Source organism: Bombina bombina, chromosome 3 (assembly GCF_027579735.1).
Source record: "Bombina bombina isolate aBomBom1 chromosome 3, aBomBom1.pri, whole genome shotgun sequence".
In the NCBI taxonomy this organism is placed as follows: domain Eukaryota; kingdom Metazoa; phylum Chordata; class Amphibia; order Anura; family Bombinatoridae; genus Bombina; species Bombina bombina.
In genome coordinates, this window is record NC_069501.1 from 428,315,190 (window position 1) to 428,459,368 (window position 144,179).

General features: G+C 40.5%; 1 protein-coding gene across 1 annotated transcript; it reads right to left on the reverse strand.

Moving 5' to 3' along the window:
* Positions 1-30,060: 30,060 nt before the first annotated feature.
* Positions 30,061-112,262, reverse strand: GUCA1B (guanylate cyclase activator 1B). Its single transcript, XM_053704678.1, has 6 exons — positions 112,232-112,262; positions 110,578-110,691; positions 110,014-110,337; positions 81,699-81,848; positions 56,142-56,256; positions 30,061-30,241 (listed from the first exon to the last, which is right to left on the reverse strand). Exons 3-6 carry the CDS (start codon positions 110,212-110,214, stop codon positions 30,114-30,116), a joined length of 594 nt encoding a protein of 197 aa, XP_053560653.1. The 5' UTR covers positions 110,215-110,337; positions 110,578-110,691; positions 112,232-112,262; the 3' UTR covers positions 30,061-30,113.
* Between the last annotated feature and the right edge of the window lie 31,917 nt (positions 112,263-144,179).

A 144,179-nucleotide genomic window follows, 5' to 3' on the forward strand; every position in this document is an offset into this window, starting at 1 on the left:
GCAATTTTTATTCCCCTTTGCTGCCTCCACTTCAAGGCAATCCCACACATCCCCTTAAACAAAAATGACTAAAAACACCAAAGAGAAAGTGCAGAAGTTAACCCTTCTCTCCTCAAATGCAAGAGGGCTAAATTTGCCCCATAAAAGATCAAAGGCCTTGTTAGATCTAACTAAAAGACATGTAGATATATTGTTTCTGCAGGAAACACACTTCAAACATAATAGAGAACCCAAATATTTTGGTAAAACATTTACCACCCATTACCATAGTTCCAACAGTTCTAAGAAAGGCGGAGTCAGCATCCTTATTAATAAATCACTTCCTTTTACACTCCTACATTCCGCAAAAGACTCTGACAGAAGATATCTAGGCCTATTAGGTCTGCTTTATGGCAGACCTATCACACTAATAAATATATATGCCCCGAATACCAACCAAACTCCATTCTTTAAAAATATCCTCAACAAAATTACAGACATCACTAAAGGACCCACATATGTCACAGGAGATTTTAATATCCCCTTATAACCTTCTAAGGATAGCTTCAATCCAAACATTAAAATTCCAAAAAAAGTTACAAATATTCTTTGGAAGGGACTGAGAAATCTCAATCTGTACGACACTTGGCACCTTATTCACCAAGACTATACCTTTTTCTCTCATCCTCACAAATCTTACAGTCGGCTTGACTATATATTCTCAAATCATGCAGCTTTAGCCCTAGTCAATAGATGCAACATATCCCCCACGTCATGGTCTGACCATTCAGCTGTTAAACTCCAACTATCTTGGCACAACATACCCTTAACACCATATCAATGGAAATTAAACGAAAGCCTATTAAATAACCAGGATACAGTTACACAGCTCAACAAAACCATTGAAGAATATTTCAATCTTAACCTCCACTCTGTCGACAGCAAATATACCTTATTGGAGGCACACAAGTGTGTGCTCTGGGGAGAGCTGATCAAGCTCAAAGCCCAACACCAAAAAATACAATGGCAGTCCTATAAAGACTTAGACTTATTTGCCCGTTTAGACTTGGCCCACAAGCTGTCCCCGACTGATCCCCTCATAACAACCTATTTACAAAAAATTAGACTCGCGTTTGACAGCTTCTTACAAATTGAATATCAAATGCTTCGCACAAAAACAAATAGCATGTTCTATTATGAAAGCAATAGATCAGGTAAATTATTAGCTAGGGCAATGAAAAAGAGGAGACTAAAGTCACACATATACGAAATCCATCAACCCAATTCCTCAACTACCCTTAAGACTAACTAAGATATCCTTCAGTCCTTTCACAGCTGCTACTCCTCTCTTTATAATATCCAAATAGACATGTCACCACAAATACCCTTGTCCATGACTGACTACGTTACTCGTACACAGTTACCCACAATATCATCTGAGCAACTTAAGGACCTTAACAAGCCTATTTCCCACCAAGAACTACTTGCAACCATAAAATCATTAAATAATGGGAAAAGTCCAGGCCCTGACGGCCTTTCAGGTAAATATTATCATACATTTTCATCATTACTTATACCCCATCTCACACATCTTTTTAACGAGGTGTCCCACAATAACCCCTTCCCACAATCCATGTTAGAAGCACAAGTAGTCGTAATCCCCAAACCAGGCAAACCACCAACCATACCTGCAAAGTTTCGCCCGATATCCCTTCTAAACACAGATTTCAAAATATATACAAAGATACTAGCCACCTGCATAAACATTTTCCCACCATCTTTAATCCATTTAAATCAGGCAGGTTTTACCCCTAACAGAGAAACCAAGGATTTTCTACACCTAATGGAATATGCCCATAACCCCAAAATACCCTCTGCGTTCATCTCTATGGACGCAGAGAAAGCCTTTGACAGGCTAAATTGGCTATTCCTGCAAACACTTACAAAATTTGGTTTTGACCAGATATTTATAGGAAAATCTTCTCTCTCTACAATAACCCACAAGCAAAAGTCAAACTAAATGATGCCTTATCCCGCCCATTTCAGTTTTCCAATGGCACAAGACAAGGCTGCCCCCTCTCTCCCTTACTTTTTGTCCTCGCCATGGAGGTTCTGGCCTCCCGCATTAGAAATAATACTGCTATCCAAGGTTTCAAATTCGACCAATATGAATCTAAAACTCCTTTATATGCAGATGATATATTTCTAACACTCACACAACCAATCTCATTGATCCCCCCCCCCCCTCATTCAAACGCTCCACACCTACGGTTCCTGCTCTAACTTTAAAATTAACATTTCTAAATGGGAACTACTCCCCAATAGACTTAATGACGATGAACTGAAAAACAATACAATTGCTAGCTCACTTCCGCACGCAGCAACACTCTATCAAATACCTAGGAATTTATATATTCCCTTACAAGACCACATTATTAGATGCAAATTTTAAAGCCATATCCACTGTGACATAAGCTCTTCTACTCTCCTGGGGCAACAAACTTCTTTCATGGATAGGCAGGATCAATGCTGTTAAGAGGATCCTCCTCCCTAAACTATTATATCTTTTCCAAACCCTCCCAATCCCTTTACCGACACCATTAATACACAATCTACAAAAATATATCACAAAATATATCTGGCAACACAAATAGCCCCGAATTGCTACCGCAACACTCTACTGCCCCAAAGACTTGGGAGGCTTGGGAATTCCCAATCTAACACAGCTACCTTCCTTACCAGAATCATTAATTGGTGCAAACGCTCATCCCACAAAGAGTGGGTTCTTTTAGAACATCACCTATCCAACACTAGCCATCTTGGCAGTAAGTGTTGGCTTCCCCCGAAATCGAAGCACTTACCGGCTGATCTTCCGATAATAATTGCCGAAACCTTTATCTTATGGGATATGTTAACCAAAAAGCATAGGTATATCTCCACAATACCCTCCCCACTGACTCCCATAATAGAAAATGTAGATTTCCCCTTTCAACAACCAACTCAAGCTTTACTGTTTGACTGTTTCCTCATATAGCTAAATCTATTCCTTTTCACATTCTTACACATAATGGTAAACCCAAACCTCAAGCAGAGATTATCCCCCATTTGGGTAACACATATGAAAATTGGTTCCGATATAATCATCTGTCAGATTTCCTCACAAGAAATCCACACAAAGCCCAACTCACACGTAATTTAACCAATTTTGAATGCATATGTTTCCGTGACACTCTAAATCAGGGCTTCCTATCGACCTCATATCAATTACTTATGAACATACTACTTAACTCCCTTCCTATGTAGGTAAGTGGGGAAAAAGAAATCGATAAACATCTGACCCATACAGAATGGCTACAAATCTTCTCCTCTATGACCAAATCCTCATCCTCTCTATACATATTAGAGATGAACATCAAATTCCTGTACAGATGGTATTATACACCGTCCCGATTACCCACCATCTTCCCCACACTCTCACCAGAATGCTGGAGAGGTTGCAACATGGACGGTACCCCCACTCACATTTGGTGGGCCTGTTCTATCACTCAATCCTACTGGTTGTCGATCAAGATTGAAATTGAAAGAGCACTCTCCGTGACCTTTGACCTAAATATTTGTTTTTTCCTCTTCAATAAATTCACACAGGTAAAGTGTAAATTAAGACTCACTTTGCTGACCATTATGGTCAACTCAGTGAAAAGGCTTATTCCGAAAAACTGGAAGTCTTAGCACCTCCCGTCGGTTAATATTTGGAGAGAGGTAACCTCCCAATCCCTCCAATTGGAAAAATATCACTGCACACACAGTAACCGTTTAAATGATTATCATTCCATTTGCTTCTTCTGGGAGGAATATTTGAACCACGTGATACCACCAATATGACTATACTTCAAACCCCTTAGGTCTCCCCCTATACCCTACCAACACTACAATTCAAATTGTTGGGTGATAATCCTTCTCTTTGCTAATCCACTATTTATTCAAACTCTTCCATAACTTACATTCACATATCTTCCTGCGAGAACAGTAACACGTTATTTATATCTTATGTTGTTATTGTTTTAGATGTTATACACTGTTTATTAACAAACAATTTTGTTATGCGAATTCTACCCAGATTAACTTAATGTCAGGAAAAAAAAAAAAACTGTAACCCCTATGTTTGCAAACTACCTGTGAAACTAGTTTCTCTGGAATGATTTACTTTAATTGTTCATACTGTTTACTTCATCTTTAATAAAGCTTTTCAAAACGAAAAAAAAAATAAAATCTACTATTTGTTTATATTTTAATAAAAACAACAACAACAAAAAACAATGGCAATGAAAGATGCAAAAACAGTTCTCAAACCTGCCTGGTATATTATATTCTGCTGAACGGTCCCAGTATATTCTGTAGGGAGTTATGATTGGTTATATTTTTCACGCCGGTGAAAGTTGATGTTGACAATCAGTTTACACTTATTGCATTGCCTAGAAGATAATACTGGTGCTTTACATATTATCTTTGTTACATGGTTTGTTTCATTGCTCGCATGTTTTAGGCACATTTTTGTCACAAAATTGACAATGGCCCATGTGTAACTGTTGGGACAGTTTATTGAACCTGACTCTGCTTCTCTATAGTATCCACTGGAAACCATACAGCCAAAATCTTGTAGGTGGCTACGTCACATCCAGTAATAAGTAAGTACCCCTGTATACATAGCCATGTGCTCAGGGGCCTGGCACACCCTAAACAATGCCTACATACATGTCTGTATGGTATGTGCTTATTAAAGGGATATGAGACCCATTTTTTATTTCTTTCATGATTCCGATAGAGCATGCCATTTTAGGCAACTTTCTAATTTACTCCTTTTATCATTTTTTTGTTCTCTTTGTATCTTTATTTGAAAAAGTAGGAATGTAAGCTTAGGAGCCGGCACCTTTGTTAGTACTTGCTGATTGGTGGCTACATTTAGCCACCAATCAGCAAGCGCTACCCAAGTGCTGAACAAAAATGGGCCAGCTCCTAAGCTTTACATTCCTGCTTTTCAAATAAAAATACCAAGAGAATGAAGACAAAATTGATAATAGGAGTAAATTAGATTTCTTACAATTACATGCTCTAGCTGAATCATGAAAGAATAAAATTGAGTTTCATATCCCTTTAAGCAGTCCAAAAGGCACAAGCTCATACATAATACATACACATATATACAAATGCACACACTCATACATAATACATACACATTCATACGCACACACACTCATACATACATACATATGTGCATATATATACACACACACAAACGCACACATTTATACATAATACATACACATTCATATGCACTCACACACTCATACATACATATGTGCATATATACACACACACAAACGCACACATTTATACATAATACATACAAATTCATACGCGCTCACACACTCATACATATATACATACATATGTGCATATATACACACACATACGTGCATACATACATTTGTACATATATACACACACATATACACATATATATATATATATATATATATATGTACACACACATACGTACATACATATGTACACACACATACGTACATACATACATATGCACATATACAGTATATATATACACACATACATATGTACACACACACATATGTATGTACACAGTCACACATGTCGATGTCGGCCTCCTGCGTGAATTTTTGTCAATTACCTTTTTTTTTTAAAGTTGGCAGCCTTACTGTTTACCCAGCCCCTGCTTTAAAGTTCCATACTACTTAAACTAAAATCATAACAAAGGCTATGGGTCAAAGTACTCTGAAAACAGAAAATCCAATTCCAAATTATTTAGTATTGAAGTTCTGCATTGAGAACTAATTTGTGAGGAAGGATCTCAGAGAAAATATGAAAGAGACACCACTAGAATAATAAAAGAGAAAGAATCCAGTGGGAAAAGCAAGACATAATATTTCCTTTTGTAACTAACAGTTTTATATATATATATATATATATATATATATATATATAAAACAAAACAAATACTCAGCGCTATCTGATGAGGGATTCAATCTATATAATAGTATAGTATATATATAAAAATGATACTTAGTTGCATATATAGCACCTGTATAATTATTTAAAAAATACTACAAAAAAAGAAAGAAAGAATTTTACATGTAAATAAATAAATAAAAAACATGTAAAAACATATATGATTGTGTGCAAAGGGTACTGTCCTTTTTATGATGATCTGTAGATATCCACAAGGTCGCACAGTCACTTAGGGTAAGGCGGTTTGTTCTCCAAAGGTAAAAGTTGAGAAATGATGTTAATGCAGCTCTTCTAAAGGAAAGTCTTCCCAAACAACGATCCACCAGGAACTGCAGAACTATAGTGAAAAAGAGAAGCGCAAGACACCAGATCTCATGTATCTCGTTCTTATCCGTTCTTAGCCAGTTCTCAAAAGACCTCCAAAGTATTCGAATAAAGTCCACATTTGTATTATAGATGATACTGTTGTAAGTCCCAAATATAACAAATAAAAAGACTTACTAATATATTCCCTGAGGAGAGGTAACCCTCGGCTTTACCGCGCTCTGTGTGTTCAGCTGGTTAGGTACGGAAGCTTCACTGGGACCTAATTCCTCCTAAAGCGGATATTCCGCCTGACAGCTGAAAAACAGCTGATTGTAACTCGACGCACATTTTGTTCCGTTAGCGGCGGAACTTTTTCAAGAGTCTCAAGAGTCTTCAAGAGTTACAATTAGTTGTTTTTCATATATAAAGGGGAGAAACATTTTGAGTAAACTGTCCATTTAAAATACTTTTTACCTCTGTGATTACCTTGTATCTAAGCCTCTTCTGACAGCCCCCCTGATCACATGACTTTATATTTATTATCTATTGACTTGTATTTTAGCCAATTAGTGCTGTGTTGTGCATAACTTCACAGGCATGAGCACAATGTTATCTATATGGCCCACATGAACTAACAGTCTCCTGTTGTGAAAAGCAAATAAAAAAGCATGTGATAAGAGACTGTCTATAGTGGCTTAGAAACAGGGAGAAATGTAGAGATTTAAATGTTATGAAGTATATTAATATATCAATGTTGGTTTCCAAAGCTGGAGAATGATTAGTAAAGGCATTATCTATCTTTTTAAACAATAACAATTTTGGTGTTGACTGTCCCTTTAATAGGAAAAGCTGTTTTACTTATATGATTATATATCTTGTAAGACATTGCTGGAAAATGAAGCAATGCACAGAAAAGGCCACAAGATGGCAGCAGAGAACATTTTAAAAGTGAATGCATTGCTCTTTAAACCTGTGTTGCTTATGCAAATCATAGAAATAATATGAATAATAATTGCTGGCTTAAATCTCATGTGAAAAAAATGTAATTTCTTCAAAACATGAAATAATAATACTGCAGATATGGTGAGCATAGATGGCAGTAGACTAGACTGTGATTAACAAGGTGCAAGATGTAATTTACAAGCCTGAGCTTACAATCAATTTTCACAGTCTTTCAGTTTGGCTCCAGGAATGATACAATATAAACTTTAATTGTAGGAAATGTAGGAAGAAAGGGTGCTTTGTGGTACAGTAATCAACCAAGCACAGTAACAAAATGGAATTTTTAAAAGGAGGCACATATCTTGTGCTATAAGAACAGACTGAGTTCTCTCAGCTACCCAGCAAACTGACCACTGACTCTCACATTCTGGATACTCCTTTGGGACCGGAACATGCAGAGAGCAATATGACTTTATTAGAAGGGGAAAAAAACTCCTCAACAAGGGAGAATAGCACAATCATTGTATTTTATAGCTCTAAAAGGGTATTTTGTCAGGCTTATGTGTACATACAGTTGTATCAGATATTTCAACAGTCTCATATTCAATCAGAATACAATAATCATATAATGTGATTTCTAACTACGCCCACACAAACTATGATGCATCCCCTGGACAGCCAGGTCAAAATAACCTGTGATGTAATAAAGTGCACAACAATGTCCAATAAAAAGGTAGCTTATTTGCCAACCAAACGGTGGTTATTATTATTATTATCAGGTATTTGTAGAGCGCCAACAGATTCCACAGCGCTGTAAACATAGTCGATATACAGGTTAGTTTTTGCAAGGATCAAGTGGGTAGAGGGCCCTGCCGAGAGTTTCACTGTTGCAGTCGGCTCTTATGATGCGATCTGCAAACAGCTGGGCTCATAGGCTTACATTCTAAGGGGTTCAAGGGGAAAGCAATGGAGTTAGGAAAGGTTAGTGTTGGTTGTAAGCATCCCTGAATAGTAGAGTTTTTAGGGAGTGCTTGAAGCTGTTAAAATTGGGGGAGAGTCTTATGGAGCGAGGTAGGGAATTCCACAAGATGGGGGCCAGTCTAGAGAAGTCCTGTAAACGTGAATGTGAGGAAGTAACAAGAGAGGAGGAGAGGAGGAGAGGAGGAGATCCTGAGCTGATCGAAGGGGACGGGAGGGAGAGTATCTAGAGACAAGTTCTGAGATGTAGGGGGGAGCAGTGCAGTTGAGAGCTTTATATGTCAGGGTGAGGATTTTATGTTTAATCCTAGAGGCAAGAGGAAGCCAGTGAAGGGATTGGCAGAGAGGTGCAGCAGATGAAGAGCAACGAGTAAGGAAGATGAGCCTGGCAGAGGCATTCATAATGGATTGTAAAGGAGCTATGCGGCAGCTAGGTAGACCAGAGAGGACGGAATTGCAGTAGTCAAGGCGGGAAAGGATGAGAGAGTGGATTAAAATCTTTGTTGTATCTTGTGTAAGGAAATGTCTAATTTTAGCAATGTTTTTAAGGTGGAAGCGGCAGGCTTTAGCCAAGGACTGAATGAGAGGAGTGAAGGAAAGATCTGAGTCAAGTGTGACCCCAAGACATCGGGCATGCGGGGTAGGGGTAATGATGGAATTATCAACAGTTATAGAAATTTTGGGGGTGGAGACATTGGAAGAAGGGGGAAAAATAAGGAGTTCAGTTTTGGAGAGATTTAGCTTAAGGTAGTGAGAGGACATCCAAGATGAGATGTGAGAAAGCCAGTTAGTGACACGGGTTAGTAAGGAAGGAGGTAGGTCTGGTGTAGAGAAGTAGATTTGGGTGTCATCGGCATACAAATGGTATTGAAACCCATGGGACTTTATTAAGGAACCTAGTGACGACGTGTAGATTGAAAAGAGAAGGGGACCAAGGACAGAGCCTTGAGGTACCCCAACAGAAAGTGGTAACGGGGCAGAGGATGCTCCAGAGAAGGCTACACTAAATGTACGGTTAGTCAGATAGGAAGAGAACCACAAGAGAGCTGTGTCACAGATGCCGAAGGATTGGAGGGTTTGGAGCAGAAGTCAACAGTGTCAAAGGCTGCAGACAGGTCAAGGAGGATAAGCAGAGAGAAGTGGCCTTTGGATTTTGCTGTAAGTAGGTCATTGGTAACCTTGACAATTGCTGTCTCTGTAGAGTGATGGGAACGAAATCCAGATTGCAGTGGGTCAAGAAGAGAGTTTAGTGTAAGGAAATGGGATAGACAAATGCGTAAACTAGCTTTTCGAGGAGCTTTGAGGCAAGAGTGAGTAGGGAAATAGGGCGGTAATTGGAAGGGGAGGTTGGATCAAGGGAAGGTTTTTTGAGGATAGGTGTGACCAGTGCATGTTTTAGAGATGAGGGAAATATACCAGTGCTGAGGGAGAAGTTGAAAATGTGTGTGAGTATGGGGGTGAGGGTAGAAGAGAGGGAGGGGAGTAGCTGTGAGGGGATAGGGTCGAGGGGACAGGTAGTGAGGTGGGAGGACAGTATAAGGGCAGAAACATCATCCTCATTAACAGGGGCAAAAGAGCTGCATTTTTGGATATTTGGGTTTTGGGTGATCGTGAGCTTTTGAGGGGGTGGGAGATTGGAAGTATGTTGAGAGCTGATTTCACTTCTGATGGAGTCAATTTTGTTGTTGAAGTGGCTTGCAAAATCTTGAGCTGAGAGAGAGGTTGTGTTCGGAGGTGGGGGTGGGCGGAGAAGAGTGTTGAACGTGGAGAACAGACGTTTAGGGTTAGAGGAAAGAGTAGAGATGAAATTAGAAAAATATTGTTGCTTATAAAGATTAAGGGCAGAATAGTAGGAGTTCAGGATGAACTTGTAGTGAAGAAAATCAGCTGAACTCCGAGATTTCCTCCAATGTCGCTCAGCAGTACGGGAGCATCTGCGTAGGTATCGTGTCAGAGGAGTATGCCAGGGCTGAGGATGAGAGTGTGGTTTCTGAGCTAAGGTTGGAGGGGCCAGAGTGTCAATGACCGATGTAAGGATGGAATTATACTGGCAGATAGATTGGTCAGGGCAGGAAAAGGAGGTGATGGATGAGAGGAGAGGTTTGAGAGCGCTAGCGAGCTGATGCAGATCTAGTGACTTAGTGCTTCTGTGAAGTTTGGTGTGAGGGGTAGAGGGAGGGGGAGTTGTAGGTAGGGAAGTGATGTTGCAAGTTAGGAGATGATGGTCAGAGAGAGGAAAAGGGGAGTTTGTTAAATTTGAAAGAGTGCATCGATAGGTGAAAATCAGATCAAGGGAATGACCATCTTTGTGAGTGGGAGAGTCAGTCTCGTTTGCTCCAATTATAGCTAGCTATGATGATAACACAATGTCACATGATAAAATAAGCCAGTAAAAAGGTGTCAAAAACATTTCCATTGTGTTCCTGTGTTTGGCACTTTTTTCCATCTAATTTCAGTGATCTGCTCCTGTGGTGAACCCAGCCAGTTTAGAAAAGAACAGACCCCTTTTATAAATTCCTTTTATTAGGTATTTATTTATATTTCCTATAATAAAAGCATAAAGCTGGGATTTTTATGCTCAGGACTTTGAAAATAAGGGTATACACAAGTACATTTGGACACAGTGTAGGAGAAATGGACTAAGGACCCAAATGAAGCTCTACAAGCAGATGTGATTCCAACTACTAGACGTTCAAACTGAGTACAAAGAATTGCCAGCTCAACCTGTCTTACTTCACAGGGCTGATGTTGGTATGTGAATCTCTTTGTGGAAGACAAATGACAAACCTCCTACTGCTTGAAGAGATATTAAACACTGCCCATTAGTACAAAGTTGTCGTTCTACAAATAACTGATAATAATAATATTAATAAAGTAAAAATAAAAAAGTCAGATTGTTTTAAAAACAGCAAACATCTTACTAGTTTTCTTGCAAAATAAGCACTTAGAAATACTAAGTGTAGCCTTTAGTGAAATAAGGGAGCTACCATTATAAAACTTAAGTTCTATTGTCACATATTTTTGTTCAGCAAACGTCCTCTACACATCAGCTTTTTTTTACAATAAGCACACCCTGAAAGGCATTCAGGAGAATTAGTTTCTTGGATAGATGTAGGGACGGAATCCTGCTGCTCCATTATAGCATATGTCTAAGCAATGCAATAAATACCGTAAAACCCCTTACAAAAGCTCTTGAGGAATGGTAACCATTTACCCCCACCTAAGTAGCTTTGACAGGAACAATGAACACTAAGCCGAGCTGAAAAGGACAAGTACAGGAGAAAATAACATTATCTCCAAACTCACGCCAAACAACTGAGAGTTTAAAAGAGACTAAGCACGCATAGCTGGGCAAATGTGCGCTGACTCTACGGGGCCGATTTATCAACCCTATGTCCGACATGATCCGATCAGCGGATCATATCTAACCGACATCACTCAATGTGGAGAGCAATACGCTCTCCGCATTCAGCATTGCACCAGCAGCTCTTGTGAACTGCTGGTGCAACGCCGCCCCCGCTAGCAGGGGGTTTCAATCAACCCGAACATATTTGATCGGGTTGATTTCCTGAGATGTCTGTCCGCCTCCTCAGAGCAGGCGGACAGGATATAGAGCAGCGGTCTTTAACTGGTGTTTTTGGCAACCCTGAAGACTCGCCAGAATCACGGGCCTTCAAGCTATATATATATGATAAATAGGCCCCTACATGCCTACACCAATGTACGGGAAAACAGGCAAACCCAGCGTTTGAAAAAAACCTGCAGATCCTAAGAGACTAAGGGACGTGCACAATCCCAGCCTGCAAAAACAGGCCGATGCGTGAAAAATGCCTCACACAAAAGCAATGGAATAGTGAAAGATCTGTCTTAGGGCCATATTTAATAACATATATAGATAAACTTTTTTAATATAAAAAAGTGCCCATAATATAGCTAAATGACTATCTACAGTACATGTTTTAAAATATATATATATATATATATATATATATATATATACTTATATATTACCAATAGGCACTCGTCCACTAGCAATCAAGTAGCAGACAGACAAACCAGTTCCAGATGTTATGGAATAGGAGTGTATTGTAGATCTATAAAGGGATGCAGAAGACACGTCCCTGCAACCAATTGCAGAGGGTTTATGAAATATTTCCTATGCAGTGAAACAATAGAATCATAAACCATACCCCAAATACATTCCTCTGGCAAGCACTGTACTCTGAGGGGAAATTGGGCCTCAACATAGACTGAAGAATCACGTGCACATCTTCATTCTTCAACCATATCGAGTGGAGGTAAAGTAAAGACTGAGGTATGTGTGAGGTGGGAAGGGTTTTATGGAGCTCTTGGGCTTTAGGAATCTTTGTCTCCTCCTAGTGGTAGAGAAGAGTAATTTCCATGAGTAATAGATCATGGACTCTCACCACCTGTATGAAAGAAAATATATTAATATAACATCGTTGGTTATGCAAAACTGGGGAATAGGTAATAAAGGGATTATCTCTCTTTTTACACAATACAAATTCTGGAGAAGACTGTACCTTTAAGTATAACCCACTGCTGAGTGTTTTTTATTACAATAATCAAACAGACTGCTTTATATCTCTTTAAGCTGCCAAGTAGAAAGAATCAACCAAAAAGGAAACTTAATCCATAAAAAATTATACATAAATTCTCACTGAATTACCTAAAGGCAAAAATGCTTCAAACATCAGTTGGATACAGGCAGAATTCTGCAGCGTCACAATACCAGAGTAGTAGTAAAGGAATTAACCCTAAAGTATAATGGCTACCATGAAGCCTTTGCACCTAAAGTCAAAAGCAGCACAAATAGAACAATAATAGGTATTGGAGCTTTAAGGGATTAAATGCCTATCAGTTGTTACCAGCAGAGAGGCTTACATAACTTAACACAAATATAACTTAACACTTTATTTAACTTAACCTAATAAATAACGACACAGAAACTGGTTATGGGTAAACTATTTGACCGTCACAGGGCAAAATATTTATTAAACTGAACGCATCAGAAAAAACTGCACAACAGGCAAGATGGCGGCAAGCGCTTATCCTAAAACATAACCCAGCACTGCAAGAGGTAAGCGGCCCAAAACGGAATCTGCAGCAGAGAGGCTCTCTGCTCAAGGAAACGCTACTGAGGGGTGTCGAGCTCTTGTGACCCACCCGCAAGGGGAAGGAGGGGCACCCCACGTGCACTTGGGGACATCCGCCCCTCCCACTTTTAGACTGGTCATCGCTCACCCCTTTTCGCCATTCCCTACGCAACAGGGCCGCTACCTCCCGCCGTGAGGGTGTCAGAGAAGGTCTCTGTATCCCAGCCGCTCGAACTGAGAAATCCAGAGAGGAAAGCTGGAACTATCCTGCTATGGACTTCAAAGGCTAGCCTGACTAGGCATGCCCAGGTCCCGTAAATTAACTAGCTAGAGTAGCCATCTTGCCAAAAAGGGAGGGAGGGCGGGAAAACGTCTCTGCTCAGGATCCAGGAAGAAGAGGGCCAGTGATCAGTGTTGCACACTTTTAAGGTAAGAAGGGGAGCTCCTCCCTACACTAGCAACATTGTTGCAACTAACCCCACACTGCCTCTTCTCCTATCTCACTCCTTTCAGCATTAACCCTTAGCTTGTTTCAGTCCCATGCTGGTCCCTCCACTGTCTTAAGGGATTAAATGCCTATCAGTTGTTACCAGCAGAGAGGCTTACATAACTTAACACAAATATAACTTAACACTTTATTTAACTTAACCTAATAAATAACGACACAGAAACTGGTTATGGGTAAACTATTTGACCGTCACAGGGCAAAATATTTATTAAACTGAACGCATCAGAAAAAACTGCACAACAGGCAAGATGGCGGCAAGCGCTTATCCTAAAACATAACCCAGCACTGCAAGAGGTAAGCGGCCCAAAACGGAATCTGCAGCAGAGAGGCTCTCTGCTCAAGGAAACGCTACTGAGGGGTGTCGAGCTCTTGTGACTCACCCGCAAGGGGAAGGAGGGGCACCCCACGTGCACTTGGGGACATCCGCCCCTCCCACTTTTAGACTGGTCATCGCTCACCCCTTTTCGCCATTCCCTACGCAACAGGGCCGCTACCTCCCGCCACAAGATAGCATAACATAATGCTAACCTTGCCGCCACCTAACAACCACAACCTGCTTACAGGCGGGTTCCTATAGAATTTTTAATATCCTCAATAAAGATATCTAGGGCTACATTCTGCAGGTGAACCCTATCCCTTCTATAGAAATGCTGCTTGTCGGACGTGATGGAGTCGTGTTTAACCACGAAACCTCCCACTCCCGTGACGGTCCTACCAATCGAGGCATTGATCTTTTTCCTAACTCGATAGGCTGCGCTATGACTGACCATGTGCCGCCATTCCAGTCTGGGAATAATATTAGACCACCCGATTACAACGTTCGGGATTCTGATCTTAATCCATGCAATCCCGGCCTGCATGATTTTTGTCAATTCCAACACTGGAATGGCGCCCACATCGTTACCGCCCAGGTGAATAATCAATATGTGGGGCTTACCCCAGCGAACTAGGGCCTCGGAAATAAGGGGGGCTAACCTAGGCCAACACATGCCCCTCTCCCCTAACCATCTAATTGATGCTTTAGTTGCAGGGAAACCCAGTGACTGACCCCCGGGGAGGGATAAACAGCGGATGCATGCCCAATGGACATACGAGTGCCCGACAATCCACACTCTCCTGGCTCCCTGTGCGGTTCCTGCAACGACAAACAGTGTAAACAACACAGAAATGGAAGGGAAACATTAAACAACTGGCCGAACATAACCGCGATATCTGTTGGACCGCCATCTACCCACATGTCGAATAGCATCTGCTGAGGAACCTGTCATCGCAGCGTTAGTCGCAGCCCCTATACGGAAAGAATGGGAGGCAATCCTGGTTCCGTCTAAACCGGCAGCTGCCACTGCCTTTGCTAAAACTTTGCGAAACTGGTAAATGGACAACGCACAACCATCAGCATGTATTAACAGGGACCCCGGGTTGCCTGGTCTCACTTCCCAAAAGTGTGAAAGAGCTAATACCGGGCAGCACGATCCCGATGTTTTGGGCATAGAAATCCACACCCCTTTTCCCTGCTGATCTGTCTTTGACCGTGGTAGATATAGCAACAGGGAATCTGTTGCAAACCGTAAATGTTCGGCCAACAGGCCCCTGTCAAGTTGTGTCTTGGAGGGGGATACTAATTCACCAACCCTAAGGGCTGCAGAATAAGCCAGGACAAAGGCTGCACGAAACAGGGAAAACTCGTATGGCGTAGCGCAAACCTGCCCTAACGCCTCCACCAGCCGCTCAAGCCGAGCGAGGGTAATGGGCTCCCTAGGGTCTTTATGCTGGGGCTGCGATCTTCCCCACCCTTTAACTACCTGCCGCACAAAGAAAGCGCTAGTTGGGTCAGGCATGCCCATGGTGCGAAAGAAAAATGACAATGCCGCAAGCCGCGAGTGAATACCTCCATGCCGAACCCCAGCCTGCCTGAGACTCACCAGCCAATCACACAATGTAGCTTGAGATGCCTCCACAGCTTCCAAATCTTGATGATGGCAGAATCTTTCCCATTCGTCCCACAAGCTCGTGTAAGAGCGCCAAGTAGACGGGGCTAGTGAAGCCCGTACTAAAGGGAGCAGGGATATCCACGACTTAGAAGCTGCCAAAGAAAACCGGGACAGGGTAAACCTTCTGGAGCAGCATTAGGAGCAAGACGTCTAAAAGTCGCCCAATCGAATCTCGATAGAGCATCCGCAAGCACATTATTAACACCGGGGACATGCTGAGCTTGAAATTGAATATTAAGCTCTAAACAACGCAACACCAAGCGTCTGAGCAAACAGACTACCGCAGCCGAAGTTGCTGATAGGTTATTGACTGCGTGGACAACACTAAGGTTGTCCATCCAGAAAATGACCGCTTGATTTTCAAAGCATGTTCCCCATAATTCAACTGCTAGCACTATCGGGAACAGTTCTAACAATGTAAGGTTTCGCGTCAGACCCTTTGCATTCCAGTCTGAAGGCCAGGGGCCTGCGGACCATTGCCCCTGAAAATAGGCCCCATATCCTTTAGACCCCGCTGCGTCTGTAAACAAATGCAACGATTGGCTAGAAGTAGGGGAAGAGCGCCAAAGACAGATGCCATTAAAATTCCTTAAGAAGTCTTCCCAGACTTGCAAATCAGCTTTCATGCCTTCAGTGACTCTAATTCTTTTCGACGGTGCGGGAGACCCTTTTAACTTACTTTCCAACCTTCTATTAAAAACCCTCCCCATAGGGATTACTCTGCCTGCAAAATTAAGGAGGCCCAGCAAGGATTGGAGTTGGCGAAGTGAAACATCACGACTGGTTAAAGTCGATTTCACCGTAAGTAACATGGCTTGAACCTTTTCAGGAGGTAACCTACACAGCTGCTTTTCAGTGTCAATTTGGATACCTAGGAATGTGAGGCAAGTGCATGGACCCTCAGACTTGTCTTCCGCGAGAGGAACCCCAAATTGTGACATGAGATCTCTCATGGACTGCATCAGCAACTGGCAATCCCGCAAATCCTTTCTACCTACCAGGAGAAAGTCATCTAGGTAATGAGCTATGAAATTTCCACCCACCCGCTGGCTGACTGCCCAATGTAGAAACGTACTAAATGTCTCAAAAAGGGGCACAGGAAAGGGCACAGCCCATCGGAAGGCAACGGTCTACATAGTAGCCACCCTCAAATTTAATTCCCATGAGAGGGAAGGCTGCTGGGTTCAGCGGCAGCAAACGGAAGGCGGCCTCAATATCAAGTTTTGCCAGTAGGGCCCCTCTCCCTGCCGACCGAACCAGCTGTAAGGCGCTGTCAAACGATTGATACTTCACTGAGCTCATATCTGGGTCAATGGCATCATTGACAGAAGTGCCCCTGGGGTGAGATAGATGTTGAATTAGCCGAAATTTACCTGCCTCCTTCTTTGGCACAACCCCTAGAGGGGAAATCACCAAACCTTGAAGGGGGGTGGAAGGAAATGGGCCTATTATCCTTCCCAACTGAATTTCTTTATTCAATTTCGATCTAACAACGTGCGGAAACTGATAAGCTGATTTTAAGTTTCTAGCACAAGGAGCCCCTTGTGGGCTTCGCATTAAAGGGATATGAAACCCGTACAAAAAACCGTCACGTAACAATATGGCGGCGTGGCGTTCTGGGTACATTCGTAGCCAGGGCTCAAGGGCGTGAACCCTCACCGGGGTTGGGGCCCTTTGAAACAGTCGCGAATCTGTTGGTGGCCCTATTAGCTTGGAAATCTTTTCTTTTGGAACATTCGCTGCCGGGGTGAGAACCCCCGCAGAACTTACATGTGTGGCGAAAGTTGCAGGAGCTACCTTTATCACACTTCCCATCCTGGTACGCCCAACAGGCACCACCCTTTCGCTTACCTTTCGGTGAACGAAAGGACTGGTTCGCGACCCCCGTGGTTGAGGAGGAGGGAGGATGAGAGCCTAGGCGTTGCCAAAGGTGGGTATCGGTGGTGTCAAATGTAAGCACCGGATTCCCTGCCATCTTTTGCCTAAACTCAGAGTCATAGTCCCTCCATGCAGAATCTCCATACCTCCTCTGAATCCAGTGTATGTTATCAGTGTATTTCAAGATAGCATGACACTGGCTGGGGTACTTTTCTAAATAGCAGGAAGAGTATACCCTGAAACAAATGAGCCATTCATCAAAAGTTTCCAGGCGCTTGAACCGTTTAGGACCAGTGCCATCCATACTCTTCTCTTTTTGTCTATAAGCTTCTGCTGAAAGCTCAAAAACATTAACGTATCTCCCTTGCTGGATTTTTTTAACCGTCTTAGGTTTTAAATGTCCATGCAAAGAAGGGGTATAAGAGGGCAAAGAGTCACCGTGTAACGCGACTTTGCGCTCTGAACTAGGGGTAGGTAAAGGGCGCTCAATGAACTGTGCTGATGTGTCATGGGGATGCTCTGTCAAAGCTAGTTGCTGCTGCTGCTGCTGACCTGATTTCCTAAAAGTACCCCCTTGAAATTCCTGCCACATCTTTTTTACCATTGAGAACATACGTTTTTGGCCCTTAGTGTGCAGCCCCAATGAAGTGTCACTGTCAGATCCTGACTCAGTAAGTGATAAGTCATCTATGTCAGGTCGGTCATGTATAAAGGCCCCGGTCTTACCCTCTGCAGAGGATGCCGCTGCTTGAGCTGTCGCAACCGGCTGGGCTTCTCTCCTTGTGTCGGGAACTGCTGGCTGCTGAGCAGGTGCAGGTGGTGCGAGATCATGCTGTGGAGCCGCTGAATTAGCTGCCTGGGTAATACTAGCTGTGCCAGATGTTGAAGGCAAAACAGACTCCGTTTGAGCTGTACCCTGCAAAATAGACAAAATTTGGCGAGCACAACGAACACCAGCATTGGAAGGATTACCAGTTTCACTCCCCAGAGACTCATTCCCCAATACAGTGCCCCCTTGAACACCACACAAATTAGGCCTGTTCCCACTCAGCCCAGTCGTCACATTAGCCCTAGGCACACTAGTTAAGACATTAACATTGTCATGAGCATTCACACTGGCCATGAAAGCGTTAACTGGGGCAGAAGATCTTTCATTCGCAACCTGCGCATTCACTTCCGCTTGAACCGCCCTACCACTTGCATGGAATTCACGCACACCTGCGGCATGCACTGGGTTAATAGTGTTTCCCCTCATAGCATTGTTAGTTAACCCTTGAAGCGCAGCATTGCTAGTTAAGGCATTCACATTATCATGAGCATTCATAAAGGCATTCACATTATCATGAGCATTCACACTGGCAATGAAAGTGTTAACTGTAGCATCAGATCTTTCATTCTCAACCCGTGCAATCTCTCTCGCTTGAACTGCCCTACCACATGCATGCAAATCACGCACACCTGTGGCATGCACTGGGTTAATAGTGTTTCCCCTCATCGCATTGTCAGTTAAGCCTTGAAGCGCAGCATCGCTGCTGTGAGCCTCGCCCCTGTCGCGGGGATAAACTTGGTCTGTACCCTTATATAACTGGGTATGTGTCACACGGCTATCTCTAACCAAACCTCTGTTTCTCATATTGGAGCGGCTGGACCCTCTCATTCCCCTCACTATGCTAGTTGTGGCACCTCGCCTTTGCCCTGAGAAACCTCTTATGGCCCCGCTCCCACGTGACGCCGCAGCAAAGTTAACCCTTCTCTGAACATTTTTCCTCCTTGTACTGCCCCTCATGGAGACTGGCAATCGTTCCCCTACCGGTGTCCTCTCATGGTACTCACCTCCGGTGTAAAGGAGAGGACCCGGTCGATTGCCGCCATCTCCGCGTGTGTCTTGCCGTGTATGGGCGGAAATGACGTCACCGGAAGGGGCGGGGCTTATCGCGCCCACTTCCGGATTCGCCGATGGAGCAGCCGCATGGATAGGAGCTACAGGAGGAGACATGGCCGACGCAAGGGACGCAAGTAAGGACGCCATCGCCGACGCAGCCGACGGGGGAAGCGCCGCAAAGAGGGAGGAGACAGAAGAGTCAGGTAAGTTACCCGGCAGTGCCCAAGAAGGCCCCCCCGCAACTGCCGCCATATTGGTGTTTCCACCCACAGCCGCCATATTGTGTGACATAGGGGGATGTTGAAGAGCCACCATGCTGGAGTCCACACCCACCGCCGCCATATTGGGGCCTACTACTAGGCCTTGCTGGGGATTAACATTGGCAGCGGTAGTGGTGGACTGAACATGGGGGCCAATATCATTGTGATGATGTATCACACAGGGGGAAGGGGGGACAGCAGAGGCGGTCGGTTCCCTAATTATACGTGGGGAAGGGGAATGACTTACTGCAGCACCTCTACCCTTATTAGGCCGTTTTTTAAGTAATGGGGTTGACACGCCTGGCCTGTCAGTAAACAGTTCAGGCGATTCCACCCTTTGTGCCAACACCTGTTCTCCCTGCTCTACCCCTGCCCCATCACTCTCTGCACCTAAGGCCTCTATGCTAGGGGCCCTGACCAGTGCCTCAGTGGCATAGGCCGATCCGGTGCAGCTAAAGTCATGCACTTCAGCAACTGTAGTAATTGATGTGTGTAAATGGCTAGGAGCTGTAACAACTAAGCTATCAGGTTGTGTTTCAGGAACAAAATCATCTAAATCCTCCCCATTATCCATGTCACTTATCTGCTTTTCCTTTCCAGGTCTTGCAAAAGTCAGTGCATGGAATCTTTGAGGAGGGAGTCTGGTTCTTCTAGGACGCTGCATGAAGAAGTTTTGAATCAGCAAGTACTGCAAAAACGTCTCTGCTCAGGATCCAGGAAGAAGAGGGCCAGTGATCAGTGTTGCACACTTTTAAGGTAAGAAGGGGAGCTCCTCCCTACACTAGCAACATTGTTGCAACTAACCCCACACTGCCTCTTCTCCTATCTCACTCCTTTCAGCATTAACCCTTAGCTTGTTTCAGTCCCATGCTGGTCCCTCCACTGTCTATAGACATATTCAAGATCAGCTTAATGTAAAGTTAACAGTATTCATTGGAGAAAAAGATGAAGAAATGTATATGACTGAGCCCAAAGCATTTAGAACATGTAAAGGGCTAGTACCAGGGGTCAATTTGGGCGGGAACGCATGGGAACGGAATTCCTGCACTATTTTTGCAGGAGGAACTAAGTTCCCCCTGAACAGAGAACAGAAATGCTTCAGTAAACACTACTGCTGCTGATGAGAATATTGTTTTAGGTTTTCACTGATATCCCTGTCCCCAAAACAAAAGAATCCTTGCTAACCAATCACAAACCAATACACAGATATAGCATGAACTATGTCAGCACATGTGCAGTTAAGGAAAGAGACTGCGGGTAGCCTGTCCTCTTCTCCTAAGGTGGTTTAGCACTGATTCAGCTTAGTTACTTAGTAATAATATTTTAAATAGGTATTTGATCAAACAGACATGCATTCCTTTCTAATCTCCATCTAATAGCTACATATAAAAAATATTTTTATATATATATATATATATATATATATATATATTATAGATATTTATATTTATATACGCATTAATGTTCACACCTAAACTACTTTAATACATGGTATATGAAATATGTATATGCAATGTTTACTGTGTATGTATTGTATAGTATAGTGCTAGAATGTGTATGTAAACTTTAGGCATGATTGTAAAAATTGTGTATTTTGTCCATATGCGTGTTTTCTTACAATATTCATATTTCATAAAATTGCGATGGTATGACAAACAAAATCATGCCATGGCAATCACAATATTATACGAAAAACACAACCACGCCATTGTAATCGCAATATTATGAAATATAAATATTGCAAACACGCAATTGCATTCTAAAAATCAGAAAAAAAGACACATAAGGACAAAATGCAATATTTTTACAATCATGCCTTAAGTTTACATACATATTCTAGTATTATACTATACAATACATATACAGTAAACAATGTATATACATATATCATATACGAGCAACCTCCCAGCCTTATAGGTGTATTATTGATAGGTTTAATACACTATTGTATTGTAAGAACAGGGGTTGAGTTTCTATTGACACATGTAAATTACATTGCCATACAGTTCTGTATTAAGGGATCATTTACATTACTCCTTCAATTTAGGTGGTGATGCTACTTCGAACATATCGACAGTATCAGAGAAGCATTGCCACCCAGTGAAATGTATGGTAAGACGCCTCTCGGCGATGCTGCCTTTAAACAGTACTGTCAGTTCTTTGGAATATTTGTTTGCTTCCTATGTAATACTGTCAGTAGTTATTGCACTCAGTTAATAAAAGTGCTAAAGTCATTCATTTTATTCAAGCTAATGTGGCCAAAATAGATCAAATAAACTGTTGCATTCCTTTAGCATTTTGAAGGTAAAAGAAAGCCTTATTCATCTGAGGATATATATGTAGCTAGAAAACTACAGTTTTCTAGACAGGAGAAACTAATTAATTCAATATTATATATAGGAATCCCCCTAATATCTCACTTGTCTGTTTAGTAGTCCCGTTATATATAACAATGTATGGGCATAGCAAAAAAATGGGACCTATAAAAAAACAATGCCAATCAATGTTCATATTTAGTCCGTTTGGATAAATGGTGTTCAGATTATGTATTCACTTGGCTTCACATCTAACTCCTGTCACCCCCTCTTCTAAGTGGTGGAATATGGTTAATTATTCTTAATCTAAGGTCAGTTACAGAATGCTGCTTTTCCAAAAAAATGTCGGGCAACTGGTGGTTCACTATTGCCTGTTTTTTGAGCTGATCTAATGGCTGAACTATGATTGGCAAATATAGTTTTGGCATTACCCTCAGTCTTACCCACATAGTACATTCCACATGAGCAATTAAGCAGATATACCACAAATGATGTGATGCACATTAGATAGTGTTTTATCTAATATTTGTAATTGGTATGTGGGTGTATAAAGGTATTTCCCCGGAATCATAGAATTGCATGTTGTACATGATATAAATCTATAGAAGCCCTGTTTTTTGTTTGTAACCATGAACTCTTCTTGTTACTTAGAAGTGAAGTGGATCTGTGCTTAATAACATATTCCTTAGATTACGTGCTCTTTTGTAGATAACACTAGGTATATTCTGCAAAGACAGACAGGGATCTGTGGATACACGGAGCATCTGTCTTTTTGGAACGGCTTGTATTAAGGCCTTCGGATGACAACTTTGTGCCAATAATATAGAATTTCTATATGTTTCTTTCCTAAATAGGGTTGTATGTAGCCTACCCTTTATTTGTAAATTCATAAATTCAGGTAATTCTCACATGTTGATTCTCATGGTGGAATTAAAATTTTACTGGATTATTCATTGAATTAAGTCCTTGTATCCATTGTTTCAATTCATCAGCAGATCCTAGCCAGATGATGAACAGATCATCAAGGTATCTTTTTTATAATCTTATTGTTGAATGTTCATGGACTTTCATGACTTCTGTTTCGAATTTCTCTATATATACAGTATATGTTGACATAGGAAGGTGCCATGTTCGAGCCCATGGCAGTGCCCATCAACTGTAAATAATAAATGTCTTCAAATGAGTTACTTTTACTACAACGTATAAATCCACTATTAAGTCTCTTCCCTATTTAAAGGGACACTGAACCCAAATTTTTTTCTTTCGTGATTCAGATAGAGCATGCAATTTTAAGCAACTTTCTAATTTACTCCTATTATCACTTTTTCTTCGTTCTCTTGCTATCTTTATTTGAAAAAGAAGGCATCTAGGCTTTTTTTGGGTTCAGAATTCTGGACAGCACTTTTTTATTGGTGGATGAATTTATCTACCAATCAGCAAAAACAACCCAGGTTGTTCACCAAAAATGGGCCGGCATCTAAACTTACATTCTTGCATTTCAAATAAAGATACCAAGAGAATGAAGAAAATTTGATAATAGGAGTACATTAGAAAGTTGCTTAAAATGTCATGCTCTATCTGATTCACGAAAGAAAAATGTTGGGTTCAGTGTCCCTTTAACAAAACCTGGACCGACAAGCTAAGAGCTGGCATACAGGTTAAGATGCAGTGGTCTGATGGCGTAACTGCAGCAAAGGAGCTTCAAAGCTGCATACGCATCTTGATAAATGAAGCACTATATGTGATTTGCTAAAACTTTAAAAAAGCACAGCCTATCCTTCCAAAAGGTCTGTTATCAGTCCATATGTGTTGTTAAAGGAAAAAATCAATTTAAAGAAGAATGAAACTACCTAGAGGTTATATGCCTATAAAAGGGACATTACACACTAAATCCATTTTATTGGTGGTTATTCCCCGTCTCCCTTTAGTCATGAGTGCTGCCATGTTGAAATGTAGATTTTATTGAATTACAGTGGTTATGTGTATGTACATTTGCAGCAACAAATATACCTACAGTATAACCTAGGTTCCAAAATTAAGGCACCTATTATTAGAGGGAGATGCATAAAATAGATTTAGTTTTTAATGTCCATTTGAGGAGTAAAAATGTATCTACATACAATCAATCATTTAATATTAGTTTATAACTGTCTGATAGAAGTACACTAGAAAGCAAATAATAGTAGTGAAAGAAGACATCCTTACCTGATTTTTTTCCTTTGAATATATTTATTTGTAAAAACCCAAACATAGGCTTTATTAAATAAATATCTTATTTACTTTGATACATTTACAAAAGATACTAACATTGCTAATATACAGTTATAGCAGTTTATTAATAGTTTGATCGGCCATCTGAACTGTACATGCAAGATCAAATACAAGATCACTTTCTTTAATTCACTACTAAGTCACTAATATTCTGTACATGATATTATATACAGTTTGAAATTTCCATGCTCTAGGGTCTGCAATTATGAAAGCCCCTGTGACAATTAACTTATTAGTTTATTTTAAGAACATTTCATTTCTGTATAAGGTATCAAAGTGCAAAATTGAAGTGCAGTTATTTTAGTAACATATAATTTGAACACCATTTGCCAAATAAAATGACAAGATTAACAAAACAAACAAAACAGTTAATGAGTATCACTAACCAATGTTTTATATACAGTCCAACATAAATATTGAACACACTTTTACAATATTCAGAGTTAAAGTGATGGTAAATTTAGCACATTTTCTAAGTATAATCTAATAGAGCAAAATTTAAATTGTCAATCCATAATGTATTTATTTTTTAAAGAGGCTTATAATTTATTTTATTTTATTTTTTTTGGGGGGGGGGATTGTACAACAATAGCATTTACAGGTCTTCTAAGAAAAAGAGTTCTGATTCACTGTTTACTTGTATTGCATTGCAGTGGAAGAACAATGTAAAGTGCACACAGCAAATTACATATAGAGCAGGTGGGACCGCTCTATACGTCACTACACTACAGAAAAAGAAATGCGAGGGCGAGGAAGGAAAAATAAAAAGGGGAAATAGTAAAAACATTTTAGATCAATATAACATAAAATTAAATCAAAAAATAAAAAATACATAGCGGATTGATTGGCAAACTCACTTCGGATGTAATGGTAAGTAATATAAAATTTACCATCACTTTAATGCACTTGCACGACAATGTCCTCTGTGATTTGTATCACAGCTAATTTACATTTAGAGGATCCAACTAACCAACCCTTACAACTATTAAGTTCAGGGGTTTATAACATTTTTATTATGTTTAGAGCAATATTTTATGAATTCATTTTTCTTACAAACCACCAAATCACTTTGCCAGCAAAAGAAATTTAACATTTTTTTCAGCCAAATGATACTAACATATATATAACATGAGGAAAAAAGCATTGGAAGGCAACTCAAATGATGTCTCAGTGTCTCAGATAAATGTGATTGCACAAACCCATATTTTTACTATTGTTAGGACATATTATTCTATAAAGTGAACACTACTTTTCCTCTCTATACAACATTCAGGGGCTGATCACAATCTATGGTTTGATAATTATTGTCATGTTAATGGCTGCAGATGTTTCGATGTTGACCAGATCACATTTTTTCCCCAATCATTTTCATTGTTTATTGGCAGCACTTTATTTTTCATTATTGATTTGGTAAAAACAAAACGGTCCTTTACTTAAAGGGACAGTCTACACCAGAATTGTTATCGTTTTAAAACATAGATACCCATTCCCCAGTTTTGCATAACTAACACTGTTATATTAATATACTTTTTACCTCTGTGATTACCTTGTATCTAATCCTCTGGAGACTGCATCCTGATCACAAGACTTTTTATTTATCATCTATTGACTTGCATTTGAGCCATTTAGTGCTGTGATGTGCTGACTCTTAAATAACTCAATGGGCGTGAGCACAATGTTATCTATATGGCCCAAATGAACTAGCAGTCTCCTGTTGTAAAAAGCTAATAAAAAAGCATGTAATAAGACGCTGTCTGTAGTGGCTTAGAAACAGGCAGAAATTTAGAGGTTTCAGTGTTATAAAATATATTAATATAACAATGTTGGTTGTGCAAAGCTAGGGAATGGGTAGTAAAGGCATTATCTATCTTTTTAAACAATAACAATTTTAGTGTTGACTGTGCCAGTTGTGTTTGGTTGATCACAAAACAAAGTCTCAGTAATGAGGGACACATGTATGGTACGATTTTTCACTTATCAAATTCCACAGCTAAAAGCACTTGATAAACCCCAGACAGCACTTTTTGAATAATAGTACCCCAAAAAGTTTTAGAATGGAACTTTGGCTTTCCGCATAGGTAAACTACACTAACATTACCCCCACCATATTGGATGGCATTAGGGTGCGACATCAAACAGATACCACCACCACATGCTCAAATAATTTAAGCTAAAAAGTTAATAAGCACTTTTACACATAAAAGTTTAGTGAAATCAGTAACTGAGCAAACATATCTGCCCACTATACTGATAATGCACCTGTTCAAATCCTTTAAAAAAGACATACTATTAATAATTGTCAATTAACAAACAGGCCCTTCAACCTCTACTGTAATCACTAAACCCATCAAGTCCCAATTTTGTTTGTCATTAATCCTGGCTATATTGTTTTTGGATTTACAAATCAGGAAATTAACAAGGCAGATAACAATTTCATATTGTTTTCGGGAGGTAAATGCAAACGTGAGGGATATTATTGGCAATTAGTGGAATTTTGATCACTTTAAAAACACACTGGCATAACCGTCAATAATTCAGAAATTTTTATTTACCAAAAGCACAAGATAGTGATCAGTTCCTAACTTTCTAAATAATTTTATGGTATTTTTGTATTACTTTTCATTTGAATTCTCTTCCCGTGGCTGGTATAAAATTATATAAGTAGCTTTAGAGAATGAAAAGAAAACCATCAGCAGGTTACATTTAAATTCTCAAACTGCTGAAGTGTAAAACCTGTGTGGATATTGTATATTAATAGTAGATTGTTCATAAATTATTAAAAGCTTGTGAGCTATTTAAAATTACTTTGTTGAGGGACGTCAAACCAATAACCAAAACTTCCACACTTGGTGTACCATTAAACACAGTTCATAAGACTCTAATGAACTGTGCTTAACAATGCATGAAGCAGATTAGTATTGCAATCTGTGGTATTTCCCTCTTCACTTTAACGAACCACAAGCTTTTGTTCAAAAGTACCTCAGCAATTTATTATTAATGCATTAGGCCACAGGTATTAAGTGACAGGCAGACATTGCTCCCAACTAGGGAACCTGTCCTACCGTCTTCACTTTGAGCATTTTTATTGCAAAAAGATTTAATTACACAAGTTCTGGGTGATTTATATCCACCACTTCAGAGGTGGCAGAAAGATTTAAATGCAGCAGCCATTTGACTGCTGCTTCTTAACTTGTGATAAGTAGTCTAGCTCACTGCAAGCGCTCCAAAGCAGCCTGCACTGCTTAGTTCACCGAGCCTATTGGCTCTGCAGTTGTTTTATTACTTATTCAGAGTAGGCACTACTTTCTCAGAGCCTGGGTGGGATATCATCACAAAGAAACTACAATGGGGTTAGCAGCATTGCCCCGGAGAATACAGAATATATAGTCAAGAAATGTATTTACAGATTTAAATTCACAATATGTTTGATATCTTGCAATGCAACCCACCAGCTGAAACGACAACATGTATACATATAGCTGTACGTCAATGTATACATATAGCAGTACGTCAATTTATACATATAGCAGTAAGTCAATTTATACAGGGAGTGCAGAATTATTAGGCAAGTTGTATTTTTGAGGATTAATTTTATTATTGAACAACAACCATGTTCTCAATGAACCCAAAAAAACTCATTAATATCAAAGCTGAATAGTTTTGGAAGTAGTTTTTAGTTTGTTTTTAGTTATAGCTATTTTAGGGGGATATCTGTGTGTGCAGGTGACTATTACTGTGCATAATTATTAGGCAACTTAACAAAAAACAAATATATACCCATTTCAATTATTTATTTTTACTAGTGAAACCAATATAATATCTCAACATTCACAAATATACATTTCTGACATTCAAAAACAAAACAAAAACAAATCAGTGACCAATATAGCCACCTTTCTTTGCAAGGACACTCAAAAGCCTGCCATCCATGGATTCTGTCAGTGTTTTGATCTGTTCACCATCAACATTGCGTGCAGCAGCAACCACAGCCTCCCAGACACTGTTCAGAGAGGTGTACTGTTTTCCCTCCTTGTAAATCTCACATTTGATGATGGACCACAGGTTCTCAATGGGGTTCAGATCAGGTGAACAAGGAGGCCATGTCATTAGATTTTCTTCTTTTATATCCTTTCTTGCCAGCCACGCTGTGGAGTACTTGCACGCGTGTGATGGAGCATTGTCCTGCATGAAAATCATGTTTTTCATGAAGGATGCAGGCTTCTTCCTGTACAACTGCTTGAAGAAGGTGTCTTCCAGAAACTGGCAGTAGGACTGGGAGTTGAGCTTGACTCCATCCTCAACCTGAAAAGGCCCAACAAGCTCATCTTTGATGATACCAGCCCAAACCAGTACTCCACCTCCACCTTGCTGGCGGGAGTCGGACTGGAGCTCTCTGCCCTTTACCAATCCAGCCACGGGCCCATCCATCTGGCCCATCAAGACTTACTCTCATTTAATCAGTCCATAAAACCTTAGAAAAATCAGTCTTGAGATATTTCTTGGCCCAGTCTTGACGTTTCAGCTTGTGTGTCTTGTTCAGTGGTGGTCGTCTTTCAGCCTTTCTTACCTTGGCCATGTCTCTGAGTATTGCACACCTTGTGCTTTTGGGCACTCCAGTGATGTTGCAGCTCTGAAATATGGCCAAACTGGTGGCAAGTGGCATCTTGGCAGCTGCACGCTTGACTTTTCTCAGTTCATGGGCAGTTATTTTGCGCCTTGGTTTTTCCACACGCTTCTTGCGACCCTGTTGACTATTTTGAATGAAACGCTTGATTGTTTGATGATCAAGCTTCAGAAGCTTTCAATTTTAAGAGTGCTGCATCCCTCTGCAAGATATCTCACTATTTTTGACTTTTTTGAGCCTGTCAAGTCCTTCTTTTGACCCATTTTGCCAAAGGAAAGGAAGTTGCCTAATAATTATGCACACCTGATATAGGGTGTTGATGTCATTAGACCACACCCCTTCTCATTACAGAGATGCACATCACCTAATATGCTTAATTGGTAGTAGGCTTTCGAGCCTATACAGCTTGGAGTAAGACAACATGCATAAAGAGGATGATGTGGTCAAAATACTCATTTGCCTAATAATTCTGCACACAGTGTACATATAGCAGTAAGTCAATGTATACATATAGCAGTACGTCAATTTATACATATAGCAGTAAGTCAATGTATACATATAGCAGTACGTCAATTTATACATATAGCAGTACGTCAATTTATACATATAGCAGTACGTCAATTTATACATATAGCAGTAAATCAATTTATACATATAGCAGTACGTCAATTTATACATATAGCAGTACGTCAATTTATACATATAGCTTTACGTCAATATTTTACATATAGCAGTATGACATTATCTTATATAGAGTTTAATGCCATGATGTTCACAATTCTTCTCACAGATTAGGCTGAAAGTCCATTATCCCATACACCCCCAAAGCCATCAATATGATAGCAGTAATAATAATCAACCACAAATGATTAAAATATCTACTGAGCCATAGCAAGTAACCTGCTATATTGTCATCCAACAGAAATCCCTATTTGGCCAAATAAATCATGTCTTCATCCCTCTTTAAGACACCTTTGTTGCACATCTTCTGAAAGTAGACAAATTTCAGGTCAACCTGCATTAAAACAAAGCACTCTTTCTTCTTTGCTCATTAATCCAGCTTCCAGGGCTCACATCCATCTGAAGCATCTTCATCACCCATGTGTCTTTGCGAGCGCCATCAATAAATTCATCTAGGGATAACTGGCCTGGTAGGGAAGATAAAAAAGTGTTAGGTTTTTAAGCAATGAGATGATTCCAAAATCACCTATGAGTTATAGTTTACAAAACAGCAAGCAGAGGGAGAAATGTAAAAGGATGAAAAAGGCAACAAGAAAAAAAGACAGGGAGAGAGAGAGAGAGAGAGAGAGAGAGTTGTATGACAAAAAAATGTAAGGCAAGAGATAGCACTTATCTGGCAATTATTCCAGTCGAATATTATTATTATTTTTATTAATAATATTTTATCATGTTACTACTTGGCCAGAGCATTTATTCAGACTACTATGTAAGCTGTAGCGGACCTACTCAAAAGAGGGCCCTGGTGCAAACTTTTTTTTGGGACCCCCAAAGATAACTCAGGATTAACTAAAAGTATTAATATAAATGCTGCCCTGTATAATGATTTTGAGGATAGATAGATAAATAGATAGATAGATTGATTAAAGATAGAGAGATAGATAGATAGATGAAAGAGTGTGACAGGTAGATCCAATATTTTTGTGAAGATTTTACTGGACAGCCCTCTAAAATACTGGACATCCAGTTTGCACACACAATCAGCAGTTAACAAAATAAATGCAAAGTGTGAGGAGTGATATTTTAATTTAAAGGGACACTAAACCCAAATGTTTTATTTCATGATTCAGATAGAGCATGCAATTTTAAGTACATTTCTAATTTACTCCTATTAGCAATTTTACTTTCAGCTTAATAAACATGGACATATGAAAAGCATGGTATGTCAATGAATCAGCCATTTCACTTAGATTTTATTGAAAATCAAGTAGTATTTAATAGTTTCAAATAGTTAAACAATATAAAAACAATTATAGGGGCGGAGCCTAGCAATGCTGGAAGATGGCCACACACTGAGGTAGCTCCTCATCCCCACAACCGGCAAATTTGATAATAAGGCATTAAACCTATCTCTTACCTTTCCTAAATTAACTAGAGGTGTGGGGGACACATCTCCAAAACACCCGTTTAGTCTACAGAGCAGGTTGATTCAGGGCACCAGCACTGTGAAGAGGTCTGCTGCGTGGTGGAGCCTTTTTTCTAGTGTGGCACACAGAAGCAGCACTGGCCTTAGAGTAAACCCCCGATTCCTAATAACAGCGCTTCTATCGACCACATTTCATGGAGCAGAGTATCCTATAAAGAGGCCTTTTGGTGAACATGATGGAGCTCAAGTTTATCAAGTGCTCATAAGTGACCCCACGCTACTAGGAATGGAATACAGCCTTGAATTTGTTGCTCCCCACCGTACATTGCAGGCCCACGCTCAGCTAGAGACTATGATCTTCAATGTTGGCTAGATTGTTTTAAAGGGACAGTCTACACCAGAATTTTTATTGCTTAAAAAGATAGATAATCCCTTTATTACCCATCCCTAGTTTTGCATAACCAACACAGTTATATAAATACACTTTTTACCTCTGTCATTACCTTGTATCTAAGCCTCTGCAAACTGCCCCTTCTTTCAGTTCTTTTGACATCCATTTTAGCCAATCAGAGCTGGCTCACTGGAACTCCACGTGCGTGAGCACAGTGTTATCTATATGACACACATGAACTAGCACCCTCTAGTGGTGAAAAACTGTCAAAATGCCCTGAGAGAAGAGGCGGCCTTCAAGGGCTTAGAAATTAGCATATGAACCGCCTAGGTTTAGCTTTCAACTAAGAATACCAAGAGAACAAAGCAAAATTGGTGATAAAAGTAAATTGGAAAATTGTTTAAAATAACATTCTCTATCTGAATCATGAAAGTTTATTTTGGACTAGACTGTCCCTTTAATATAATCATATTTACCTATATAGTTTTATCACATTTGTCACCAGGTCTTTAATACAACAACCTTAAGGAGAATGACAGTGAATTATACAACACCAAATCAGGATACTAAGATTACATTACATCAAATGCATACTTAATCTGTATAAGAACACTACTGTGAAATTAGTCTTCAGACAAACTAACTCAGCTCATTTTGTTCCTGCCTGCTTCACTGGTCGACTTTACAACAAGCAAGTGCCACTTTTCTAAATTAACCATCGATGCGCTGTATACTGACAGAATTTTGTCTAAGTGTCATAGTAGCTTCCCACTTGCCTCCTGGCTGGTGAACAATGTCACGAGTGTACCCATTGCCTAGAATCTTCATGATACATGACGTCTGAGGTTCATTTGAGCTTACAGGGACATTTCTCTCAAAATTTCAATGCTCATAGATGAATTACATCTTTGAATAGAAGAATTATACACGTATTGGCAAAAATGCTTCTAGTAAAAGTTATCACTGTTTTAGTGTTAACATTTTTCTCTGCACGTGCATGTGAAGCATAGTTAGATCTTCTCAGTGCATCAGTATTTTAAATACTGCAGCTTCTCAGAGAGCCAGTGGGGCTTGCATCATATCAGCAATTAACAAATGGAGTCATTACCAGATGGTAAAAACACCTTAGTCTCTCTGAGCAAGTGCTGTGATTAAAATGCTGGTGCACGGTGCATACTTAAATACACTTTTGAAACAGCTATAGCTTTTTTTAGAAGCAGTTTTACTAATGCATCTATATTACACAAATACTTCTATTCAAAACTGAAATGCATCCATGGGGATACCAATTTTAGCTGGAATGTCGTAGGTAGTAGATCATGTCTGCTCGACATCGCTAAATGCCGACAGCATACTCTGTTGGCATTTATCATTTCTGGTCAAATGCTTGTCAAATGCTTGTGGAATGCCGCCCCCTACACATTCGCGGCCAATCGGCCGCAAGCAGGGGGTGTCAATCATCCCAATCGTATTTGATCAGGATGATTGCTGTCCGCCACCTCAGAGGTGGTGTATGAGTTAAGGAGCAGTGGTCTTAAGACCGCTGCTTCTTCATTACATTTCAGGCGAGCCATAAGTCTCGCGCGGAATAAGCAGCATCCGCTGCTTCATAAATTTACCCCATAATCTCCAGCAATCTATTTTATTCTGCAGTCTCTCTTGTAATGCCTAACAAGAAATTAGAGAAGCTGGACAAAGAAGTCTAAGATGTTAAAGGGACATTAAACCCCCCAAAAAAATAGTTAATGATTTAGATAGAGAATACAATTTAAAAAAAACTTCCCAACTTACTTCTATTATCAAATTTGCTTTGTTCTCTTGTTATTCTTTGTTAAAGAGATACCTAGTTAGGTAGTGTGCATATGTCTGGAGCACTACATGACAGGAAGTAGTGCTGCCATCTAGTGCTCTTGCTAATGTATAACATTGTTTTAAAACTGCTGCCATATAGTGCTGAAGACACGTGCACGACTGCACAATCCTGAACTTACTTTCCTACTTTTCAACAAAGGATAACAAGAAAAGAAAGCAAATTAGATTATAGAACTACATTTTAAAGTTGCTTACATTTGTATATTCTACCTGAATCACAAAAGAAACATTTTGGGTTTGATGTCCCTTTAATCAATACCTTAAGTCTGCAGAACGGCCAACCAAACTGGCTAAAGACATCTTCAGCAGCAAAAGACATCTGGTCACAGAAAAAGTTCATAGCATGGATGCTTCTCCTATTAACTATCTTACAAAGATGATATACAGCAGTTATCTTCCAAAGAAGATATTAAAGAGAGGGGATGCAAGAGGCGAGAAGCCTCTTCAGTGAACTGCGCAAAGATAACATCCTTAGAAGGGTCTCTCAAATAGAAGAAGCACCTGGCAACAAGCAAACCTGCCTACAACGTGCCCCTACAGAGTAGCAATTACAATCTATCACTATTCAGGCGCTAATAGACAAGATTGAGGACCTAGATAACCGGGGCAGATAAAATAGCCTGTGGAGTCAGTAAACGTTTAATCTCTTAACGGTAACTTACAGGACCTTTTCCAGACCATCAACGTTACTCCAAACTCCTTAGGGATACAGATAAATTGGTGCTCAGGACATTGCATCATAAGTCCCCAAATAAAGCTACTAAATTTGTGCAATAAAGAAGAAATCCTCAAATGTGCTAGACTGAAGCACCTTATTAGCCATGCAGGCATTGAAATCCAGCCCTGCCACACTGCAAAAGAGAAGGGCGCTATCCTATATAACTGCAGCCTTGCGCAACCATAAGATACAATATCACTGGGGTTCCTGGTTACCATTATTGCACACAGGTTGGAAGCAGACCTGGAGGATTTCTGTTCACAACTTTCTATATATGCCAGTATTTAAGATGGTGGTCAGGAGTGTGGGTATGGTAGGGGAGAGAGCTGTTTGGGGTGGATCAGGGGGGTGGGAAGTTTCATATGGGAGGGTAATCTCTGTATTAAAATACTATTACCCTTACGAGCTAACTAATTTACCCCTTCACTGCCCGGAATTTCAGAAGTATGGTGCACAGCTGCAATTAGTGGCCTTCTTATTGCTAAAAACTAATTGTAAAGCCATCAATGTTCCCTCTAATGAGCAGGGCAGCGCGACTGCACATTGATTTCTACATTGATGATCTTGAGGCCCTCAGCGCGCCAAAAGTCTCAGTGTGCATTTGAGTAAGTGCCGGCAGCATCATCGCATGTGGAATCTGTGTGTCCTAAACCGAGGTGGAAGGTGCTTCTGCATGTAAGTTTGCCTGGCACATTGCATTACAGTACTGACTACTGATTAGTAATTACTCATGATTGGGCTCAATATTCTATAAGTGGCTGTGTGTGTGTGTGAGTGGCTGTGTGTGTGTGAGTGGCTGTGTGTGGGGCTGTGAGTGGGGGGGCTGTGGGGGTGTGTGGGGCTGTGTGAGTAGCTCTGTGTGTGTGTGGCTGTGTGTGAGGGGCTGTGTGTGAGTGTGGCTGTGTGTGTGTGGCTGTGTGTGTCTGTAGGGGGGGTGGTTGTGTGTGTGTGTGTGTGAGTGGCTGTGTGTGTGGGGGGGGGTTGGCTGTGTGTGTGTGGGGGGGGTGGCTGTGTGTGGGGGAGGCTGTGTGTGTTTGAGAATGTATGGGAGAGTGTGTGTGTTTGAGAATGTAAGGGAGAGTGTGTGCGTTTGAGAATGTATGGGAGAGTGTGTGTGTTTGAGAATGTAAGGGAGAGTGTGTATGTGAGTGTGAAGGAGAGTGAGTGTGTGAATATCTATGTGCGAGTTTGTGTATGTGTGTAATTATGTTTTCAAGTGCAGCAGTGCACACATTTTTTTTGGTCACACTCACTTGACACTTGTCCAAAATTTGCACAGGTACAATTTTTTGCGCTCAGTGCTCAAAAAAATTAGAGGGAACATTGAAAGCCATGCATGTCTGCTATATGTAAACAAAGGGGACCTCAGAGAACCTTTTACAACCATTTGTCTTATGACTATAGTAGTTGTGGGTAAATTCTTTCCATGAGAACCCCAAAGTTTGTGAAATCGTTCTGCCCTTAATCTCCATAAGCAACACTACTTCTTTACTCTTATCTATAATCTTTCTTCAAACCCAAAACGTCTGTTCTCCACTTTCAATGCTCTTCTCCACCCACCCCCACCTCCTAATACAACTTCTCTGTCAGCTCAAGACTTTGCCAGCCACTTCATTAACAAAATCGACTCAATCAGAAACGAAATCAGCTCTCAACATAATTCCATTCTCTCACCCCCTCAAATGCTCTCAATCAACCACAACCCACATAACCTTAAACTTAGCTCATTCTCCACTGTTACTGAGGAAGAAGTTTCGGCACTTATACTGCGCTCTCACCTCACTACCTGTCCCCTTGACCCTATCCCCTTACAGCTACTACCCTCCCTCTCTGCTACCCTTACCCCTATACTCACACACATTTTCAACCTCTCCCTCAGCACCAGTATATTTCCCTCATCTCTGAAACATGCACGGGTCACACCTATCCTCAAAAAACCTTCCCTTGATCATACCTCCCCATCCAACTACCGCCCTATTTCCCTCCTCCCTCTTGCCTCAAAGCTTCTCGAAAAACTAGTATATGCACGCCTATCCCACTTCCTTACATTAAACTCCTTCCTTGACACACTGCAATCTGGATTTCGTCCCCATCACTCCACAGAGACAGCAATTGTTAAGGTTACCAACAACCTACTTACAGCAAAATTAAAAGGCCACTCTCTGCTTATCCTCCTTGATCTGTCCGCTGCCTTTGACACTGTTGACCACCACTTTTGCCCCAAACCCTTAAATCCTTCGGCATCTGTGACACAGCCCTCTCGTGGCTCTCTTCCTACCTGTCAAACTGTACCTTTAGTGTAGCCTTCTCTGGGGCCTCCTCTGCCCCGTCACCACTTTCTGTCAGAGTACCACAAGGCTCTGACCTCGGTCCCCTTCTCTTCTCAATCTACATGTCATCAGTAGGTTCCCTAATAAAGTCCCACGGTTTCCAATATCATTTGTATGCCGACGACACCCAAATCTACTTCTCTGCACCAGACCTTTCTCCTTCCTTGCTAACCCGTGTCACTGTCTTTCTCACATCTCTTCCTGGATGTCCTCTCACTACCTCAAGCTAAATCTCTACAAAACTGAGCTCCATATTTTCCCCCCTTCTTCCAAAATCTCCACCCCCAATCTCTCTATAACTGTCGACAACTCCATCATTACCCCTACCCTGCATGCCCGATGTCTCGGGGTCACATTTGACTCAGATCTTTCTTTCACTCCTCACATTCAGTCCTTGGCTAAAGCCTGCCGCTTCCACCTCAAAAACATCTCTAAAATTAGACACTTCCTTACTCAAGACACAACTAAGATTTTAATCCACTCTCTCATCCTTTCCCACCTCGATTACTGCAACTCTGTCCTCTCTGGTCTCCCCACCTGCTGCCTAGCTCCTTTACAATCCATAATGAATGCCTCTGCTAGACTCATCTTCCTTACACGTCGCTCTTTATCTGCTGCACCTCTCTGCCAATCCCTTCACTGGCTTCCTCTTGCCTCTAGGATCAAACACAAAATTCTCACTCTGACATACAAAGCCCTCAATTGCACTGCTCCCCCCTATTTCTCAGACCTTGTCTCCAGATACTCTCCCTCTCGTCCCCTTTGCTCTGCTCATGGCCCCCTACTCTCCTCCTATCTTGTTACCTCATCACACTCCCATTTACAGGACTTCTCCAGACTGGCTCCCATCTTGTGGAACTCTCTGCCTCGCTCCACAAGACTCTCCCTTAGTTTTGAAAGCTTCAAGCGCTCCCTAAAGACTCTACTGTTCAGGGATGCATACAACCTACACTAACCTTTCTTTATACCAGTTCCTCTCCTCCATTGCTATCCATTGAACCCCCTTAGCATGTAAGCCTAAGAGTCCAGCTGTTTGTAGATCACCTTCTTAAGAGCTGACTACAACAGTGCAACTCTTGGCAGGGCCCTCTACCCATTTGATCCCTATAATTGTTTTGTTGTACTCCGCATTTGTTTATAGGGCTGCGGAATCTGTTGACGCTCTACAAATAACCAATAATAATAATGTTTTCAACTGTATGGAAAGAAACATTTTGGGTTTCGTGTCCCTTTAATGTAAAATATATATTTATACCTATATATTATCTATATGAATAAATACTGTAGATAGGTACATAGATATATATAGAAAATGTTATTTAAAATAAAAATAAAAATACAAATTTCCTGTATGTGAAGAACATTGAATTGTGAAATATTAATAACTCCTGGCGGGTTAGCGCACAAGCGATAACTGTTAGTTGTTTTTCCTCTCCTTTGAAGTCTATGGGGAGAAAAAGTTAGCGCAGTCACAATATCCAAAGTCCTGAAGTTAGTGCACGTCAGGTTTCGCTGGCGTGCAAAAGTTTTACTTTCAACTTGTAATATGCGTGCTAACCCGCGCGCAAAATCTTTACTTCTGGCAGTGTGAACACTCAAGCAAAAGCATTAAATAATGCGCCACTTGTTATATGGCCCTTAAAGTGTTATCATTACTTGCAAGCAAACAAAATGGAGCTGTATTTGGTGCATAGCTTTTTGTAGCTCTAGTTACTAGGTTTGTTTGCAGAAGTGGAAGGCTTCTGGCATGTGTAATCCATGTACCATCGAATGGTAGCTCTTTTCAGACTAGACTAGATATATGACATTTATTTTTCCACTCTTTTTTTTGTTTGTTTCTTGTTTTTTTCCTCTGTGCACATCTCATTCTCACCTCTTATAAATCTGTAGCTTAAAGGTTGGGGCTGTATGAATTGCTCCACTTGTACAAACGTTTCAGTTCATATAGTTGCAGATATAGACAATAGACCCCGCCGGCAGTTCATAAAGTGCCGTTAGTCGGAAAACTAGCGATGTCCAAAGATATGCGTAAATACACATTTCCTGGAGTCGCCAGTGACTTCGGCACTTCAGAAACTTCCGGCGCCTAAGAAAATAAAACAAATGTTAAATCTCCCATAATATTCTAACCCGCCTCCCAAAAATAAGCCTGACACATAAAAAACCCTATATCCTCATTCCCCCACGTCACAATTAATAATACAATTATTAACCCCTAAACCGACAACACCCCACAACGCAATATACCTAATTAAATTATTAACCCCTTATTCGCCATTCATCCACATCGCGATGTACGTAATGTATTAACCCTTAATCCGCCATTCACCCACATCGCAATCTACCTAATAAAATTATTAACCCCTAATTCCGCCAACCCCAACATTGCAAACTACATAATGTATTAACCCCTAAACTGCCAAACCCCCACATCGCAATCTACCTAATAAAACTATTAATCCATAACCCACCATTCACCCACATTGCAATTAACCGAATTAAACTGTTAACCCCTAATCCGCCATTAACCCACATCGCAATTAACCAGGGCCGGACTGGGAATCAAAAGCAGCCCTGAAAAATTTGTAGACCAGCCCTAAATTTTGCCGCAACCATAGTATATACATGCCAGACAGTGGTGGCTGGTGAATTGTGAAGTTGGTTGGGCGCATATATACACACACATATATATATATCCTATATAATAAAAGGCCAAGTGTGTTTGACCGAAGCTGTCATGCACGAGGACAAACACACCTGGCCTTCCAACTGACCTGGTGTCATGTGGTGGAGTGGGCGTGGACGGGCGGGTACAGAGTGGGCGTGGAAGGGTGGGAGCGGAGTGGGCGTGGCTGAGTGGGTGCGACGTGGACGTGACCTGGCATGGCGGGACTGGGTGTGGCACGGGCAGGGCCAGATCCCGAGAGACAGAGAGCTCTAAAGACTGGGGATAGAGAGAGCAGAGGAGCCTGGGGGATAGAGAGAGGGAGAGAGAGACAGCAAAAGAGAGAGGGGGAGAGAGACAGCAAAAGAGAGAGGGGGAGAGAGACAGTAAAAGAGAGGGGGTGTGAGCGCAAAAGAGAGGGGAGATAGCACAAAAGAGAGGGGGGAGAGAGACAGCAAAAGAGAGGGGGGGAGAGAGACAGCAAAAGAGAGGGGGGAGAGAGACAGCAAAAGAGAGGGGGAGAGAGCGCAAAAGAGAGGGGGAGAGAGCGCAACAGAAAGGGGGGAGAGAGCGCAAAAGAGAGGGGGAGAGAGCGCAAAAGAGAGGGGAGAGAGACAGCAAAAGAGAGGAAAGAGACAGCAAAAGAGAGGAGAGAGAGAGCAAACAAGAGGAGAGAGAGAGCAAACGAGAGGAGAGAGAGCAAATGAGAGGGAGAGAGATAGCAAAAAAGGGAGAGAGAGAGCAAAAGAGAGGGAGAGAGACAGCAAAAGAGGGGGAGAGAGCGCAAAAGAGAGGGGGAGAGAGGGAGCGCAAAAGAGCTGGGGAGAGAGAGCACGCAAAAGAGAGGGGGGAGAGAGCGCAAAAGAGAGGGGGTGTGAGCGCAAAAGAGAGGGGGGAGATAGCACAAAAGAGAGGGGGGGAGAGAGACAGCAAAAGAGAGGGGGGAGAGAGACAGCAAAAGAGAGGGGGGAGAGAGACAGCAAAAGAGAGGAGGGAGAGAGACAGCAAAAGAGAGGGGGGAGAGAGACAGCAAAAGAGAGGGGGGAGAGAGACAGCAAAAGAGAGGGGGGAGAGAGCACAAAAGAGAGGGGGAGAGAGAGTGCAAAAGAGAGGGGGAGAGAACTCAAAAGAGAGGGGGAAGAGAACTCAAAAGAGAGGGGGGAGAGAGCTCGAAAGAGAGGGGGAGAGAGCACAAAAGAAAGGGGGGAGAGAGCACAAAAGAAAGGGGGGAGAGAGCACAAAAGAAAGGGGTAGAGAGCGCAAAAGAAAGGGGGGAGAGAGCGCAAAAGAGAGGGGAGAGAGAGAGCAAAAGAGAGGAAAGAGACAGCAAAAGAGAGGAGTGAGAGAGCAAACGAGAGGAGAGAGAGAGCAAACGAGAGGAGAGAGAGCAAATGAGAGGGAGAGAGATAGCAAAAAAGGGGGAGAGAGAGAGAGCAAAAGAGAGGGGGAGAGAGGGAGCGCAAAAGAGCTGGGGAGAGAGAGCACGGAAAAAAGAAGGGGAGAGAGCGCAAAAGAGAGGGGGGTGTGAGCGCAAAAGAGAGGGGGGAGAGAGACAGCAAAAGAGAGGGAGGAGAGAGACAGCAAAAGAGAGGGGGGAGAGAGACAGCAAAAGAGAGGAGGGAGAGAGACAGCAAAAGAGAGGGGGGAGAGAGACAGCAAAAGAGAGGGGGGAGAGTGCGCAAAAGAGAGGGGGGAGAGTGCGCAAAAGAGAGGGGGGAGAGTGTGCAAAAGAGAGGGGGGGAGTGAGCGCAAAAGAGAGGGGGGAGAGAGCGCAAAAGAGTGGGGGAGAGAGCACAAAAGAGAGGGGGAGAGAGCGCAAAAGAGAGGGGGAGAGAGCGCAAAAGAGAGGGGGAGAGAGCGCAAAAGAGAGGGGGGAGAGAGCACAAAAGAGAGGGGGAGAGAGCACAAAAGAGAGGGGGGAGAGAGCGCAAAAGAGAGGGGGGAGAGAGAGCGCAAAAGAGAGGGGGAGAGAACTCAAAAGAGAGGGAGGAGAGAACTCAAAAGAGAGGGGGGAGAGAGCTCAAAAGAGAGGGGGAGAGCGCAAAAGAAAGGGGGGAAAGAGCGCAAAAGAGAGGGGAGAGAGCGCAAAAGAGAGGGGAGAGAGACAGCAAAAGAGAGGAAAGAGACAGCAAAAGAGAGGAGATAGAGAGCAAACGAGAGGAGAGAGCAAACGAGAGGAGAGAGAGCAAATGAGAGGGAAAGAGATAGCAAAAAAGGGGGAGAGAGAAAGAGAGCAAAAGAGAGGGAGAGAGACAGCAAAAGAGGGGGAGAGAGCGCAAAAGAGAGGGGGAGAGAGGGAGCGCAAAAGAGCTGGGGAGAGAGAGCACGCAAAAGAGAAGGGGAGAGAGCGCAAAAGAGAGGGGTGTGAGCGCAAAAGAGAGGGGGGAGATAGAACAAAAGAGAGGGGGGGGAGAGCACAAAAGAGAGGGGAGGAGAGCGCAAAATAGAGGGGGAGAGAGCACAAAAGAGAGGGGGGAGAGAGCACAAAAGAGAGGGGGGGAGAGCGCAAAAGAGAGGGGGAGAGAGCGCAAAAGAGAGGGAGAGAGAGAGCAAAAGAGAGGGAGAGAGACAGCAAAAGAGAGGGAGAGAGACAGCAAAAGAGGGGGAGAGAGAGCAAAAGAGAGGGTGAGAGAGAGAGCACAAAACAGAGGGAGAGAGAGAGCACAAAACAGAGGGGGAGAGAGAGAGCGCAAAACAGAGGGGGGAGAGAGAGCACAAAAGAGAAAGAGAACGCAAAAGAGAGGGGGTTGAGAGAGCGTAAAAGAGAGGGGGAGAGAGCACAAAAGAGAGGGGGAGAGAGAGCAAAAGAGAGGGAGGATTGAGAGCAAAAGAGAGGGGGGAGAGAGAGCGCAAAAGAGAGGGGGGAGAGAGAGCGCAAAAGAGAGGGGGGAGAGAGAGCGCAAAAGAGAGGGGGGAGAGAGAGCACAAAAGAGAGGGGGAGAGAGAGCGCAAAAGAGGGGGAGAGAGCGTAAAAGAGAGGGGGAGAGAGAGCGCGCAAAAGAGGGGGGAGAGAGCGCAAAAGAGAATGCAAAAGAGAGGGGGGAGAGAGAGAGTGTAAAAGAGAGGGGGAGAGACAGTGCAAAAGAGAGGGGGAGAGAGAGCAAAAAAGAGAGGGGGGAGAGAAAGCAAAAGAGAGGGGGAGAGAGAGCAAAAGAGAGGAGGAGAGAGCACAAAAGAGAGGGAGAGAGGCAGCAAATGAGAGGGAAAGAGACAGCAAATGAGAGGAGAGAGAGAGCAAATGAGAGAGAGCAAATGAGAGGGGGAAGAGAGAGAGTAAAAGAGAGGGAGAGAGACAGCAAAAGAGGGGGAGAGAGAGCAAAAGAGAGGGAGAGAGACAGCAAAAGAGGGGGAGAGAGAGAAAAAGAGAGGGGGAGAGGGAGCACAAAACAGAGGGGGAGAGAGAGAGCGCAAAACAGAGGGGGAGAGAGCTCAAACCAGAGGGGGAGAGAGAGCACGCAAGAGAGGGGGGAGAGAGAGAGCGCAAAAGAGAGAGAGAACGTAAAAGAGAGGGGGTTGAGAGAGCGTAAAAGAGAGGGTGGAGAGAGAGCACAAAAGAGAGGGGGGAGAGCGCAAAAGAGAGGGGGAGAGAGCGCAAAAGAGAGGGAGAGAGAGAGCAAAAGAGAGGGAGAGAGACAGCAAAAGAGAGGGAGAGAGACAGCAAAAGAGGGGGAGAGAGAGCAAAAGAGAGGGTGAGAGAGAGAGCACAAAACAGAGGGAGAGAGAGAGCACAAAACAGAGGGGGAGAGAGAGAGCGCAAAACAGAGGGGGGAGAGAGAGCACAAAAGAGAGGGGGAGAGAGAGCGCAAAAGAGGGGGAGAGAGCGTAAAAGAGAGGGGGAGAGAGAGCGCGCAAAAGAGGGGGGAGAGAGCGCAAAAGAGAATGCAAAAGAGAGGGGGGAGAGAGAGAGTGTAAAAGAGAGGGGGAGAGACAGTGCAAAAGAGAGGGGGAGAGAGAGCAAAAAAGAGAGGGGGGAGAGAAAGCAAAAGAGAGGGGGAGAGAGAGGCAGCAAAAGAGAGGGGGAGAGAGAGAGCAAAAGAGAGGGGGGAGAGAGAGAGCAAAAGAGAGGTAGAGCAAGAGAGAATGCAAAAGAGAGGGGGAGAGAGTGCAAAAGAGAGGGGGAGAGAGCACAAAAGAGAGGGGGAGAGAGCACAAAAGAGAGGGGGGAGAGAGCACAAAAGAGAGGGGGGAGAGAGCACAAAAGAGAGGGGGGAGAGAGCACAAAAGAGAGGGGGAGAGAGCACAAAAGAGAGGGGGAGAGAGCACAAAAGAGATGGGGGAGAGAGCGCAAAAGAGAGGGGGAGAGAGTGCAAAAGAGAGGAGGAAAGAGCACAAAAGAGAGGGAGAGAGGCAGCAAATGAGAGGGAAAGAGACAGCAAATGAGAGGAGAGAGAGAGCAAATGAGAGAGAGCAAATGAGAGGGGGAAGAGAGAGAGTAAAAGAGAGGGAGAGAGACAGCAAAAGAGGGGGAGAGAGAGCAAAAGAGAGGGAGAGAGACAGCAAAAGAGGGGGAGAGAGAGAAAAAGAGAGGGGGAGAGGGAGCACAAAACAGAGGGGGAGAGAGAGAGCGCAAAACAGAGGGGGAGAGAGCTCAAACCAGAGGGGGAGAGAGAGCGCGCAAGAGAGGGGGAGAGAGAGAGCGCAAAAGAGAGAGAGAACGTAAAAGAGAGGGGGTTGAGAGAGCGTAAAAGAGAGGGTGGAGAGAGAGCACAAAAGAGAGGGGGGAGAGCGCAAAAGAGAGGGGGAGAAAGCGCAAAAGAGAGGGAGAGAGAGAGCAAAAGAGAGGGAGAGAGACAGCAAAAGAGAGGGAGAGAGACAGCAAAAGAGGGGGAGAGAGAGCAAAAGAGAGGGTGAGAGAGAGAGCACAAAACAGAGGGAGAGAGAGAGCACAAAACAGAGGGGGAGAGAGAGAGCGCAAAACAGAGGGGGGGAGAGAGAGCACAAAAGAGAGAGAGAACGCAAAAGAGAGGGGGTTGAGAGAGCGTAAAAGAGAGGGGGAGAGAGCACAAAAGAGAGGGGGAGAGAGAGCAAAAGAGAGGGAGGATTGAGAGCAAAAGAGAGGGGGGAGAAAGAGCGCAAAAGAGAGGGGGGAGAGAGAGAGTGCAAAAGAGAGGGGGGAGAGAGAGCGCAAAAGAGAGGGGGGAGAGAGAGCACAAAAGAGAGGGGGGAGAGAGAGCGCAAAAGAGGGGGAGAGAGCGTAAAAGAGAGGGGGAGAGAGAGCGCGCAAAAGAGGGGGGAGAGAGCGCAAAAGAGAATGCAAAATAGAGGGGGAGAGAGAGAGTGTAAAAGAGAGGGGGAGAGAGAGCAAAAAAGAGAGGGGGGAGAGAAAGCAAAAGAGAGGGGGAGAGAGAGGCAGCAAAAGAGAGGGGGAGAGAGAGAGCAAAAGAGAGGGGAGAGAGAGAGAGCAAAAGAGAGGTAGAGCAAGAGAGAATGCAAAAGAGAGGGGGAGAGAGTGCAAAAGAGAGGGGGAGAGAGCACAAAAGAGAGGGGGAGAGAGCACAAAAGAGAGGGGGGAGATAGCACAAAAGAGAGGGGGGAGAGAGCACAAAAGAGAGGGGGGAGAGAGCACAAAAGAGAGGGGGAGAGAGCACAAAAGAGATGGGGGAGAGAGCGCAAAAGAGAGGGGGAGAGAGTGCAAAAGAGAGGAGGAGAGAGCACAAAAGAGAGGGAGAGAGGCAGCAAATGAGAGGGAAAGAGACAGCAAATGAGAGGAGAGAGAGAGCAAATGAGAGAGAGCAAATGAGAGGGGGAAGAGAGAGAGTAAAAGAGAGGGAGAGAGACAGCAAAAGAGGGGGAGAGAGAGCAAAAGAGAGGGAGAGAGACAGCAAAAGAGGGGGAGAGAGAGCAAAAGAGAGGGGGAGAGGGAGCACAAAACAGAGGGGGAGAGAGAGAGCGCAAAACAGAGGGGGAGAAAGCTCAACCCAGAGGGGGAGAGAGAGCGCGCATGAGAGGGGGGAGAGAGAGAGCGCAAAAGAGAGAGAGAACGTAAAAGAGAGGGGGTTGAGAGAGCGTAAAAGAGAGGGTGGAGAGAGAGCACAAAAGAGAGGGGGAGAGAGAGCAAAAGAGAGGGGGGAGAGAGCGCAAAAGAGAGGGGGAGAGAGGGAGCAAAAGAGAGGGGGAGAGAGAGCGCAATAGAGAGGGGGAGAGAGAGCACAAAAGAGAGGGGGAGAGAGAGAGCAACAGAGGGGGAGAGAGCGCAAAAGAGAGGAGGAGAGAGAGCGCGCAAAAGAGGGGGGAGAGAGAGAGCGCAAAAGAGAGAATGCAAAAGAGAGGGGGGAGAGAGAGCATAAAAGAGAGGGGGAGAAAGAGTGCAAAAGAGAGGGGGAGAGAGAGCAAAAGAGAGGGGGGAGAGAAAGCAAAAGAGAGGGGGAAGAGAGAGGGAGCAAAAGAGAGGGGGGAGAGAGAGAGCAAAAGAGAGGTAGAGCGAGAGAGAACGCAAAAGAGAGGGGGAGAGAGAGCAAAAGAGAGGGGGAGAGAGAGAGAGAGCAAGGGGTGGGACCACTGTACTGCAAAAAATGGCCCGTGTAAACGTGCTTTAGGACTAATATATATATATATATATATATATATACATACAAAGAGAGAAGCGCTCTACCAGGAACGAACAACAGCTCAGTGGCTTGTTCTATGGCGATTTACCACCCGGAAGCAGCCTCTTTTAGACCAGTGTGCTTTTCACAGAAGAAAACTTTCCTGAAGTATATCAGTCTGATCCCGCCAAGTAAGGTCAGTCCAGCCCCGAAATACCAGGCAATTCTCCTCTGAACAAGGAACATGACAACCCCAGACGATCGTTTCGGCCTCCTATGGGCCTCGTCAGTGAGGTGCAGCCACATTTCTCTAAGCACACTGGGCAAGGAGTCCACGTCTGGTTTCCCCCATCACCCATAGGGAGACTTCCCCAGGGTCATAATAATTTGCATACAAAGAGAGAAGCGCTCTACCAGGAACGAACAACAGCTCAGTGGCTTGTTCTATGGCGATTTACCACCCGGAAGCAGCCTCTTTTAGACCAGTGTGCTTTTCACAGAAGAAAACTTTCCTGAAGTATATCAGTCTGATCCCGCCAAGTAAGGTCAGTCCAGCCCCGAAATACCAGGCAATTCTCCTCTGAACAAGGAACATGACAACCCCAGACGATCGTTTCGGCCTCCTATGGGCCTCGTCAGTGAGGTGCAGCCACATTTCTCTAAGCACACTGGGCAAGGAGTCCACGTCTGGTTTCCCCCATCACCCATAGGGAGACTTCCCCAGGGTCATAATAATTTGCATACAAAGAGAGAAGCGCTCTACCAGGAACGAACAACAGCTCAGTGGCTTGTTCTATGGCGATTTACCACCCGGAAGCAGCCTCTTTTAGACCAGTGTGCTTTTCACAGAAGAAAACTTTCCTGAAGTATATCAGTCTGATCCCGCCAAGTAAGGTCAGTCCAGCCCCGAAATACCAGGCAATTCTCCTCTGAACAAGGAACATGACAACCCCAGACGATCGTTTCGGCCTCCTATGGGCCTCGTCAGTGAGGTGCAGCCACATTTCTCTAAGCACACTGGGCAAGGAGTCCACGTCTGGTTTCCCCCATCACCCATAGGGAGACTTCCCCAGGGTCATAATAATTTGCATACAAAGAGAGAAGCGCTCTACCAGGAACGAACAACAGCTCAGTGGCTTGTTCTATGGCGATTTACCACCCGGAAGCAGCCTCTTTTAGACCAGTGTGCTTTTCACAGAAGAAAACTTTCCTGAAGTATATCAGTCTGATCCCGCCAAGTAAGGTCAGTCCAGCCCCGAAATACCAGGCAATTCTCCTCTGAACAAGGAACATGACAACCCCAGACGATCGTTTCGGCCTCCTATGGGCCTCGTCAGTGAGGTGCAGCCACATTTCTCTAAGCACACTGGGCAAGGAGTCCACGTCTGGTTTCCCCCATCACCCATAGGGAGACTTCCCCAGGGTCATAATAATTTGCATACAAAGAGAGAAGCGCTCTACCAGGAACGAACAACAGCTCAGTGGCTTGTTCTATGGCGATTTACCACCCGGAAGCAGCCTCTTTTAGACCAGTGTGCTTTTCACAGAAGAAAACTTTCCTGAAGTATATCAGTCTGATCCCGCCAAGTAAGGTCAGTCCAGCCCCGAAATACCAGGCAATTCTCCTCTGAACAAGGAACATGACAACCCCAGACGATCGTTTCGGCCTCCTATGGGCCTCGTCAGTGAGGTGCAGCCACATTTCTCTAAGCACACTGGGCAAGGAGTCCACGTCTGGTTTCCCCCATCACCCATAGGGAGACTTCCCCAGGGTCATAATAATTTGCATACAAAGAGAGAAGCGCTCTACCAGGAACGAACAACAGCTCAGTGGCTTGTTCTATGGCGATTTACCACCCGGAAGCAGCCTCTTTTAGACCAGTGTGCTTTTCACAGAAGAAAACTTTCCTGAAGTATATCAGTCTGATCCCGCCAAGTAAGGTCAGTCCAGCCCCGAAATACCAGGCAATTCTCCTCTGAACAAGGAACATGACAACCCCAGACGATCGTTTCGGCCTCCTATGGGCCTCGTCAGTGAGGTGCAGCCACATTTCTCTAAGCACACTGGGCAAGGAGTCCACGTCTGGTTTCCCCCATCACCCATAGGGAGACTTCCCCAGGGTCATAATAATTTGCATACAAAGAGAGAAGCGCTCTACCAGGAACGAACAACAGCTCAGTGGCTTGTTCTATGGCGATTTACCACCCGGAAGCAGCCTCTTTTAGACCAGTGTGCTTTTCACAGAAGAAAACTTTCCTGAAGTATATCAGTCTGATCCCGCCAAGTAAGGTCAGTCCAGCCCCGAAATACCAGGCAATTCTCCTCTGAACAAGGAACATGACAACCCCAGACGATCGTTTCGGCCTCCTATGGGCCTCGTCAGTGAGGTGCAGCCACATTTCTCTAAGCACACTGGGCAAGGAGTCCACGTCTGGTTTCCCCCATTACCCATAGGGAGACTTCCCCAGGGTCATAATAATTTGCATACAAAGAGAGAAGCGCTCTACCAGGAACGAACAACAGCTCAGTGGCTTGTTCTATGGCGATTTACCACCCGGAAGCAGCCTCTTTTAGACCAGTGTGCTTTTCACAGAAGAAAACTTTCCTGAAGTATATCAGTCTGATCCCGCCAAGTAAGGTCAGTCCAGCCCCGAAATACCAGGCAATTCTCCTCTGAACAAGGAACATGACAACCCCAGACGATCGTTTCGGCCTCCTATGGGCCTCGTCAGTGAGGTGCAGCCACATTTCTCTAAGCACACTGGGCAAGGAGTCCACGTCTGGTTTCCCCCATCACCCATAGGGAGACTTCCCCAGGGTCATAATAATTTGCATACAAAGAGAGAAGCGCTCTACCAGGAACGAACAACAGCTCAGTGGCTTGTTCTATGGCGATTTACCACCCGGAAGCAGCCTCTTTTAGACCAGTGTGCTTTTCACAGAAGAAAACTTTCCTGAAGTATATCAGTCTGATCCCGCCAAGTAAGGTCAGTCCAGCCCCGAAATACCAGGCAATTCTCCTCTGAACAAGGAACATGACAACCCCAGACGATCGTTTCGGCCTCCTATGGGCCTCGTCAGTGAGGTGCAGCCACATTTCTCTAAGCACACTGGGCAAGGAGTCCACGTCTGGTTTCCCCCATCACCCATAGGGAGACTTCCCCAGGGTCATAATAATTTGCATACAAAGAGAGAAGCGCTCTACCAGGAACGAACAACAGCTCAGTGGCTTGTTCTATGGCGATTTACCACCCGGAAGCAGCCTCTTTTAGACCAGTGTGCTTTTCACAGAAGAAAACTTTCCTGAAGTATATCAGTCTGATCCCGCCAAGTAAGGTCAGTCCAGCCCCGAAATACCAGGCAATTCTCCTCTGAACAAGGAACATGTATATAAAATAAAAAATAATATGAGAAAACTTTGTAGACCACAGGGAGCAAGATCAAAATTTCTCTATGTGGTCTCATCATAAAAGCAGGTATATAAAAATAAGATAACAGTAATATCCTCAGGATTACCTGAATTTATAATATCATTCTGACCATTTAATGAAGAGCTATAGAAATTAAATATCAAAAATTAGAACATCAGTTTATTAATTTATAGTATATCAGAGTGTATAAAACTGTGACTACCCTTCTAAAACAATGGTATGAAACACTAGGTCACTTGCTCACATAGAGCAAGGCAACAATATATTGGCTTACAGATATCCTTTTGAATCCTAAATTAAATGAAATAGGCACAGAAATTCATAGTAAAACAAACTTAAGGAAAGTAATAGTAGAAAGTCCTTTTTAATAGAATCATGTAGTAAAGGCACTGGTATACTTGCTCCCTCCTTAACACCAATACCTTCTATTGAAATAAAAGCCTCAGAGGTGAACTCTGTAAATCCTCTCCCCACTGCCACATAAATTTATTTTTACCTTTTGACAGGCAAGTGAAGTGTGCTCCGTGTAGTGAAAAATGGAAAGGGAGGGAGATGACACGCAGAACTGATAGTACTGCTGTCAGCTTAGATTTACTGCTCCTTTCCTTCAATGTTTTTAGCTAGCCATGATGACTGTAAACAGCAGCTGAACTGCATTCCAAACTATTAGCTGCTGACAGACAGATTTACAGTGGGACAGTGATGAACCGTTACTGACAGCGGCCTCCAGGAACCCCTCACAATCCCGCTCCACCCACCAGCTTCCTGCAGCAGAACAGATTGTTGTAACAGCCCTCTGCACGCTGTAGCTGCTGGCTGCATGGCAATTATGTACGTACAGTCACTGCAGTGCACACACACACACTATGGTAGTTTGTCTCAGTGCACTACCGCATGTGTATATATACTGCACACATTATTTGATGATCATAATGATTGGTTCAGGGGCAGGGGGGCCAGGTAAGGTGTGCGTGTGTGTGTGGTTCTGAGTGTCTGTTTAAAAAGCAGGGCGGCCGCTCCTCTCCCTTACCTGCTCTGACTGCTGCTCTCCACACTATACAGCTGGCGGCCCGGCCCACCCCTGGCCTGACGACTAGGGATGAGCGAATGTTTCGCAACATTCGAAAAATTAAACGAATTTTAACACATTTGTTCGTTCAAATCAAATTTCGAATGTTTACATAACATTCTAACATTCGATTTTCGAATGTTCGGTTTCGAATTTTACGATTACATTCGAAAATATTAGTTTTGAAAAATTCGAATTTATATTTGTAATAGTATTTCTAATACTTTCTTCAAATCTAATATTCGAATTATGCAATATTCTATATAGAAACATTCAAAATGATATATTTGTATCAATTATGTATCAATTTACTAGATTCCTGCCCTACCACATGAACTATTGAACTTCTGACTAGTATTTGTTAAATAGAATGTTAAATTCGAAATTTTGAATGTGGACATTCAATATAATTATAAACATTCGAATTTGAAAGTGACATTTGAAAACTGTAAATAGCATTCGATTATAGAATTTTTAAGAATATTCGTTCTTATCAACATTCGGATTTATAATTCGAATTTCGGTAATAACATTCGTTCTAACATTCGAATTCAGAAATGTACACATTCGCCCATCCCTACTGACGATCCAGCCCACCCCTGGCCTGACGACCCAGACCACCGGGATTTTTCCCAGTATCCCAGTGGCCCAATCCGGCCCTGCAATTAACCTAATTAAACTATTAACCCCTAATCCGCCACTAACCCACATCGCAATTAACCTAATAAATCTATTAACCTCTAAACCGCCAAACTCCCACAACCTAATTAAATTACTAAGCCCCCTTACCTTTCACCCCCTAAATTAATCCCAATTACCTAAATTAAAAAAAATCTAAGTTACATTTAAAATAAAAAAACCTAACATTACTTTAAAAATAAAAAAACTAACGCCTAGATTTAGAGTTTTGCGGCCAAAGGGGTGCGTTAGCTACGCATGCTTTTTTCTGGCCGCACCTTTTCACAGAAGGGCTGCGTTAGGCTCCAAAAAAGGAGCGTAGAGCATATTTACCGCAACTGCAACTCTCAATACCAGCGGTGCTTACGGACGCGGCCAGCTTCAAAAACGTGCTCGTGCACGATTCCCCCATAGGAAACAATGGGGCTGTTTGAGCTGAAAAAAAAACTAACACCTGCAAAAAAGCAGCGTTCAGCTCCTAACGCGGCCCCATTGTTTCCTATGGGGAAACACTTCCTACGTCTGCACCTAACACCCTAACATGTACCCCGAGTCTAAACCCCCCTAACCTTACACTTATTAACCCCTAATCTGCCGACCCCGCTATCGCTGACCCCTGCATATTATTTTTAACCCCTAATCTGCCGCTCCGTACACCGCCGCCACCTACATTATCCCTATGTACCCCTAATCTGCTGCCCCTAACACCGCCGACCCCTATATTATATTTATTAACCCCTAATTTGCCCCCCACAACGTCGCCACCAGCTACCTACAATAATTAACCCCTAATCTGCCGACCGCATCTCACCGCTAACCCTATAAGAAATAGTATTAACCCCTAATCTGCCCTCCCTAACATCGCCGACACCTAACTTCAATTATTAACCCCTAATCTGCCGACCGGATCTCGCCGCTACTATAATAAATGGATTAACCCCTAAAGCTAAGTCTAACCCTAACACTAACACCCCCCTAAGTTAAATATAATTTAAATCTAACGAAATAAATTAACTCTTATTAAATAAATTATTCCTATTTAAAGATAAATACTTACCTGTAAAATAAACCCTAATATAGCTACAATATAACGAATAATTATATTGTAGCTATTTTAGGATTAATATTTATTTTACAGGCAACTTTGTATTTATTTTAACCAGGTACAATAGCTATTAAATAGTTAAGAACTATTTAATAGCTAAAATAGTTAAAATAATTACAAAATTACCTGTAAAATAAATCCTAACCTAAGTTACAATTAAACCTAACACTACACTATCAATAAATTAATTAAATAAAATACCTACAATTACCTACAATTAAATAAACTAACTAAAGTACAAAAAATAAAAATATTACAACAATTTTAAACTAATTACACCTACTCTAAGCCCCCTAATAAAATAACAAAGACCCCCAAAATAAAAAAATGCCCTACCCTATTCTAAATTAAAAAAGTTCAAAGCTCTTTTACCTTACCAGCCCTGAAAAGGGCCATTTGCGGGGCATGCCCCAAATAATTCAGCTCTTTTGCCTGTAAAAAAAACATACAATACCCCCCCCCAACATTACAACCCACCACCCACATACCCCTAATCTAACCCAAACCCCCCTTAAATAAACCTAACACTAAGCCCCTGAAGATCTTCCTACCTTATCTTCACCATACCAGGTTCACCGATCCATCCTCCGAAGTCTTCATCCAAGCCCAAGCGGGGGCTGGCGATCCATAATCCGGCTGAAGTCTTCTATCAAGTGGCGGCTGAAGAGGTCCAGAAGAGGCTCCAAAGTCTTCATCCTATCCGGGAAGAAGAGGAGATCTGGACCGGCAACCATCTTGACCCAAGCGGCATCTTCTATCTTCATCCGATGACGAACGGCTCCATCTTGAAGACCTCCAACGCGGATTCATCCTCTTCTTCCGACGTCCAAATGAAGAATGAAGGTTCCTTTAAGGGACGTCATCCAAGATGGCGTCCCTCGAATTCTGATTGGCTGATAGGGTTCTATCAGCCAATCGGAATTAAGGTAGGAAAATTCTGATTGGCTGATGGAATCAGCCAATCAGATTCAAGTTCAATCCGATTGGCTGATTGGATCAGCCAATCAGATTGAGCTTGCATTCTATTGGCTGTTCCGATCATCTTGCGGCGGCGTGCGGACGGCAGATTAGGGGTTAAAAAATTTAATAGAGTGGCGGCGATGTGGGGGGACCTCGGTTTAGGGGTACATAGGTAGTTTATGGGTGTTAGTGTACTTTAGAGTACAGTAGTTAAGAGCTTTATAAACCGGCGTTAGCCCACTGACTTTTTTTTTGCGGCCGGAGTTTTGTCGTTAGATTTCTAACGCTCACTTCAGCCAAGACTCTAAATACCGGCGTTAGGAAGATCCCATTGAAAAGATAGGATACGCAAATGACGTAGGGGGATCTGCGGTATGGAAAAGTCGCGGCTTGAAAGTGAGCGTTAGACCCTTTCCTGACTGACTCCAGGGCGGTAAAAACCAGCATTAGGAGCCTCTAACGCTGGTTTTGATGGCTACCGCCCAACTCTAAATCTAGGCCTAAGTTTAAATTAATCTAAAATTACAAAAAATAAAAAAGTCTAACATTACATAAAATAAACCAAATTAACAAAAATAAAAATATTAAACCTAAACCCTATGAAAATAAAAAAGCCCCCCCAAATTAAAAACACCCCCTAAACTAAACTACCAATAGACCGTAAAAGGGCCTTTTATAGGGTATTGCCCTAAGTTAAAAAGCTCTTTTACCTTAAAAAATACTAAGTCCCCCCTCTAACAGTAAAACCCCCCACACACCAAACCCCCCAAAATAAAAAAAACTAGCACTAAATAATGCTAAACTACCCATTGCCCCTAAAGGGGCATTTGTTTGGGCATTGCCCTTAAAATGGCATTCAGCTCTTTTACTGCCATTGAAATCCTAACTCTAAGACCCAAATAGGTACTCACCATTCCTGAAGTCCGGCGGAGAAGGTCCTCTTCCAGGCGGCGGTGAAGTCTTCTTGCAGCCGGCAACATCTTCCATCTTCATCCATCTTCATCCCGGACAAAGCCGGCGCAGAGCGGAGATGACCACGGAACTGAAGACCTTGGACCGCGGAGCCATGGAGCGTGGAGTATCCTCTTCGTACGATCACCGCCACACTCTGAGGATTGAATGCAAAGTACGTGTTTAAATATGGCTTCACTTGGATTCCTATTGGCTGATTTGAATCTTCAAATTCAAATCAGTCAATAGGGTGAGAGCTACTGAAATCCTATTGGCTGATTTGAACATTAGGGGTTAATACATTTATTAGTTAGATTACGATGTGGGTGAATGGAGGGTTAGGGGTTAATAGTTTTATTAGGTAGATTGCGATGTGGGGGTTGGCGGATTAGGGGTTATTAGTTATTGCGGTGGGGGTTGGCGGTTGACAGGTAGATATTGCGCATGTGTTAGGTGTTTGTTAATATTTTCAGGCAGTTACGGGAGTTACGGTTCCTATGTGTGGCGAGGTGAAAATTGAGTAAAATTGCTCCATTTTCACAGCGTAAATCCTTGCGCTGAATATGTGATACCGATTTAGCTTATGGGAGTAACATTTGCGGGCGACAAGTGAAATATACGTGCCGCATTTACATGCGGCGCCATATATGTGATAGCAATACCCGACTAAATGCGACGCCACATATGTAATCTCGCCCAATTTAATTACTTATACAATAATGAAAAATGTAAGAGACAAGCTTAATTTGAGACTTGGCATACATGTAAATCTAGACTCTAGGGGGTAGATTTATCATACAGCGGATGCTGCAATATACCCCCCCCCCCCCATAGTTTCAGGTTCCTCTGAAACTGAAGTAAAGAAGCAGCTGTCTTAAGACCGCTGCTCCTTAACTCGTCCGCCACCTCTGAGATAGAGGACAGCAATCATCCCAATCAGACACGATCGGAATGATTGACACCCCCTGCTAGCGGCCGATTGGCCGCAAATGTGCAGGGGGCAGTATTGCACAAGCATTTCACGAGAAATGCTAGTGCAATGACAAATGCAGACAGCGTATGCTGTCGCATTTATCCATGTGCGGTGGACATGATTTGCGGTGGATCATGTCTGTCCGCACAATGATAAATCGGCCCCTAGGATACATGAGTCTGCCCATGGGCAGCTTTAATTTGAAGTTTTTCAGATTTGCCAGGCGCTGACACCTGGCCTGTTACTTTAATCTGTTATTACGATTTGCAATAGCTTTCTCTAACTGTACCTTGTGCATTTATTTCCACTGTTTTGTACAACCAAAATTTTACCAAAAGCTTGCTTATAAAAAATAAAATAATTTCTTGCTATAACTTTTAATATGGAGATTCTGATATACTTTTAAAAACGTAGAATATTTTCTAATTATTATTCTAATACATTTTGTGAAGATACATTTATCTTGCATAAAATATGCTGTTCCACTTCAGCTTTATTCACCAAAATCTGAGAGGTCAGTTATTGTTATAAATGGTGTGAAATACAAACATTTTAGTAAACAGATAGATTAAAGTTCTAAACGTGATTAAAGTGAAGGTTAAGTTACCATTATCACAATCCAGGATATCATAAATCAACTAAATAAATTAGGACTTTCATTCATTAATTGTCATCAATCGATGTAATAAGAAAGTTATATACAATATTTATAAATTTTCGAGCGTACACTAATGCAACCCGTTTTTTTTGTTTTTGTTTTCCTGCTGATCAAGTTTCTGTATCAGCCAACTGAAATTCTGGCCGTTAGGCGGCTGTCAGTACACGTCACCCGCCTACTTTAGGAATCCCCATAAGAACCAGAATCACGCTTGCGCATAATACATTAAAATCGGCAATTGGTGCATGCACTAGTTCACAAAACCTTGTGAACTCGCTCTGAGCTGACGTCGAAAGCGGGTGGGACCGCTCTATACGTCAACATACAAGAAAACAGGCATTTAATCTCTGGGAGGGAGATATCAATATAGATATCTTCAACATTAAAAATAAAATTTGAAAAAAAAAGTTAGCGATTGCGTTAGGGTAAGCATAACAAATGCATTCATATGTTGCAAACTATAAAACTTTACCTTCACTTTAATTGTGCACCAAATTTACCAAAATAAAATGAAATACACAGATCAGATGGAAATATAGTTATGTTTCTAATTGGTAGGTCGTGCATGATAACACTTACAGGTTAAAATAAATATTTAATAATTTGACTACTTACCATCTCCATTCTCATCCACCAGTTGAAATATTCTGTCTACTACTTCCTCTGGGGATAGTAAGGGAGATCGATCATCCTGACCTTGACGACACACTTTCTTAAGATTGTAAATGGACTGTAACAAAAGTTAAATTTGTTTAGCATCAGTAATAAAGTCAAATTTATTTAAAGGAACATGAAACCCAAACATTTTTTTTCATGATTCAGATAGAGCATGTGATATTAAAACAACTTTTCAATTTACTTCTATTATCTAATTTGTTATATTTTTGTGGTATCCATTGTTGAAAAGGATACCTAGATATACGCAGGAGCTGCTGATTGGTGGCTGCCTCATGCTATTGGCCGACCCAATGCATTCAGCTAGGTCCCAGTAGTGCATTGCTGCTTCTTCAAGAAAGATAACCAAGAGACTGAAGCAAATTAGATAATAAAAATAAATTGGAAAGTTGTTTAAAATTGTATTCTCTATCTGAATCATGAAAGATTTTTTTGGAGTTTCATGTCTCTTTAAGAAAAAGGTCACAAAAATATCCACACTCCGTATAGGAAATGTTTGAACAATTTTTTTTTTTTTTTTTTACATGAACCCCTTAAAACATATTTAGGAAGTTAAGATGTTGACATTTTGGCCTCTAGTTATCAAGCCGTCAACCACAAATACGCTGGAATTCCGCAGCGTATTTGTGGCAAGGCTGATTCACCTAAGTTATCAAGCCCTACACACCGGCAAAAGTAGAATTTTGTGACGTAAGCTACGATCCGCCGGACTCAGTCTGACACAGATCGATTCTTACGTCACTCCAGATGTTCCGAATGCAAGTTCGACACAATCTGACTACTTTTGCTAGTTATCAAATGACTAGCAGGTACGCTCGGCACTTTTCCGGCCCAGCATACCTGGTTTTCAATCCGCCGCCCTGGAGGTGGCGGGTCTTATAGGAATCAATGGGAGTCTGACCATAGCGAAAGCTCATGTTCGCTGCTGCCCGACATCCCATTGATTCCTATGGGAAACGTCTGCACCTAACACCGTAACATGTACCCCGAGTCTAAACACCCCTAATCTGCCCCCCCTACACCGCCACAACTAAAAAAAGTTATTACCCCCTAAACCGCGCTCCCAGACCCCGCCGCAACTATAATAAATATGTTAACCCCTAAACCACCGCTCCCGGACCCCGCCGCCAACTATATTAAACTTATTAACCCCTAATCTGCCCCCCCTACACCGTCGCGACCTATAATAAATGTATTAACCCCTATCCTGCCCCCCCTATACCGCCGTGATCTATATTAAACTAATTAACCCCTAAATCTAAGTCTAACACTAACCCTAACACCCCCCCTAACTTAAATATTATTTTAATAAATCTAAATAAAAATTACTCTTATTAACTAAATTAATCCTATTTAAAACTAAATACTTACCTATAAAATAAACCCTAATATAGCTACAATATAACTAATAATTATATTGTAGCTATTTTAGGATTTATTTATATTTTACAGGCAAATTTAAATTTATTTTAACTAGGTACAATAGCTATTAAATAGTTATTAACTATTTAATAGCTACCTAGATAAAATAAAGACAAATTTACCTGTAAAATAAAAACTAACCTAAGTTACAATTACACCTAACACTACACTATCATTAAATAAATTATTCCTATTTAAAACTAAATACTTACCTGTAAAATAAACCCTAAGATAGCTACAATGTAATTAATAATTACATTGTAGCTATTTTTTGATTTATATTTATTTTACAGGTAACTTTGTATTTATTTTAACTAGGTATAATAGTTATTAAATAGTTATTAACTATTTAATAACTACCTAGCTAAAAGAAATACAAAATTACCTGTAAAATAAATCCTAACCTAAGTTACAATTAAACCTAACACTACACTATCATTAAATTAATTAAATAAATTACTAGCCAATACCTACAATTAAATACAATTAAATAAACTAAACTAAATTACAAAAACAAACACTAAATTACAGAAAATAAAAAAATATTACAAGAATGTTAAACTAATTACACCTAATCTAAGCCCCCTAAGAAAATAAAAAAAAACCAAAATAATAAAAGTCCCTACCCTATTCTACATTACAAAGTAATCAGCTCTTTTACCAGCCCTTAAAAGGGTTTTTTGCGGGGCAACCCCCCCCAACATTAAAACCCACTACCCACATACCCCTACTCTAACCCACCCAAACCCCCCTTAAATAAACCTAACACTACCCCCCTGAAGATCTCCCTACCTTGAGTCGTGTTCACCCAGCCGGGCCGAAGTCATCATCCAAGGGGCGCTGAAGATGTCTTCCATCCGATAGAAGTCATCATCCAAGGGGCGCTGAAGAAGTCTTCCATCTGATAGAAGTCATCATCCAAGGGGCGCTGAAGAGGTCTTCCATCCGATAGAAGTCTTCTTCCAGGCGGTGTCTTCAATCTTCATCCATCCGAGCAGAGCGGAGCCATCTTCAAATGAGCCGACGCGGAGCCATCCTCTTCAACCGACGACTACCCGATGAATGAATATTCCTTTAAGTGACGTTATCCAAGATGGCGTCCCTCGAATTCCGATTGGCTGATAGGATTCTATCAGCCAATCGGAATTAAGGTAGGAAAAATCTGATTGAGCTTGCATTCTATTGGCTGATCGGAACAGCCAATAGAATGCAAGCTCAATCTGATTGGCTGATTGGATCAGCCAATCGGATTGAACTTGAATCTGATTGGCCGATTGAATCAGCCAATCAGATTTTTCCTACCTTAATTCCGATTGGCTGATAGAATCCTATCAGCCAATCGGAATTCGAGGGACGCCATCTTGGATGACGTCACTTAAAGGAATATTCATTCGTCGGGTAGTCGTCGGTTGAAGAGGATGGCTCCGTGTCGGCTCGTTTGAAGATGGCTCTTGGATGATGACTTCTATCGGATGGAAGACTTCTTCAGCGCCCCTTGGATGATGACTTTGGCCCGGCTGGGTGAACATGACTCAAGGTAGGGAGATCTTCAGGGGGGTAGTGTTAGGTTTATTTAAGGGGGGTTTGGGTGGGTTAGAGTAGGGGTATGTGGGTGGTGGGTTTTAATGTTGGGGGGGGTTGTATTTTTTTTTACAGGCAAAAGAGCTGATTACTTTGGGGCATGCCCCGCAAAAAGCCATTTTAAGGGCTGGTAAAAGAGCTGATTACTTTGTAATGTAGAATAGGGTATGGACTTTTATTATTTTGTTTTTTTTTATTTTATTAGGGGAGCTTAGATTAGGTGTAATTAGTTTAACATTCTTGTAATATTTTTTTATTTTCTGTAATTTAGTGTTTGCTTGTTTTTGTAATTTAGTTTAGTTTATTTAATTTTATTTAATTGTAGGTATTGGCTAGTAATTTATTTAATTAATTTAATGATAGTGTAGTGTTAGGTTTAATTGTAACTTAGGTTAGGATTTATTTTACAGGTAATTTTGTATTTCTTTTAGCTAGGTAGTTATTAAATAGTTAATAACTATTTAATAACTATTGTACCTAGTTAAAATAAATACAAAGTTACCTGTAAAATAAATATAAATCAAAAAATAGCTACAATGTAATTATTAATTACATTGTAGCTATCTTAGGGTTTATTTTACAGGTAAGTATTTAGTTTTAAATAGGAATAATTTATTTAATGATAGTGTAGTGTTAGGTGTAACTGTAACTTAGGTTAGTTTTTATTTTACAGGTAAATGTGTCTTTATTTTATCTAGGTAGCTATTAAATAGTTAATAACTATTTAATAGCTATTGTACCTAGTTAAAATAAATTTAAATTTGCCTGTAAAATATAAATAAATCCTAAAATAGCTACAATATAATTATTAGTTATATTGTAGCTATATTAGGGTTTATTTTATAGGTAAGTATTTAGTTTTAAATAGGATTAATTTAGTTAAAGGGACACTGAACCCAAAAATGTTCTTTCGTGATTCAGATAGAGCATGCAATTTTAAGCAACTTTCTAATTTACTCCTATTATCAATGTTTCTTCGTTCTCTTGCTATCTTTATATAAAAAAGAAGGCATCTATGCTTTTTTCTTGATTCAGAACTCTGGACAGCAGTTTTTGATTGGTGGATGAATTTATCCACCAATCAGCAAGGACAACCTAGGTTGTTCACCAAAAATTGGCCGGCATCTAAACTTACATTCTTGCATTTCAAATAAAGATACCAAGAGAATAAAAAACATTTGATAATAGGAGTAAATTAGAAAGTTGCTTAAAATTTCATGCTCTATCTCAAACACAAAAGAAAAAATTGGGTTCAGTGTCCCTTTAATAAGAGTAATTTTTATTTAGATTTATTAAAATAATATTTAAGTTAGGGGGGTGTTAGGGTTAGTGTTAGACTTAGGTTTAGGGGTTAATTAGTTTGGTATAGGGGGGGCAGGATAGGGGTTAATAAATTTATTATAGGGGCGACGGAGTAGGGGGGGACAGGTTAGGGGTTAATAAGTTTAATATAGGTGGCGGCGGGGTCCGGGAGCGGCGGTTTAGGGGTTAAACAATTTATTTAGTTGCGGCGGGGTACGGGATCGGCAGGATAGGGGTTAATAAATTTATTATAGGTGGCGACGGTGTAGGGGGGGCAGATTAGGGGTTAATAAGTTTAATATAGGTGGCGGCGGGGTCCGGGAGAGGCGGTTTAGGGGTTAAACAATTTATTTAGTTGCGGCGGGGTACGGGATCGGCAGGATAGGGTTTAATAAATTTATTATAGGTGGCGGCAGTATAGGGGGGGCAGGATAGGGGTTAATAGGTATTATGTAGGTGGCGGAGGGGTCTGGGAGAGGTGGTTTAGGGGTTAATACATTTATTATATTGCGGCGGGGTCCGGGAGCGGCGGTTTAGGGGTTAATATATTTTTTTATAGTTGCGGCGGGGTCTAGGAGAGGCGGTTTAGGGGTTAATAACTTTATTTAGTTGCGGGGGCGGCGGTATAGGGGGTAGAACAGTATAGTATAGTGCGGGTGCTTAGTGACAGCTTATCAATAAAGCTGTAGAAAAGCCGAAGAGCAGCGAGATCGGATGAGTGATAACTATCACAGTCCGCTGCTCATCGCCCCGTACTTGGTGCACGGCTTTTGACAGATTTATTGATAACTTTGGCGATCGTATTCAAGTCCTCGGCGGCGATGTGAGGCGAGCTTAGGCGAGCGTATTGGGGCCGGCGAAGGCAGGTACGTACGGAGATTGATAACTAGAGGCCTATGTCTCTGAAGCTTACCTCAGAGGAGTGCTGCAAAATGGATACATGGGGGCCGATTTATCAAGCTCTGTATGGAGCTTGATGCCCCTGTTTCCGCGCAAGCCTTCAGACTCGCCGGAAACAGCAGTTATGAAGCAGCGGTCTAAAGACCGCTGCTCCATAACTGGTCCGCCTGCTCTGAGGCCGCGGACAGAAATCAACCCTATCGAATACGATCGGGTTGATTGACACCTCCTGCTAGCGGCCGATTGTCCGTGAATCTGCAGGGGGAGGCATTGCACAAGCAGTTCACAAGAACTACATCGTATCATGTCCGATTGCAGTTTGATAAATTGGCCCCATGGGCTTTTGTGATTCACATCACACGTGCAGTTTTAAACAGCTTTCCTATTTACTTATATTATATAATTTGCTTAATTCTCTCAGTATCTTTTGTTGAAACCTGGGTAAACTCAGGAGCAGCAATACACTACAGGGAGCTAGCTGATCATTGGTGGCTGCACACATATGACTCTTGTCATTGGCTAACCCAATGTGTTCATCTCCCAGTAGAGCATTGTTGCTCCTTCAACAAAGGATAACAATAGAATGAAGCAAATGAGATAATATAAGTAAATTGGGAAGTTGCTCAAATGTATGCTCTCTCTCTCAATCATGAAGGAAAACTTTGGGGATTTAAAGGGATAGAAAACACCAAAAATGTTATTAATTTAAAAGATAGAAAATCCGTTTATTTACCATTCCCGAGTTTTGCATAACCAACACTGTTATATTACTATACTTTGTACCTCTGCAATTACCTTGTATCTAAGCTTCTGCAGACTGCCTCCTTATCTCAGATCTTTTGACAGACTTGGATTTCACGCAATTAGTGCTGACTCATAAATAACTCCACGTGCGTGAGCACAATCTAATCTATAAGGCACACATGAACTAGCACCCTCTAACTGTGAAAAACTGTAAAATGCATTCATATAAGAGGCGGCCTTCAAGGGCTTAGAAATCAGCATATGCGCCTCCTAGGTTTAGCTTTCAACTAAGAATACCAAGAGAACAAAAGCAAATTTGATGATACAAGTAAATTAGAACGTGGTTTAAAATTACATGCCCTATCTGAATCCTGAAAATTTCATTTGGAGTTTACTATCCCTTTAATAAAACTGAGGATTAAAGATTTGTTATCCTTTAGAAGAAGAGCAACACCAGAATAGAGAGAGGGTCATCTGAAGTTGAAGCACTTCTTTACAGAAAGGGTTATTGATTCAAGGAACAGAATTCTAATAGAGTTGGTAAAGGTAAAGATTATAAGGGAATACAAGAATGCCTGTGATTGGCATAAAGCTAAGAAAGCTTACACTTCAGAAAGACATATGTTAACACTCAACAGACCTTGTGTTTCTTATCTGCCACCAAAGTTTATGTTTTTATGTGTCAAAGAGCCAAAATGTTATTAATTACTGTTAAAATAGTATAATTTATTAGGAGTCAATATCAATGTTTTATTTAGAACTGACAAAGGGGGATATTTATCAAAGATATTTATCAAATACGCTCTCCGTATTCAGCATTACACCAGCAGCTCTTGTGAGCTGCTTGTGCAACGCCGCCCCCTGCAGATTCACGGCCAGCAGGGGAGGTATCAATCAACCCGATCGTACTCGATCGGGTTGAGTTGCGGCGATGTCTATCCGTCTGCTCAGAGCTAGCAAGAAAATAGCTGGCAGTTATTAAGAGGCGATTATCCTCAATATTACAATTACAAGATACCAGAGAGAGGGGATTGTAGATAATATATGTACCATTATAGCAACTAAACATACCATTGTGGGTTGGAAGAATCATTACGCTATTGCTACAGTGAATACATTAAACTGATGTTTAAAGCACATAAATAAGAGACAATTGTCACGAGCCGTAATTAAGGCTCAGCTAAGATTATTTGAGTGCTACAGACTTAACGATAGAAGAAACTAATAAAACTACAAATCCTCGTATATACCCTTTCTGAGCTAACAAACAAGAGGTTCCCTTCTATTAATATTCTGTGCACTATATTCCAGTTAAAGAAGGGTTGTTTGTAAAAATATTTATTATACCAACATAAGACTAAGGCCTAGATTTAGAGTTCGGCGGTAAAAGGGCTGTTAACGCTCCGCGGGTTTTTTTCTGGCCGCACCATAAATTTAACTCTGGTATCGAGAGTTCAAACAAATGCTGCGTTAGGCTCCAAAAAAGGAGCGTAGAGCATTTTTACCGCAAATGCAACTCTCGATACCAGAGTTGCTTACGGACGCGGCCGGCATCAAAAACGTGCTCGTGCACGATTCTCCCATAGGAAACAATGGGGCTGTTTGAGCTGAAAAAAAACCTAACACCTGCAAAAAAGCAGCGTTCAGCTCCTAACGCAGCCCCATTGTTTCCTATGGGGAAACACCTCCTAAGTCTGCACCTAACACCCTAACATGTACCCCGAGTCTAAACACCCCTAACCTTACACTTATTAACCCCTAATCTGCCGCCCCCGCTATCGCTGACCCCTGCATTACACTTTTAACCCCTAATCTGCCGCTCCGTAAACCGCCGCCACCTACGTTATCCCTATGTACCCCTAATCTGCTGCCCTAACATCGCCGACCCCTATGTTATATTTATTAACCCCTAATCTGCCCCCCACAACGTCGCCGACACCTACCTACACTTATTAACCCCTAATCTGCCGAGCGGACCTGAGCGCTACTATAATAAAGTTATTAACCCCTAATCCGCCTCACTAACCCTATCATAAATAGTATTAACCCCTAATCTGCCCTCCCTAACATCGCCGACACCTACCTTCAATTATTAACCCCTAATCTGCCGACCGGAGCTCACCGCTATTCTAATAAATGTATTAACCCCTAAAGCTAAGTCTAACCCTAACACTAACACCCCCCTAAGTTAAATATAATTTTTATCTAACGAAATAAATTAACTCTTATTAAATAAATAATTCCTATTTAAAGCTAAATACTTACCTGTAAAATAAATCCTAATATAGCTACAATATAAATTATAATTATATTATAGCTATTTTAGGATTAATATTTATTTTACAGGCAACTTTGTAATTATTTTAACCAGGTACAATAGCTATTAAATAGTTAAGAACTATTTAATAGTTACCTAGTTAAAATAATTACAAATTTACCTGTAAAATAAATCCTAACCTAAGATATAATTAAACCTAACACTACCCTATCAATAAAATAATTAAATAAACTACCTACAATTACCTACAATTAACCTAACACTACACTATCAATAAATTAATTAAACACAATTGCTACAAATAAATAACATTAAATAAACTATCTAAAGTACAAAAAATAAAAAAGAACTAAGTTACAGAAAATAATAAAATATTTACAAACATAAGAAAAATATTACAACAATTTTAAACTAATTACACCTACTCTAAGCCCCCTAATAAAATAACAAAGCCCCCCAAAATAAAAAATTCCCTACCCTATTCTAAAATACAAATATTACAAGCTCTTTTACCTTACCAGCCCTGAACAGGGCCCTTTGCGGGGCATGCCCCAAGAATTTCAGCTCTTTTGCCTGTAAAAAAAAACATACTATACCCCCCCCCCCAACATTACAACCCACCACCCACATACCCCTAATCTAACCCAAACCCCCCTTAAATAAACCTAACACTACCCCCCTGATGATCTTCCTACCTTGTCTTCACCATGCCAGGTTCACCGATCCGTCCTGGCTCCAAGATCTTCATCCAACCCAAGCGGGGGCTAGACATCCACTGAAGAAGTCCAGAAGAGGGTCCAAAGTCTTCCTCCTATCCGGCAAGAAGAGGACATCCGGACCGGCAAACATCTTCTCCAAGCGGCATCTTCTATCTTCTTCCATCCGATGACGACCGGCTCCATCTTGAAGACCTCCAGCGCGGATCCATCCTCTTCTTCCGACGACTAGACGACGAATGACGGTTCCTTTAAGGGACGTCATCCAAGATGGCGTCCCTCGAATTCCGATTGGCTGATAGGATTCTATCAGCCAATCGGAATTAAGGTAGGAATTTTCTGATTGGCTGATGGAATCAGCCAATCAGAATATAGTTCAATCCGATTGGCTGATCCAATCAGCCAATCAGATTGAGCTCGCATTCTATTGGCTGATCGGAACAGCCAATAGAATGCGAGCTCAATCTGATTGGCTGATTGGATCAGCCAATCGGATTGAACTATATTCTGATTGGCTGATTCCATCAGCCAATCAGAAAATTCCTACCTTAATTCCGATTGGCTGATAGAATCCTATCAGCCAATCGGAATTCGAGGGACGCCATCTTGGATGACGTCCCTTAAAGGAACCGTCATTCGTCGTCTAGTCGTCGGAAGAAGAGGATGGATCCGCGCTGGAGGTCTTCAAGATGGAGCCGGTCGTCATCGGATGGAAGAAGATAGAAGATGCCGCTTGGAGAAGATGTTTGCCGGTCCGGATGTCCTCTTCTTGCCGGATAGGAGGAAGACTTTGGACCCTCTTCTGGACTTCTTCAGTGGATGTCTAGCCCCCGCTTGGGTTGGATGAAGATCTTGGAGCCAGGACGGATCGGTGAACCTGGCATGGTGAAGACAAGGTAGGAAGATCATCAGGGGGGTAGTGTTAGGTTTATTTAAGGGGGGTTTGGGTTAGATTAGGGGTATGTGGGTGGTGGGTTGTAATGTTGGGGGGGGGTATAGTATGTTTTTTTTTACAGGCAAAAGAGCTGAAATTCTTGGGGCATGCCCCGCAAAGGGCCCTGTTCAGGGCTGGTAAGGTAAAAGAGCTTGTAATATTTGTATTTTAGAATAGGGTAGGGAATTTTTTATTTTGGGGGGGCTTTGTTATTTTATTAGGGGGCTTAGAGTAGGTGTAATTAGTTTAAAATTGTTGTAATATTTTTCTTATGTTTGTAAATATTTTATTATTTTCTGTAACTTAGTTCTTTTTTATTTTTTGTACTTTAGATAGTTTATTTAATTTTATTTATTTGTAGCAATTGTGTTTAATTAATTTATTGATAGTGTAGTGTTAGGTTAATTGTAGGTAATTGTAGGTAGTTTATTTAATTATTTTATTGATAGGGTAGTGTTAGGTTTAATTATATCTTAGGTTAGGATTTATTTTACAGGTAAATTTGTAATTATTTTAACTAGGTAACTATTAAATAGTTCTTAACTATTTAATAGCTATTGTACCTGGTTAAAATAATTACAAAGTTGCCTGTAAAATAAATATTAATCCTAAAATAGCTATAATATAATTATAATTTATATTGTAGCTATATTAGGATGTATTTTACAGGTAAGTATTTAGCTTTAAATAGGAATTATTTATTTAATAAGAGTTAATTTATTTCGTTAGATAAAAATTATATTTAACTTAGGGGGGTGTTAGTGTTAGGGTTAGACTTAGCTTTAGGGGTTAATACATTTATTAGAATAGCGGTGAGCTCCGGTCGGCAGATTAGGGGTTAATAATTGAAGGTAGGTGTCGGCGATGTTAGGGAGGGCAGATTAGGGGTTAATACTATTTATGATAGGGTTAGTGAGGCGGATTAGGGGTTAATAACTTTATTATAGTAGCGCTCAGGTCCGCTCGGCAGATTAGGGGTTAATAAGTGTAGGTAGGTGTCGGCGACGTTGTGGGGGGCAGATTAGGGGTTAATAAATATAACATAGGGGTCGGCGATGTTAGGGGTAGCAGATTAGGGGTACATAGGGATAACGTAGGTGGCGGCGATTTGCGGTCGGAAGATTAGGGGTTAATTATTTTAAGTAGCTTGCGGCGACGTTGTGGGGGGCAAGTTAGGGGTTAATAGATATAATACAGGGGTCGGCGGTGTTAGGGGCAGCAGATTAGGGGTACATAAGTATAACGTAGGTGGCGGTCGGCAGATTAGGGGTTAAAAATTTTAATCGAGTGGCGGCGATGTGGGGGGACCTCGGTTTAGGGGTACATAGGTAGTTTATGGGTGTTAGTGTACTTTAGGGTACAGTAGTTAAGAGCTTTATAAACCGGCGTTAGCCAGAAAGCTCTTAACTCCTGCTATTTTCAGGCGGCTGGAATCTTGTCGTTAGAGCTCTAACGCTCACTGCAGAAACGACTCTAAATACCAGCGTTAGAAAGATCCCATTGAAAAGATAGGCTACGCAAATGGCGTAGGGGGATCTGCGGTATGGAAAAGTCGCGGCTGAAAAGTGAGCGTTAGACCCTTTAATCACTGACTCCAAATACCAGCGGGCGCCCAAAACCAGCGTTAGGAGCCTCTAACGCTGGTTTTGACGGCTACCGCCGAACTCTAAATCTAGGCCTAAGTGTCTAGGAACGTTATTGGATTTGCATCCTTACATAACCCAATCAAGTACAATCAGATTAAATACTGTGCAAAACGATATACCTGTAAGCTGCTGTTTGAATGTTAAAGGCTACTTACTAACTGACAATATTAAGAGTAAAGCACAATAAAGCCAGAATGAAACACTGTGCCAAACAATACATACCATAGCTGCTCTTTGAATACTAAAAGGCTACTTAATAACCGACAAATATCAAGAGTAAAGTACTATCATAGACAGATTTTATATATATATATATATATATATATATATACACACACACACATATACATATATATACACACACACACATATACATGTATATACACACACACATATACATGTATACACACACACACACATATATATATATACACAATAGTACTTTACACATTTATAAGCAGCCAAAACTCTGACTGTGCTCTTTAAAACCACCACTGTATACAGTTGTATTGGGCCTGTACAATATACAGACCCTTGATTAAAGTTACACCATTAAGGTACTCCACGTATTTCCAACTTATGGTTCTCATCAATTTGACACAAAATGTCACATTGTACATAATCAATTTGATTACTAAGGGATACTAAGGTGTGTTTTTAAATTAATTTCCTAATTTTACTAATATACTTATTAAAAGTTAAGTTTTATTTTAGCCCCACAAGTTCATTACTATCTGCTGTTCCATATAAATTTTATTGGAACCTTATAAACCTTGAGTGCTAACCAGTGTATTCTTATTAAGAGTAAGTCCCTTCTTGCTCTTTCTAATAGTATCAATTGTGTTAATACACTAGCACCCATACCCCACATTATTGAGATTACCTAGTGGGTTACCTAATAGGTTATAATTAAGGTTTACTGTTAACATACAAGTAGTGCCATTGGTCTTTCTGTATACATCTCACTTTACATTCAGAGTGAACATATATTCAATAAATATAAATAAGGACGGCTACTGTGTTTCAGCGGCACTTTGACATTGATTTCAAGGAAGGAAGATGGCAACTAAGAAGGTAGAGGGATTTAGGGTTCCAAGTAGAAGGATCTGTTATCCCTGGGAGTTGCGTATACTAAGGAAATTAGTGGTGAGGGGAGAGGGTTAAGAAGGGGTTCAGGGGAAGGACACATGAGAATGGAGGTTGGTAAGTTAACCTGGGAGGTCAGTAAGTACTTAATGTTTAGTAAGATCTTTGTCGCCAATAGGAGTCCCAAGGTTCCCAAATTAAAGTGAAGATGTCTATTTGCTTCTTGGACCTGAAGACACTCTCCTCCATGGTTTTAAGATACCTGACAATGTCTAGTACTCCCTGCCATTTAGGGGGTAGACTCTTTTTCAAGTTCCTGGCTATCATGAGTTTGGTAGCTATCAGAATGCAAATGAGAAGGTATTGACTATGTCTGGGAAGTTTTGGTGATGTTGAGATGTAGGAGGGCCATACTTGGTTGGGTCATGTCTGGGAGGCCTAGCATGATACATAGAGTTCTGGGCTTCCTCCAGAAAGAGTAGGTGTGAACAGTTCCACCATATGTAAATAGGGGTACCTCATTCTCTGAAAACTCTCCATCACAGGTCCGAGCATGATGGATAAAACTTTTGTAGTTTAGTAGGAACCAGGTACCATCTGCTTAGAAGTTAATAATACAGTTCATACATGGTAACACAATGTATGGCGGACCTGGTCCTAGCTTGAGCCCATTGTTGGGGTGTGTACTCTCGTCCCCATTCCAACTCCCAGGTAGTTATGTGAGTCATCTTGAAACTAAGGGTGTCGTGTAGAAGACATTGATAATGTGTTGAAAGTGGTTTGGAGTGTTGAATGCTTGCTTTCCCTCTGTTTTCCTATATGGATAGATCCCGTGGGTCTTTGCCCAAGAAGCCCCAAGATCTCAGCATGGACCTCAGTCTGAATAGATCAAATTGGAGTTTAGGAGGAATTTCCAACGTTCTAAACAATTCAGGTTGGCTAATTAGGTAATTCTCTAGGTAGAAGTCCTTCACTGTGTAAAGTGGAATTTTTTTCCATGCATTGATGTGAGTATTGGGGAGGCATTGACCAGCAACAGAATGAATTGGGGACGGGTGAGGCGATATCTGGGAGCTGTGGCACAGTTTTTGCTAAGCTTTTTGGCAGCCTTTAACTATCTGGTTTGGAATAGCCAGTTGGTTTTGGCTATGTGTTATGGTATAACCCGGATATCGAGGGTTAATACCAGATGAAAGATGCCCTTAATGCGGGAATAGCAACACATGAACCCAATTAATTCACCGAACAGGGAAAATACACAAAATCCTTCTCTCCTGGAGCAGGCAAAAGAATAATCCCAAGTAGCAATTCCCCCCAAACACGAGACCAAGCTCCGTCTTGAGGGTAAAACAGGAATCTCATTTATTGAGGGCTACATGCCCGGTATTTAAGCAGGTCTCCCACCTGGTACCAGTAAATCCCTCCTCTCTATCCTGGAGATAATTGGGAAGAAATCCAATTATCTCCATGGATAGAGGAAAAATGCCCTTTTTACAGGCTACAATAAAAATACATTACATAAGCAAATAAACAATCAAACACAAGAAAACAATGGATTCCTTCTTGGCACCTAGCAGTCTGGGCTCTGGAGGTGATTAAACAAGGTGAAAGCGTATCACCTAAACCTAATTACAGTAAACAATAGCTGATGCCAGGAAATACAGTTTTCTCAAAAACTGAACAAGGAGAGAGTTAACCCCTTTAGTACTGTTGGATTCACACCCTGTACCTATAATGGGCACAGGGTGACTTAAACATAATGCCAGAATCCATAATCCGTAGGGAGGTTGGCAGTTTCAGCGGGGTTCGGGAGATAAAAAAAAGAATAAACGAACGGGGAAGTACGGACAGGAAATCATACGAAGCCACACAAATTAACTAGGAGAGCCACATAGTTCCAGGACAGAGGGGTCTGTCACAGGGGGGGTCTATAATAAATCATCTACATTTATATAGGCCGGCAACGAGGCCTATTCCAGTTCTCCCCATCTAGTTGGGGGGAGATTGGGTCCCGATGCTGAATCATGAGTTAGCATGGCTGCAGCGTGGTTGAGTATTACATTAGGGAGGCCAATGCCTCCTTGATCCACTGGGGCTTTCAGGATGTGTGTAGCTACTCTTGTTTTTCCCTTTCCACATGTAGTTGACAAATAGTGTTTGGAATTTGAGCAAAGTAGGGGTTGGGACCTGGAGTGGTGGGCATCTGAAGAAATATGTGAGTTTCAGTAGAATCATCATTTTAACTGCCGCTACCCTCCCTAACCATGAAACTTAGTTATATCTTTTAGAGTTAAGTAGGTATTCCACAGTTTTCAATAAGGGACCATAGTTGTCCCCAATAACTGTGGTCTTATGCGATAGGAATACTCCCAGATGTTTAATGCCTCTAGTGAGCCATTTAAAGGAGAAGGACCTCTGAAGTGGTTGTAGTTCTTGGGGGGGATACCGATCGTATAGGCCTATGTCTTAGTGACATTAACCTTGTAGTAGGAGAGTGTGCCAAAGTGCTTTAACAAGGTTAGTAGAGGGGGTAAAGAAGTGAGAGGGTCTGTAAGGAATACAGTCAGATCATCTGTGAACAGGACTAATTTTTGGTCAGTATCATGGATAAGGAGGCCTTGGATTTCTCTGGATCTCCTAATGGCAGTTGCCAAAGGTTCAATATACAGGGCGAATAAGGTAGGGGAGAGTTGGCATCCCTGCTTCGTAACATTTGTGATGGGAATCGATGTTGAGCAGAATCCCACTGCTCTCACTTTTGCTATTGGGGTGGAAAATAGGGTCCTAATTGTCGCACAGAGGGAATCTGGAATCCCGAATGTTGACAGAGTTTGGAACATATAGTCCCATTTCACTCTGTCAAATGCCTTTTTGGCAAGAAGAGGAAGACCCAGGTCCGCTAATTCCATGAATATGTTAAATAGCCTGCGGGTATTGTCAGTGCCTTGTCGGCCCAAGACAAATTCCACTTGGTCTAGATGGACAATTGTTGGGATGTGTTTCGTTAGTCTATTACTTAGGATCTTAGCATATATCTTGACATCAACATTTATAAGCGAAATCGGTCTATAGCTCTCGCATAGGGTTGGATCTTTACCCTCTTTAGATAAGGTATGAATACTTGCTTCTAAGTATTTCTTGGGGAGGTGGGCATGTTCTGCTGTCTCTCTATAAAGTCTCAGGAGAATCGGTGAGAGTTCAGAAACATAGAGTGGGGGGACTCTGGCGATTCATCAAGGTTAAACAATGAACGATAGTATATTGCAAAAGCTGTGCCTATCTCTTTGGGAGAATATACTGTCCCTGTTGTTGTTTTAATTGCCGATATTCTATGTTGTTTAGTCCTGTATTTAAGTTTAGTTGCCAATAGTCTATCCACTTTATTACCTTTATAATAATAAAGTTGTTTGAGTTTGAGCAGATTTTCCTGAACCCTAATTTCCTCTCTTATTGATTTCCTCACGTATAATGCCTACTTTCTGGGCCACTGCATGTGTTGGATGGAGTTTGTTTTTTGTCTCTAAGTATCTGAGATCCGAGTACAACTTAGCTAAAGGAAACTGGAGAAATCTTTGATTGGGCGGCTTTGGAAATGTAGTGGCCTCTTATGTATGCCTTGAATGCGGCCCATATCATTGCAAGGGTAGTATCTCCTGTGTCATTTAAATAGAAAAAGTATTTTATGATATGGGTTGTCTCAGTTACCTTTTATTCCCAAGATAAATTTCTCAGGGAGTTTCCAAGGTGGTCGTTCACACTGGGCATGCAATAATGAGAAATCTGCGTGAGTCATATCATGATTGGACTATGAGCAAGGCTGAATACAGGGTTTTTCAAAGGAATCTAGTGACCAAGAGTCACAGAAAAGGAAATCTATCCGGGAATAGGAATTGTGGGGCCTAGAAAAGAAAGTAAAATCCCTCTCATTAGGAGATAGACATCTCCAAATGTCAAAGAGGTTGTGTTGGAAAATCAGCTTCTTAAAAGCCGTTGATTGTGAGTATATGCTGCAATCCAAGGAGCGATTTCCCAGGTTTTTTTTGTCAAAGGTGTGGTCCCATACCAGATTGAAATCACCTCCAATCAAGAGGGGATCACTAATTGCTCTAGGCGTTCTAGGGTTGAGCATAAGGAAGGAATTTGCCCAGTATTGGGAGCGTAGATAGAGACGAGAGTACACAAAATTTCGTTTAACTTACATACCATTATGAGAAATCTACCCTCTGAATCTTTCTCTATATATTCTACATCACACTCTTTTTTTCCTTGTAAGAGGCAGATTCACAGACCGGGAAATACGCCGAGATGCAGAGGAACCTAGAGCACTCTTGCCAGTGAGTCTCCTGTAAAAATGCAACATGGACATTGTGGTGGAGTTAATATCGGAGCAGGAGGCTTCGCTTTGTGGGGGAGTTAAGTCCCTGGGTGTTTAGTGTTGATAGCCTAAGAGGGATCATTTTGTACCTTTTATACGTCTCACCCTGAATATCAGGGTCCCTCGTTCTATGTGGGGAAGTCTGTGTACGCCAAGGTTGGTGGGGGATTATGGAGGGGTAAAGTTAAAAGGGGGTCTGGGCAGAGAATTCAAGTCAGGGCAGGGTATTCGTTAGGTAAGTAGCATGACCCCTTGAGGGATCGGTAGTGTACTAAGACTTCAAAAATATATATAAAGATATTAATGGGTGGGGGAAAAGTGCAAGTTGTCACTTTCAAAGTGAGTGACATCTAAGGTAGTAGACCCAGAGGGCACAACTCAATATGTGGTGGGGAGATGGCAGAGGAGGCCTCTGCCCCATCAGTCCCTGAAGGGAAAAGGGGAAATGGGGATTTCAAAATCGTCCCATTTCTTGCTTTACATAGGTATATATTACGCTTTAAGGCTATGTGAAGAACGCATGGCAGGGTGGTTTTTTAAGGATGTGTTCCCTTGAGTACCAAGTGAGAGCATGTTATCTTGACTCTCATCCTCTGAAGATGTGTGAGTATTTAATACCGGTTGATGAAAATGGTCAGCGATTGTGCGCTTTGGTGTGGATGCACTTTTCTGTTTCTTTTGAAAGGATTGAGACATCTTTATGTCGCTTGGAAAAATATAAAATGTTTCAGTCCGCTTGTGCGTTTGTTATTGGGCTACTGTGTAGCATTGATAGTAGCATAAGCTGTAAGGCCTGACGGGGTGAAGGTCATTGTCAGGGTTTTTTACATGCTACTATGCGATGTGAGCACTAGTAAAAACTGCTGTAGAGCATTAGCATCCAGGGCCTATTCACCGGGACGTACCCATATAGGGCGGTAGAAGGAGAGGGGTCGTGGATAGTACCCACTAGGGACAAGTAGATAGGAGAAGGGGGTGAAATAGGCCTGGTGATAAAGGTGGTGCACTGTTTTATTTTACTGCACTAATAGGCAAAAGAATATTCTCTGCAGGGCAGGATTCAGGGGCACCATTTCGATGTAGGTCACCAATTTCTGTAAGGAACTATTGCTAACAAAGCAACCAACCAGCCAAAAATTAGGTGAGGACCTGTTGTCTAATATGGTTTTGCGCTGTTATTAACAGTTAGAAAAGGCTTTCTGGATGGGCTAATGCAAGGATTAATGTCAAAGTACGGCCTGTTATGCGGGTATTGGCCTGCGTCTTGCACTTACCCCAGCTTCCTGATGTATCAGATTCTCCAGAGTGTTGGAGGAGACTAGAAGAAAACAGGGAAAGTAGATACCCCAACTAGACTGTCTAGTTCCTGCGCTGATTGCGTCTGTGCTGGTAGTGTGTTAATTCTACTTTTAGTGGGTCTAAGTTTTCCATGGCCCTTATAGTTGTTCCAGGCCACTTATAGAGTGGTGGTTGCAGCGGTTTATTGTTGGGACTCTGCAGCAAACACTGCGTGCGGCCTCTGGGGCAGTCCGGTGGAAGTGTTTTAAGCCTAGGCCTCCATAGTGTAATGACCCAACTTGTAGCTGGAACCTCTGGAACGGAGCCCCGACCCTCCGGAGGTGACTGTGAGGAGTTGTGTGGGCAGATGTTCCCTGCAGGTAATGTGTTAGCCAATGCTGTGTGCGGCCTCTTGCACGGTCTGGTGAGAAATGCTTGCCATGAGGGGTGGCTTACCTCAAGCTAGGTCTCTGTGGCGTGATGGCTCAAATCAAAACTGGAGCCTCCGGAGCAGAGCCCCAACCCTCTGGAGGTGACTGAGGAGTTGTGTGGGCAGATGAATCCTGCAGGGTGGTTTACTCTACCGCGTGGCCTCTGGAGGATGACTGCAGCCATCCATCTTCTCTTCCCGAGTGCCGAGTCTTGCTTAGCTCCGGAGCGGAGCCCCGACCCTCCAGAGCAGGATCACTATATGGCTGCAGTGATATTCAGGAGGTGTTTGTTCTTAATCTATGAGGCTATTACTTGGGTCCAGTCAAGCCAGCCACGCAGCCTCCCTTCTCAGGCGTAGCGGGTCTTCTGTTGCTCAATTTGCAGGGCTTTGCACCTGATTTGTAGCTAGTTTGTATGTTTTCAATCTATTTTTAGACAGAGCCCACCCTACATCGACTTGCTCCTTTCATGCCTGGCTGCGCCCCCTGGACTTCATTCTAACATAAAATATCTTTAATATCTATATGCAATGGTAAATAACCAGCTATAAGGTTAGGGAATAAAATATCTAGTCCGCACTTCAAATAACAAATATATACATATAGAGGTTGAATTTGGTACATATTACAATTAATTAAAAATGCCATTGGATCACGGACGCACATGTGACCAACCAGGAAGTAAGCACACAATCCTACCACGCTGCAGTCTCAGCGTGCAGCATTCAACTGGCTCAGCAAACTGTTTCATGGGACTCAATTACAAGGCAGTATTTCAGGAGGCAACCGGTAACAAACAGCGGACCTCTATTGTGGACACCTCCAGAATCAGATAAGTGCATGCTTACGGCTTAACATAGGAATATAGCTGCTCTCACATGCAATATGGGGGGTTAGCCTGGACTGACTCCCATTGCTCATTTGGCTTGTTTGCTGTTTTCACACAACATCTTCAGCAATAAGACATACTATGCTTTACTAACACGCATGCAGCTTTGGCAGCACTTATCCCATTTCTGCATACCTTGGACTTATGCTAAGTTTGGCTGAAAACAATACCGCTATATGTGGAAAATCATCCTGGTATGATTTGGTTGTTTTCTTCAGCAATATACTCTTGTGAGAATTTTATCTCAATATATGCAGGCATCTCTATGTAAACTGCTGTGTCTCTATGTAACTGCTGTACTGAGGCAATTCATTATGGAGGATGTATTACTATGTTCCACTATCTATCTTATTGCTAATAACCATTGCAATAGTTATTCTTCATACTTGTATGTAACTCACTATCTATCTTATTGCTAGTAACCATTGCAATAGCTATTCTTCATACTTGTATGCAATTCTTTGTTATTGTTGCTATACTGCCATTATTGTTGTACCTGAAATCTTTACAAAGTACCTATCACTAATTAGATCCCTAAAAATTTACCTGTCCGGTAATTATCCCTTGTATTGACTTGGGTACCGTGCACAGCTTGGGTGTAGCAGTGTACTAGGTGTCTTTGGATTGAATTTTTGCCAATATTATGATTATGATGTGCACATCTTCAGGGTTTTAATTTGCCACATGTACTATATTGTTTGTTCAACATACTTTACCTTGTGTTGCTAACATATACCCGAGGCCAGTGCACAACCGGCCTATTGCTATGTTTGGACAGTTAGGATTTACTTCTTTCTGTACTATTAATAAATTATTTTTTGTTCTCTATGATTGTATTGGTCAGAGATTCATTCCATTAGTTTAATTTAGTTATACTTTTGAGCTATTTTTATAAAAAAGAGTGCTTGATTCCCTATCTATACAGGGCCTTAGGAAATGTTTAATGGTCCTTGTTCTCCTCTTGTAGTTTGTTGAAGAATAATTTTTTTTAGGGTCTGCACCACAATAAAATTATAATCTAACATAACATTAATGTTTTCTAAATTTTGATAATTTTTTTCCATTGAAAAAGACACATTTATAGTAGCCATTTGTCCTGTACCCTTTTTGTTTTTATATATATATATATATATATATATATATATATATATATATATATAGAGAGAGAGAGAGAGAGAGAGAGAGAGAGAGAGAGAGAGCTAGCACTTTGACATGTAATTAACTATCTTCATGGAAATTAATTTTAAAAAACAAAAACTTAAATCAATATATATATACAGTATAACTGAATTACAAAATAATATTTTTTAATGACGGAGTCCCTTTAATATTTCAAGTACACATTTTAACCCCTTAACCCAAAAGGATGTTTATATGTATATATGTTATGCGGTACTTTGCCTATCGTACCGTATAACGTATATATACGTCAGAGTTGCAGGAAGCTCCAGCTGTAGTTCCTGAGCGCCAGGCATCTGCCTTGATATGGAACCGGAGCATGAAGATATAGGAAAGCAGATGCCAGATCATTACACACGGTGACACTGTGTGTCACCATCTGTAACGGTCATCTGATGGTGCCAGTGGGAGGGAAAATGGGAGGCAGGATTGGGATGGCCCTACACTGCAGAAAATAAAAAAGGGAAAGGGAGGGATGGGGCAGCTACACTACAGCAAAATGTGGGGTGGGGGCCCTAGATTATGATCACAGGAGGGGGGGACTACACTACAGAAAATTAAAATAAGTAAATAAATACATTTTAAAAAGTATGTATTTTATAGGTACTGGCAGACAGCTGCCAGTACTAAAGATGACCGCAAGTAGTGGGAGGGGGAGGCCTAGAGAGCTATTTGGGGGAATCAGGGAGATGGGAGGGTTGAGTAGGATCACTACACTGCAGAAACTAATAATATATAAGATCCTCTCTTCACACGTCATTAATGACTAATCCGGCTTCCTCTAATCATGGCTTTCCCCACAGGGGAGTCATTGCCTGAGGCCTTGCCGTGACTGGAGGAAGCTGGATTAGTCATTGATGACGTGTGAAGAGAGGATCTCTCCGTGTGGGGGAAGCTGCTCTGGCTGTGAAAAAAACCAAAAGGTAAGTTTTTAATCCAAACGGCTGCTTTATAAACTTTGATGAATGAAAGTGCCCCTGTTTTTAATAGTATTTTTAAAAAACGTGCTTTCATTCATCAAAGTTTACCTTCACTTTAACTGCAAAGGGCTCTAATGCACTTATATATATATGTCTATATATGTTTACCTATGTATTAATATGTGCATATAGGTCTGTAAATACATATATACACATATAAATACATAATTAGATATAAATAAAAAGATAGAAGCGCTCAACCTCAGAACTAACAGTAGCATAATAGCTTGTTCTATGGCTAGTTACCACCCAAGAAGCAGCCTATTTTTGCTCAACATGTGTCTTTCACAGAGAAGAACCTTCCTGAAGCATATCAGTCTGATCCTGACTTCACAGTACAGTCCAGCCCCGAAATACCAGGCAATCCCTCTCTGAACGAGAGAAACAGCAAAACCCCAGACGTACATTTCGGCCTATTGTGGGCCTCGTCAGTGAGGTGCAGCCATATCCCTCTAGGCAAACTGAGCAACGGGTCCACGTCTGGATTCCCGCATCACACTTAGGGAGACTTCCCTAAGTGTCATAATTTGCATAAATAAAAAGAGAGAAGCGCTCAACCTGAGAACAAACAATAGCATAATAGCTTGTTCTATGGCTAGTTACCACCCAAGAAGCAGCCTCTTTTTGCTCAACATGTGCCTTTCACAGAGAAGAACCTTCCTGAAGCATATCAGTCTGATCCTGACTTCACAGTACAGTCCAGCCCCGAAATACCAGGCAATCCCTCTCTGAACAAGAGAAACAGCAAAACCCCAGACGTACATTTCGGCCTATTGTGGGCCTCGTCAGTGAGGTGCAGCCATATCCCTCTAGGCACACTGAGCAACGGGTCCACGTCTGGATTCCCGCATCACACTTAGGGAGACTTCCCTAAGTGTCATAATTTGCATAAATAAAAAGAGAGAAGCGCTCAACCTGAGAACAAACAATAGCATAATAGCTTGTTCTATGGCTAGTTACCACCCAAGAAGCAGCCTCTTTTTGCTCAACATGTGCCTTTCACAGAGAAGAACCTTCCTTAAGCATATTACTCTGATCCTGACTTCACAGTACAGTCCAGCCCCGAAATACCAGGCAATCCCTCTCTGAAAGAGAGAAACAGCAAAACTCCAGATGTACGTTTCGGCCTATTGTGGGCCTCGTCAGTGAGGTGCAGCCATATCCCTCTAGGCAAACTGAGCAACGGGTGCACATGTGGATTACCGCATCACACTTAGGGAGACTTCCCTAAGTGTCATAATTTGCAGAAATAAAAAGAGAGAAGCGCTCAACCTGAGAATGAACAATAGCATAATAGCTTGTTCTATGGCTAGTTACCTCCCAAGAAGCAGCCTCTTTTTGCTCAACATGTGCCTTTCACAGAGAAGAACCTTCCTGAAGCATATCAGTCTGATCCTGACTTCACAGTACAGCCAGCCCTGAAATACCAGGCAATCCCATTCTGAACGAGAGAAACAGCAAAACCCCAGATGTACGTTTCGGCCTATTGTGGGCCTCGTCAGTGAGGTGCAGCCATATCCCTCTAGGCACACTGAGCAATGGGTCCACGTCTGGATTCCCGCATCACACTTAGGGAGACTTCCCTAAATGTCATAATTTGCATAAATAAAAAGAGAGAAGCGCTCAACCTGAGAACGAACAATAGCATAATAGCTTGTTCTATGGCTAGTTACCACCCAAGAAGCAGCCTCTTTTTGCTCAACATGTGCCTTTCCCAGAGAAGAACCTTCCTGAGGCATATCAGTCTGATCCTGAGTTCACAGTACAGTCCAGCCCCGAAATACCAGGCAATCCCTCTCTGAACGAGAGAAACAGCAAAACCCCAGACGTACGTTTCAGCCTATTGTGGGCCTCGTCAGTGAGGTGCAGCCATATCCCTCTAGGCACACTGAGCAACGGGTCCACGTCTGGATTCCCGCATCACACTTAGGGAGACTTCACTAAGTGTCATAATTTGCATAAATAAAAAGAGAGAAGAGCTCAACCTGCGAACAAACAATAGCATAATAGCTTGTTCTATGGCTAGTTACTACCCAAGAAGCAGCCTATTTTTGCTCAACATGTGCCTTTCACAGAGAAAAACCTTCCTGAAGCATATCAGTCTGATCCTGACTTCACAGTACAGTCCAGCCCCAAAATACCAGGCAATCCCTCTCTGAACGAGAGAAACAGCAAAACCCAGACGTACGTTTTGGCCTATTGTGGGCCTCGTCAGTGAGGTGCAACATAAGTTATTGTTCGTTCTCAGGTTGAGTGCTTCTTTCTTTTTATTTATAAATATATATCTACACATATATAGATATATATACTTATATATACATCTCTAAAGATGTATATCTAACACCTGAGACATCATATCTTTGAGCCCTTATAACTTGTGTGCAATATTTTTTTTAAATATTTTTTATTAGATGATTATGAGTGTAACTGTACTTTATAATGTATTTTTGATGTATTATGTGACACTTTTTTGTTTTGCGAAACAGTTAAACGGACACTGAACCCAAATTTTTTCTTTTCTGATTCAGATAGAGCATGCAATTTTAAGCAACTTTCTAATTTACTCCTATTATCAAATTTTCTTCATTTTATTGGTATCTTTATTTGAAATGCAAGAATGTAAGTTTAGATGCCGGCCCATTTTTGGTTTTCAACCTGGGTTGTCCTTGCCGATTGGTGGATAAATTAATTCACCAATAAAAAAAGTGCTATCCAGAGTGCTTAACCAAAAAAAAAGCTTAGATGCCTTCTTTTTCAAATGAAGATAGCATGAGAACGAAGACAAATTGATAATAGGAGTAAATTAAAAAGTTGGTTAAAATTGCATGCTCTATCTGAATCACAAAAGAAAAAATTTGGGTTCAGTATCCCTTTAGCTACAGCTTTGAGGACGCGGTAACCTGACGAGCATTAACTTGAATTGTGCTCAAGCGATCGCGTTTACTTTCAACTTCTAATACCAGCGCAATTTAAATTGCGAACTTAAAGGGATACTGAACCCCAATTTTTTCTTTTGTGATTCAGATAGATCATGCAATTTTAAGCAACTTTCTAATTTACTCCTATTATCAATTGTTCTTCGTTCTCTTGCTATCTTTTTTGAAAAAGAAAGTCTAGAACACTGGACAGCACTTGTTTATTAGTGGATGAATTTATCCACCAATCAGCAAGAACAACCCAGGCTGTTCATCAAAAATGGGCTGGGATCTAAACTTACATTCTTGCTTTTCAAATAAAAATACCAAGAGAATGAAGAACATTTGATAATAGGAGTAAATTAGAAAGTTGCTTAAAATTGCATGCTCTGTCTGAATAAAAAAATTTAAAAATTTGGGTTCAGTGTCCTTTTAATATCGCTTACGCACAAATTTTTGTTTTCCACTCGTAACCTGGACCTAAGATTTTAAAATATATAAGAACATTTGTAGACTATTTGACATGAGACATGTTGATATGTATTTAACCTGCATAAACATACATATATTTAGTGCTTTTTTGTGGGGGTAATCACTGGTACCGAGTACCCCCACTTCTGCAATCTCATAGGTAATACTTGTAATCATCATGTAAATACTATAGTTTTCACAAGAGGGGGCTACATAATGCATCACATATTGTAAATATTCTTGTCCCTTTGCTTTTTTCAAAGTTACTGAGCGAATATATCAATCAATAATGAGTGAGTACCGGCACCTTTAGTTTTAAAAAAAAAAGCACTGCATGTATTAATACATAAATCATCAGCTTTCTACTCACCTCCACAATTTCCAGAAGTTCTGTCTTGTCTATACAGCCATTTCCATCCCGATCATAGACTTTAAACGTCCATTTTAATTTATGTTCTAGTTTTCCCCTTAAGACAAGGTTAAGAGCAGCGACGTATTCCAGGAAATCTATAGTGTTGTCCTGTGAAGAAAGAGTATTACTATGGGGGGGCAAAGGGAAACTTATTTACATACACAATGAGGTCAAATATTGGCATATTTATACAGCACTAAAGGAAATTAAACACTTAAAGGGACATTCCAATTCAAATTTAAATACATATAGATAAATTACATCTTTGATTAGAAACATATTTGCAATATACATGTACTGGCAAAAATGTGCCCTGTAAAAGTTATCCCTGTTTTAGTGTTAATATTTTTTCTCTGCGTGTGCATGTGAAGCATAGCTAGATATTCTCAGTGTACCAGCATTTTAAACACTGCAGTTGCTCAGAGCACCAGTGAGGCTTGAATCTTGTCAGCATTTAAAGGGACACTGAACCCAAATTTTTTCTTTCGGGATTCAGATAGAGCATGAAATTTTAAGCAACTTTCTAATTTATTCCTATTATCAAATTTTCTTCATTCTCTTGGTATCTTTGTTTGAAATGCAAGAATGAACGTTTAGATGCCGGCCCATTTTTGGTGAACAACCTGGGTTGTCCTTGCTGATTGGTGGATAAAGTCATCCACCAATGAACAAGTGCTGTCCAGAGTTCTGAATAAAAAAAAAGCTTAGATGCCTTCTTTTTCAAATAAAGATATCAAGAGAACGAAGAAAAATTGATAATAGGAGTAAATTAGAAAGTTGCTTAAAATTGCATGATCTATCTGAATCACGATAGAAAAAATTTGGGTTCAGTGTCCCTTTAACTAATTGAGTCATTACCAGATGGTACAAGCACCTTAAGCTCTCTGAACAAGTGCTTTGTTTAAAATGCTGGTGCACACTACAGTGCATACTTAAAGGGACACTGAACCCAATTTTTTTCTTTCTGATTCAGATAGAGCATGCAATTTTAAGCAACTTTCTAATTTACTCCTATTATCAATTTTTCTTTGTTCTCTTGCTATCTTTATTTGAAAATGAAGGCATGTAAGCTTTTTTTTTTGGTTCAGTACTCTTGGACAGCACTTTTTTATTGGTGGATGAATTTATCCACCAATCAGCAAGAACTACCCAGGTTGTTCACCAAAAATGGGCTGGCATCTAAACTTACATTCTTGCATTTCAAATAAAGATACCAAGAGAATGAAGAAAATTTGATAATAGGAGTAAATTAGAAAGTTGCTTAAAATTTCATGCTCTAGCTGAATCACGAAAGAAAAATATTGGGTTCAGTGTCCCTTTAAATACACTTTTGAAACAGCTATAGCTTTTTGCTAATACATGTATATTACAAAAATGCTTCTCTTCAAAACTGAAAATGCTTCCATATGGATTCCAATTTTGGCTGGAATGTCCCTTTAATTACAATATATTTCTGTCATTTTGCTATATAAAAAAAAAATAAGACAAGTCTAAACATTTTAAAAACAACGATATAGCATTGTTATCACTCAAGAAACTCAGCTCCCAATTCAGCCAGTAAGCAAAAATAATTTTCAGGAGCCAATAGCTAATAGATTGTTATTGACCCCAAAGGGTTTAACCCCCACAAAAGGGATAAACACATAGTTAAATTACTGGTCCTGAGCTGAGCTAATCAGGAATTACATATGTGCATAGCTGACATCAGCTCAGGAGTGGAAGTGCATTGCTGCTCCAGAGCTGTGTTTAAATATGTCTTTTAACCACATTGCACTGGTTAAACACATAGGCCTGTGCAAGTGAAACAATAAAATCCTCTAACACATTAGAGCATTTTATTATTGCTCCTTTATGTCCCTTTAAATAACTAAATCTCAGGGGCCCGATCCGATATGCAGCGTCGCCCGCAAAAAACGGTGACGCCGAATTTTGCGTGGGTTTGGTATCACATATACGGCGTAACCTAGAAGTTACGCTCGTATATTTCTGCCTTCGGCCGTAGTTTTTTGGGCCATAGACAGGTATACCAAACCCGCACAGTTTGGTATCCAATATACAGCGTAAAGACTTACGTGGCAAAAATGGAGAAATCTTACTCCATTTTCACCTCTCCACAAATTGCAGGCGTAGTAAGCCTTACGCTGTGTATTGGAGCCCCTAACTCCCTAAACTACCTGCAAAATAAAACCTAACACCTAACGCATGCGCAATTTCTATCTACCTGACAACCGCAAACTGCTAAATTAAACCTAACACCTAACGCATGCGCAATGTATATCTACCTGTCAACCGCGATCCCCCGCCACAATCCCTAATAAAGTGTTTAACCCCTAAACCGCGGATCCCGGACCCCGCCGCCACCTACATTAAAAGTATAACCCCCTAATGTGATCCCCCTACACCGTCGCCAGCTACATTACATACCCCCTAATGTGAGCTCCTACCCCGCCGTCACCTACATTAAACTACCCCCTAATGTGAGCCCCTAACACCGCCGCCAGCTACAATAAACTACCCCCTAATGTGAGCTCCTACCCCGCCGCCAGCTACATTAAACTACCCCCTAATGTGAGCTCCTACCCGCGGCCAGCTATATTAAAATTATTAACCCCTAATCTAATCCCCCTACACCACCGCCAGCTATATTAAATGTATTAACCCCTAATCTAATCCCCCTATACCGCCGCCAGCTATATTAAATTAATTAACCCCTAATCTAATCCCCCTACCCTGCCACCAGCTATATTAAATTAATTAACCCCTAATCTAATCACCTCTATTACCAGCCCTTAAAAGGGCCTTTTGCGTGACATTGCCCCAAAGTAACAGCTCTATTGCCAGTCCTTAAAAGGGCTTTTTGCGGGGCATGCCCCAAAGAAATCAGCTCTTTTACCAGCCCTTAAAGGGCTTTTTGCGGGGCATTGTCCCAAAGTAGTCAGCTCTTTTGCATCTAATCTAAATCCCCCTACACCGCCGCCACCTATAATAAATGTATTACCCCCTAATCTAATCCCCCTACACCGCTGCCACATATATTAAATAGATTAACCCCTAATCTAATCCCCCTACACCGCCGCCAGCTATATTAACTATATTAACCCTAATTATATTAGGGTTAATATAGTTAATATAGTTAATATAGTTATTATATTATATATATTAACTATATTAACCCTAATTATATTAGGGATAATATAGTTAATATCGTTATTATATTATATATATATTAAGTATAATAACCCTATCTAACTCTAACATCCCTAACTAAATTCTAATTAAAATAAATCTAATTAATATTAATATTATTAATTAAAATATTCCTATTTAAATCTAAATACCTAAAAAAATAAACCCTAAGGCCTAGATTTGGAGTTTGGCGGTAGCCGTGAAAACCAGCGTTAGAGGCTCCTAACGCTGGTTTTAGGCTACCTCCGGTATTTGGAGTCACTCAAAAAAGGATCTAACGCTCACTTTTCAGCCGCGACTTTTCCATACCGCAGATCCCCTTACGTCAATTGCGTATCCTATCTTTTCAATGGGATTTTTCTAACTCCGGTATTTAGAGTCGTGGCTGAAGTGAGCGTTAGAAATCTAACGACAAAACTCCAGCCGCAGAAAAAAGTCAGTAGTTAAGAGCTTTCTGGGCTAACGCCGGTTCATAAAGCTCTTAACTACTGTGCTCTAAAGTACACTAACACCCATAAACTACCTATGTACCCCTAAACCGAGGTCCCCCCACATCGCCGCCACTCTATAAAAAATTTTAACCCCTAATCTGCCGACCGCCACCTACGTTATACTTATGTACCCCTAATCTGCTGCCCCTAACACCGCCGACCCCTATATTATATTTATTAACCCCTAACCTGCCCCCCACAACGTCGCAGCCAGCTACCTACAATAATTAACCCCTAATCTGCCGACCGCAAAGAGCCGCCACCTACATTATAGCTATGTACCCCTAATCTGCTGCCCCTAACACCGCCGACCCCTATATTATATTTATTAACCCCTAATCTGCCCCCCTCAACGTCGCCTCCACCTGCCTACACTTATTAACCCCTAATCTGCCGAGCGGACCTGAGCGCTACTATAATAAAGTTATTAACCCCTAATCCGCCTCACTAACCCTATAATAAATAGTATTAACCCCTAATCTGCCCTCCCTAACATCGCCGACACCTAACTTCAATTATTAACCCCTAATCTGCCGACTGGAGCTCACCGCTATTCTAATAAATGTATTAACCCCTAAAGCTAAGTCTAACCCTAACACTAATACCCCCCTAACTTAAATATAATTTTAATCTAACGAAATTAATTAACTCTTATTAAATAAATTATTCCTATTTAAAGATAAATACTTACCTGTAAAATAAACCCTAATATAGCTACAATATAAATTATAATTATATTATAGTTATTTTAGGATTTATATTTATTTTACAGGTAACTTTGTAATTATTTTAACCAGGTACAATAGCTATTAAATAGTTAAGAACTATTTAATAGCTAAAATAGTTAAAATAATTACAAAATTACCTGTAAAATAAATCCTAACCTAAGTTACAATTAAACCTAACACTACACTATTAATAAATTCATTAAATACAATACCTACAATTATCTACAATTAAACCTAACACTACACTATCAATAAATAAATTAAATAAAATACCTACAATTACCTACAATTAAACCTAACACTACACTATCAATACATTAATTAAATACAATACCTACAAATAACTACAATGAAATAAACTAACTAAAGTACAAAAAATAAAAAAGAACTAAGTTACAAAAAATAAAAAAATATTTACAAACATAAGGAAAATCTTACAACAATTTTAAACTAATTACACCTACTCTAAGCCCCCTAATAAAATAACAAAGCCCCCCAAAATAAAAAATGCCCTACCCTATTCTAAATTACTAAAGTTCAAAGCTCTTTTACCTTACCAGCCCTGAACAGGGCCCTTTGCGGGGCATGCCCCAAGAAGTTCAGCTCTTTTGCCTGTAAAAAAAAACATACAATACCCCCCCCAACATTACAACCCACCACCCACATACCCCTAATCTAACCCAAACCCCCCTTAAATAAACCTAACACTAAGCCCCTGAAGATCATCCTACCTTGTCTTCACCATACCAGGTTCACCGATCCGTCCTGGCTCCAAAATCTTCATCCAACCCAAGCGGGGGCTGGCGATCCATCATCCGGCAGCTGAAGAGGTCCAGAAGAGGCTCCAAAGTCTTCATCCTATCCGGGAAGAAGAGTAGATCCGGACCGGCAACCATCATCTTCCAAGCGGCATCTTCTATCTTCATCCGATGAGGACCGGCTCCATCCTGAAGACCTCCACCGCGGACCCATCTTCCTCCGGCGACGTCCAACTGAAGAATGACGGTTCCTTTAAGGGACGTCATCCAAGATGGCGTCCTTCGAATTCCGATTGGCTGATAGGATTCTATCAGCCAATCGGAATTAAGGTAGGAATATTCTGATTGGCTGATGGAATCAGCCAATCAGAATCAAGATCAATCCGATTGGCTGATCCAATCAGCCAGATTGAGCTCGCATTCTATTGGCTGATCGGAACAGCCAATAGAATGCGAGCTCAATCTGATTGGCTGATTGGATCAGCCAATCGGATTGAACTTGATTCTGATTGGCTGATTCCATCAGCCAATCAGAATATTCCTACCTTAATTCGATTGGCTGATAGAATCCTATCAGCCAATCGGAATTCGAGGGACGCCATCTTGGATGACGTCCCTTAAAGGAACCGTCATTCTTCAGTTGGACGTCGCCGGATGAAGATGGGTCCGCGGTGGAGGTCTTCAGGATGGAGCCAGTCCTCATCGGATGAAGATAGAAGATGCCGCTTGGAAGATGATGGTTGCCGGTCCGGATCTACTCTTCTTCCCGGATAGGATGAAGACTTTGGAGCCTCTTCTGCACCTCTTCAGCCGCCGGATGATGGATCGCCAGCCCCCGCTTGGGTTGGATGAAGATTTTGGAGCCAGGACGGATCGGTGAACCTGGTATGGTGAAGACAAGGTAGGATGATCTTCAGGGGCTTAGTGTTAGGTTTATTTAAGGGGGGGTTGGGTTAGATTAGGGGTATGTGGGTGGTGGGTTGTAATGTTGGGGGGGGGTATTGTATGTTTTTTTTTACAGGCAAAAGAGCTGAATTCTTTGGGGCATGCCCCGCAAAGGGCCCTGTTCAGGGCTGGTAAGGTAAAAGAGCTTTGAACTTTAGTAATTTAGAATAGGGTAGGGCATTTTTTATTTTGGGGGGCTTTGTTATTTTATTAGGGGGCTTAGAGTAGGTGTAATTAGTTTAAAATTGTTGTAAGATTTTCCTTATGTTTGTAAATATTTTTTTATTTTTTGTAACTTAGTTCTTTTTTATTTTTTGTACTTTAGTTAGTTTATTTCATTGTAGTTATTTGTAGATATTGTATTTAATTAATGTATTGATAGTGTAGTGTTAGGTTTAATTGTAGGTAATTGTAGATATTTTATTTAATTAATTTAATGATAGTGTAGTGTTAGGTTTAACCCCTTAAGGACCAGCGACGTACCCTGTATGTCGCTGGCCTTTTTTTGGGACATGATTGTTTTATAGTGCGGTCTTGCCACCAGCGTTGAGACTGCTCTATTCCACAAAGCCTTCTGGAGAGAGGGCATTAATAGCGTTTTCTTGCTAGACTTGTGCTATTATGTCCTGAAAAAACCCTTAACGACCAGTGACATACAGGGTACATTGTGGTCATTAAGGGGTTAATTGTAACTTAGGTTAGGATTTATTTTACAGGTAATTTTGTTATTATTTTAACTAGGTAACTATTAAATAGTTATTAACTATTTAATAGCTATTGTACCTGGTTAAAATAATTACAAAGTTACCTGTAAAATAAATATTAATCCTAAAATAGCTATAATATAATTATAATTTATAGTATAGCTATATTAGGATTTATTTTACAGGTAAGTATTTAGCTTTAAATAGGAATAATTTATTTAATAAGAGATAATTAATTTCGTTAGATGTAAATTATATTTAATTTAGGGGGGGTGTTAGTGTTAGGGTTAGACTTAGCTTTAGGGGTTAATACATTTATTAGAATAGCGGTGAGCTCCAGTCGGCAGATTAGGGGTTAATAATTGAAGTTAGGTGTCGGCGATGTTAGGGAGGGCAGATTAGGGGTTAATACTATTTATTATAGGGTTTGTGAGGCGGATTAGGGGTTAATAACTTTATTATAGTAGCGCTCAGGTCCAGTCGGCAGATTAGGGGTTAATAAGTGTAGGCAGGTGGAGGCGACGTTGTGGGGGGCAGATTAGGGGTTAATAAATATAATATAGGTGTCGGCGGTGTTAGGGGCAGCAGATTAGGGGTACATAGGGATAATGTACGTAGCAGCGGTTTACGGAGCGGCAGATTAGGGGTTAAAAATAATATACAGGGGTCAGCGATAGCGGGGGCAGCAGAATAGGGGTTAATAAGTGTAAGGTTAGGGGTGTTTAGACTCGGGGTACATGTTAGAGTGTTAGGTGCAGACGTAGGAAGTGTTTCCCCATAGCAAACAATGGGGCTGCTTTTTTGCAGGTGTTAGGTTTTTTTTCAGCTCAAACAGCCCCATTGTTTCCTATGGGGGAATCGTGCATGAGCACGTTTTTGAGGCTGGCCGCGTCCGTAAGCAACTCTGGTATCGAGAGTTGCAGTTGCGTTAAATATGCTCTACGCTCCTTTTTTGGAGCCTAACGCAGCCTTTCTGTGGACTCTCAATACCAGAGTTATTTTTATGGTGCGGCCAGAAAAAAGCCAGCGTTAGCTACGCGGGTCCTTACCGACAAAACTCTAAATCTAGCCGTAAGATAGCTACAATGCAATTAATAATTACATTGTAGCTATTTTAGGGTTTATATTTATTTTACAGGTAACTTGGTATTTATTTTAACTAGGTACAATAGCTATTAAATAGTTAATAACTATTTAATAGCTACCTAGTTAAAATAATTACCAGTTTACCTGTAAAATAAATCCTAACCTAAGTTACAAATACACCTACACTATCAATAAATTAAATAAACTACAAATATCTAAACTAAAATACAATTAAATAAACTAAATTAAATTACAAAAAAAACAAACACTAAATTACAAACAATAAAAAAAATTACAAGAATTTGAAGCTAATTACACCTATTCTAAGCCCCCTAATAAAATAACAAAGCCCCCCAAAATAAAAAAAATTCCCTACTCTAATCTAAATTTAAAAAGTTAACAGCTCTATTACCTTACCAGCCCTTAAAAGGGCTTTTTGCGGGGCATGCCCCAAAGAAATCAGCTCTTCTTAAATAAACCTAACACTACCCCCCTGAAGATCTCCCTACCTTGTCTTCACCCAGCTGGGCCGAACTCTTCATCCGATCCGGGCGATGTCTTCAATCAAGCGGCAGAGAAGAAGTCTTCCATCCGGGCGATGTCTTCAATCAAGCGGCAAAGAAGAAGTCTTCCATCCGGGTGATGTCTTCAATCAAGCGGCAGAGCAGAAGTCTTCTATCCGGGCTATGTCTTCAATCAAGCGGCATCTTCAATCTTCTTTCTTCGCTCCTCCGACACGGAACATCCATCCGGCACGACGACTTCCCGACAAATGAGGTTCCTTTAAATGATGTCATCCAAGATGGCGTCCGTCGAATTCCGATTGGCTGATAGGATTCTATCAGCCAATCGGAATTAAGGTAGGAAAAATCTGATTGGCTGATTGAATCAGCCAATCAGATTCAAGTTCAATCCGATTGGCTGATTGGCTGATAGAATCCTATCAGCCAATCGGAATTCGACGGACGCCATCTTGGATGACGTCATTTAAAGGAACCTCATTCGTCGGGAAGTTGTTGTGCCGGATGGATGTTCCGTGTCGGAGGAGTGAAGAAAGAAGTTTGAAGATGCCGCTTGATTGAAGACATCGCCCGGATGGAAGACTTCTTCTTTGCCGCTTGATTGAAGACATCGCCCGGATGGAAGACTTCTTCTCTGCCACTTGATTGAAGACATCGCCTGGATCGGATGAAGAGTTCGGCCCGGCTGGGTGAAGACAAGGTAGGGAGATCTTCAGGGGGGTAGTGTTAGGTTTATTTAAGGGGGGTTTGGGTTAGAGTAGGGGTATGTGGGTAGTGGGTTGTAATGTTGGGGGGTGGTATTGTGGGTTTTTTTACAGGCAAAAGAGCTGATTTCTTTGGGGCATGCCCCGCAAAAAGCCCTTTTAAGGGCTGGTAAGGTAATAGAGCTGTTAACTTTTTTAATTTAGATTAGGGTAGGGAAAATTTTTTATTTTGGGGGGCTTTGTTATTTTATTAGGGGGCTTAGAATAGGTGTAATTAGCTTAAAATTCTTGTAATCTTTTTTTTATTTTTTGTAATTTAGTTTAGTTTATTTAATTGTATTTTAGTTTAGATATTTGTAGTTTATTTAATTTATTGATAGTGTAGGTGTATTTGTAAGTTAGGTTAGGATTTATTTTACAGGTAAACTGGTAATTATTTTAACTAGGTAGCTATTAAATAGTTATTAACTATTTAATAGCTATTGTACCTAGTTAAAATAAATACCAAGCTACCTGTAAAATAAATATAAACCTTAAAATAGCTACAATGTAATTATTAATTACATTGTAGCTATCTTAGGGTTTATTTTATAGGTAAGTATTTAGATTTAAATAGGAATATTTTAATTAATAATATTAATATTAATTAGATTTATTTTAATAAGAATTTAGTTAGGGATGTTAGAGTTAGATAGGGTTATTATACTTAATATATATATAATATAATAACGATATTAACTATATTACCCCTAATATAATTAGGGTTAATATAGTTAATATATATAATATAATAACTATATTAACTATATTAACCCTAATATAAATAGGGTTAATATAGTTAATATAGCTGGCGGCGGTGTAGGGGGATTAGATTAGGGGTTAATCTATTTAATATAGGTGGCGGCGGTGTAGGGGATTAGATTAGGGGGTAATACATTTATTATAGGTGGCTGCAGTGTAGGGGGATTTATATTAGATGCAAAAGAGCTGATTACTTTGTGTCAATGCCCCGCAAAAAGCCATTTTAAGGGCTGGTAAAAGAGCTGATTTCTTTGGGGCATGCCCCACAAAAAGCCCTTTTAAGGGCTTGCAATAGAGCTGTTACTTTGGGGCAATGTCACGCAAAAGGCCCTTTTAAGGGTTGGTAATAGAGGTGATTACTTTAGGGGGATTAGATTATGGGTTAATGTATTTAATATAGCTGGCAGCAGTGTAGGGGGATTAGATTAGGGGTTAATTAATTTAATATAGCTGGCGGCGGGGTAGGGGGATTAGATTAGGGGTTAATTAATTTAATATAGCTGGCGGCGGTGTAGGGGGATTAGATAAGGGGTTAATACATTTAATATAGCTGGCGGTGGTGTAGGGGGATTAGATTAGGGGTTAATAATTTTAATATAGCTGGTGGCGGGGTAGGAGCTCACATTAGGGGGTAGTTTAATGTAGCTGGCGGTGGCGTAAGGGGCTCACATTAGGGGGTAGTTTAATGTAGGTGGCGGCGAGGTAGGAGCTCACATTAGGGGGTAGTTCAATTTAGGTGGCGGCGGGGTAGGAGCTCACATTAGGGGGTAGTTAATGTAGCTGGCTGCGGGTAGGAGCTCACATTAGGGGTAGTTTAATGTAGGTCCGGGAGCGGCGGTTTAGGGGTTAATAACTTTATTAGGTGGCGGCGGGGTCTGGGAGCGGCGGTTTAGGGGTTAATACATTTTTTATTGTTAGGAGTGAGAGGGGGGATAGCGGATAGAGGGTTAGACGTGTCGGGCTATGTTTGGGAAGCGTGTTAGACAGTACGGGAGATTTAATACTTTAGTCAGGTTTTGTAGTGCCGTAAGTCACTGGCGACTCCAGAATTTTGTACTTACGCAGATTTCTGGACATCGCTGGTTTGTCAGACTTACGGCACTTTAGCATCTGACGGCGCCGTATATGGGATAGCTCGAGTTTCGAGCTGAAACTACGGGCGGCAGGGGTTCCCTCGCTTGCGCCGCTATCTACGATCTATATCGGATCGCGCCCCAGATCTGCAACTTTTTTATTCCATGGTGTAACCATCAAAGAACCATTAACTACAGTAGAACTGCATAATATACAAATGTGTAATAAATAGAGAATGCAATAACACAATTTCAAATGAGCAGTAGATTGTGTGCATATAAAAAGTGCACAATTTGATAATGGAGGTAAATTGGAAAGTTTTTTTTTTTTTTACAAGCTATATCTAAGTTAGTAAAGTTTCACTTTAGCGTCCCTTTTTATATAAATTCATGACATATCCAATTCATATTTTTGAATGATTTTTTTGCAATTTGTCATTACAACTTGTCCACATACTGCATTGCATTAAAGTTTCATCAAGTAGTGCCTGGTTTTTAAAAATATTATTAAAAACAGGGGCACTTTCATTGATGAAACATTGCACCATATTTGTAGAAATACTTACCTCTTCGTCTTGAAAGCCGCTCCAGCCCGTCGCAAGCCTCTTCCTATGTCAGCAATGATGATTCCGGCATCCTCCAATCACGGCTCTCCCCCCGGGGGAAGCATTGCCTAAGGCAATGCTGTGATTGGAGGAAGGCCGGATTCGTCATTTCTGACGTAGGAAGAGGCTTATGACAGGCTGGTGAAGCACTGGAGGCTCGCCGGAAACAGAAGTTTCTAAAGACCGCTGCTCCATAACCTGTCCGCCTGCTCTGAGGAGGTGGACAGAAATCAACCCGATCAAATACGATCGGGTTGATTGACACCTCCTACTAGTAGCCGATTGGCCTCAAATCTGCAGGGGCGGCATAACAAGAACTGCTGGTGCAATGATGAATGCTGACAGCGTATGCTGTCGGCATTTATTGATGTGCAGTGGACATGATACGCTACATCATATCATGTCCGCTCGCACATTAAAAAATTGACCCCAAGGTATCCACAGAGGTAAAAAGTGTAGTATTATAACCATGTTTTTGAACAATAAAGATTTTGGAGTAGACTGTCCCTTTAAGTGCATATGATTTAGTTGGCTTCTGAAAATACCATTTACACCTAACAGGTAATTAAATGTAAGGGTGGATATAGGCAGTGAACAAAGCAATCACTGACCCAACCAAAGTGTGCCAGATTACACTGACCAGAGAAAATGTTACAGCAGGGTTTAATGTCAGCTATAGGATAAAGCAAACCATAAGCCCCACATAGGAGCAATGGGACAAATCCTTCTATGGTGAGCTCAGGCAGTTATCATAGCAGTGCTAAAGAAAAAACTCCAGGCTGCAAGCTGCTTCTGTTTGTCTGACACTGCAGATATAGTTTGAAGTTACATTGGTAATGGTTCAATTAAAGCTAGACAGCAAGGGTTCTGAAATCTGAATTTAAAGATTTTTTGTGAGTATTCAGATGTTATTCGGGATAGTTAACTGGAGAATGTGGCTTCTTACTTGGATATTTTTTTTCAGGCTTGAAGGTTTATGCAGTCACTGAGTTTTGTATTTCGGGTGCATCCATATGAGTCGGGAGTTGTTTCCTGATATAGGTTTTGGATTGTGTATCCTATTCAGCTTATATAGGTACGGTTTTCCTGGGACTAATTGCAAAGAGCGGAGAGATCCAGTGTCGCTGTCTGTTTACACTGATTGTAAGTTACTAACTGTGAATGGATAAAATTGCTACTTAGCGATCCAAAGATCACTGACCTACTTTTTTCCTTATTGCCTATGTACCCTGCAGGTTTATGTAAATGTTTTTGGGTAATATTATTTCAATATTACTTATTGTGTCTTCAATAAAGCAACCTGTGGACTATATAACCCAATTTTCTTGGTGTCAGTGTATTTATTTTAGAAACATGTAGGCCTAGATTTAGAGTTCGGCGGTAGCCGTCAAAACCAGCGTTAGAGGCTCCTAACGCTGGTTTTGGCCGCCCGCTGGTATTTGGAGTCAGTGATTAAAGGGTCTAACGCTCACTTTACAGCCGCGACTTTTCCATACCGCAGATCCCCCTACGCCATTTGCGTAGCCTATCTTTTCAATGGGATCTTTCTAACGCTGGTATTTAGAGTCGTTTCTGCAGTGAGCGTTAGAGCTCTAACGACAAGATTCCAGCCGCCTGAAAAAAGCAGGAGTTAAGAGCTTTCTGGCTAACGCCGGTTTATAAAGCTCTTAACTACTGTACCCTAAAGTACACTAACACCCATAAACTACCTATGTACCCCTAAACCGAGGTCCCCCCACATCGCCGCCACTCGATTAAAATTTTTAACCCCTAATCTGCCGACCGCCACCTACGTTATACTTATGTACCCCTAATCTTCTGCCCCTAACATCGCCGACCCCTATGTTATATTTATTAACCCCTAATCTGCCCCCCACAACGTCGCCGACACCTACCTACACTTATTAACCCCTAATCTGCCGAGCGGACCTGAGCGCTACTATAATAAATGTATTAACCCCTAATCCGCCTCACTAACCCTATCATAAATAGTATTAACCCCTAATCTGCCCTCCCTAACATCGCCGACACCTACCTTCAATTATTAACCCCTAATCTGCCGACCGGAGCTCACCGCTATTCTAATAAATGTATTAACCCCTAAAGCTAAGTCTAACCCTAACACTAACACCCCCCTAAGTTAAATATAATTTTTATCTAACGAAATAAATTAACTCTTATTAAATAAATGATTCCTATTTAAAGCTAAATACTTACCTGTAAAATAAATCCTAATATAGCTACAATATAAATTACATTTATATTATAGCTATTTTAGGATTAATATTTATTTTACAGGTAACTTTGTATTTATTTTAACCAGGTACAATAGCTATTAAATAGTTAAGAACTATTTAATAGTTACCTAGTTAAAATAATTACAAATTTACCTGTAAAATAAATCCTAACCTAAGATATAATTAAACCTAACACTACCCTATCAATAAAATAATTAAATAAACTACCTACAATTACCTACAATTAACCTAACACTACACTATCAATAAATTAATTAAACACAATTGCTACAAATAAATACAATTAAATAAACTATCTAAAGTACAAAAAATAAAAAAGAACTAAGTTACAGAAAATAAAAAAATATTTACAAACATAAGAAAAATATTACAACAATTTTAAACTAATTACACCTACTCTAAGCCCCCTAATAAAATAACAAAGACCCCCAAAATAAAAAATTCCCTACCCTATTCTAAAATACAAAAATTACAAGCTCTTTTACCTTACCAGCCCTGAACAGGGCCCTTTGCGGGGCATGCCCCAAGAATTTCAGCTCTTTTGCCTGTAAAAAAAAACATACAATACCCCCCCCCCAACATTACAACCCACCACCCACATACCCCTAATCTAACCCAAACCCCCTTAAATAAACCTAACACTAATCCCCTGAAGATCTTCCTACCTTGTCTTCACCATCCAGGTATCACCGATCCGTCCTGGCTCCAAGATCTTCATCCAACCCAAGCGGGGGTTGGCGATCCATAATCCGGTGCTCCAAAGTCTTCCTCCTATCCGGCAAGAAGAGGACATCCGGACCGGCAAACATCTTCTCCAAGCGGCATCTTCTATGTTCTTCCATCCGATGACGACCGGCTCCATCTTGAAGACCTCCAGCGCGGATCCATCCTCTTCTTCCGACGACTAGACGACGAATGACGGTTCCTTTAAGGGACGTCATCCAAGATGGCGTCCCTCGAATTCCGATTGGCTGATAGGATTCTATCAGCCAATCGGAATTAAGGTAGGAATTTTCTGATTGGCTGATGGAATCAGCCAATCAGAATCAAGTTCAATCCGATTGGCTGATCCAATCAGCCAATCAGATTGAGCTCGCATTCTATTGGCTGTTCCGATCAGCCAATAGAATGCGAGCTCAATCTGATTGGCTGATTGGATCAGCCAATCGGATTGAACTTGATTCTGATTGGCTGATTCCATCAGCCAATCAGAAAATTCCTACCTTAATTCCGATTGGCTGATAGAATCCTATCAGCCAATCGGAATTCGAGGGACGCCATCTTGGATGACGTCCCTTAAAGGAACCGTCATTCGTCGTCTAGTCGTCGGAAGAAGAGGATGGATCCGCGCTGGAGGTCTTCAAGATGGAGCCGGTCGTCATCGGATGGAAGAACATAGAAGATGCCGCTTGGAGAAGATGTTTGCCGGTCCGGATGTCCTCTTCTTGCCGGATAGGAGGAAGACTTTGGAGCACCGGATTATGGATCGCCAACCCCCGCTTGGGTTGGATGAAGATCTTGGAGCCAGGACGGATCGGTGATACCTGGATGGTGAAGACAAGGTAGGAAGATCTTCAGGGGATTAGTGTTAGGTTTATTTAAGAGGGTTTGGGTTAGATTAGGGGTATGTGGGTGGTGGGTTGTAATGTTGGGGGGGGGTATTGTATGTTTTTTTTTACAGGCAAAAGAGCTGAAATTCTTGGGGCATGCCCCGCAAAGGGCCCTGTTCAGGGCTGGTAAGGTAAAAGAGCTTGTAATTTTTGTATTTTAGAATAGGGTAGGGAATTTTTTATTTTGGGGGTCTTTGTTATTTTATTAGGGGGCTTAGAGTAGGTGTAATTAGTTTAAAATTGTTGTAATATTTTTCTTATGTTTGTAAATATTTTTTTATTTTCTGTAACTTAGTTCTTTTTTATTTTTTGTACTTTAGATAGTTTATTTAATTGTATTTATTTGTAGCAATTGTGTTTAATTAATTTATTGATAGTGTAGTGTTAGGTTAATTGTAGGTAATTGTAGGTAGTTTATTTAATTATTTTATTGATAGGGTAGTGTTAGGTTTAATTATATCTTAGGTTAGGATTTATTTTACAGGTAAATTTGTAATTATTTTAACTAGGTAACTATTAAATAGTTCTTAACTATTTAATAGCTATTGTACCTGGTTAAAATAAATACAAAGTTACCTGTAAAATAAATATTAATCCTAAAATAGCTATAATATAAATGTAATTTATATTGTAGCTATATTAGGATTTATTTTACAGGTAAGTATTTAGCTTTAAATAGGAATCATTTATTTAATAAGAGTTAATTTATTTCGTTAGATAAAAATTATATTTAACTTAGGGGGGTGTTAGTGTTAGGGTTAGACTTAGCTTTAGGGGTTAATACATTTATTAGAATAGCGGTGAGCTCCGGTCGGCAGATTAGGGGTTAATAATTGAAGGTAGGTGTCGGCGATGTTAGGGAGGGCAGATTAGGGGTTAATACTATTTATGATAGGGTTAGTGAGGCGGATTAGGGGTTAATAACTTTATTATAGTAGCGCTCAGGTCCGCTCGGCAGATTAGGGGTTAATAAGTGTAGGTAGGTGTCGGCGACGTTGTGGGGGGCAGATTAGGGGTTAATAAATATAACATAGGGGTCGGCGATGTTAGGGCAGCAGATTAGGGGTACATAGGGATAACGTCGGTGGCGGCGGTTTACGGAGCGGCAGATTAGGGGTTAAAAGTGTAATGCAGGGGTCAGCGATAGCGGGGGCGGCAGATTAGGGGTTAATAAGTGTAAGGCTAGGGGTGTTTAGACTCGGGGTACATGTTAGAGTGTTAGGTGCAGACGTAGGAAGTGTTTCCCCATAGGAAACAATGGGGCTGCGTTAGGAGCTGAACGCTGCTTTTTTGCAGGTGTTAGGTTTTTTTTCAGCTCAAACAGCCCCATTGTTTCCTATGGGAGAATCGTGCACGAGCACGTTTTTGAGGCCGGCCGCGTCCGTAAGCAACTCTGGTATCGAGAGTTGCATTTGCGCTAAATATGCTCTACGCTCCTTTTTTGGAGCCTAACGCAGCATTTGTTTGAACTCTCGATACCAGAGTTAAATTTATGGTGCGGCCAGAAAAAAACCCGCGGAGCGTTAACAGCCCTTTTACCGCCAAACTCCAAATCTAGCCGGTAGTGCATAATATGGGGGTCAAGAGAAACCCTAGATGAAAATATTGAAGGAGGGGTTTCATAACACCCATGGAGGCTGAGAGGAGAGTTTAAATTAAGAACAGTGGGCCGGGCTAAGTGAGGGGTGAATACAGGAGGACAGGGGAAGTGAGCTGCAGTCAGGGGCCTGGTGTAACATATCTCAGCCTAATGTCACTATCCCTTTAAGACTTCCTTCTCTGACTGCTGCATTTGGGCAGTATTCACATTCAGCTTGCTTGCCTGCCTGATTAATCATTCATGCACCTGATTACCTCAGCCTCTTTTTAAGCCTTCTCAGGTCTAATGTGCTTGGCATTAACATTGAAGTTGTGATCCTGAACAACAGAGGTCTGTGACTGTTTCCTGTATGAATTTACCAACTATTTCAACCTACAGCATTTTCTATTCCAATGCCTAAAATCATCAAATCACAAGTATCCAAATAATTCCATTTTCTGTTTCCTGGACACTGCTACTTAACAAACTCAGAACTTTATTATAAATCAAGCATACTTTTGGTTATCATCACTCTCTAATTACAACAGCATCTTACTCAGAACTTTATAACCATTTCTCTGCTACAAGTTGTCATTGCTGAAATATCCTGCTGCAAATATGTTAACATATTCAGAACTCTGCATCTATGTGTTCAATTAAAAGCTTTCATGTGATTCTCCAAAATATGTTCAAACAGTAATTGATGCCTTAAACTTAACTTTCACCTGTGCTGCTCTGCTAATTGCTGACATACAGCTCTTTATAATATTATATACTGTGAACCTGCAACAAACCAAGTTTGCATCTAAATGCACAAACAGTAATTAATGCCTAAACTTGCAGCTTGTCTAAGTACCTGTGCAGCTGTGCTGAAACTCTGACATACAGCTTTATATGATATTATGTACTGTGAACCTGCAACAAACCTTAGTTTGCATCTAAGTGTCAATCTTTTACTAGATTACTCTGAAGCCTGAACATTCCACATTGCTATATTTTTTCTCTCATTGAATCCTGCAGTTACTTCTATTAACTAACTATAAGTCACAGTGAAGTCAGAATATATTGTATACAAATGTTGCACCCTCCATTTATTCTACAATAACTTCTAGCAACTATGAATCACAGAATATCATCTATCCACGTCCAGGATACTCTTCCCCGGGTCAGGGGTCGGTGTCTTCAAATCCCTACCACTGCCCCGAGGGTCTGTGTCCTGAGCGCATGTAAACCGGATCATGACACCTGAACATGTGAGAAGAACTTCCCGCCCTCTCTTTTCCTGGATAGCCTCTCACCACCTAAAGATTAACATGTCCAAGACTGAGCTCCTTCTAATCCCCCCCCTCAAGCTCTACGCCAACTTTTTACTTCTCTATCCCTGTCGACGGTATCACCATTTCCCCATCGCCCCAAGTGCACTGCCTCAGAGTTATACTTGACTCAAATCTATCCTTCGCCACCCACATCCAATCGCTTTCTACATCCTGAAGCAACCACCTACGCAATATTTCCAAGATTCATCCTTTTCTGAGCGCTAACACCACAAAGCAAATAATTCACTCCCTTGTTATTTCCCAACTTGACTACTGCAATAAGCTACTTACTGGCCTTCCTCTTTTCCGCCTCTCCCCCCTTCAATGCATTCTAAATGCCTCTGCTAGGCTGATCCACCTTTCCCGTCGCTCTGTACCTGCTGCACCTTTCTGTGAGTCCCTTCATTGGCTCCCTATTCACAGCAGGATTAAATTAAAAATTATCACCCTTACATACAAAGCTCTCACCAACGCCGCTCCCCTCTACCTATCCTCTCTAATACACAAGTATACTCCAGCCCGTCCACTAATATCCAAAAATAACCTGCTCCTTGCTTCTGCGACTATCACCTCTTCTTATGCTAGACTGCAGGACTTCTGTTGTACAGCACCTACCCTCTGGATCACTCTCCCTCGTGCTGTCAGGCTTTGCCCTAATCTTTCTTCCTTTAAATGCTCTCTGAAGACTTTTCTGTTCAGAGAAGCCTACCACCCAACTCAATAATATTTCTCTTACCTAACAACATTTCCCTCATCTAACTCTGCATTAACATCTTTCTCAATATTGCAGTCCTCACCTCCTGTTTCTCAACCTCCTACTCTTCTAGATTGTAAATTCCCACGGGAATAGGGCCCTCAATTCCTCCTGTATGTGCTTGTAAATTTTGTCCTGTTTCTTACAAGTTTTATATCATTGTTTTATTTAAATGAATTGTACCTATGGACAGCGTTGCAGAATATGTTGGCGCTTCATAAATAAAGGATAATAAAGAAATGTATATATATATATACACACACATATTTAGATATGTACTTGTATGTATCTCTATGTTAAAGCCCTTTGCAGGCCTTTTTTTTCTTCTTGACCTGAGACCTCATTTGTTTGAGCAATTTTATAACTTTTTATTGCAATATTTATTTATAATAATTTTATTACATAGTGTTATTATGAGTGTAACTGTACCGTTAAATGTACTTTCTATGGTTTTTTGTGCAACCAGAGCTCTTAAATTGTGATATCCAGACGTGTGGTAAATTCAAGTGCACTCGAGCGTACATGTTTACTTTCAGCTTGTAATACACCTGCTACTTCCGACACGCACAAAGAACCACAATTAACCCCTTTTCGCTAACGTGCAACTGTCAGAGCGCCACTCATAATCTAGCCCTACATGTATTGTCTCCATAATCCACTGTTTTGGAGAAATCAATTTCAGTAAAGAACATTAGCATCTGAAATAATTACTTAATTCTATCAAGCACATCCCTGATGCCTAATGCAGCTGATGATCATTATTACATCATTTGTTTGTATCACAGTCCAGATAGGCCTGTGATCCCTCTTTCAATAGAGGAAATTGCCATCTTAAATCAGGGTTGGTCTGCAAGAGTCCCTGCCCTCCAAAATATTTAATGTGACCACTAGTGATGTCGCAAATAGTTCGCAGGTGAATAGTTCATATGCGATGTTCGATCTGCCCCCTATTCGTCATCATTGAGTAAACTTTGACCCTGTATCTCACAGTCTGCAGACACATTCCAGCCAATCAGCAGCAGACCCTCCCTCCCAGACCCTCCTACCTCCTGGACAGCATCCATTTTAGATTCATTTGGAAACTGCATTCTTAGTGAGAGGAGGGACAGTGTAGCTGCTGGTGATTTAATAGGGAAATTGATAGCTAGGCTAGTGTATTCAGTGTCCACTACAGTCCTGAAGGACTCATCTGATATCTGCTGTAAGGACAGCACCCCAAAAAGCCCTTTTTTAGGGCTAGAACATCATTTTTTTTTATTTATTTTTTTCCCTGTGTAATCTAATTGCAGTTGCCTGCCTGCCAAGCCACTTGCCTAGTGCCACCACTCATATCTGGTGTAACAGTAGTGTAAATTAAAAAAAAAAAAACTTTTTTGACTGTGAAACATCAGTCTGCTTGTGTAATCTAATTGCAGTTGCCTGCCTGCCAGCGTGTGTGCCAGGCCCAGTGCCACCACTCATATCTGGTGTAACAGTAGTGTAAATTTAAAAAAAAAAAAACTTTTTTGACTGTAAAACATCAGTCTGCTTGTGTAATCTAATTGCAGTTGCCTGCCTGCCTGCCAGCGTGTGTGCCAGGCCCACTTTCCCAGTGCCACCCCTCATATCTGCTGTAACAGTAGTGTAAATTTAAAAAAGAAAAACTTTTTTGACTGTGAAACATCAGTCTGCTAGTTTAATCTAATTGCAGTTGCCTGCCTGCCAGCGTGTGTGCCAGGCTCACAGCGTATACTGTGCCCACTTGCCCAGTGCTACCACTCATATCTGGTGTAACTAGTGTAAATTTAAAAACAAAAAAACTTTTTGGACTGTGAAACTGGACTGCTTTTTTGTGTCAGGCTCACAGCGTATACTGTGCCCACTTGCCCAGTGCCACCACTCATATCTTGTTTAATAGTAGTGTAAGTGTACATTTAAAAAAATAAAAACTTTTTGGACTGTGAAACATCAGTCTGCTTTTTTGTGTCAGGCTCACAGCGTATACTGTGCCCACTTGCCCAGTGCCACCACTCATATCTTGTTTAATAGTAGTGTAAGTGTACATTTAAAAAAATAAAAACTTTTTGGACTGTGAAACATCAGTCTGCTTTTTTTGTGTCAGGCTCACAGCGTATACTGTGCCCACTTGCCCAGTGCCACCACTCATATCTTGTTTAATAGTAGTGTAAGTGTACATTTAAAAACAAAAAAAACTTTTTGGACTGTGAAACATCAGTCTGCTTTTTTGTGTCAGGTTCACAGCTTATACTGGGCCCACTTGCCCAGTGCCACCACTCATATCTTGTTTAATAGTAGTGTAAGTGTACATTTAAAAAAATAAAAACTTTTTGGACTGTGAAACATCAGTCTGCTTTTTTGTGTCAGGCTCACAACGTATACTGTGCCCACTTGCCCAGTGCCACCACTCATATCTTATCATACCTGATGTTTTAAAGCACGTTATTCCAAACAATTTATTAATGTTAGGTGATTTATGCCCTTTATGGATTAAAACCAGACTCTGCATCAACTATGTAATTTTCCGTGGGAGTTTTGCCATGGATCCCCCTCCGGCATGCCACAGTCCAGGTGTTAGTCCCCTTGAAACAACTTTCCCATCACTATTGTGGCCAGAAAGAGTCCCTGTTTTAAAATTCGCCTGCCCATTGAAGTCTATGGGGGTTCGCCCGGTTCGTGAACTTTTGCGGGAGTTCGCGTTCGCATTTTGCGAACCCAAATTTTTAGGTTTCTGACATCACTAGTGACCACCATTACACAGTGATCACTCACATTCCAGAAGAACATGTAATCCCTCAACTGGAAGAAGGGCTTCCTCTTTCAAATATGGGTTTTGCATTCCTTTAGATAATAAAGGTGAGATAGTGTCATGGTTAATGCATCACCAAAGGGTTACAGGCACCATATATCTGGCCATCACCTGCATGATAAAGGGCCATACAACCACTTACTGTATTTAAAAGAGAGGAGCTTAGATCCTTTAAACAAGGAACCACATATTCCTCAGAACGGTGTTTAAGGTCAAAGATCCAAAAGTGCCTCTGTTCCCAGCAAAGAAATTAACAAGGAAGGGTATTTACTGCTGCGTGTGATATCATGCGCCTCTGACAATCCACACATGTTGACCTTAACTTTGAAGGGATTAATAAATTGTCCTGTTTGCCATATACCAGACAGTAACAAAAATAAATTATTTAATTAATGCATGCTGTATATGTATATTGTTTTTGAACAAGCAGTAGTAATGCCGAGCTCACAACTGTCCCATGTCTTGCAGTAATATAATGGTTTTGAATCTTTGTCTTTAGTGACTAACATGGCTCTGCATTATTTATAAAAGAACCAGTTTGTCACAGATTTTTCTAGGCATGACCCTAATGAACCCACTCCCCTACTTAACTCTGTTCACTCACTACGCCAACTCCAACCCTATATTTTGCCACAATTCTGCCCCAGGATCTCATTGGCTAAGCCACAAGCCACCCTATCCTGTATAGCCTCCAGGAAATATTAGTAAATGTGCTCAATATTGTGTGCATACACTTAAAGGGACATGCAACCCAAATTTTTTATTTTATGATTCAGACAGAACATGTGATTTTAAACAACTTTCCAATTTCCTTCCATTATCTAAATTGCTTCATTATCTTGGTATCTGTAAGAATATATATTTAACCATACTGACTCCATTTTGTTTCTGCATTATATTTTATTATAATGTGGTTATTATGCTGTGAGAACATATCTTGACATTAGATTTTAGTTTCATATGCAACAATTGTGTCAAAAGAATGGCCTTGCTATATCCTTGGCGATGCGCCCAGATACACAGTTATCTAAAACTGTTAGTTTTACAGTAAACTCCTTATTCCTCCTTATTCCTATTATTTTTACTGTGCATCTTTGTTCTAACTTATGCTGTGTAGAATGGTGTGATTATGATATGTCATTTGTTTAACCCCATATACTGTAACCATTGTCTATAAAAGTATGTGATGCTGTATAATAAACAGAACAAGTGATTAGACTTTACTTGCTGCATGTCTAACTGCTGTTTCTCGAGATCTCGCCAAGTAAACCATTCAGTTCCAGGTGAAGGTGTAGAATACTGCTAAGTGTCAAGGGATACCCCCGGTTATAAGATAACGGCTAACAGTATCCTTAGTTGAAAAGCATATCTAGGTAGACTCAGGAGCAGCAATGCATTACTGGGAGCTTGCTGCTAATTGATGGCTGCACAAAAATGCCTATTTTCATTGGTTCACCGAATGTCTTTAGATAGCTCCGAGTAGTGCATTGCTGCTCCTTCAAAAAAGAATACCAAGAGAATTAAGCAAATTGGATAAAATAAGTGCTCTATTTGAATCATAAAAAACAAGAAAAAAGAAAAATGTTGGGTTTCATATCCCTATAAACCACACTTTTTTTTTTAATGATTATTGACAACGCACTAAAACACTGCTCTGACCTTCCTGTCCATAACACTGCAAACAGAAGCAACTCTAGCTTTACAATTTTTTCCAACATCTCCAACTAGAAGTCTTCATATTTTTGGCAACCCTATACCAATACAAATGTGCATATGTAATTGTCAGTAGCACATATGTTTTAAAGGACGAGGAAGTCAAAATTATATTTATGACTAACACAGGACATTTTTTATAACTATTATAAACATGTGTCTGTATCGCAATCTTTTTGATACTGGCTCCTAATATCGAGGTTTTAGCTGATATTATCAACGTGGTTTTGAGTGATCACAATCCCATATGACATTGGCAAATGAAAGACCTCTGAAATGTGTAATCAGGATCGAAATCAGGAGTGTAATCAGGATCGAAAAGCAAAATCAAATCAAAGTAACAAATAAAATGGCAAGTTGGCATCTCTACATATTACATTCTAATTGTTTGCCTTTATTCATTTTATAAGAAAAATAATAAATGACAAGTTAAAATTTTAATTTTGTATTCCTAAAACCATAGCAAAATTAAGCTATTTCAATAGTGGCATTGCATGTATAGTGGGCATGTATGTTAGATCCCTAATTTGTATTAATAATACTGTAAAAGTGTTTTTTTTCACATTTTTTATTAATTAATTGAGATTAAAGCACTTTCCGATTTTACGAGATTTTGGTCTACAATCATGAAGAATGGTGTGGAAAATAAATATCTCACTAAAGAAAGCTGCAGCAACCTACACCACCTTCTATAATGGGATTTTTTTTCCACACACTGTGGGGCTCATTTATTAAGCCCCGTATTGGCCCTAATGCAGCTGTTTCCGTGCGAGCCTTCAGGCTCGCCGGAAACAGGAGTTAAGAAGCAGCGGTCCTTAACTCATCTGCTACCTCTAACTCTGATTGCATACGGTCAGGTTGATTGACACCCCCTACTAGCGGTCGATTGGCCGCGAATGTACAGGGGGCGGCATTGCACAAGCATTTCTAGTGAAATGCTTGTGCAATGATAAATGCCGACAGCATATGCTGTCGGCGTTTATCGATGTGCGGCGGACTTTAATAAATTGGCCCCTGTAAATCATGAACTCACAATTTACAACTTTTGGGCATTAAAATAATGGAGTTGCAAAAATATCGTCAAAAGTTTACATTCTCACTATATAGAACTGGGTTTCACTTTGCATTAAAAAATAAAATAAAAAATAAGTTTAAAATATTTTAAAAAACAAATAGTGTACTTTAGTCATCATTAATTTCATAATCTTGCAATATTTCAATTACTTTCACCAGTCTTCAGCACAAGATACGTCAAAATGAAAACGTCAGTTTTTAAAAACAAAATCAAATCATCTAGAATGCTATCAAACAAGATGAAATGGCAAATAAATTGATCTTTTTCACATTGATGTTATTGCCTAAGCAATTAATGTTTTTAAAAAAGGAAAATATTATAAATTACACAAATGCAAGTTTTAACTAAATAGCAGTATTTTAAGAACATTATTGCTAAATGCCATTTCTAGATGTGGTCAAGATTTCTATTTTCTTACATTTCTAGCACTTCTCGTTTGCTGCACAAGATGTCAAGTAGATGGCTGATAAACACATCTACATTTGCAAATTTTAGGAATTTAATTCTAAGGGCTAGATTTATTAAAGCTGAGGCGTACAGGGGCGCGTATACGCGCCCCTGTACGACTCAACTCGCCTGTGGCGGGGCGAAATTACCCGCAGGTATTCACCATTGCACACGAGTGCAATTTTGCGCTCGCGTGCAATCCCGCCTACTGCCCGCACACAGCCAATCACGCGCGGGCAGGAGCTGTCAATCGCCTCGGTCTGACTAGACCGAGGAGATTGAATTTCGCCACATTAGAGGTGGCGAAGAGGTTAGAGAAGCGGAGGTCTAGTGACCGCTGCTTGATAAATGACGGCGAGCAAGTTCTTGTGAGAACTTGCAGACGTAGGGCTTTAATAAATCTAGCCCTTAATATAGAAGAGAGATGCAGAAAGGTTTAATGAATCTAGACCAAAATGGCCTATTTGGGTATTTTCAGTGTGTATTGCTCATGTGCAAAATGAATGATTTAATTTCAAAATATCTTTGAACATTTTTAAATAAGTCAAAAAGGCCTCTAGCTGAAGTGAAAAATGGTCCCTGAAAACCTTTAGAAAAGTCTTGAGAAAAAGGATTGTAGTCACTTTGAACAGGACTGCCCCATGTTATGTATAGGGCCTTTTAATATTAGCATTTTAGGGTCTAAAAAACACTTACAAACGATTATGTGATCAACTTATCAGTGGCCAAACATTGTGATCAACCCCACTGTTGCAAACCTTGCTGCCATATAGTGCTCAATGCACGCTCCTAAGCCTACCAGAGTAAGCTCTCATGGAAAGAAACTAAGTTTCAACCAAGGAGACCAAAAAAAAAAGGAGGTAAATTTGATATAAATAGAAGTAAATTGGATTCAGGCAAATGTTGAAACTAAAGCACTTCTATTTCAAATGTCTTGGGACATGAAAGGCAAAATTAAACTTTCATGACTCAGAGCATGCAAGTTTAAGACACTTTTAAATATGTACATATCCTCAGCATTATCAATGCAGTACTGGGAGCTAGCTGGTGATTGGTGGTTACATACATTTATCTCTTGTCATTGGCTCACCAGATGTGCTTAGCTAGCTCCCAGTAGTGCATTGCTGCTTTCGAGCTGAATTTAACTATGTGTTTAATCCTTTTGCAGGGGTTAAAGGGATAGAAAGGTCATAAATGAAATGACCATAGGTGCATTTCAATGTGAAATATAAGCATTTTTGCAATAACCTTCCATTTACAAACATGCTTCTAATAAAATGTATTACTGTTTTTCTGCTGCATATGCACATATTCTGTGAGGGCTGTGCATCAGTATTCAAACACCACATCTCAGAGAGTCAGCAGTAGCTTGTACAGCAAAAATGACATCTTCAGAAGCAATACACACCCCTGCTAGCTCTCTGAGCAGGCATTGTGTTTGAATACTGATGCACTGGCCCTCACAGGATATGTGCATATGCCCCTGAAAAACAATAACTTTTATTAGAAGCATTTTTGTAAATGGAAGTATATTGCAAAAATGCTTATAATTCAAATTGAAATGCACCTATGCACATTTCATTTTTGACCTTTCTATCCCTTTAAGCACTCAGTTATAGACAAGCAATAGTGCAATAATAGAATGCTCTAACGTATTCAAGCGTTTTCTTTTTGCGCTTTTGTGTTCCTTTTTTGTTCGTTTTCTATCATTATTCATCCTTGTTTAAGCTTTAAGTTGTTCTGTAGTATTTTTTTATTTGTTAATGAAATATAAAAATCACATATTTAACATTAAAATATAAAAATTCTATATTAAAACTCAAATTTACATATTGAATATCAATATTCCTTATTCAGTGTTAAATTCTTAAACATGCCATTTACAAACTCTGATGAAGAGCCGTGCAGGCAGGAAACCAGTCCGTTGCAACATTCGAAAAATGAAGCTAATTTTAAAACATTAGTTTGTTCGTTTTGAATTTGGAATGTTTGTACATCATTCTAACATTTGTTTAATGTAATGGTATTTCTAATGCTTTCTTTAAATGTAATATTCGATTAGAATTTTTCTAATAGTTTGATTTGAATTATGCAATATTCAAATTAAAAAAAATTGAATCAATATATTTGAAATAGTATTTCTAATGCTCTCTTTAAATGTAATATTCTAATTATGCAATATTCAACATTGAAACATTCAAATTGATATATTTGTATCTATTATGTATCAATGAACTACATTTTCTACCACATGAACTATTGAATTTCTAAATAGTATTTGTTAAATCAAATGTTACATTCAAAATTTCGAATGTGGATATTCATATTCAATCTAGTTATGAACATTAAAAATGAAAGTAACATTAGAAAAATGGAAATACCATTCAATTGGTGACTTTTAATGGATTTTCATTCTCATCAACATTCGATTATCCAAAACGAATGTCCACAGGACTATTCGTTCTACCAAACAATTTACACTTTCAGCAAATTCGCCAATCCCTAGTTGTCAGTAAAGATTGTGGCTAATCATATCCTATGTTTTAAAAATGTAAATAAAAAATAGACCATTTTTAAATATCAACCATATCAAGTGTTTTCTCTATTCTACTTTTTTTTTAATGGCAATTTTAGTTTTCTATTAAATTAATAGTATTATTTCTATTAAAAGTGTTTCATTTTCAGTCAACATCACAAAAAGAATGTTCTTTGGAGTAATTTTGATTTGGCCACATTTCTTTGTTTACCTCCAATTTTAAATTTGACTTCTATATTCAAAATTAAAATAACAAGGTTCTGGGTGCAGTGTTATTTAGGAAAAAAATGAAATTCCCCATAAGTAGTTAATTATCTCCCTAGTTAAATGACTAAAATCAATATTAAAATAGCATGTTTAGAGCTAATGTATTAAATATCGGCTAACACTGGGTACCAATGTCAATTCTGTATTAAACCATGACGCATAATATCAGACATTACAAACGCACATGGATTGTTTGTCCCATTAAATAATAATAGTTAATCATATAAGATATTAACAATTAATAGCATCTAATAATAGCAATATCTAATATGTCATGTATGCCAAATAAAAAACAAGGAAACATTCTCACCCCATTTTTATCGAAGGCTCTAAACATGTGTTCAACATAATCAGCTGCTTCCTGGTTATCTGTAACTCCAAAAAATCTCTTAAATTCATGCATGAAAAGGGTTCCGCTTGGGCATTCCACAACAAACTTCTTGTACCATTCCTGCAGTTCAGCCACATCAATTTCTACTTTACTAGATTCATCACTCAGGTGTTGTCCCATCTTCAGAAAATCATCTACCGAAATTGTATTCAATCACAAGCGTTATTATCTTCTTCTCGTTTTTGTCAGTTTCTCTGTTCTTCAAAACAGTTTGAAATGTGTCTCTCAAAATTCAACCTCCGCCTTAATAAAGTAAAATAATACAACCTTCAATACACTAATACAACTGTTAATTATGCCCATTCAATAATTTAGCAGCTAAAATAAACTTGTATGAAAACATTAATGATTAAAATGCATTATTATTATTATTATTTTTAATTCTAAAATATTTATTTTATTTTATATAGCTTTACTAATTAATATGACATTTTCTTATGACTGAGAATGTTTTTAAATGTTTTATTGTCGTGGGCAACGTACCTTAGCTTCTTTGGAAGGTTATGTCTAAGCTTCTAAAACAATGGAAGTGTCTCATGTGTAAATAGTCCACGATCCACACTTTTTCATTCTTTGCCATTTTGTAATATTTATTTTCTATAAGAATTAAGTAAAATGTTTAAGGATAAAGAAAAAAAAAATCCAAACTACAAGATCGAACCAAATGTGCTGCAAGTAAGAGAAATGTGCAGAGTATACCAGGCTTTAAGTTGCACGTTTCCCTTTGGTTCTCGCTTGACCTACACAGAATAATAAAACCTCTATCAGACTAATGCAACATATGTTGTCAAATGGGGATAAGAAGATCTAAGATCATTAAAAGATTCTCACAGGGACCTAGATATACTCAAGACACTCCTACTGCTTGTCAGTCTCAGGATTGCTGTTCTTGAAGGAGGAACACTTTACAGGTGCAATGACTTTAAACAAATTAAGTGTCCAAGGTATTTGCCAGCCATTCAAAATAGCCACCAATCGGCAAGCTCTATCCAGGGTTCTAAACAAAAAATGGGCCTGCTCCTAAGCTTACAATCCTGCTTTTTCAAATAAAGATATCAAGAGAAAAAAAATGGTAATAGGAGTAAAGAAAGTTGCTTAAAATTATATGCTCTATCTGAATCATAAAAGAAAAAATGTGGGTTTCATATACCTTAATTAATATACAAACTTTTTAGTGCTTTGCATTCCAGTTATCTTTCTCAGTGTATTTTCACTTTATAAGTTTAGACTGGATAAAGGATTTTAAAATAATTAGGCATAAAACTCCAAAAAGAATGTCATGATACAGATATAGTGTACAATTTTTACAAATACCAATATATTACTATTACATTTACTTCATTCTCTATGTATCCTTAGTTATAGAGCATATCTAGGTAGGCGCAGGCATGTGTCTGATGCCCTGTATGGTAGCAGTTTTGTAAAATGTATAATATTGTTAAAAAAATGATTGCATAGCTGCCATATGGTACTCCAGACATGGATCTCGTTATGCTTTGCAACAAAGTACATTTGATAATAGAAGCTCATTGGAAATATATGAAAAACAAAACGAGAGAAACACTGGAATCTCCCAATCACAGGGGACTCTAGTCCACCCTAGCCGGCACCTGAGTATAAAACCAAAATTTAAATAACCACAGGTACATAGTAGAAATCACAACCAGCTAATATATAAATACATTTATGGTAATATGTATCAAAGAAATATTCATAGTCAAAGTAGCATAAAACCCGGAACCGATTCCTAGATTTCAAGGAAATTAGATTTGCATAATCAATAAATGCATGATAAAAAGACAATACTATAGCACATAAATAATAAAGTTATTAACCCCTATCCTGCTGATCCCGCACCTCTCCGCTCTTTGCAATTAGTCCCAGGAAAACCGTACCTAAATAAGCTGAATAGGATACACAATCCAAAACCTATATCAGGAAACAACCCCTGACTCATATGGATGCACCCGAAACACAAAACTCAGCGACTGCATAAACCTTCAAGCCTGAAAAAAAATATCCAAGTAAGAAGCCACATTCTCCAGTTAACTATCCCGAATAACATCTGAATACTCACAAAAAATCTTTAAATTCATATTTCAGAACCCTTGTTGTCTAGCTATAATTAAACCATTACCTTCAAACTGTATCTGCAGTGTCAGACAAACAGAAGCAGCTTGCAGCCTGGAGTTTTTTCTTTAGCACTGCTATGATAACTGCCTGAGCTCAACATAGAAGAATTTGTCCCATTGCTCCTATGTGGGGCTTATGGTTTGCTTTATCCTATAGCTGACATTAAACCCTGCTGTAACATTTCCTCTGGTCAGTGTAATCTGTCACACCTTGGTTTGGTCAGTGATTGCTTTGTTCACTGCCTATATCCACCCTTACATTTAATCACCTGTTAGGTGTAAATGGTATTTTCAGAAGCCAACTAAATCATATGCACTTAAAGGGACAGTCTACTCCAAAATCTTTACAGGGAGTGCAGAATTATTAGGCAAGTTGTATTTTTGAGCTGAATAGTTTTGGAAGTAGTTTTTAGTTTGTTTTTAGTTATAGCTATTTTAGGGGGATATCTGTGTGTGCAGGTGACTATTACTGTGCATAATTATTAGGCAACTTAACAAAAAACAAATATATACCCATTTCAATTATTTATTTTTACCAGTGAAACCAATATAACATCTCAACATTCACAAATATACATTTCTGACATTCAAAAACAAAACAAAAACAAATCAGTGACCAATATAGCCACCTTTCTTTGCAAGGACACTCAAAAGCCTGCCATCCATGGATTCTGTCAGTGTTTTGATCTGTTCACCATCAACATTGCGTGCAGCAGCAACCACAGCCTCCCAGACACTGTTCAGAGAGGTGTACTGTTTTCCCTCCTTGTAAATCTCACATTTGATGATGGACCACAGGTTCTCAATGGGGTTCAGATCAGGTGAACAAGGAGGCCATGTCATTAGATTTTCTTCTTTTATACCCTTTCTTGCCAGCCACGCTGTGGAGTACTTGGACGCGTGTGATGGAGCATTGTCCTGCATGAAAATCATGTTTTTCTTGAAGGATGCAGACTTCTTCCTGTACCACTGCTTGAAGAAGGTGTCTTCCAGAAACTGGCAGTAGGACTGGGAGTTGAGCTTGACTCCATCCTCAACCCGAAAAGGCCCCACAAGCTCATCTTTGATGATACCAGCCCAAACCAGTACTCCACCTCCACCTTGCTGGCGTCTGAGTCGGACTGGAGCTCTCTGCCCTTTACCAATCCAGCCACGGGCCAATCCATCTGGCCCATCAAGACTCACTCTCATTTCATCAGTCCATAAAACCTTAGAAAAATCAGTCTTGAGATATTTCTTGGCCCAGTCTTGACGTTTCAGCTTGTGTGTCTTGTTCAGTGGTGGTCGTCTTTCAGCCTTTCTTACCTTGGCTATGTCTCTGAGTATTGCACACCTTGTGCTTTTGGGCACTCCAGTGATGTTGCAGCTCTGAAATATGGCCAAACTGGTGGCAAGTGGCATCTTGGCAGCTGCACGCTTGACTTTTCTCAGTTCATGGGCAGTTATTTTGCGCCTTGGTTTTTCCACACGCTTCTTGCGACCCTGTTGACTATTTTGAATGAAACGCTTGATTGTTCGATGATCACGCTTCAGAAGCTTTGCAATTTTAAGAGTGCTGCATCCCTCTGCAAGATATCTCACTATTTTTGACTTTTCTGAGCCTGTCAAGTCCTTCATTTGACCCATTTTGCCAAAGGAAAGGAAGTTGCCTAATAATTATGCACACCTGATATAGGGTGTTGATGTCATTAGACCCCACCCCTTCTCTTTACAGAGATGCACATCACCTAATATGCTTAATTGGTAGTAGGCTTTCGAGCCTATACAGCTTGGAGTAAGACAACATGCATAAAGAGGATGATGTTGTCAAAATACTCATTTGCCTAATAATTCTGCACTCCCTGTAAATAAATAGTTTAACCTCTAAACTGCCACACCCTGACCCCGCCGCAACTATAATATATGTATTAACCCCTAAACCGCCGCTCCCAGACCCTGCCGCAACCTATATTAAATTTATTAACCCCTAACCTGCCCCCCCTACACTGTCGCCACCTATAATACATTTATTAACCCCTATCCTGCCCCCCACTACACCGCCGCCACTGTAATAAAATTATTAACCCCTAAACCTAAGTCTAACACTAACCCTAACACTCCCTAACTTAAATATTAATTAAATAAATCTAAATAATATTTCTATTATGAACTAAATTAATCCTATTTAAAACTAAATACTTACCTTCAAAATAAACCCTAATATAGCTACAATATAAATAATAATTATATTGTAGCTATGTTAGGATTTATTTTTATTTTACAGGTAACTTTCAATTTATTTTAACTAGGTACAATAGCTATTAAATAGTTATTAACTATTTAATAGCTTACCAAGCTAAAATAAAGAGAAATTAACCTGTAAAATAAAAACTAACCTAAGTTACAATTACACCTAACACTACACTATACTTAAATAAATTATTCCTATTTAAAACTAAATACTTACCTGTAAAATAAACCCTAAGATAGGTACAATGTAATTAATAATTACATTGTAGCTATTTTAGGAATTATATTTATTTTACAGGTAACTTTGTATTTATTTTAGCTATTTAGAATAGTTATTAAATAGTTATTAACTATTTAATAACTACCTAGCTAAAAGAAATACAAAATTACCTGTAAAATAAATCCTAACCTAAGTTACAATTAAACCTAACACTACACTATCATTAAATTAATTAAATAAATTAACTACAAATAACTACAATTAAGTACAATTACATAAACTAACTAAAGTACAAAAAATAAAAAAAGCTAAGTTACAAAAAACAAAAAAAATAAGTTACAAACATTTTAAAAATATTACAACAATTTTAAGCTACTTACACCTAATCTAAGCCCCCTAATAAAATAACAAAGCCGCCCAAAATAAAAAAATGCCCTACCCTATTCTAAATTAAAAAAGTTCAAAGCTCTTTTACCTTACCAGCCCTTAAAAGGGCCTTTCATGGGGCATGGCCCAAAGAATTCAGCTCTTTTGCCTGTAAAAGAAAAATACAACCCCCCCAACATTAAAACCCACCACCCACATACCCCTAATCTAACCCAAACCCCCCTTAAAATAACCTAACACTAATCCCCTGAAGATCATCCTACCTTGAGTCGTCTTCACTCAGCCGAGCAGCGATGGAACCGAAGAGGAGATCCGGAGCGGCAGAAGTTATCCTCCAAGGGGCGCTGAAGAAAACTTCCATCCGATGAAGTGATCCTCCAGTCGGCGCTGAAGAAGTCTTCCATCCGGGCGATGTCATCTTCCAAGCGGCGCTGAAGAAGTCTTCTATCCGGGCGATGTCATCTTCCAAGCGGGGTCTTCAATCTTCATCTCGCCGACGCGGAACATCCTTCCTTCCCGACGGACTACCAACGAATGAAGGCTCCTTTAAGGGATGTCATCCAAGATGGCGTCCCTTCAATTCCGATTGGCTGATTGGATTCTATCAGCCAATCGGAATTAAGGTAGGAAAAATCTGATTGGCTGATCGAATCAGCCAATCAGATTGAAGTTCAATCCGATTGGCTGATCCAATCAGCCAATCAGATTGAGCTTGCATTCTATTGGCTGATCGGAACAGCCAATAGAATGCAAGCTCAATCTGATTGGCTAGTAAGGTAAAAGAGCTTTGAACTTTTTTAATTTAGAATAGGGTAGGGCATTTTTTTATTTTGGGGGGCTTTGTTATTTTATTAGGGGCTTAGATTAGGTGTAAGTATCTTAAAATTGTTGTAATATTTTTAAAATGTTTGTAACTTATTTTTTTGTTTTTTGTAACTTAGCTTTTTTTATTTTTTGTACTTTAGTTTATGCAATTGTATTTAATTGTAGTTATTTGTAGTTAATTTATTTAATTAATTTACTGATAGTGTAGTGTTAGGTTTAATTGTAACTTAGGTTAGGATTTATTTTACAGGTAATTTTGTATTTCTTTTAGCTAGGTAGTTATTAAATAGTTAATAACTATTTAATAACTATTCTAACTAGCTAAAATAAATACAAAGTTACCTGTAAAATAAATATAATTCCTAAAATAGCTACAATGTAATTATTAATTACATTGTAGCTATCTTAGGGTTTATTTTACAGGTAATTATTTAGTTTTAAATAGGAATAATTTATTTAAGTATAGTGTAGTGTTAGGTGTAATTGTAACTTAGGTTAGTTTTTATTTTACAGGTAAATTTCTCTTTATTTTAGCTAGGTAGCTATTAAATAGTTAATAACTGTTTAATAGCTATTGTACCTAGTTAAAATAAATTGAAAGTTACCTGTAAAATAAAAATAAATCCTAAGATAGCTACAATATAATTATTATTTATATTGTAGCTATATTAGGGTTTATTTTAAAGGTAAGTATTTAGTTTTAAATAGGATTAATTTAGTTCATAATAGAAATATTATTTAGATTTATTTAATTAATATTTAAGTTAGGGGGGTGTTAGGGTTAGTGTTAGACTTAGGTTTAGGGGTTAATAAATTTATTACAGTGGCGGCGGTGTAGTGGGGGGCAGGATAGGGGTTAATAAATGTATTATAGGTGGCGACAGTGTAGGGGGGACAGATTAGGGGTTAATACATTTAATATAGGTTGCGGCAGGGTCCGGGAGCGGCGGTTTAGGGGTTAAACTATTTATTTAGTTGCGGCGAGGTGCGGGATCGGCAGGTTAGGGGTTAATAACTTTATTATAGAGGGCGGCGGTATAGGGGGGGCAGGATAGGGGTTACTAGGTATAATGTAGGTTGCGGCGGTGTCCGGGAGCGGCGGTTTAGGGGTTAATACATTTATTATAGTTGCGGCGGGGTCAGGGAGCGGCGGTTTAGGGGTTAATATGTATAGAGTAGATTGCGGTGGGCTCCGGGAGCGGCGGTTTAGGGGGTAATACATTTATTTAGTTGCGGCGGTGTAGTTGGGGACAGCTTAGGGGTGTTTAGACTCGGGGTACATGTTAGGGTGTTAGGTGTAGACAGCTCCCATAGAAATCAATGGGATGTCTGGCAGCAGCGAACTTGTACTTTCGCTATGGTCAGACTCCCATTGATTCCTATGGGATCCGCCGCCTCTAGGGCGGCGGATTGAAAACCAGGTACGCTGGGCCGGAAAAGTGCCGAGCGTACCTGCTACTTTTTTGCTAACTAGCAAAAGTAGTCAGATTGTGCCGCACTTGTGTGCGGAACATCTGTAGTGACGTAAGAATCTATCTGTGTCGGACTGAGTCCGGCGGATCGAAGCTTACGTCACACAATATTCTACTTTTGCCGGTCTCTAGCCTTTGATAACTAAGACGAATCAGCCTCGCCACAAATACGCTGCGGAATTCCAGCATATTTGAGGTTGACGGCTTGATAACTAGGCCCCTTAGTCTCAACTTCAAATAACTAGTAGATTTTTTTTCTGACAAATTTGAAAGTTATGTCTATTTCCACTCCCACTGCATCATGTGACAGCCATCAGCCAATCACAAATACATATACGTATATTCTGTGAATTCTTGCACATGCTCAGTAGGAGCTGGTGACTCAAAACATATAAATATAACAAGTCTGTGCACAGTTTGTTAATGGAAGTAAATTGGAAAGTTGTTTAAAATTACATGCTTTTTTTTAATCATGAAAGTTTAATTTTGACTTGAGTGTCCCTTTAACAGCATAGCTTGCTGGAGCACCTGATGATGTCATCAACAAAAGCAGTTAAAAACCAGAGCTGAATCAGAATGCTTGGTTCACTATAGTGCATGTCCCTCTTTTGCCAGTGTCACTGGACAAAATATCAAAAAGCAGCTATATGTAATTAGGCATCAAAACATAGATGTGTCCTTTGCACAGCCAGCCAATCTTAAGGTGGGTATTGCTGAGGCAACCCTCCTAAAAGTTCTCAAAATGAATAAACGATATTTCCAATCCAAACAATATGAGTGTAAATAAGAGAGAGCAAGGGGGGAATAGTTTCACAATACTGCCCAATTGATAATGGTCTCACAGACCTTCCGATATTCAAATACAGTTCACTTACGTATACACTGGGGACCGTAGCTGGATAGAACACCTGTGTACTGTAGCCGCTCTATATAAAGAGGAGACCGTATCAAAATGCAAGTCAGCTCATAACAGTCACAAAGACCTCCCGTAATTAGATATAGTGCAGCCGTTCAAGGTATCACACCCCCTTACCCCCCGGTATTGCTTTTAAACAGTCCCATGCTTGTATGTTCTTCCGTAATAGCAGAGGGTGCCTGCAACTCGCCACCTCCAAGGAAACCGATAATCCAGGATTCACTGGGGCTGAGCCCCAGCCACTAGAAAAGCGTGTTTGTCCTTGGGCTTTCTTTATCTATCTTCGTGTGTAAAAATATTACTATAGTTTACTAGTCAGGGGTTAAAAGCTACTAGAAAAATTAGTTACAAACTATGTAACAAAGAAGGGTGCTTTACCCCTACAATTATATAGGAAAAATTCTCACTGAATAATACAGGAATGATATTTAACCACTCAAACTTTATCTTTATTGGTTTAACTATTCAATCATAAAAAAACTTAAACTCTCTAGATACTAATATTTAGCATAGGTGTGTAGATAATACCTCTGAGAATCATGTATCTAGATGTGAAATATTGTAATTGGTTTATATAATATCAAGCAGTCAGCATGGGCGTCCGCAGACATTTTTCCAGAGGGGGGAAAAAAAATAAAATAAACTGTCCTAAGCATAATAATATTAGTGGCAACATATGAAGCAGACAGAGTTGCTTGTTGTTCACATGAGCTGCACATAATTTTAAACATGGTAGCATATTGGTGTCAAAAGAGTGACTCAAGTGTGTTCTTATACTTACATATAGACAGGGCTTGAGACATTCAATTTGAAAACTAGGGCTGCAATATGATGAGAAAACATTTTTTTTTTACATATATATGAAAAAAGATAGAAAGTTTGGCACTATTTTTGCAAGCACACAGCTAGATTAAATGCAAAATGGAAGAGTTAGTTACAGAGTTTAGCCAAATGGTGAAAGGCTCAGGGCCACGTCAAGGTCCCTTTCTCCCTAGGTCTCTAGCCTACAACCACTTAATATATGCTTTTAATAAGACACACTAAGATACGTACAGTATATATACTGTATATATATTCAATTAAATAATTTGTTTACCAAAATAGTAGCAATGATTTGCCAGCTATATTTGAAAGTAATAGTTTGGATCCAATACATGCTATTTCATCCCTTTCCATGCCCCTGTATCCCCATTTGTGCAAAACATACATCCAAAATGAGACATCAGCTCAGCAAGTATGCTCTAATGACAGATCAGGTCAGATACATGGCTGGACAGCCTAAATTAGATAGATATAGCAGCCCCTCTTTATTGCTGCTATATGCCCAGATAAGACCTAATATTAATTGTTTGACTCTTGCAGGCCGCCATTTTATGCCAGCTCTGTGACCAATTGAGATCTGAAAATACATAGTCTTGCTCATTCACACACACACAGGAAAAAACGCTTGCTTACAGTGACACACACATACATATAAAACCCACTTTAACATAAATATAGAAACATTGACACTTATATGCCAGTTGCTGACATTCTACCTTCTACTGCACAACTCTAGGGGCTGGTCTTCTTTCTGAGCATTAGCTGTCTCCCACAACCGTTCTGCACCTCCATTCCATCATCAGCATTTAGAAGCACAAGCCACTCCTGTTTTTGTGCGTCACTGCACAGGAACTTCAGAAAAAGGGAACAAGCAGACTGTGCTAAAACAGCACTGGAAATAACATCAAAGCAGCTGTGCCACAAACGGTACAGGTGCAATGTGAGGTAAAAAAGAAATATAAACAGTTTGGCAGCACTGGGACCTCTGTACCGGCACCACCACTGGCCCTAATAAGTGACCTGTAAATGCTGTGTGCTTGCAAATTCCAGGAGGGGGCAAGTGCCCCCTCTTCCCCCCCCCTCCCTCCGGACGTCCATGGCAGTCAGATACAAACAATAAATTCAGAAATAACGCTGTAACAAGAGGACCTGTTAATATGTGGGATGTCAGATTAGGAGTTTAAAGTTATCTAGCTAATAATCTGTAATTATAAAGTCCTTGCTTGCACAGTTACCGTTAGCACAGCTGTTCAGTGTAATAGATTCTGTCTGCTTAAACTCTCTAGATATCAATATTTAGCATAGGTGTGTGAATTACACCTCTCTCTGAGAATCATGTATCTAGATATGAAACATTGTAATTGGTTTGTATAATATCAAGCAGTTAGATACAAACAATATCTTTTGTAGCTGATATTAATAAATTCTGAAATAACGTTGTAACAAGAGGAACTGTTAATATGTGGGATGTCAGATTGTGAGATTAAAGCTATCTAGCTAATACTCTATCTGTAATTATAAAGTCCTTGCTTGCACAGTTAACTTTAGCACAGCCGTTCAGTGTAATAGACTCTGTCTGCTTAAGTGCGTGCATATGTGTGTGTATGTGTGCTGTGCGTGCATATGTGTGTCTGTATGTGTGGTGTGTGTGCATATGTGTGTGTGTGGTGTGCATGCATATGTGTGTATGTGTGGTGTGCGTGCATATGTGTGTGTGTGGTGTGTATGCATATGTGTGTATGTGTGGTGTGTATGCATATGTGTGTATGGGTGGTGTGCATGCATATAAGTGTGTGTATGTGGGGTGTGAGTGCATATGAGTGTGTGTGTGTGTATGTGTGGTGTGCGTGCATATGTGTGTGTGTGTATATGTGTGGTCTGCGTGCATATGTGTGTGTGTGGTGTGTATGTGTGGTGTGAGTGCATATGTGAGTACGTGTGGTGTGCATGCATATGAGTGTGTGTGTGTGTGTGTGGTGTGCATGCATATGTGTGTGTATGTGTGTGTGTGGTGTGCATGCATATGAGTGTGTGGTGTGCATGCATATGTGTGGTGTACGTGCATATGTGTGGTGTGCGTGCATATGAGTGTGTATATGTGTGATGTGCATGCATATGTGTGTATGTGTGGTGTGCATGCATATGAGTGTGTGTGTGGTGTGCATGCATATGAGTGCGTGTGTGGTGTGCATGCATATGAGTGTGTGTGTGTGGTGTGAGTGCATATAAGTGTATGTGTGGTGTGCGTGCATATGTGTGTGTATGTGTGGTGTGCGTGCATATGTGTGTGTGTGTGGTGTGCGTGCATATGAGTGTGTGGTGTGCATGCATATGTGTGGTGTGCGTGCATATGAGTGTGTGTGTGGTGTGCATGCATATGAGTGTGTGTGTGGTGTGCGTGTATATGAGTGTGTGTGTGGTGTATATGAGTGTGTGTGTGTGTGGTGTGAGTGCATATGAGTGTGTGTGGTGTGCGTGCATATGTGTGTGTGTAGTGTGAGTGCATATGAGTGTGTGTGTGTGTGTGTGTGGTGTGCATGCATATGTGTGTGTGTGTGGTGTGCGTGCATATGAGTGTGTGTGTGGTGTATATGAGTGTGTGTGTGTGTGGTGTGAGTGCATATGAGTGTGTGTGGTGTGCGTGCATATGTGTGTGTGTAGTGTGAGTGCATATGAGTGTGTGTGTGGTGTGCATGCATATGAGTGTGTGTGTGGTGTGCGTGCATATGAGTGTGTGTGTGGTGTATATGAGTGTGTGTGTGTGTGGTGTGAGTGCATATGAGTGTGTGTGGTGTGCGTGCATATGTGTGTGTGTAGTGTGAGTGCATATGAGTGTGTGTGTGTGTGTGTGTGGTGTGCATGCATATGTGTGTATGTGTGGTGTGAGTGCATATGAGTGTGTGTGGTGTGCGTGCATCTGAGTATGTGTGTGGTGTGTGTGCATATGTGTGTGTGTAGTGTAAGTGCATATGAGTGTGTGTGTGTGTGTGGTGTGCGTGCATATGAGTGCGTGTGTGGTGTGCATGCATATGAGTGTGTGTGTGTGGTGTGCATGCATATGAGTGTATGTGTGGTGTGCGTGCATATGTGTGTGTATGTGTGGTGTGCGTGCATATGTGTGTGTGTGTGTGTGTGTGGTGTGCGTGCATATGAGTGTGTGGTGTGCATGCATATGTGTGGTGTGCGTGCATATGAGTGTATGTGTGGTGTGCGTGCATATGAGTTTGTGTGTGGTGTGCATGCATATGAGTGTGTGTGGTGTGCGTGTATATGAGTGTGTGTGTGGTGTGCGTGCATATGTGTGTGTGTGTGGTGTGCGTGCATATGTGTGTGTGTGTGGTGTGCGTGCATATGAGTGTGTGTGTGGTGTATATGAGTGTGTGTGTGTGTGTGTGTGGTGTGAGTGCATATGAGTGTGTGTGGTGTGCGTGCATATGTGTGTGTGTAGTGTGAGTGCATATGAGTGTGTGTGTGTGTGTGGTGTGCGTGCATATGTGTGTATGTGTGGTGTGAGTGCATATGAGTGTGTGTGTGTGTGGTGTGCGTGCATCTGAGTGTGTGTGTGTGGTGTGTGTGCATATGTGTGTGTGTGTAGTGTAAGTGCATATGAGTGTGTGTGTGTGTGGTGTGCGTGCATATGTGTGTGTGTGTGGTGTGTGTGCATATGTGCCTATGTGTGGTGTGCGTGCATATGATTGTGTGTGTTTCTGTTTGGTGTGCGTGCGTGCATATGAGTGTGTGTGTGGTGTGCGTGCATATGAGTGTGTGTGGTGTGCGTGCGTGCGTGCGTGCATATGAGTGTGTGTATGTATGTGGTGTGCGTGCATATGAGTGAGTGTGTGTATGGATGTGGTGTGCATATCTGCATATGTGTGCTTATTTTATTTGTTGAACATTATTTAATCTGTAGTGCATTACATTTGTATATATCTGTCTAAACCTCTTGTGAATTATGGAGCATGCCAGCACTGTCCCCACTTCCGCTACCTTATCATCTTTGGAGAGTAGATCCTTGAATGCAGTCCAATTCAAATGTATACTGTATTGTACAAACTGTTAATTCTTGCAATCCCAGCACAACTTTGAGATATTAGGGGGAAATTATCAAAGCGTCAACTGAAAATACGCTTGAATCCCGCGTCGTATTTTTCGCGAGATTGATCCGCTGTAGTTATCAACGCGTCAAGATCGTCAAATGTTGAAATTTGTGACGTAACATACGCTCCCGCGATCTCAATCCGACGCAGATCGATGCTTGCGTCATTACAGATGTTTCTAATTCACAATTAACTCTATTTGAACCTTTTCCTAATTTATCAAACATTTAACAGGTACGCTCGAGTCTCTTCCGACGCAGCGTACCTAGATTTCAATCCGCCACCCTTGAGGACGCGGATGCCATAGAAATCAATTGGAGTCTGAAAACATAGAAAGCTTATGTTCGATGCTGCAAGAAAATGAAAATTGTATTCCCTTTCTAAATCAAACAATATTACTGCTTTACATTTGGTGCACTAGTAGATATAGGGATACAAATGAAAACATTACTACTTATGGATTATGTAACAACTATGGGGCCTATCTATCAAGCTTGATGGCCCGTGTTTCTATGGCTAAAGACTGCTGCTCCATAACCCTGTCCGCCTGCTTTGAGCAGGCAGTCAGGAATCGCCGCAATTCAACCCGATCGAATACGATCGGCTTGATTGACACCTCCCTGCTGGCGGACGATTGGCCGCGAGTCTGCAAGGGGCGGCGTTGCACCAGTAGCTCTTGTGAGCTGCTGGTGCAATGCTGAATACGGAGAGCGTATTGCTCTCCACATTCAGCGAGGTTTTATGGACCTGATCCGCACTGTCGGATCAGGTCCGCAAGACCTTTCATAAATAGAGGCCTTTGTCTCTCATTACAAAGCAAGGGGACAATATTATTTCTCCAAATCTGTTGCAAAGTTTTGTCCCAAACTTGGGAACTAATAGATATAGAGATAAAAATGAAATAAATACACAACATAATATAGCTAACTTCCTTTTTATTTTATTATGGAAAACTTCCATTTTATTTATTATGGAAAAATCTATTTGCATTATGTTTAAGCCATGTAATACAAGAAACACTGAGAATTAATAAAAACTCACAAAGTTAATGTCAGCAAATGTGCAACCCGAACTGGCACACACGTGAGGGCACACGTTGTTGCGAGTGGTTGCGTTAACATATTTTTAATGTGCCAGACAGACGGCACGACCACAACTTAGCTGATTGGTGCCCATGTAAGAGAAACACAGAGAATTAGTGAAATCTCATGAAGTTAATGTCAACAAGTGTGCAACCCAAACGGGCACACCAGGTCTGGACTGAGCGTCGGGCAAACCAGGCAAATGCCCGCTGGGCCGCGGCCAGTTATCTTAGCCCTGCGGCCGCCCTGCACAGCCACCGCCACACAACAAGAAGAGAACTTTCCCCTTCCAAAAATAATAGCCACCCTACCCCTCAGGCTCCGACGTGTGTGCGGCAATGAAGAGTTTAACCAAGGTTCCTGGCTGGCAGAAGCAACCTGTGAGGAGCCGCATCACTGCTGTGTCACATCGCGGGCATCTCACTTTCTTGGCGGCCGTCTCTTCAGTGCTGCACCTAATGAAGCCCATATTCAAAGGTTTTTGCCAATACTGGGCTTCATTTGGTACAGCACTGAAGCAGCGGCCACCAAGAAAGAGAGATACACGTGACCGCTCCACGATGTGACACAGCAGTGCAGTGATGCAGCTCAGCACAGGTCGGATAGCATATAGTTGAAGCTGTCACTGGATTCTTTCCTGTTGCTCCCTGAGTGAACAAAGGCCTTAGCGCTTGGATCGACAGAACACCTGTTAGACTATATTACCACTATATGTCGACTCTACTCCTTCCTCATGCTTCTGGGATCGTGGAGAGTGACTTTTCAGATGCAGAGATATGCACAAAAAAAGAGAGATCTTTCCGACCGTGAGTATCAGTCTATATATCCTTGTACCGCTTTGAGGGAGTATGACACTTTTATTTATTTAAGGTTATTTTTAATTTGACTCTTTCTGCCATTACTGTCACTTCAGAGGTTCTACTTACTGTTCTATTACAATGCTTTTGCAGTTTTCCCTGAATTACTGTCTTATTTTATTTGATGAACATTATTTATTCTGTAGTGCATTACATTTGTGTTTCATTTGTATATATCTGTCTAAACCTCTTGTGAATTAAGGAGCATGCTAGCACTGTCCCCACTTCTGCTACCTTATAATCTTTGTAGAGTAGATCCCTTCAATGCAGTCCAATTCAAATGCATATTGTACAAACTGTTAATTCTTGCAATCCCAGCACAACTTTGCAGTTATTGTGTGCGTGCATATGAGTGTGTGTATGTGTGATGTGCATGCATATGTGTTTATGTGTGGTGTGAGTGCATATGAGTGTGTGTGTGGTGTCCATGCATATGAGTGTGTGTGTGGTGTGCATGCATATGAGTGCGTGTGTGGTGTGCATGCATATGAGTGTGTGTGTGTGGTGTGCGTGTGTATGTGTATGTATATGTGGTGTGCGTGCATATGAGTGTGTGTGTGTGTGGTGTGCGTGCATATGTGTAGTGTGCGTGCAATTGAGTGTTTGGTGTGCATGCACATGTGTGTGTGTGGTGTGAGTGCATATGAGTGTGTGTGTGGTTGTGGATGCCATAGAAATCAATGGGAGTCTGAAAACACAGAAAGCTTATGTTCGATGCTGCAAGAGAATGAAGCATATTAGATAATAAAAGTAAATTAGAAACTTTATTAAAATTGTATACCCTTTCTAAATCAAACAATATTATTGCTCCACATTTGGTGTGCTAGTAGATATAGGGATAAAAATGAAAAATACATTACTACTTATGGATTATGCTACAAATTTGTCTCTCATTACAAAGCAAGGGGACAATATTATTTCTCCAAATTTGTTGCAAAGTTTTTCCCCAAACTTGTTGCACTAATAATTATAGAGATACAAATGAACTAAATACACAACATAATATAGCTAACTTCCTTTTTATTTTTTTGGAAAAATGTATTTGTACCATGTTTAAGCCATGTAATACAAGTCCCACTCTCCACATCGCACCAAATTTGATACAACACTTTTCGCACCAATTAAGACGCAAACTCCTAAACAACCCACACACTAGTGAATTTTTCAACTACTTTTGATTGGCATATGCATAATCACATGATTTATGACATCAGCCAATCTGATTCAAATATACATTTTAAACTATCACTAACGAATCAAATTGCTCGTTACTTGTGTCATTGATCACTCATCAGAACTTGTAAGTGCCATTTGTTAAATTGTGTATTATACTTTGAAAGTATGTATATGTGAAATTAGTATTAAAGATAAAGATTGATGCTGACATTAGGACACACAGTGTAATATTTTAGACAAAGATCTTAAAATTTTAATAGATGTTTGATTCAATATAATCTTAAACTGATAGCTCAAAGGGATAGCCCACCTAACATTAAACTGTCATGAATCAGATACGGCAGAACTAAAATCGCCTCTTTACTGTCATGCTATTTTCAGTGTATTTCTTCCTTCTCTTCAATTTCTATTTCAGTAAGAAATGTCATCTTATATTTCACCAAAAAGAGAAAACAGAGAGCGATCAGCTAGAAAAAGTATATATATAAAACTAGTCCTTTATTCAAAAAATTGGTATAAAAACAGATGGTCAGAGAGTAAAGAACAGTGAGAGCGCAAAAGCACCTAGGGATAGGCCAGCTTACGCGTTTCGGCTTCAAGCCGTAATCATAGTATAGGGAATCCCATTCCAGGTGCACATTATATACACAAATTACAGTGACGTCACTAGTTCAAACCATGGTTAAAAACAAAGTCACTCCCTTAAAGTGCTTATTTTATATTATACGCCTAAAACAGATAGGTCCTGAGCTATGAAATTACAATTCATCGAATATCTGTGAAGTTAACATATACATATGAATTAGAGTTAGTAGATAATACATAGCACACATATATAATGTATACAAATAGTCGTTTTAAGTGCAATGAAAGTAGAGTCGGATCGGGTAGGGGTCGGAATTAGAGAACAATAAGGATTTATAGATATACTTATGTGTACTCCATATATACAAAACCGTAGGCTTTGATCAACTCAATATGTAGCGAAACACAAATCACTGTAAGGTACACATATCTATTTGCTAGCTATAATGAGGATTACTGCTTGAGATGCCTAATGGCATCGAAGTATAGTATAAACATATATAGAGATATATAGATAAAACCATAAACTAATACAATAAAGAGTTAACATCTGGGATATAATCACAAGAGACCAACTCAAAGATAGTCACTGCGTACAACTACATAATACAAGTTACAAATTAGAGGGAGATGCTGTGGATATCAAAGGGAAAGATAGGGATGTAAACCAATTACTGCCAATAATTAATAAGGTCAAATTCGGAATTTAATCCTTGAGGGACCCTAGTCTCCAACTTGAAAATCCACAGCATCTCCCTCTTCTGCAGAATCATGTCTCTATCCCCCCCCTCTCTTGGGATAAGGTATCATATCGATTGGTTGCCAGGAAAAACAGGATAAGTCCTTCTTATGGACCTGTGCAAAGTGATATACCAGGGGGGTGGTTGCCTTCCCAACCCGAATGGTAGAGAGATGCTCTCTCATCCTAGATCTAACATTTCTTGTCGTAAGTCTGACGTACTGCTTCCCACATTTCGTAAATGTTATGCAGTATATAACATAAATGGAGGTGCAGTTTAAACAAAAATTAATATCATATGTCCTCCTTGTTACAGATGACCTGAAAGAGTCAGACACAGTTAAATAATCACAAGCACCACATCTGGAGTTACCACACCTGAAGGATCCCTTACTAGTAAGCCATGAGCTAGCCTGTGAGATGGGTTTTTTAAGAACCGTTGGGGACAACATATTGGCCAATGTGCGGTTTCTACGATATGAGCACCTCATACCTTCTTGGACACATCCTATTAATCTGTCATCTGCAATGAGCATACTGAAATGATGTTTAACTATCCTATATATTTCCTCATATTGTTAGCTGATATCGGTCACAAAACAGTGATTTGTGCTTTGCTACATATTGAGTTGATCAAAGCCTACGGTTTTGTATATATGGAGTACACATAAGTATATCTATACATCCTTATTGTTCTCTAATTCCGACCCCTACCCCCACTCTACTTTCATTGCACTTAAAACGACTATTTGTATACATTATATATGTGTGCTATGTATTATCTACTAACTCTAATTCATATGTATATGTTAACTTCACAGATATTCGATGAATTGTAATTTCATAGCTCAGGACCTATCTGTTTTAGGCGTATAATATAAAATAAGCACTTTAAGGGAGTGACTTTGTTTTTAACCATGGTTTGAACTAGTGACGTCACTGTAATTTGTGTATATAATGTGCACCTGGAATGGGCTTCCCTATGCTATGATTACGGCTTGAAGCCGAAATGCGTAAGCTGGCCTATCCCTAGGTGCTTTTGCGCTCTCACTGTTTTTTACTCTCTGACCATCTGTTTTTATACCGATTTTTTGAATAAAGGACTAGTTTTATATATACTTTTTCTAGCTGATCACTCTCTGTTTTCTCTTTTTAGTGAAGTGTTTGCAGCCTATTTGAGCGTATCGGCACCCTGCCAGGTCCCCCATTCACTCTGTAGGGATTAGCTCCTGGTTTGGAGGGGTACACCCGCTTTCTTGATGATTAGGACTGAAAACTGTGGCTATTGTTTTGGCTGTCTACATGGAATCTCACTTGAGTTCTGGCAAGTAGAATTGCATAAATGTTCCAATATATGTGTCTTCTTCAAGTACTACCAGAGGGTTATCGGCACAGATCCTCCAAGAAGCCCCTGATTGGTGAGGCCCGTTGGTGATGATACATTCGTCAGCGTGTATGTGACAGGCCTCCTGTCAAGTGGATTGGATCCCAAGGAACAAGTACCGAGTGAGGCCTGTTGATGACGATATACTTGTCAGCGTGTATATGACACGCCTCCTGCTCAGTGAACTGGAGCTCACGGAACAACTACTCAGTGAACGTAGCCTGGTTCTGCAGGAAGGCAGGTTGTAGACGGATATTAACGTAGCAGAAGTTACTTATGCCATGGATTCACTGTAAGTTATATGGACTCTTTAGTAGGTGGTGAGACACCTTTTTTCACAGATATATACATGTGTGTGAGGTATCGCTACAAGCAAGTATATCTTTGATACTTATGATCTATGTAAGCCGTATATACAGTGGATGTGTGCGTGATTGTTACCCCTCCTATCAGTGGATTACATTACCAGTTGTGCATTAATGTTCTCCTAGAGCTTGGACCTTGTTAAAACAATATTTACTACACAGTTTAGGTGGACTCTCCCCCCCCTCCCCTTCTTTCTTTGGTTTATTATGTCATCTTATATGCCAGCCCTTTTTATGACACCTGTGTAGGGTGTTTTTTAAAACTAGATTGCAATCAGGAGGGGTTACACAGGTACAGAGAGAAAACTAGCCCAGCTCTTAAAATACCCATTGATTGCAAATAAATACATATGATACCCCGATTACATGTTATATTCGCAATTATTGCTGCTCAGAATAATAATGAATTTACACTATATACATATAGTGCTATTGTGATATCCCTTTAAATCTGAACCTGCATAAGCACTTCCTTCCTATTTAAGGAAGTGCTTACCCCTCAATCAGGGCCTGAAAATTGAAGCTGTTTATCACTTCTCCTTGCTCCTCTGTGGAGCTACTACCACATTGTGCTATTATTACTTTAACCTTCAGGTCTTTTACTTCGCCTTCGATACCCGCTGGGTATCTACAGTTACCTCTTTTCAGACCGGGATCATCTTCCGGATTCATCCGCCAATCGGAACTTCTTTCACCACTCCGAAGTCGCGCTCACACCAAACAGACGCTGAACCTAAGAGCTGCAACTTACCTCTCAGCCTTTATTTCTAAAAGGCATTACCGCTCTCCACGCTTCTTTCCACCGCTACTGTTAAGATAAGTACCGCTCTCCACGCTACAATTTATTCATTCATAAAGGTTAAACCTTAAACACCATGGTTTGTTATTGGAGTTATCTATAACCTTTATTGTGATTTTCATCTGACTCAGTATATTGCGGTTTGGGATTCAAGCTAGTATGTCTGGACTGTGTATATATTTTATTGCGTGAAAGTGTGAGTGCGTGAAGAAATTACCTTTACTTTGTCAAGCAGTCTAAACCTTTGCTTTGCTTAATCTGCTTTAATCAGCATTAACTGTTGCATTATTTTGTAACACATATGACATACTCTGAACTTAAATCTCAGTTACTCAAAATCTTTCCTGAATATTTATATATTCGTATCTTAGTGAAGTTTCATATTATTCTATCAATTACAAAATTAATGACTCACCTTAAATAAGTAAGTTTAATAAATCATTTTCTCTTGCTTATTTTAAGAAAAGAGCAACAAAACCTTTATTTTTCATATTCTAATTATCACACTATTAGATAACTTTTGGTTATCACAGAATTTTCAGGCCTATAAGGTTATAACCTGTAGAATATAGGATGGATCCTAGTGAAATAAAAAATGAATTCACCAACATTCATCAAAAATTAGAATATCTAGCCAGGGCCTTAACTGAGGTACAATCAGAAAATAAAGCACTTAAAACTCTAGTAAAAGAATGTTTACCAGCCAAGAGCTCAGAAGTCCCTGAACCTCACATTAACTATCCTCAACCCTTTTCTGGTAAACGAAGTGAATATAGAGACTTTAAAAATGCTTGCAAATTACTTTTTTCATTAAGGCCTAAAACTTATCACTCTGAGAGAATCAAGGTTTGTACTACCATCTCCTTCCTCCAGGGGGAGCCTCGCTCATGGGCTAATAGATATTTTGAGAATAACCATCCAATCTTAGATTCCCTGGAAGAATTTTTTTTAGCCATGACATCCTTTTATGAGGACTCTCATTCCCAGATGACGGCAGAAACGAAATTGAGATCCCTAAAACAGGGTAAGAGGAATATAGAAGACTATATTACCGAATTCCAAATGTGGATAGATGATTCCAAATGGAATGAAATTAGTTTGAAGAACCAGTTCAGACTGGGCCTTTCAGAATTGTTAAAAGATGAGTTGTCAAGTTTGGAGATGCCCGAAACCCTGAATGGACTGATGAAATTAAGTACTACCCTGGATCGGCGATTACGTGAAAGGAAGGCTGAGAGAGCTACCTATGACGTACCACCTAGACGTCCGTATCTTTACACACCCAACCAGGAAAAGGGTACTTCAAATCAAACCCCAATGGAGATTGGTGCCATAAAAGGACCTTTAACACCTGAAGAAAAGGCCAGACGCAGATCTGAGAATCTTTGCTTATATTGTGGGCAAAAAGAACACTCAGTTAATAATTGCCCAATTCTTCAAAAGCAGAAGAAGGGTAAGATTCATTCAAAACATAATATTTTATACTTCACTCAAAACCCTCAACTGACTCTTAACCTTTCTTTACAGTGGGATCAGAAAAACGTGCAGTCTAATGCATTGATCGATTCTGGGGCAGCCGGAAATTATATCGATATTTCTTTTGTTGATTTAAATAAAATTCCTATTGTTTGTAAGGCACAACCAGTCTCTGTTAAACTCATTGATGGTTCCCTCATACAACATGGTCCCATTACCCATCAAACGATACCTTTACTAGTAACAACTGACAATGGACATACTGAATATCTTACTTTTGACTTAATTTCCATCCACATGCATACACTTATTTTTGGCTTTACATGGTTAAAAAAACATAACCCCAGCATTGACTGGTCCACTCCACAGGTATCATTAGCATCACCATTCTGTTTAAAAACATGTTATCCATATCAGTTAATCTCTGCTATTGAACCCGAATTACCAGAAATTTATCAGGATCTGGCAGAGGTGTTTGATCTAAAAGAGGCAGAAAACCTCCCCCCTCATAGGGAGTTTGATTGTCCAATTGATCTGATACCGGGCTCTCAAATTCCTCACGGAAAAATATACCCACTTTCACAAGAGGAACTTACTTACTTACGTTCCTATTTAGACGACAATCTCCGAAAAGGTTTTATTTCCCACTCAACATCTCCAGCTGCTGCTGGAATGTTCTTAGTACGTAATAAGGACGGTACAATAAGACCCATTATTGATTATAGAGCTTTAAATGAAATTACTGTTAAAAACAGGTATCCTCTACCCCTCATACCCGAATTATTGGAACGTTTAAACGAAGCTACAATTTATTCAAAACTTGATCTTAAGGGGGCTTACAATCTTATCCGTATGAAAGAAGGTCATGAGTGGAAAACCGCCTTTAGAACCCGTTATGGGCTTTTTCAATATAATGTAATGCCCTTCGGCTTAAGCAATGCTCCTGCAACATTCCAGCATTTTATTAATGAAATATTCCACGACCTTATGGACATCTGTGTTATAATTTACTTAGATGATATTCTAATATACTCCAAAACACCCTCTGATCACGAAAAGCATGTAAGATGGGTACTCACCCGTCTCAAGGAGCACAAATGATATGCTAAATTAGAAAAATGTGTATTCCATGTCTCTAAGATAAAATTTTTAGGTTATATAATAACTCCTAACCATGTACAAATGGATCCTGACAAAGTGTCCGCCATTAAAGATTGGCCAGCTCCCACTACTGTAAAAGCGTTACAACGCTTTATCGGTTTCGCTAATTTTTATCGAAAGTTTATTAAAAACTTTTCTTCAATAGTAAGACCACTGACACAACTGACTAGTGTTAATCAAAAATTTAAATGGTCTCAAAAAGCTCAAGAAACCTTCGAAAAACTTAAAGAGTTATTTTCTACAGCCCCAATCTTATCACTACCCAACTTTGATCTCCAATTCCAACTTGAAGTAGATGCCTCTAATACTGGCATAGGAGCAGTACTCTCCCAACAACAAGTTGAGAATGGGGAAATTCACCCCATTGCGTTTTATTCAAGAACCTTAACTAGTGCAGAAAGTAATTATAGTGTGGGGGACAAAGAATTGTTAGCAATAAAGAGTGCCCTTGAACAATGGAGACACCTCCTAGAAGGATCTAAACTTCCATTCATTATTTTTACTGACCATAAGAATCTTGAATATTTAAAAAAGAACAAGACTTTGACAGCCAGACAAGCGAGATGGTCTCTATTTTTAGACCGTTTTAACTTTCTAATTACCTACAAACCAGGCAGTCAAAATACTAAGGCTGATGCTTTATCACGTATAAACGAAAGCTTAACTCATGAACCACCTAATTTTACTATCCCTCCTGAAAAAATCATAGGCGTCCTGACACCTATAGAACAAGAGGTTCATAAGACTTTAAAACAAGATTCAATACCCCACCAAACTTGTGTTAAAGACTCTCAATCTGGATTGTACTATCATAACAGTCAATTGTATATACCCAAGAGCATGAGATCTTCAATACTCACACACACCCATGATGATACAATGTCTGGTCATCCTGGAATTAAAAAGACCATTGAACTAACCCGACGTAATTTCTGGTGGCCTGGCATGAACAAATATATTTATGACTATGTATCAGGATGTGAAAATTGTGCCCGAAATAAATTAGTTCATAAGAGACCAATTGGTCTACTTACACCTCTGCCTATCCCAGATAAACCATGGAGTACCATAGCCATGGATTTTATTGTTGAACTCCCACTCACTCAACAATATAATACTATCATGGTAATAATTGACCATTTAACCAGACTAGCTCATTTTATCCCACTTAAGGGATTACCCTCAGCTATGACTACGGCTAAGGTATTTATCGACCACATAGTCAGACTACATGGTTTACCTACCAACATAATTACAGATAGGGGAACGCAATTTACCTCATCCTTCTGGAGATCTCTGTGTAAATTGCTAAAGATTGACCACCTTTATACCACTGCTTTCCATCCCCAGACTAATAGACTCACAGAGAGACTTAATCAGACCATAGAACAATTCTTACGATGTTACATATCACATCTCCAAGATGATTGGACAGTTTTTCTTCCCATGGCCGAATTCACATATAACAATTCCATAAATACTTCTATCAAAACTTCCCCCTTTTTTGCAACATATGGTTACCACCCAAACACTATATCTCTTTCTAACAAATCTGTAAACTCTCCCACAGCAACTGAATTTACATCTAACCTCCACGAAAGGTTAATTGTCCTGAAAAGACATCTACATGAAGCCAAACAATATCAAAAATCATATTATGACTTAAAACATCGTAAGGGTCCTGATTATAAGGTTGGGGACTTAGTACTTCTCTCAACAAAAAATCTTAAACTCAAAGTTCCTAGCAAGAAACTTGCGAATCAATTCTTGGGTCCATTTCCAATAGAACATGTGATAAATTCCAATGTGGTTAGACTTAAACTGCCAAAAGACTACAAAATACATCCTTCTTTCCATATCTCATTGTTGAAACCATTCCCAACCAAAAACCATCCTTCTTCTATTCCGCCACCACCTGTTATGGTTGATCATCAAGAAGAATTCGAGGTTGAATCCATACTGGATTCTAGGATACACAGAAATAAACTGGAATATCTCATTAAATGGAAGGGTTACGGCCCTGAAGAAAACTCCTGGCTCATTCATTCCGAAGTCCATTCGCCCCGATTGATCAGGTTCTTCCATAAGAAATATCCACTTAAACCTCACGCAGAATCCCCAGGGGTGATTCCCTGAGGAGGGGGGCATGTGATATCCCTTTAAATCTGAACCTGCATAAGCACTTCCTTCCTATTTAAGGAAGTGCTTACCCCTCAATCAGGGCCTGAAAATTGAAGCTGTTTATCACTTCTCCTTGCTCCTCTGTGGAGCTACTACCACATTGTGCTATTATTACTTTAACCTTCAGGTCTTTTACTTCGCCTTCGATACCCGCTGGGTATCTACAGTTACCTCTTTTCAGACCGGGATCATCTTCCGGATTCATCCGCCAATCGGAACTTCTTTCACCACGCCGAAGTCGCGCTCACACCAAACAGACGCTGAACCTAAGAGCTGCAACTTACCTCTCAGCCTTTATTTCTAAAAGGCATTACCGCTCTCCACGCTTCTTTCCACCGCTACTGTTAAGATAAGTACCGCTCTCCACGCTACAATTTATTCATTCATAAAGGTTAAACCTTAAACACCATTGTTTGTTATTGGAGTTATCTATAACCTTTATTGTGATTTTCATCTGACTCAGTATATTGCGGTTTGGGATTCAAGCTAGTATGTCTGGACTGTGTATATATTTTATTGCGTGAAAGTGTGAGTGCGTGAAGAAATTACCTTTACTTTGTCAAGCAGTCTAAACCTTTGCTTTGCTTAATCTGCTTTAATCAGCATTAACTGTTGCATTATTTTGTAACACATATGACATACTCTGAACTTAAATCTCAGTTACTCAAAATCTTTCCTGAATATTTATATATTCGTATCTTAGTGAAGTTTCATATTATTCTATCAATTACAAAATTAATGACCTTAAATAAGTAAGTTTAATAAATCATTTTCTCTTGCTTATTTTAAGAAAAGAGCAACAAAACCTTTATTTTTCATATTCTAATTATCACACTATTAGATAACTTTTGGTTATCACAGCTATAAATAAACACGGCAATATTAAAGACAACATTGTTTAGAATAAAAAAAGAAATTTAGGGACATAAAAATATGTTTGCAAAAGATTTCTGATACAACACATATACATATAAATATATAACTAAATCAACACACAAACAGTGAAGTCACAGGATTTTCACAAAAAGATGCAAATTTAATTGACGTTTCAGGGATGTATTCTCCCCTTCTTCAGAAAACATCCCCGAAACATCAATTAAATTTGCATCATTTTGTGAAAATCCTGTGACTTCAATGTTTGTGTGTTGATTATATTATTGGAGTGGAAGTACAAATTCTAGCCTTAATAATCATTTATTTAAAAAAAAACATGAGATAAAAGTATATCATGACTTCTAGAAATACAAATACATATTAATTTATGTGAAAGTATCATATAACAAAAATATAACAATAACTTTCTATGAGATATTGTTTGTTGAGGTATAAATGTAGCTATTTCTTGGACATTAACAGATGAAAAATAAATGATTAGCTTTAGAGAAATGCGCTTGTTCATGGACAGTAATGAAATGGTATAAATAAAGTTGGGAAAAGGCCGAATAACTGCGACATCGATGACTGTTAGTTAACAACAGTCCGATCCTCATCACGTCATACTTGACGCGCATGTTTTTGACGTTTTTTTATAAAACATAATTTATGCTTACCTGATAAATTTATTTATTTCAGGATGTAGTGAGTCACGGAATCATCAATTACTAGTGGGAATATCACTCCTGGCCAGCAGGAGGAGGCAAAGAGCACCACAGCAAAGCTGCTATATATGTCACTTCCCTTACCCATAACCTCCAGTCATTCAGCCGAAGGGAAAATGGAAAAAGAAGATAACACAAAGGTGTAGAGGTGCCTGAGGTTTTAGTTAAAATTAACTGTCTTAAAATAAAGGGCTGTGGACTCACCATATCTGGAAAGAAAGAAATTTATCAGGTAATAATAAATTATGTTTTCTTTCATACGATATGGTGAGTCTACGGAATCATCAATTACTAGTGGGAACCAATACCCAAGCTAGAGGACACAGATGATTAGGGAGGGACAAGACAGGTAACCTAAACAGAAGGCACCACTGCACGAAGAACCTTTCTCCCAAAAGAAGCCTCAGCTAAGACAAAAATATCAAATTTGGAAAATTTGGAAAAAGTATGCAGAGAGGACCAAGTTGCAGCCTTGCAAATCTGTTCTACAGAAACTTCCTTCTTGAAAGCCCAAGAAGAAGGGACAGCCCTAGTGAAATGAGCTGAAATTCTCTCAGGAGGCTGCTGTCCAGCAGTATCATAAACCAAACGCATTATACTACTCAACCAAAGAGAAAGAAGTAGCTGAAGCTTTCTGACCTTTATGTTTCCCAGAGAAACAAACAGCAAACTTGCGACAATCCTTAGTCGCCTGTAGATAGAAAATAAAAGCACGCACAACATCAAAGTTGTGCAACAAATGTTCCTTATGAGAAGATAGATAAGGACACAGAGAAGGAACAACAATTTTCTGATTAATATATCTATCTGAAACCACTTAGGAAGAAAACCTAACTAGTACGAATAACTGCCTTAACTGCATGAAAGATAAGATAATGCGAATCACACTGCAAAACTGAGAGCTCCGAGACTCTCCAAGCAGAAAAGATAGCAATGAGAAACAAAACCTTCCAAGATAACAACTTAATATCTATGGAAAGTAAATACTCAAACAGAGCCTACTGCAAAACTTTAAGAACAAGGGTAAAACCGTAAGGGGGAGCAACTGACTTAAACACAGGCCAGTGCCTGACAAAAAGATTGCACATCTGACACGTCCACCAGATGCTTATGTAGCAAAAAAGACAATACAGAAAACTGACCCTTCAGGGTACTGACTGGCAAACCCTTCTCCAGACCACCCTGAAGAAAGGATAAAAAATTCAGAAAACCCCCTGCTTAGACAAAACTAAGCATCCAATCTTCAAGCAGTCAGCTTTAGAGATTTAGATGAAGGAAAAGACCAAGAATCAGAAGTCCTTCCTCAGAGGTAGTCTCCAAAGTGGAGAGACGACATTTCCACTAGGTCTGCATACCAGATCCTACGAGGCCAAGCAGGGGCTAATAAAATCACTGCTGCTCTCACCTGAAAATATGAGTAATGACTCATGGAAAGAGAACAAACAGAGGAAAAAGGTATGCAAGATTGAAAACCAAGAAAAAACGTCAGAACATCTATCAGGACGGTCTGTGGATCACATGACCATTAACCGTAACTCCGAGGACGGTCTGTTGAAACGCCCACAGAAGCCAACTCCTGAACCCCCCCCCCCCATGTGAGGGTCTACCTAGAGAACACTTCTGGATGGAAATGCTCACTCCCCGGGATGAATTATCAGTCTGTTTAGAAGTCTGACTCCCAATTGTCCACCCCTGGAAAGTGGATGACCGACAGCAAATGTGAGCTTTCTCCCACTGAACAATGCAAATCACCTCCTACATGGCTAAGGAACCCCTAGTTCCTCCCTAATGATTGATATAAACCCTTGAGGTGATATTGTTCGACTGGAACCAAGCTAGGGACGACTAAGGTCAAGTCATCAGAGCATTGCGAATTGCTCTCAACTCCAAGATGTTTAAAGAGGAGAGCAGACACTTTCAAGTCCATAATATCCTTAAACAAGACACAGACAGCTTACCAGCCCAGCAGGTTGGCATCCGTGGTCACATCACCCAGGAATATCTCCAGAAGTATGCGCCCAGTGATAGATACTCCTGAAAAAATACTACGGAAGAAAGTCTCTTGTCATCTGATCTAAATCTATCCTTTAAGACAGATCCAAAAGTTCTCATGTCATGGAAAATAGCAAAAGGAATGATGTCCATAGAATACCATCAGACCAATTCCCTCCATACACAGGGTCTCAGAAAAGAGAAGAAATAAAAAAACTGCAGCTAAATCCAAACTCCCAACCTCCTGGATGCAAGATGGCTAAGCTATCCACCGGCCACTAGTGCTTACTGTTGGCCGGACAGAAGACTACAGAGTGGGGAAAATGAATAAATCCTTGATTTTCTGACCTCTGAAAGACATCTCCTAGATAAAGAATGAAATAAGGTCCAAGCATACCGCACCTGGCGTTCCCAGGTGGTCTCCCATCCAGGTACTGACCAAACCTGACCCTGCATAACTTCCGAGATCAAACAAAATTTGGTGCATTCAGGGTATTGTGGTGCTAGTCCCAAATAAATTACCCTTGTGGATAGAACAAGGGAACTCTTCTCCAGATTAATTTCCCATCCCCGGAAAAGAAGATTGGACAAGATCTCTTAAAAGAGAGTTAGCTTGAAGTCAGGATGATACCTGAACTATATATTGTCCAGAAAAACACACTTGCTATATCCCAAGACCTAAAAGGTCTGACTGGGATAGCACAAACTAAGAAACCTAGAGAAGATTCTTATTAAGGAAACAATAAATCTCTCAGGTCTAAGTTAATTATGAACAGGCCCACTAGAACCAAAGGAGAAAGGATACTACTTTGAAGGACAGAATCTGAAATATATGAGGTAAATACCTATTTCCCGTTCCCAAGCTGGGACTGGAACTGTCACTCCCAGAGATGAAGACCCTGAATCCAGTTCAAGGAATGCCTCTCATCCTACTTGGATTGCAGATACTCTAGAAAGAGAAATCTGCCCCTGGGAGGAAAACTTAGATTGGACTAGAAAAGGCATGACCCAAACAAAGTCTCATCCTTAAAAGGAGACACTAGAAGTGTGTATTTGGAGAAAACAGAAAGAATTGAATCTGCAACTGCAGAACTATAAAGCCTAGGCTGAACCATTAAACCACAGGTAGGCTTATTAGCTGACCATAGATTTCAGCCACAATGCCCAGCGGCTAGTACAGCAAGTCTAATAAGACAAGACATTGCTCTAAATAAACAATTTTAACCTACAGCTTATTACCTATGTCAGAAAGAAAACTAGATTATCTCTGCAGAGATCTAAGTTCTCTGATTAAATGTAGAAAGTTCCCTTCTACTAAAGACACCGTGCATTTCAAGAGAGATAGTGACAGGAAATCCTAAAAAGGACGTGAGACAGGGAGAAATATCCCTAGATTCTCTATAGCAATCCTGTGAACATCTCACAGCACGTCTAGAACCCTTCCAGAGAGGAAAGAAAAATATAGAACTGATAAAGTTCACAAAACTCCAAAGGAAAGACAACGATAGGGATCGGTGTCATCCAGTCAGCCAAGACCTCCTGACAATATAAGAGGCTTTAAAGCAAACAACTGAAGGATACCACTTCAGTAACAGATGAAGGAATTATACTGTCCAGATCTGAGATTTCAGCCTCAGAAACTACCAGCGAATCCTCCTCACTAACTTGGAAGAAGACAAGCATGTGGAGAAGAACCCCTCTTATCTGAGACTTAAAATGTCCTCTTGTCTTTTCCCTGAAGTAAAGGAAAACAGACCAAGCCACAGATACCGCAGAAGATTCCTGAGCTTGCATCTTATGTAAGCAAATACACTCTTCCAGGAGATTGAGAGGAACCACAGGGCACTGCATGTGACGTCACATAGGCTTGGGATATAAAAGGAGAAAGCTGTGGCAGTTCCTTAACCACAACATCCTTGGAGACATAAAGTTCAAACCAATCTGTACATTTAATAGTATTTGCAAAATCAGAGGTACAGAAAAAATAAATGTTTAAACCAATTCTAAGTTGAGCAAGTCTTCCACACAACTTTAGCATCAGTAGAAGGAATTATACTGCCTGAATTTGAAATTTCACCCTCAGATGCACCCGAAGAATCTTCATCCTCAGACTTCTGAGAGGAAATACTTTGCGTTATCCCTGCAGCATAGGAAAAGCAGGCAGCGCCTCAGATACTGCAGAGGAACTCCAGACGGAGCATGAAAGGAAACGCAGGGCACTGCATGTGCAGATGAATAGGATTGGGATGCTTGAGGAGAAAGCTGCGGCACATCTGAAACAGGAGGCTCCTGAACAGCATCCGCCTTAGCTAATGATGGCTCAGGGTGAAAAAGTCTATTTCTTTTTAATACATAAAGAACAAAAAGGTACTGGGTGTTCTACCTGGGCATCAAAACATAAGCTACAGAAGCAAATAAAAAATAAAAAATAATTATTATTTTTTTATCTTTTAACAAAGGATATAACACAGAACCAAAAAATCATTCTTAAATAAATGTTCCCTTTAAATTTAACAAATCAAGAAAATATACCCCAGGCAACACTCTACACCTCAGCAGAATTACTGAGGTGCCCTACCTGTCCTGCAACCCGCAGCAAACTGAGGAAAAAAACTATCCCGTTTACATTCTGGATTTCTAGAGAAGCAAAAACAGCAAGAAGCCTTCTAAACAGCAGAGCCATCTGAAATATAAGCACCTCACTCTTATAGGAAGTGAAAAAAAGTGCCAAAAAAAACTGACATCACAGAATCAGAACCTCCCTAAAAGGGGCGGTCCTACAGCTGACAAAGCCATTTTTTTATTTTTTTTATTTTTTTAAAACAACTTTCTTGAAAAACAGGCTTAAAAACAAACAATAAAACCCCCCCAAAAAAGTACATAATCTGTTACTAAAAACAGATCCTCACTAAGCCATCAATAAAATAAATAGCTCCTTACACTAACAGTGCCTGCAAAAACTGCCATAAAAACCTGCACTCTGACAGAAATAATAAAAACGTCCCTGCAGCATTTCAGCTGAATAAGTGCCAAATTTTTCCCTGCTACATAGAAAAATAAAACTGGCACTTACCTTAATATTTATCTGTCCGGCAGCAGGACAGCTCACCTAGTTTAAGAGGATGCCATCCCTCACATGAACCTGTGGAAATACAGAAAGACTGAGTAAACTTACTCAGGCTATCTAAATAGGGCAGCAAAATGTTTTGGGAAAACGCAGTGAGGATTGTACCCCACAAGTTCCCAATTGCTTAAAAGCTACCATTGCCCTACTGAAGAGACTGAGATGGGCTAAGGCTACACCCTTTAGAAAGATCAGAGCAAACCTACTCTCCTTTAAAATTAAAAAACTCTTTGTAGATCAGACACCAAAACTTCACCTCCTTCTTGCACCGCAGGCAAAGAGAATGACTGGGGGTTATGGGTAAGGGAAGTGACATATATAGCAGCTTTGCTGTGGTGCTCTTTGCCTCCTCCTGCTGACCAGGAGTGATATTCCCACTAGTAATTGATGATTCCATGGACTCACCATATCTTATGAATGAAATAAGGACATCGTATGTGGATCCACAGCAGTGATGTCTGGCGAGCGTATTGACACCGGCGAATGCACCGAGATTGGCGCTTTGATAAATAGCCCCCATTTTGTGCATGCATATGAGTGTGTGTATGTGTGGTGTGCGTGCATATGAGTGTGTGTGTGGTGTGCGTGCATATGAGTGTGTGTGTGATGTGCGTGCATATGAGTGTGTGTGTGGTGTATGTGTGGTGTGCTTGCATATGAGTGTGTGTGTGTGGTGTATATGAGTGTGTGTGTGTGGTGTGAGTGCATATGAGTGTGTGTGGTGTGCTTGCATATGTGTGGTGTGGTTCCGCCTCCCCTGTCAAATCAGAAGAAAAAAGTTTTTAATGATTAATTTAAAAAAAATAGTTGAGGGGTTTTTTTGTCTTTACTTTTTTGACCACGCCCCCTTAGGTACAGCCTCCCACGCCCCCTCTTTCCCTCCGTCAGCGCCACCAGATGCAATCCCAATATCATCATCCATATTGCGCAATTAAGAGGCAGTGAGCGGTTCAACTGTCCACCATTGGCATATGAGTGTGTGTATGTGTCGTGTGTGTGTGCATATAATTGTGTGTGTTTCTGTGTGGTGTGCGTGCATATGAGTGTGTATGCACAGCAGTTTGGCCATAAAAGGAAGTGCAAGAATTGAGCAGCATCCCCCACAATGCACCATAGTCAGGAAGAGAGGTGAGTAAAATGGCTGCCAGCAGCACATGGCAAACACAACAGGGAAAAAACCCTGACAGTGTATTAATTAGGTCACATTGGCATCACTCCCAAAGATGTGTATATAAACTTTTTTGTAATGTGTGCTAAACCAAATTTTGTATTTGTATTAAATAATAATCAGGGAGACTGACCGTCTCCCATTGGTTAAAGCACCCCACCCAAGCTCAGGTGTGCTCATGAAAGTGTAATAGAGTTGTGAATATTAAGCCAGGGAGTCTCATTCTACAGGGAGTGCAGAATTATTAGGCAAGTTGTATTTTTGAGGATTCATTTTATTATTGAACAACAACCATGTTCTCAATGAACCCAAAAAACTCATTAATATCATAGCTGAATAGTTTTGGAAGTAGTTTTTAGTTTGTTTTTAGTTATAGCTATTTTAGGGGGATATCTGTGTGTGCAGGTGACTATTACTGTGCATAATTATTAGGCAACTTAACAAAAAACAAATATATACCCATTTCAATTATTTATTTTTACCAGTGAAACCAATATAACATCTCAACATTCACAAATATACATTTCTGACATTCAAAAACAAAACAAAAACAAATCAGTGACCAATATAGCCACCTTTCTTTGCAAGGACACTCAAAAGCCTGCCATCCATGGATTCTGTCAGTGTTTTGATCTGTTCACCATCAACATTGCGTGCAGCAGCAACCACAGCCTCCCAGACACTGTTCAGAGAGGTGCACTGTTTTCCCTCCTTGTAAATCTCACATTTGATGATGGACCACAGGTTCTCAATGGGGTTCAGATCAGGTGAACAAGGAGGCCATGTCATTAGATTTTCTTCTTTTATACCCTTTCTTGCCAGCCACGCTGTGGAGTACTTGGACGCGTGTGATGGAGCATTGTCCTGCATGAAAATCATGTTTTTCTTGAAGGATGCAGACTTCTTCCTGTACCACTGCTTGAAGAAGGTGTCTTCCAGAAACTGGCAGTAGGACTGGGAGTTGAGCTTGACTCCATCCTCAACCTGAAAAGGCCCCACAAGTTCATCTTTGATGATACCAGCCCAAACCAGTACTCCACCTCCACCTTGCTGGCATCTGAGTCGGACTGGAGCTCTCTGCCCTTTACCAATCCAGCCACGGGCCCATCCATCTGGCCCATCAAGACTCACTCTCATTTCATCAGTCCATAAAACCTTAGAAAAAACATAATTTATGCTTACCTGATAAATTTATTTCTCTTGTAGTGTATCCAGTCCACGGATCATCCATTACTTATGGGATATATTCTCCTTCCCAACAGGAAGTTGCAAGAGTCCACCCACAGCAAAGCTGCTAT

Excerpts from the sequence above, each read along its gene's own strand:
- GUCA1B (XM_053704678.1), bottom strand. The coding sequence starts at position 110,214 with ATGGGACAACACCTGAGTGATGAATCTAGTAAAGTAGAAATTGATGTG. Across the intron at positions 81,849-110,013 it reads GAGCCTTCGATAAAAATGGG|GACAACACTATAGATTTCCT; the intron begins GTGAGAATGTTT and ends CTTTCTTCACAG. Across the intron at positions 56,257-81,698 it reads AACTTCTGGAAATTGTGGAG|TCCATTTACAATCTTAAGAA; the intron begins GTGAGTAGAAAG and ends CTTTTGTTACAG.